This window comes from Peromyscus californicus, unplaced genomic scaffold (assembly GCF_007827085.1).
Source record: "Peromyscus californicus insignis strain IS unplaced genomic scaffold, ASM782708v3 Scaffold_3__1_contigs__length_106647218, whole genome shotgun sequence".
NCBI lineage: Eukaryota > Metazoa > Chordata > Mammalia > Rodentia > Cricetidae > Peromyscus > Peromyscus californicus.
Window position 1 is genome coordinate 72761236 of NW_026294551.1, and position 143258 is coordinate 72904493.

At 45.7% G+C, this 143258-nt stretch overlaps 3 protein-coding genes and 2 long non-coding RNA genes across 15 annotated transcripts; 2 read left to right on the top strand and 3 right to left on the bottom strand.

The window, feature by feature from the left end:
* Nucleotides 1-36396: 36396 nt before the first annotated feature.
* Nucleotides 36397-40320, bottom strand: LOC128122453 (uncharacterized). The gene is made up of 3 exons (XR_008222436.1): nt 40205-40320; nt 39331-39389; nt 36397-38491 (listed from the first exon to the last, which is right to left on the bottom strand). It is a non-coding gene; the product is annotated as an uncharacterized LOC128122453 (long non-coding RNA).
* On the top strand, nt 40267-90242 carry Rufy1 (RUN and FYVE domain containing 1). Of its 2 annotated transcripts, none has more exons than XM_052758037.1 (18): nt 40267-40698; nt 55422-55595; nt 56863-56980; nt 57706-57807; nt 59640-59763; nt 62503-62564; nt 64283-64348; nt 66218-66287; nt 69546-69647; nt 70973-71089; nt 71921-72088; nt 76653-76750; nt 80373-80492; nt 81094-81223; nt 83191-83285; nt 87010-87058; nt 88362-88439; nt 89600-90242. In XM_052758037.1, the coding sequence occupies exons 1-18, from the start codon at nt 40389-40391 to the stop codon at nt 89741-89743; spliced, it is 2127 nt and encodes a 708-aa protein (XP_052613997.1). In that variant the 5' UTR covers nt 40267-40388; the 3' UTR covers nt 89744-90242. The 2 variants fall into 2 exon arrangements, with proteins under 2 accessions (XP_052613997.1, XP_052613998.1); XM_052758038.1 differs by lacking the exon at nt 40267-40698 and adding an exon at nt 55181-55309.
* LOC128122454 (uncharacterized) lies at nt 72095-75150 on the top strand. The gene is made up of 2 exons (XR_008222437.1): nt 72095-73844; nt 74197-75150. It is a non-coding gene; the product is annotated as an uncharacterized LOC128122454 (long non-coding RNA).
* Nucleotides 90243-93325: 3083 nt separating the features above from the next.
* Hnrnph1 (heterogeneous nuclear ribonucleoprotein H1) lies at nt 93326-103424 on the bottom strand. Of its 10 annotated transcripts, none has more exons than XM_052758046.1 (14): nt 102671-103084; nt 102039-102167; nt 100438-100593; nt 100095-100238; nt 98472-98610; nt 97330-97508; nt 97158-97229; nt 96968-97080; nt 96717-96852; nt 96133-96192; nt 95951-96040; nt 95140-95232; nt 94669-94718; nt 93962-94075 (listed from the first exon to the last, which is right to left on the bottom strand). In XM_052758046.1, exons 2-13 carry the CDS (start codon nt 102133-102135, stop codon nt 94669-94671), a joined length of 1329 nt encoding a protein of 442 aa, XP_052614006.1. In that variant the 5' UTR covers nt 102136-102167; nt 102671-103084; the 3' UTR covers nt 93962-94075. The 10 variants fall into 10 exon arrangements, with proteins under 10 accessions (XP_052614000.1, XP_052614001.1, XP_052613999.1 ...); XM_052758044.1 differs by having other exon boundaries at nt 96968-97101; nt 102671-102865; XM_052758040.1 differs by lacking the exons at nt 94669-94718; nt 102671-103084 and adding an exon at nt 103309-103424 and having other exon boundaries at nt 93326-94075; nt 96968-97101.
* Nucleotides 103425-121309: 17885 nt separating this feature from the next.
* Cby3 (chibby family member 3) lies at nt 121310-122586 on the bottom strand. The gene is made up of 3 exons (XM_052758244.1): nt 122528-122586; nt 122169-122194; nt 121310-122020 (listed from the first exon to the last, which is right to left on the bottom strand). Exons 1-3 carry the CDS (start codon nt 122584-122586, stop codon nt 121350-121352), a joined length of 756 nt encoding a protein of 251 aa, XP_052614204.1. The 3' UTR covers nt 121310-121349.
* Between the last annotated feature and the right edge of the window lie 20672 nt (nt 122587-143258).

Below are 143258 nucleotides of genomic sequence, written 5' to 3' on the forward strand. Positions count from 1 at the left end.
GTCCAAAAAAAAAAAAAAATGTATTAAGAGAACACATATAACTTTTATTTCACTGTATCGTTTTTATTGTTATTTCATTTTTTTTTTTTCGAAACCAAGTTTTTCTCTGTGTAGCCTTGGCTGTCCTGGAACTCATTCTGTAGACCAGGCTGGTCTTGAACTTGCAGAGATCCTCCTGCCTCTGTCTCCCGAGTGTTGGTATTAAAGGTGTGCGCCACTGCCACTCAGCTTCATTGTATTGTTAACTGTTCTGTTTTATTAGAGTTGTCAACCCATGTCTAATTTATAAATTAAATTTGATATAAGTCTATACACATTGAGGAAGTGGTACAGTGAGGACCCAGCACCGCCGGCACCATCAGGTAGCCACGAGGACTTGGGGACATGTGTCCCTCAGATAAGGAGGTAACTACGTTTCTGTTTAACTCAAACTGACCAGAAGCTGTGGATGGGTCTGTGGCACCAGCCCAGGCTCCCCCCTTTCCTCTCTTCTGTTGATGCGTCTGAGGTGGGGCTGGGGTCACTGGAACAGAGGTTAGGAAGCCCCAGGGAAACAGTTGCTAGTTTAATTGGTAGGCTCCTGGTATTTTGTTGCTGTTGTTTCAGTAAATTAGTTTGTTCACTGTCTTTTCCTTTTGATCAAAGAAAGATAATTGATTTTTATGTATTGATCAGATATCAAGAATCTTGCTAAGCTACCTTACTAATTCTACTTCTCTGTGAATCTGGGGTTGCTCTTCTCATAGAACTGGATCATTAGATAACAATTCCAATTTGATTTCCATTTTTTAAAGACTTACACCATGAATTTGTTTTCCTTCTTTGCATGTCTGGGACCTCCAGGACAAAACTGAATCTAACTGGACCCTGAGTTCATCCCTGATGCCTGAGGACTACATCCAGCACTCCACTCCCAAGCATGCTTGAATTGCTCATTAGTGTGTGTTATACCTGGGCCTTATCCTTTTTCATTATTCCTGAAAGTGTCTTATTTCTTTGTATTTATGGGCACATGTACATGTGAGGACAGGTTTGTGTGGGCATGTGTGTGTGTGTGTGTGTGTGTGTGTGTGTGTGTGTGTGTGTACACGTGCGGAGGCCAGAGTCAGCCTTGGAGATTGTTCCTCAGGAGCCAGCACTGTGTTTGTTTGTTTGTTTTTGATGTGTATGGGGTATGTGTGCATGTCTATAAATGTGCTCCTGTGAGTGGAGACGCATGTTGGGGGCTATGTTTGCATATGTGCACACATGTGTGTAGAGGCTCAAGGTTGACATCAGGTGTCTTCCGCTATCTCCCTCCACCTTGTACATTGGTGCAGGGTCTCTCACTGAACACAGATCCTGATGGCCTTCTTATATCTTTGTCTTCCGTGCAATAACTACAGCTGGACCGCAATACCCACCTTGACTTTTCCGTAGGTGCTGGGAATTGGACCTCTGGTCCTCACTCACCTGTGATAAGTGCTTTCTTAGCCAGTCCTCACCTTATTTTTTTGAGACAAAGTATAGTGGTTTGAATGCAAAATAGTCTTGTGTATTTGAACACTTGGTCCTAGCTTGTGCCAATGTTTAGGAAAGCTCTAGGAAGTGAGGCCTCAGTGAAGGAAGCGAGTCACTGGAAGTGAGCCTTGAGGCTTCAGAGCCTGGCCTACTTCCTGTTCTCCTGGATGTGGATGCAATATGACCAGCCAGCTTCTGTCTCCTGCTATCGCTCAGGAACTGTGGATTAAAATAAACCCTTTCTCCTTTAAGTTGCTCTTGCCAGGGTGTTACATCACAGCAACAGGAAAAGAAACCAAAACACGGGGTCTCTCCGTTAGGCTGGGCTGGCTGTCCAGCATGCCCCATGGTTCCACCCACTCCTGCTTCTTAGTCTTGGGATTAAAAGCATGCACTTCCACCCCTGGCTTTTCTGCATAGTTCTGGAGTTTGAATTTGGGTCTTCATGCTTACATGCTACCTCCCAGCTCCTCATTTCTTTCACCTTTACTAAGGATGGATTTTTCACAAGACTCCTCCCATTTTAAGCATACAGCTCAAAGCTTGCTGGAATATTCAGAGTTGAACGGACCATTTCACCATCTTCTGCAGAAACCCCATCCGTCGAGAGTCTTCTGCCCCACCCCCACCCCACCCCTTACTCTCTGGGGTTGGTTTTTAATATGTTGTACATGTACATGGTTCAAAACTGAAAGTGACAGAGAGCTGTAAAACAGGTCGCAAGAATACCCAGGAAGTTCTCCCTCCTACCCCACCCCTTCCTTCTGCATACCTCCCACAGGTAGCCGGTTTCATTACTTGTATGCAAATAGGAGGGAAAGCGGTCAACGTAACATTCTGATTCTCTACCCTTTCCTCACAGAAAGGTAACGTAATTTATACAGTGCTCTCCACCTTCCTCATTGACTTAATCTCTCCTCCAGTACATTCTCATTCTTTCTCCCAAGCCCAGCTCATGTTTATTTAATCAGCTCCTAGTAGACAGTCCCTTGGCAGAGCTCCAGGCTTTTTCAATTACAAACAATGCTGCCCTGTGTGACCTCCATCACAGGCCCTTCAACACTCGTGAATAGCTGTGTGTAGGATGGATTCCTGGAGGTGGGGATTGCTGGCTCAAAGGACACACAACCTCGTTTGGTATCTCCATAAGCAATGCCAAACTGCTTTCTGTCAGGACTGCCCAATTTTGCATTCTCCACCACAAAACCTGTTTCCCCACAGCCACGCCCGACTATGCGTGACTGACTGACTTGTGAGAAGTGACATCCAAAGGCAGTTCTGTTTGGATTCCTCCTATGAGGGCTGATTGTGTGTCCCTCCCTTAACTGTTAAGGACTTCGCTTCCTCTGTAAACAGGCTGCTGCTTCTCTTCAAGCTTGGCTTAGAGTCCATTGCCTAGGCCTACGAGATGGCTCAGCAGGTAAAGGTGCTTGCCGCCAAGACTGACATCTGAGTTGCGCCCTTGAGACCCATGTCATAGAAGGAGAGAACCAATTCCCAAAAGTTGTCCTCTGACCTCCATATGTATACTGCGACCTGTGCTGGGAGAGATCTGTTTGTGTTGATTGCTCCGAGACCACCAATAGAGTCCAACCTCGGTTTGGAGAGCAGAGTCCACATTCAGATGGTCAGGATGGACCCAAGAGTTTCCTGGCCGACTCAGGGGGAGATAGAAGGACACGGGGTGCTCGGCATTTTCGATCTGGGAAGTGGAGAGGGGCAGGATCATGTTTCGGTCGCTCTGTGGATCTCTCAGGTTTCTTCCCTAACATGTATCCCCCAGTTTTATTTTTTAATAAACGATAAAAGGAATTGCAATGGACATGTGCCCGCCCACACATGTATACAAACACACAATCAATCAATCAATGAAAAGACAGCAGCTGTTGTTGTCCGACAAACTACCTCAAAACAGCGGTATAAAGCAAAGATGAATGGTTCCTGGAAATTGTGGGTTCAGTGTGTTCAGCCCCGTGATTCTGCTGATCCACTCGCCACTTGCTGGGGTTACCCCCAGGGCAAGCCAGCAGCCAAGCTGATGCTCGTGCACATAAAATAAAAAATAAATACTTTTAAACAAATTTACTTTTTTTTTTTTTTTAGAAATTTAAAGAACGTATTAGCTCATGATTTGGGGGTTGGTGGGTCTCACAGTTGGACCTGGATTCTGTCCCACACCATCCAATGAGGGCCTTGTGCTACTTGGTTTGTGGCAGAAAAGAGAGTAAGTGTGTGCAGGAGATACACAGCATGGCAGGCAGCCTCAACTGCTACCATCCTGCTCTTGACCGTGAGAGCTCACTCCCTCGGGAAAGCTATCATTGATCCCTCTTGTTCGTGTGTGTGCTAGTGTGTGGAGATACACATGTACGTGTGTGTGAGAACGCTATGCACAGCACACATGTGGAGGTCAGAGGTCAACCTCACACATGTGGAGGTCAGAGGTCAACCTCACACATGTGGAGGTCAGAGGTCAACCTCAGGTGTCAGTCCCCAGGCACCATCTTTTGTTTCTCGAGAAATTCTCACACCGGCCTAAAATTTTACCCAGTAGCCAAGGTTAGCTGGCCAGTGAGTTCCAAGGACCCACCTCTCTCTGTCTCCTGCCTCACCTCCACTGAGATTACAGACGTGTGTGCATGCTCCAGAAAGCAGCATAGGACTGTCTATCCAGGGCCTCAGGAAGGGAGCTGACCCTCCAACACCTGGTTTTAGGCATCCAGAACTATGAGAGAATAAATCTCTGTTACTTAAGCCATCGGGTTTGTGATAATTTGTTGCGACAACCCTGGGAAACTAATTACAATGTCTACGCTGTTGACATTCTGGGGGCGTTTGTATAAATAAAATAACATAGCATACGACCTTTTGGGGTTGGCCTGTTTGCTCAGCAGAGCTCCCTGGACACCCACCAAGCTGTCAGGTGTTTATAATCCATTTCATTGTGTGGGCCTCCGTTGACTTAGCCATGCTCTCACTAGAACCCAGCCCCTTTCCCGCTCATATTTCCCTACTACCAATAAAGCTGGTGTGAACAATGCCATGCGGGTTTCTGTGGAGACACTTACCTCCATGTCTCTGGGATAAATGTCCAAGAGTGTGATTGCCAGGTCATATGATAAGCCGATTATCACTGTATTCACTTTTACAGTGCCAAAGTATCTTCCAGAGTGGTGATACCGTTTCACACTCCTACCTAAAATGTAAAAATGGCCGAATGTTTTCTGCAATCCCAGCAGCACTTGGTTTCGCCGCTGTGTCTTATTTTACTTATTTTGTTAGGTGTGTAGTGATGCTTCACACGTCTTTAATTGTGTTGTCTTTAATTGTGTTTCCCTATCATCTAGTATGATAGTCTACTTCCGGTTGCCATGACAAACTACCTGAGATAATCTACTTAAAAGAAGGACGAGTGGCGGCGGCGGCGGCGGTGGTGGCGCATGCCTTTAATCCCAGCACTCGGGAGGCAGAGGCAGGCGGATCTCTGTGAGTTCGAGGCCAGCCTGGGCTACAAAGTGAGTTCCAGGAAAGGTGCAAAGCTACACAGAGAAACCCTGTCTCGAAAAACCAAAAAAAAAAAAAAAAAGAAGAAGAAGAAGGAAATGTCCCTGTTGACACACGGTCTTCAGAAAGCCCTAATTGCTGTAGGCCCATGGCAGCACAAGCCCTCATTAAAGAAGTGTGTGGTGGAGGAAGTCTGTTACCTTGTGGTGGCCTGGGGAAAAGGAGGGAGAGGGCAAGTGTCTGATGTCCCAGTATCTCCCCCCACACACAAAGGAATTCCCTAATAACCTCCCACTAGTCGCTACCTCTCAAAGGTTCTACTAATTCACAATACGTTGCTGTGGACGAGGGACCAGGCCTCTTAACACTCCAGCCTCTGGGAGACACTACAGATCCAGATCAGGGCTGCCAGTCCTTGCCTCCCATACCTCAGTGCTCTCTGAAGGGGTAAAACGTCCCTCTTTGGCCATCTTCTAACTGAATTTCTTACCGTTGAGCCTGGTGAGAACTTCCTGTTTTCTAAATAAGAATCCTTGAGGAGGCTGGACAGATGGCTGCTCTTCCACAGGACCGGGGTTCAAGTCTCAGCACCCACATGATAGCTCACAACTGTCTGTAATTCCAGTTCCAAAGGACCTGACACCTTTGCACAGGCATATATGTAGGCAAAACACCAATGCCCATAAAAATAAATAAATCTTAAAAAAAAAAAATCCTTTGAGGGGTCATCCAAGCAGGCCCCAGGCGGCAGGAAGCTACACATATATACACACATACACACATACACACACACACACACACACACACACACACACACACACACACACACACACACTCTACCACCTCTAGTAGTCAGTATTATTCAGGTCAACTCTTTTTGTCCTCCACATATGAGAAAGAGTATGCAGTACCTGTCTTCTTGTGTCTGGTACACTGCAGTTAGCATATCATCCCCTCCAGTTCTGCTGATAACAGGATTTCATTATTCTTTCTGAATAATATTCCATTGTAGATGTACACCACATTTTATTTACATATTCATCTGTTGGTGGGCACTTAGCTTGCTGTTCTTTCATTCTTGTTCTGAAGGTTGAAAAAATTTTTTTACTCTGGAGATTACTAAAATGGTATGTTAAGTTATAAATTAAATCTTATGCCTCTCTGTCTCTCTCTGTCTCTGTCTCTGTCTCTGTCTCTCTCTCTCTCTTGGTCTTTCTCTTTTTCTAACTTCCATCCTCTTCCTCCCCATTCCTCTCTCTTATACCCTGACTTCAGCCACCCATGTAGACCTGGGTCCCTCTTTACCTCGGGCATCTTAAATATGCTCAAAATCTGGCACTTGATGTTGTTGGTTGAAACAAGATTCTTTACTCTATCACAGATGAGGTGTTCAGAAACTTACCGTTTTCTGATTTCTCCCCCACCCCGTGTTCTGTGCCTTGACTGGCTTTGCCTCATTGGGATGTAACATTTATTCCCCTCCCTGTTGTTTCTGGTGCCTGCCAGTGTGCCAGCCACAGCTCCTCACACTCCAGCCCCTGAAGTTCCCTGGCCAGCCCCCCTCCAGCTGATGGCGGTCCTCAGCAGGCGCTCCTGGACACTGGACTGTTGATGTTCTTGAATGGTTAAAACTCATCTTCAGCCTCCATTCTTGCAGCAGAGATTAGCTGCACAGACCTTGCCTCGCATTTTCCTTTATTGAATTTCTTGGGCATGTTATCCTACTGTCTCCTGAATGCTAATGTGGAGAAGTGTGATGCCAACCTGATTTTATTTCCCTCCAGGAATATTTTTGTCTGACTCTAGCCAAGATTCTTTATCTTACACGTCCCATCGTTTTAGAGGGTATCTGTCAGTGTTGACATTCTATGGCAGTTTTCTCTGGGATGCTATCTGCTTTCTCAATATGTAGATTAAAATCTTTGTTTGGGGAAAGTTTTCTTACATTATATTTTTAAATAATTATTCACTCTTTTGGTTGGCTTCCTTTGTAGATCCCAATTATGCACATATTGGGTCTCGCATACTTTTTTTTTGGTACCTAGCCCTTTCGATCTGTTACAGCATAGTTTTTCATTGTTTCAATATGGTGGATATATGCATAGTGTAGCAGCTACCGTTTCAACAATTTTAAATGTTCCGTTCGGAGCCACTAAGAGCATTCACGATATTATGCAACCAGCACTAGCAGCATCTCCAAAGCCTTTCCACCGAACTGAGTCTCTGTGCTCCTTAAATAACTCTTGCTTCCCTGCCTCTTGGAACCACCATCCCACTTCTGTCTCCAGAAACTGGCTGTTCTGTGTACCGCGATGCACGTCTTTAATCCCAGCACTCAGGAGGCAGAGGATCTCTGTGAGTTCAAGGCCAGCCTGGTCTACATAATGAGTTCCAGGACAGCTAGAGCTACATAATACAGAAACCTTGTCTCAAAAAGAAAACAGATCCATCCGTATGGTTCCAGGCATCAAAATCCTCTTGTTTTTTCAGGGCTGAGTAACATTCTGCTGCATGGACATATGCTGTCCACGCATTTGCTCACTGATGGACTCTGGCCTCCACCAGTCATGAATAATGCTACCTTGGACACTGTCCAAATGGCTGGTCTCAGTTCTTTGTGTGTGTGTCCCAAAGTAAAATGTCTGGATCAAATGGCAGTTTGTATGTTAATTGAAAAAAAAAATACACCTGTTTTGCGAAGCGTTTTACATTTTCCTGCTGGGTTTTCTGTTGGTTTGTTTGGTTTTGCTTTGTTTTGTTTTGTTTCACATTCCACCAGCAATGCACAGGAGTTCGGTTTCCTATACTTCCACACCACTTGTTTTCTGTTTGTGTTTGTTGGTTTGTTGGTTTGTTGGTTTGATTGTTTGTTTGAAATAACAGCCTAATGTTAGCAGGAAACATAAAATTTCCTTTGTCAGTTCTTGGATTTATAGACAAAAGACTTTTTAAAAACAGATTCAGAAGGAAACTCCAGGACAATTTTATTGGAGCTTGAGAGGGAGACAAGAGAAGACGGGCAAGCTGGAAGTCTCAGCGGCTGCCCTGAAGGAGATTGGTAAGGAACAAAATCAGGCTTTCCAAGGCCAGGAGAGGGCATCAGATCTCTGGAGCTGGAGTTACTAACAGTTGTGAGCTGTCATGTGGGTGCCAGGAACCAAACTCAGGTCCTCTGCAAAAGCAGTGCTCACTGTAACCACAGAGCCACCTCTCCAGCCCCCATTCTGCCTCACTGTTTATATATGATGTTAGGTAGGAGACCAGGGTCACTCTTTTGCATGTGAGTATACAATTTTCTCAACACCATTTGTTCAAAAGACCATCCCCACCCCCCCCCACCCCCCGCATCGGATAGTCTTGGCATCTTTGTTGAAAATAATTATTTTTTTAAGGAGAATAAAGCCATGATTTCCTAAAATAAGTACATTGAAGTGATTTTACTTGAATCATGAATGAATGATAAAATCTAGTAAATATTTCAAACAATTTAGAGGCAAGTTCAAAGACTAGAGACACATACAGACCATAAAATTATATACACACACACATATGTATATAAAATTGATTCTTCAAAGGATATTTTTTCTTATGCTGCTATTAAAAACACAAGTTACCACAGAGGAGCCAAGCATGGTGCCTCCACCCTTAATCCCATCACTGGAGAAGCAGGCATATCTCTGTGAGTTTGAGACATAGTAATTGCAGGTCAGAGTTACAATGGTGAGACCCTGTTTTAAAAAAAAAAAAAACTTCCCACAGTGCCAGAGAAATGTCTCCATTGGAGAAGTACGTGCTCTGCAAGCATAAAAAACTGAGTTCAGTCCCCACGACCCCATGAAAGCTGCTTACAGTGACATGTGTCTGTAATCTTAGTGCTGGAGAGGCAGAGATGGAAGACTCTCCGGAGCTTCCTGGCTAGCCACAATCTGAGTCGCCAAGCTCCAGGTTCAGAGAACTGTCTCAAACACTAAGGTAGAGAGTGACTGAGGAAGGCGTGCACCACACACATACCTCTGTGTGCATTTGCACAGGCAAGTGCACCCAGACACACACATACACACACACACACACACACACACACACACACACCCCAAGATATAACTTTTAAAATAAAAAGAAAGTACAAATTTAGTCACCTAAAATAGCAGAACAGCTGAATTGGCTCAGCGGGCAAAGGTGCTTGCCACCAAGCTTGATGACCTGAGTTTGGTCCCCAAGCCACAGAGTGGAGGAAGAGAACTGACTCCATCCAGCAAGGTGTCCCTCTGACCGCCACACGTGCACCATGACACGCATGCTCCCACATACACAAACAGCTGGGTTTGTTTTTATTTGTTTGTTTGTTTGTTGTTTGGAGACAGGGTTTCTCTGTATAGCTTTGGTGCCTGTCCTGGAACTCACTCTGTAGACCAGGCTGGATCCACCTGGTTCTGCCTCCTGAGTGCTGGGATTAAAGGCGTGCGCCACCACTGACGGGCTTGTGTTATTTTTTTTTTTGTTTTTAGCCCAGCAAATCTTGCAGTCCTCTGCCAGTCATAGGACCAACCTGGGATCCACAGGGTCTGACACCCTTGCTCCCCCCAATACCCTTACTTGCTCTCTCTCTCTAGCTTCCCCTGTTACCATCTCTCTGAATTACTTGTCTCCAAGACAGCCTTGCCCACGCCCTTCCATCAACCAGCCAAGGCAGCTCTGACAAAACTATCTTCCTGTTTAAAGGTCTTTTCTGTGAGCAGTAGAGTTTGCCCCCCAAAGTCCTGACCCTCCCATTGCAACCTCTGGTCCCAGGCCCGGGGCATCCGCTATCTGTTCCTCGGTCGTTTGCTTCCCTGCAACCTACCAAGCTCAGCCTCTGTGTGAGACAGCAGGACAACTGAGGGAGAAGCACCTCTCCGTGGCATTGGTGGATGTCCGCCACCGACACTGCTTCACTCAAAGAATGTTGCAATCACTGTTGGCGTTGGTGAGTTCTCCAACTTTATTATCAGTGCCTTTTCTGATATTGGTTTTCCTATAAACAGACAAAGATGTTTACTATGGGGTAATCCAACTCCCTAATTAGCAGCTGCAGGCTTCTCCCTTGCTGCTGAGCTGCTTTGAGAAAAAGACCACAGGTCAAATTACCCTGTGCCAGCCCGAGCCATCTGGAACAATCCACAGATACCTTGAGGTGACTGGATCAAGGCTGCTCTGACTGCCGTGGCCCCCGAAAGCACAGCTCAGTCAAAGTCCTTTGCAGTAGCTTGTACCAGACTTCTTCAGTCACAAGCCTGGGCAAACCATGTCCTCTTTGGCCCGGAGGAGCACTTCTGTCCGGTGGAAGGGCCACTGTCACTAGTGATAAGGAGCAAGGGTGTGATTGATCCAAAACACATCCTAAAGCTGTGATTGGTCCAAACACCCCTTCTCTGGAGATATATATATAAGCAGGCTGCTCTTGCTCCTCTTCCGTATACAGGTAGGTGTACCTCACTGCTTTGCCCGTATAGCAATATTAAACCATTGGCTCTTTCATTTTCTCATGTGGTCTTTTCTGACATAGCCTCAGTTGTGGAGGTTGCGTATGAAGGAGCTTGACGATTGAAAAATATTTTTTTAAAAAAAAATTTAACAGCCTAGGTACTGGTGGCTTCCAATCCTTGGTGCTGGGCTCCTGAGCAACACAGCTTGCCTTGCTGGGACCCTGCTCCCTGCACAAATTGTCTACAGCCTCTGCTTAGGGTCCTGGAGTCTGGTACTCAGTTCCCAGTTCCGGGTGCTCCTCCCCAGCAGCTCCATTTGCAAGCAGTCTCCACTCTAACCACCACCACTACCACCACCATCATCACCACTCCCCGCCACCTCATCCCTCCACCCCTCCACCCCCATCACCCCACCACCCCCACCTTCACCTCCCAACATGAAGCATGGGCTAGTGCATCACTGGCCATCCACTGTGTTAGAAGCTTAGAGACCTCAGAATCACCCACCCGCAGGACTGGCAGTGGTGGGCTGCCGGGACAGTCACAGACCACCCACTGATCCCACCCATCCTGGGATCTCACCCACCCACCAGTAGGAACAGCCCAAACACCTGAGTCATTGGACTTCTGGGTTCACCGACTTTCTCCATAGCCTGCCAGGCACCTCAACTCTGAGCAGCAGTCGATGGATGCTCTTCATGCAGAGGCGGGTACATGGAGTTGGTCCCGACAGCAGCCATAGAGGAAGCAGCTGATCTATTCCAGAGGGGCCAGGTCACTAAGAAGAGACACCCTCAGGGCCAAAGAGCATGGGAAAGCTAAGACTTGGTCATAGGAGCTGGAGAAGAGAGCCTGCAGCCATGGGCATGGCAAGACATCCAGGAGGCTGACAAGTGCTCAGGGCCAAGTGTCCTCGGGTCCCCAGGCTAAGGGCTGAAACACTGGTGGCTGCCAAGGTCCAGCTATGGAGCGGGAAGGCTGCAGCGGTAGAAGGGCCACTGGTCCACTGCTTTGCCTTCCTCCTCCCCCTGCTGCTGCACTCCAACCAAACACTGGGGGACAGGAAAGCTGCTAGAGACCAGCTTTGTTCATTTGTTCCTTTGTTTGTTCGTGTGTGAGAGGGTCTTCTGTATCCCAGGCTGGCCTCAAACTTGCTCTGCAGCTGAAGAGGACCTGGAACTTTCTGACCCTCCTGCCTTTGCTTCCCAAGTGCTGGGATTCAAGGTGTGCACCACCACGATAGATTTATGTGATGCTGAGATCAAACTTAGGGCCTGTGCATGGTAGGTAAGCCCTCTACCAACTGAGCTATATTCAGTTCCCAAACTAGTTTTTATAGAACTTCTTGCCTACTCACTACTTTTACCTAGGTAGAACAAAAGAACCCTCAGCCAGCTTATTGGTCTCATGGGGACCAATGCTTGGTCACTGAATTCCTACCTTGGAGGCCAAACATCAGAAGTCATCAGAAAATACTTGCATAGACAGGGGTGGTGGCACACATCTTTGATCCCAGCACTCCAGAGGCTGAGTCAGGTGGATCTCTGCAAGTTCAAGGCCAGCCTGGTCTATAAGTAAGTTCCAGGCCAGCCAAGGTTATACAGTGAGACTGTGTCTTGGTTACTTTTCTACTGCTCTGAAGAGACAGCATAAGCAAGGCAACTTATGAAAGAAATAATTGAGGGGCTGAGGAGATGGCTCATCAGTTAAAGAACACTGGCAGCTCTTTTAGAGGACCTGGGTTCAATTCCCAGCACCCACATGGCAACTGTCTGTAACAGTTACAACTGTCTGTAACTCCAGTTCCAGGGGATATGGTGCCCTCACACATATACATGCAGGCAAAACACTAATACACATAAAAACAAATCTTGAAAAAAAATAAAATTAAATTAAGAAAAAAAAAAAGAATTGATTGGGACAGTTCCAGAGTGTGACTCCATTATTGTCATTGTTAGTTATTTGGCGGCACTCTTACCCTTCGAGGAAATGTCAGGAAACATGACAGAATCCACTAACAAGAGTTTTATTAAGATAAGAGAGAGAGACAGGTGTGCTCAGGCCTGTTAGAAAGACACGTGCATAAAGAAGGGAGCCGGCGAATATGGAGCCGGCTTATAAAGGCTGAGTGGCGCATGCGTACACAGGCTCATGTGGCTACTCCACGCATGTGCATAGATCACATGGTTGTGTTGCGCGCTTTACGAAACCATGCAAAGCCATGGGGTCCTGGTCACACGAGACGTTTTGACCCGGAAATGGCTATTTTGACCGGGAACTGGCTATTTTGACTGGGAACTGGCTAGGCAGAAGTGTCTAGGTCCACTAGGCTTGCACAACCATGCCCAACCATTGGGGCGTGTTGTGAATCTATCAGTCATGGCAGGGAGCATGGCAGCAGGCAGGCAGGCATGGTGCTAGAGCAGTAACTGAAAGCTCACATCTCTTCTATAAGTATAAGGCAGGGAGAATACACAAGGAATGGTGTGGTCTTTTGAAACCTCAAAGCCTCCATGCCACTCTCAGTGACATACCTCCTCCAACAAGACCACACTTTCTAATCCTTTTCAAACAGTTCCACCAGCCATAGACCAAGTATCCAAACAGATGAGTTTATGGGGACCATCCTCATCCAAACTGCCACACTCTATCTCAGAAAAAAAAAAATTGCATGGCCTGATTTGCCTACTGTCTTCTCCGTAACTGACCCTAGTATAGAACTGAAGAAACGTGTTGATTTACTTTGGAGGAAGGGTACCATCTTTCATTGTATCCATTCATGGTTTAATGGCAGATGACTAGAACAAAGAATATTTTGCTCCTTGAGGAGATGACATCAGCTTTTGTGCAGGTCAGAGTGGCAGGCTTGGGAAAGGATATGAGATTACCCTTCAAGGGCTGGAGAGGTGGCTCAGAGGTTAAGTGCACTGGCTGCTCATCCCGAGGACCTGGGTTCAAGTCCCAGCACCTACAACTGTCTGTAACTCCAGTTCCAGGGAATCTGGCACCCTCACACAGACATACATGCAGCAAAAACACGAATGCACATAAAATAAAAATAAATCTTTAAAGAAAGAAAGAAAGAAAGAAAGAAAGAAAGAAAGAAAGAAAGAAAGAAAGAAAGAAGGAAAGAAGGAAAGAAAGAAATTACCCTTCAGAATGAGCTTTGCTAAGGGAGAGAGCCTTGCTAGCAGGTTGGGGGTTGTGATGGAGCCTTAGGAGAGCATTAAGAAATACAGCAACATACCAGAGAAAGTAGGAGGTATGAGAGGGACTGAGAGGCTCCCCTTCAAAAGCTGGAGAAGGGCTGGAGAGATGGATCCTGTAGTTAAGTAAATTAAGTAGGGAGGTGTGGCCTGACATCTGGGAGAGAGTGGGGAAGCTTGAGAGCTTGTGATCTGACAGTGTGTGGTCTTATACTGAGTGTAAGTGGCACTTTGATGTTAAAACATCTTCTGCTTTGTGTGTCCAAGAAGAATGTGGCTTTGGGACCACTTCTTCCAGATCTTGGACAATGGAGGTGGCTCTGTTCTGCTCCACATTCTGGAGGTCCCAACCATCCCAGTCCTCATGACTGTGTTGAGTGAACTCCATCCGATTCATCTTCATCTTCTGGGCACAATCCACGTCCCTGACCCCAAGCTTTTCGTCCACCCTGGTCATGGGATTCTTCTAAGCATTAGCTCTATAGATAAAGCCTGTGGTCTGCCAGAACCCACCCTGAGGGCCCAGCCCCCCATGTGTTTCCGGTACCACTGGGTTCAAAGAGCAGACATAGCCAGCTGCCTGGAAACCAGCAAGAACTTGCTGAAAAAGCACACTGGGAACTTGGACCTGACTTCCACATCTTTATCTGTTTGAGATCCTCTGTGCTCCCTCCCTCCCAACCCTGAATTCCAAGTAATTCTTGGATAACGAGTCCTCACTAGAAAACCACGGGGCAATGATTAAATTGTCATTGTCGGGCTTCAGCGAGTCCCCAGCATTTCGTGAGTTTGTTAAATAAAGAGATCAAACATTGACAGCCAGCCCTTGAATTGCGCCTGCTGGGGTCAAGGGCACAGCGAAGAGAACCCCGGGGGGCCTTCGGTGATGGCGAGCCTGGCTGTGGAATGCTTCCTTTTTGCAGAAAGCTCGGCCTCTTGCACCAGCCTCGCCTCTGGTACTTTTCCACCCTCGCCTTCTGAATCGCTGCCATTCGGTCCGCTCCCCAGATAAAGTCACACGGAACTTTTTAAAGTTCTCTCACACAGAGCTCAGACTCATAAAGACAGTAACCAGAGCTCCAGGAACGAAAGAGAAACGGAAAGGGGAACCTGCTGCCTCCTCGACGAGGCTGCCAGCAACCGAGCAGGGGAGCCAGCGCCAGCCACCTGGCTGAGCATCCCCACGAGTCCCCGCCGCCCACTGCCATGGAAACCGCACACAGCATCGCCTGCAGCTCACACCCTGCAGGAGCCAGACGACCGCGTTTGGCAAGGCCACAGGATGGGTGGGAAAGACAAAACAAAACACTAAACCAGCTGAGCCTTCTCTGTTCCAGGCTGACCCCCCCACCTTCACGGTGTCTTCAACAAGATAGCCCCACTAATGACTGCATCCCCTTTGGGAAGGCAGATCTTTTGCAGGAGACTTTCAGAGGCACCAGCTTCTCCGGGAGCTGTCTCGGTTACTACGCATTTGAATAACAACGATAAGGACCCAGTGGGAAAGTGGCCTCTCAACCTTTACAGCCCATAAGCTGAATTGCAAAATTACACCCCCACAGCACACCCCACCCCTTCGTGGAACACGTGATTGCTAAATAGACTAAAGAGCAATCTTTCCACAGCACACAGCAGGAAGTTAAGAATTAAACGTTAGAGATCTGTCCTCTTCCAAGCCCTGCACGGGTTCCAGGCATTAAAATCCTCCTGGCATTTTAACCATCTCCCTCCTCCGTGAAGTCTTCACTGACTGACCAGTGAAAAGCGGAAAGGGGGCGGCGGGGATGGTACACGTGTACAAGTCTAACCTGGTCTACACGGTTCTGAGATAGACAGAGGCTAAACAGTGAGATCTTTTTCTCAAAGCCTATGTGCACATATACACATACACAAACTATCCTCTTAGTGCATGACAGCCCAGGTTCTCCACAACCTATTCCTGACCCTGAACCTCCCTTCTAATCATCCAACAGCTTGAACTTGAATCCCCACTGGCTTGCCTGTCCATCATTCTTTAAACAGTCTGGGCTCCCTTCAAGATTCCTTATCCTAGCCAAGCATGGTGGCACAGGCCTGTGAGCCAAGCACTCAGAAGGTAAAGACAGTAGGAGCCCAAGGCCAGTTTCTGGCACATAATGAGCTTGAGGCCAATCCTACCTACATGAGACCCTTTCTCAAAAAAAATAAATATATATATATATATATATAATATATTATATATATAATATATATTATATATATAATATATATTATATATATATAATATATATATAATTAAATAAAGAGTCCTTATTCTAAAACACCATAAATCAAGTCTAACAGGACATCTCAGGAGCAATTTGACTTGTGAAAATAAAAGCTTTGATAATACCCTGAAGCAAATTCCATGCTGCAAGGAAAAAGTGTGAACACAGCTGACTTGGTAGCTAGAAAGCAAGAAAGAATTAGAAATATTCTCCCCAAATGAAGAGACTCTTGGTCATTGATGGGAGAAGGTAGGTTGGATGGTGTAACTCTAACAAAGGGACAGCCAGACAAATCTGTAAAAATACTAGATGTAAATGCTCTTTGATGTGGCACTCCCACTTCTGAAAATCAATTCTACAGAGACCCCTTCAAACAGACAAATGGCTGGTACACAAGTTTATTCTCTGGGGCATTCACTGGAATGGCAGACATTTGAAATCCCCACCAGTTGCAAACAATAGGGGCTAGTTAATGTTCTGTGACCCATCAACACTAGTGGGCCACCCAGAGCTGCCAGTCAGCTAGGGAGCTCCAGCATATATTGGTGTCTTACTTAGTTAGGGTTTCTATTGCTGTGAAGAGATACCATGACCATGGCAACTCTTACAAAGGAAAACATTTAATTGTGGTGGCTGGCTTACAGTTTCAGAGGTTCAGTCCATTATCATCACAGCAGGACATGGTGGTGTGTAGGCAGACATGGTGCTTGAGAGGTAGCTGCTACATGTTGACATGCAGGCAATAGGAAGTAGACTGAGACACTGGGTGGTGTCTTGAGCATAGGAGACCTCAAAGCCCGTCTTCATAGTGACACATTTCCTCCAACAAGACCACACCTACTTCAACAAGGAAATATCTCCTAATAGTACTATTCCATATGAGATTATGGAAGCCAATGACATTCAAACTACCACATTTGGTAAGTATATGGCACACCATAATTTTTAAGACAGGGAAAGGAAAAACATTCATATACATATGCATAAATAAACACTAGGCTTATAGCTTTGTTGGTGAGGTTATGTAACACGCACAAAACCCTGGATTTGGTCCTCTGCACTGCATAAAATCAAACCTGGTAACACATGCCCAGAATCCCAGCACTCAGGAGATGGAGGCAGGAGGATCAGAAGTTCAAGATCATCCTCAGTTATATAGCAAGTTCAAGGCCAGTCTGGACTACATAAGACCTTGTCTCAAAAAAAATTTTTAGTTAATTAATTTTTAAAAAATAAGAAACACTAGAAATATAAACAAAAATCTATTAAAAATTATTACCGTGCCGGGCAGTGGTGGTGCACGCTTTAATCCCAGCACTTGGGAGGCAGAGGCAGGTGGATCTTTGTGAGTTCGAGGCCAGCCTGGTCTACAGAGCAAGATCCAGGAAAGGTGCAAAGCTACACAGAGAAACCCTGCCTCAAAAAAAAAAAAAATTACCTATAGGACCATGGTTGTAGCTCAGTGGTATAGCTCTTGTTTGGCATGTACAAGATCCGTGGCTCAGTCCTCAGTACCACAAGAAAGCAAAGATTGGAGGGGGAGTTGCTGAGAATGTTTTTCTTCTACATCATTTTGATTGTTGAATCATGTTATGGTCAACTTCCATTGGGAAGTTAAAGTTTTTAAAAAGGTTTTACTTACACAAGTGTAAACTATTTTTTAGTTCAGTCACCTTCATAAAGATGTGCGAAGTTGGGTCTCATTTGGAAAACACACTCCATGGAAACTATGGCCTCTTCTTCTCCCTAGAAAATTTCCTGAGGGGACAGCATCTTGTCCCATTCCTCTTTGGGTCACTAGAATTAAGTGAACGGTAGATATTCATCAAATATTGACTGACTAGATCGGTGGTGTTTTGTGGAGATTGACAGACAGCTAAAGATGCCAAATTAGGCATCGGGGCGCATGACAGGGGCTGTTCACTTTATTTGACAAGAATCACCATAGTGATGAGAGGGAGACGTGAGAGAAATGGTGGTTGCTAACAGCAGCAGCCTAGGCCTGACGGGCCCTGGGAGGCACAGCCTGTACCATATCTGAAAGAGGGGTTCATCTATGTCTGAAACTTCATACTTTGGGGGGCACTTTTTGGTGAAGTTTTACTCATTTTAACAGCAAAGGTTGAAATGTTTAAATATGCATTATCCCCCCCCCAAAATGTGTAGCTGTATTATAGGAGACTTGGTTTTCTTGCCATTTTTTCCCTTTGCTGATTAAAAGAAGAAGAAAAAAAAAAACAGGAAATGAAATCTGGTTTATATATAATTTGTCACACATGTAATATACCCAACTTTGTAAGAACTCCAAGTTTTCATTAACTCTACTGAAATATATTCACATTAAGAAATCTCTCAACTAATGTTGTTAGTCTCAAACTTCCAAACTTAGTTGTTTTGCTAAAATGCAGATTGGAGCCAGATGGAGGACCAAGCACCCCCATTTGACCTCCCTCCTAGCCTGAGTCCCACAAATGACAGAAAAGTCTTCTGTGAGTAAAAGAAGAAGAAAGAGGGAAAACGAAAGGCAGAGCCGTGCTGGCGTGGGAGGGTAAGAAAGGCCAGCATCACTGGCCACGGCATTTTCTGTCCATCTAAAGCTGGAGGCGTGAGAGACAGGGCCCTACCCTCGGTCATAACTGAAGCTCTGTCCCCAGAAAGGACGGGGAACTCCTACACCACACTTAAGGAACAGAACCTGGCCCACCCCCATAATCATCAAAGAATAGAATCAGGTTACTGGGAATTCTCAGACAAAAAGATGGGCAGATGGCCAAGAATCTACAAGCACTAAAAAACAAAACAAAACACCATGACTAAAAAAAAAAATTAATGTATCATCAAAGAAGCACAACCTAAGAAAATTAATGGAAAAAATAAAGAAAATATAATAGATATAATTCTCATCTTCTATTATATAATAGAAAATAGTTCATTCATTTAAAAAATTATAACTAGAGCTGGGTGTGGTGGTGCATATCTGTAAGAACTCAGGAGGTTGAGGCAGGAGGATGTGTTTGAGGCCAGCCTGAGTTTCATGGTGAGACTTCATCTCAAATAGGTTATAAATAGTAGAAACTGAAGGTTAGTTTTTAAAATGCAATAGGTAGGAACTGGAAAGTGAGTCCACCGTTAAGAACACTTGCCGTTCTTTTAGAAAACCAGAGTACTATTCTCAGCACCCACATCGGGCTAGTCACAATCACCTGTAACTCCAGCTCCAGAGGGTTCCACGCCCTCTTCTGGCCTTTATGGGCATCTGCCCATACACACACACATACACAAATAAAATAAAATAAAATAAAATAAAATAAAATAAATACATACTTATTTATTTGAAGTCAACAGAAGGAATAATGAATTACGCACTCAGGGAAATTGGTGTCATGGAAGATGAAACCAATTGTTCTGAAGCTAAATGGGAAAGGACAGAGAAGTAAACACTCGGGGGAAAACTCAGCAGATGTTAAGGACAGACCCAGAAATTCCAGTGCCAGTGTGACAAGAGTTCCAGAAGAGAACACATTAAAGGGGACTGAAGAACAAGAAGAACCGGTAGTGGTGAGAGCTGCAGATGTGAGGAAGGACGTCACTCATCACGTTGACCAGGTCTAGTTGATGCCAAGTGGATCAAACAAAAAGTAAGAGAAGTTTCAAAATCTAGGCACATGGCAGGAAATATTTATAATATCGAAAATAAGAGAAAAGTCCTAATACTTTTAGAGAGAAGAGATAGGTTAATCATAATAGCGTGAAAAATAACTTAGCATTAGATACACCAGCAAAGCTGAGAGCTAGAAGACCATGGAACAATTTCACTGACATTCTTTTAGGAAAATGATTATTTTCTGAAGATTTATTTATTTTTATCTTATGAGTGTTTGTCCCCTTGTATGTATGTGCTCCATGTGTGTGCCTGGTGCCCATGGAGCTGAGAAGACAGCATTAGATCCCCTAGAACTGGAGTTACAGATGATAGTGTACTAGCATGTAGGTGCTGTGAACAGAACCCAGGGCTACCCCAAGAGCAGCAAGAACTCAATCACTGACTCATCTCTTCATTCTAAAAAGCACTTTTAATTTAGATTTCAATAGCCAACCAAACTATCATTCAAGGATAAATGTAAGATAAAGATGTTTCCAAGCATGTGTAGGATCATGCCACTTCCTAAGAACCTATAAAAGATAGAAAATCAAGCTGAATTCTCAGCAGCCACATTGGGCAGCTCACAACTACCCATAGCTCCAGTTCCAAGGGATCTAATGCCCTCTTCTGGCCTCCTACATTCACACACACACACACACACACACACACACACACACACACACACACACACACAAATAAACATAAAAAATTAATATTAAATTCCAGCCAGATGTGGTGGTACACACCCATAATCCCAGCCCTTGGGGGCAGGGCAGAAAGATCACAAATTCAAAGCCACACTGCAAGATTCAATCTCGAAAAGCCAACTACATTGCCATAAATATTAAATTTCAGTATGAAAGTGAAATCTCAAATGAGCTGCCTACAGTAGGAACTATTGCAGTAAAGGAGCAGTGAGAGGAAAGAGCCCATTCGCACTCCACATGCATCCCTGTTCAAATGCAAGAGCAGGGCTTCTTGGGAATTATCCAGTTAGCCCTGTCACACCTGGGCTGGAGAGATGGCTCAGCATCTAAGAACATTTGCTGCTCTTGCAGAATGCTTGAGTTCATTCTGAGCCCCCACATGGTCTTCTGCTCTCTCTAGACATTTCATTCACAAGCATGTACACACACATACACTCATACACATACACACACACAAAAAAAATTAAATTTTAAAGAAATTTTGTGTTGTGTTTTGTTTTGTTTTGTTTTGTTTGAGATGGGGTTTCTTTTGTGTAGTTCTGGCTGTCCTGGAACTTGCTCATAGATCAGTCTAACCTTGAACTCACAGATATCTGCCTGCCTCTGCCTCTTGAGTGCTGGGATTAAAGGCGTACACCATCAATGCATATTGGCATATTTTTTAATATCCACCACACTTCTAAAAGAAATGTAATTTAATAGCTCTCTAAATCATTGAACCAATAAACTAGTTTTGCTCTTTTGAATGAATGAAAATTTCAATTTCACATCTTTGAATTCACTCAGGGGCAGGGGTAAAAAAAAAGGAAACCACCTAAAAAATGTCCTTCAATAATTGCATGTCTTTCTCAGCTCCCTTCTGACTAGTCATGCAAGGACTAGAGGTGTTGCTCAGCAGCAGAGTGTTAACTTAATGTGTAAGGTCATAGGTTCAGTCCTAACATCATAAGAAAGAAAAGGAACCAGAGGAAAACTCATGAATGTGCTGGCACATGCCTGGAACCCCATCTGTCAGGAACCCGAGGCAAGAGGATCCTGCGTTTGAGAACAGCACGGACTACAGAATGAGACCCTGCCTTTAAAACAAAATATATAAACCAGGCGGTGGTGGCACACACCTTTAGTCACAGAACTCAGGAGGCACAGGCAGGCAGATCTCTGTGAGTTCGAGGCCAGTCTGGTCTACAAAGCGAGTTTCAGGACAACCAGAGCTGTTACACAGAGAAACTCTGTCTCAAAAAAAAAAAAAGTCATGATAACCAGAGAAATGCCTAAATTGAGGTAGGTGCTGTATGAACAAAATCAATCTGTCTTCTCTCTCTCTCCCTCTCTCTCTCTTCCTCTCTCCCTTCCTCTCTCTCTCCCTCTCTCTCTCTCTCTCCCTCTCTCTTCCTCTCTCCCTCTCTCTCCCTCTCTTTTCCTCTCTCTCCCTCTCTCTCTCTCCTTCTATCTCCATCTCTATTTTTTTCTGATTGTGTGTATGCTGGGGCTCACACTCACAGCCTCCCACATGCACTAGACACTCACTCCACCACTGAGCCACTGAATGCCTAGTGCGGGTAGATTCTCTTAGAACTCTAAGCCACTGGACTCTGTAAAGCAACATTCCTGGTAGGTGCTCCTACACTTACAGCGGGATTAAGTCCTCATTGTACACATCAAGAACTGAAACTTAAGTCAAAAAAGGCATTGGAAGCTAGGTGCTATGGCACATGCCTGCAATCACAGCACTTAAGAAGCTACAGCAGGTGGATGGTGAGCTTGAGGTCAGCCTGGGTTATATAAGGAGACCACATCTCCAAAAAAAAAAAAAAAATTGACTTGTGCTAGCCTACGAATCACAGGACACACAGCAACACAGTTTAACAGAGAGCACCCAACAGCATCATAATGGAGAACGATCCGAACTGAAAACTCAAAGTATGGTTGCTCCTGAATACTTCCATCATCAGGAGCTTTAAACTCCACTGAGTCACATTCTCACACGCCGGGTACCGTTACGTTTTGAATCTAAAATGTCCCCCATAGGCTCCTGTTTCAGATGCTCATTTCCCAACTTGTGGTGCTGTTCTAAAGGCTGCGGAGACTTCAGGAGGCAGGGCCTCTGAGAGTTAACACCTGGGCCTGGTTCCGGCCTCTCTGCACTCTCTGCCCTCTGCTTGGTACCATGTGAACAACAAGCCAAAACAAGCTGTGACCACCAGCTCCTGCCACCGGGGACTGTATCCCTCCACTGAGCCTTCCGTACCATGATGGACTGAAATGCCTCTTGACTGTGAGTCAAAAGGAATCTCTCCTCCATTAAATGGTCAGCTATCTGGATCATAGTGACGAAAGATAACCAACATACGAACCATCTGCTTATGGCCGTAATAAGCAAACGGAAATATCTCCTTTGTCCTTTCAAGTCCAATAAAAAACTTTCTTGTAAGAGATGACTGCAGGACACAGGGTGTAGTGGATTCACTTTTTGGCCCCAAATCTTTACCTGTGCCCACACTCCACAGCCTTACTATAGGGGGAAGCCATTTCCCAGCCCTTGACCTTGGGTTTGGCCAATAGGATATCAGCAGAGCTGACACAAGGAAAAACTTGAAATGTGTTTGTATGGTAGATATGCCCCTTTGGGCCCCTGACGTCACCCGTAGGTGTACATACCCTTACTAATCCAAGGACAGGGATGACAGACATGTAGAGAGGAGCTGCCCAGTTGCCATAGCAATCACCTGCAAACTCTGGCTAAGAAACAAATGCTTTTCACTGGATGCCACTGTGACTTGGGGATGGCTTGTCATGCAACATGACTGTAACATTTAGCTAACTGATACTTGGGGCCTGAGTATTCAGGTCCCTCTGTGGTGCGTGGCGAGCAACTCCCGGGTCTTATTGTTAAAATGGCTACTCTTGCTCAGGTGGGCATTCCGCTCTGGAAGAGTTACTCCTTTCCAAGCACGGCACAGTGACTCCAATGCTCTAGAAGGCTGCTGGAGAGAGAGACTAGGGCAACAGTGTGGAGACAGCTATCAGTCTTCAAAATGCTGGCACCCACCGACCCAGTGACCTCACTTCTGTGTGTTGATCCTAAGGAGAGAAAAGGGCTTTCTGCACAGGGCCAGTGTGGCTCACACTAGAAAGAAGCGTTTACTAAATATCTCTAAGGTTCTTGCCTGCATCTTCCCAGTCGATGCTCACTCACAGCAGTGTAAGTTTCCCAGGGGCCCAGAAAGACGGGGCCACCTTCCTGGACTACCTACCTGGTACTAGTGATGTCCATCTAACTGAACCTTCAGACCTAAAATAGCCATCGAGACTGTGCGACTCACTCAGAGCTTTTTAAATGCTTCCAAAATAAATCACAGCCGGGCGGTGGTGGCGCACGCCTTTAATCCCAGCACTCGGGAGGCAGAGCCAGGCGGATCTCTGTGAGTTCGAGGCCAGCCTGGGCTACCAAGTGAGTTCCAGGAAAAGGCACAAAGCTACACAGAGAAACCCTGTCTCGAAAAACCAAAAAAATAAATAAATAAATAAATAAATCACAGCATGAGAGTCCATAGAACAAAAGTAAGGAGGGAAAAGGTAAGAAACAAAATTACCTTAAAACATTGCCTGAGATGTTGCAGGCTGCAGGAATATATCATAAGAACTGTCCCCGACACTGGGATAAGGCAAAAACATGAATATGTTCATAAATAAAATAATTTGAGGGGGCAGAATATGACTCAGTGGATAGAGTGCTGGCCTGGCATACATGAAGCCCTGGGTTCTACCCCCAGCACTGAAGAAGCTGGGTGTGGCAGTACACATCTGTAATTCAACACCTGGGAGGGGAAGGGAAATAAGATCATCCTCAACTGTACAGTGAGACTGAGTGAGTCTGGGGTCTATGAGATCCTGTCTTAAAAAAATAAAAATAAATAAATATAAAATACCTGCAAAATTAAACATGTTGTACAGATTTAAATTCTGAGGTTCTGCTACACACCACACAAATGCTCACTTTAAAAGAGACTCCATTTGGGGCTGGAGAGATGGCTCAAAGGTTAATCCCAGCACTGGAGAGGCAGAGGCAGGGTGGATCTCTGTGAGTTCAAGGCCAGTCTGGCCAACATAGTGAGTTCCAGGACAGCCCAGGCAACATAGTGAGACCCCATCTCAAAAACAAACTCACAAAGGTTACCAGCACTAACTGCTCACACAGAGGACCATGATCAAGTTCCAGCACCCACACAGCAGTACACAACCATCTGTAACTCCAGTTCCAGGGGATCTGGTGTCTTCTTTTGGCCTCTGAGGGTACCAGCCGCACACACACAGTGCCCTTACATACACACAGGCAAAACACTCATGCACATATAATAAAAATAAATAAATCCCAGGGGTGGTGGTGCACACCTTTGATCCCAGCACTCAGGAGACAGAGCCAGGCAGATCTCTGAGTTTGAGGCCAGCCTGGGCTACACAGTGAGTTCCAGGAAAGGTGCAAAGCTACACAGAGAAACCCTGTCTGACGGGGGATAAAAAAGGTGAAGGAGCTCGGGACTCGGGCTCAGTGACAACAGTACCTGCCCGGCATAGCAAGGCCTTGTGCTCCATCCCCAGCGTGGGGGATAAAAAGAGATGAAAACAACGATGCCATCAGCAAGACACAAGCTGAATAAGCGCTCTGTGCTGTCGTGCATCCTGAGGTCCTCACCGCAGCCACGCCAACGCCAGTGCCATGTTCTCAGGCTTCCAATTTTTCTTCTCTTCATAAGAAATTAAGGAGATTTTTGGCATTGTATGTATTTCAAAATATGTAATTATGATCCATTTAAATAATATTTATCATTAAGATAATATTAAAGTCGCTGAGAGTAGATTTAAAGTGTTCTCATTGCCAAAAAAGTGTGTAAAGAAATTACCTAAATGAGCTTGATTTAACTACTCCATGAGGAATACATGTTCAAAACATCATGTTAGACATAATAGATATATGAAGTTTTTAATTTATCGTATTTCAATTTAATAAGTATTTTAAAATTATGGGGGACTGAAGAGAAGGCTCAAAACTGCCTGTAACTCCAGCTTTAGGGGAAATCTGGTGCCCTCTTCTGGCCTCTCCAGGCAACTGCATTCATGTGCACATTCCCCAAACACATAGGTGTAATTAAAACTTCAAAAATATTTTTAATATTTAAATTTTTACTTTGTTTTTTATTTTATGTGTGTATATATTAGTGTGTATATGTTCATCACACACATGCAGGTGCCCATAGATGCCACAAAAGAGTGTTAGATTCCCCCAGAGCTGGACTTGCAAGAACCAGCTCCGTGTAGGTGAACCATCCAGTGTAGGTGCTGGAAACTGAACCAGTTCCTCGAAAGAACAGCAAGTACTCTTAACCACTAAGTCATTTCTTCAGCCCCTAGAATATTTACATTTTTTAGTAGAAATGATGAATGCTTTGCATTTTAACAATATTGTATGACAATAACTACATATTATTAAAAATAAGTAAAAAGCTGAGAATGCTTTAACAGGAGGCAGAGGCAGGTGGATCTCTGTGAGTTCCAGCCCAGCCTGGTCTACATAGCATGTCCTAGGCCAGCCAAAGCTACATAGTGAAACAGTGTCTCAGAAAAACAAACAAATTTTTTAAATTAGTTTGAAGAGCAGCATGGTAACATTTACAGCTCTCTAAAAAAAATTTCTGGCTTAGTGGGTGACAGCTGGATTCTCACATCTGCTTCAGTGTTCTGTCTACTGAATGCACACATCTTGCAGTCTCTCTGGAAAATTCCACTGCATACTCAGGGGAGAATGAGAAGTATGTGCTTTTATAAGGCAAATGAAATCTTAACATTCTTGTGAAAATATTTGGGGCTATTCTTTTAAAACTACTGTATACAGTCTAATCATGACTGCATGAAAGTAGGCAAATACCAATCTCTGGATAAGTGACACAGTGTCCCCTAGTGGTACTTTTAGCTATTGCAATTTCTGGCTATGGATCGCAGTTGTTTGTGCCTTAGAGCTATAATATGGTTTATGAGCAAGTGGAGTGTATAAGCATAGGTTGTATGTGTGCAATGATGCGCAGTGTATTGTGAGCATGGCATGTGTGCATATGGCATGGTTTAAATATGTGTGTACATAGTACATGCATATGGTTTGTATATGTGTGTTGTGATATTATATGAGTGTATGCAGTGTATGAAGTATGTATGTGTTTTCTTGTGTATGCATGTGACATAATATATGTCATGTAATGTATGTGTCTTTGTGGGTATGCAGGTACATATAGTATGTGCCTGTCTTATCTGGGTATATATACAGTATTCTATGTGACATGCATCAGTCATATTGTGTGTGATATGTGCACACAGCATGTATTTTGCTGCAGTGCATTGTGTCTATGTGAATTCTTTCTGCGTATGTATTGTGTGTGGTGTGTGCTGGCATGTGTTGTGTGTTTGTCTGTGGGGCATCTATGCATGTGTGCTATGTGTTTAGGACTTCATGTAGAAGAGTTAACATTTCATTATCTTCTGCATATGTGATCCCTCTGCATTGAGTCCTTTAATCCTTTCACGAAGTATGCATTAAACCACCCCAACTCTGGGTGCCAGGGACTAACAGGCAGGCCAAAGTCCTCAGGAGACATCTGTTCCCCTCCAACAGGCTTCTTCCATCAACTTCATGGTGTAAACCTTGCCTCTATTTTCCAGTGATGGCGTTCTCACAGCCGGAGTGACTAGCTCCAGTGAATAAACAGTAGATCTGGGATTCCAGTTTGAGTCTTCTGACCAGCAAGGGGCTTAATGTCATAAACTGTGACTGTGATAAACATTGTTATAAACTAATGATAGTGTTATAAAAAGTAACATGAAATGCTAATGTAATTGACATATTAATGCTGATTGCAACATCAAATGTAAACATAATTTCATAGTATTAATGTCACTATGTAAACATCAACATGTTATTACATTTCTCTTAGATTAAAAAAAAAATTCCAGGGCTGGAGAGATGGCTCAGTGGGTTAAGAGCTCTGGCTGCTCTTCCAGAGGACCCAGGTTCAATTACCAGCATCCACGTGGCAGCTCCTACCTGTCTACAACTCCAGTTCCAAGGTTTCTGACACCCTCTCACAGACATACATGCAGGCAAAACATCAGTGAACATAAAATAAAATATATATAAATCCCATGTGTAAGGCAAGGACTCAGTGGTAGGGGACCTGCCTAATAAGCTTGGCACCCTGGGTTAATCTCCAGTACCACAAAAATACAAACTAGCAGAAGGTGAACAAGAAGGGAGCTTCTGAATAAAAACAATGTAAGGGTTTTTATTCCCCCAAGGGAACTGTCTCGTCTCAGAATCCTTACCACTGCCTTTTCCTTCGCCCTGCTACCCATCCATGGAGAGGAATCCAGGCTGCACCTATGCCGGCCCCATCTCTCAGCCCACCCCTCGCCTATCCATCACCACCATCCTCCCTCCGACATCATCAGCTTCCCACATTGCTGGACCTTCTTTATCACATTAAGATGCTGTTGCCCACCCTGACTGAAAAGAACAAACAGAACGTCCTGTCTCAACCCTACTTCCTCTGGCAGCTTTTTGGCTTTGCTCACCTCTCATTCCTCCTCACGTCCCACCGTCTCTCTTAAGCCCACTCCAAACAGGCTTTTGTTTGCTTGGTTTTTCATGTGGCTCTGGGAAATTACTTTAATCAAGATCTCAGATCGTTTCTGCCTGCTAGTCCTCAGTCACCTCACTTTCCTGTTTTGCCCTTCTTTGTGGGGGTGGGGGTGGGGGGGCCAGGGTCTCACCATGCAGCCCAGGCTAGCTCCATTTCTCAGTCCTCCCACCTCAGCCTGCTAAGCGCTGGGGTTGCAGCTGGTTTTCCTGTCCATCTTGATCGTTCCCTCCTTGGGCTCTGTGATATCTCCTGCCCCCTCATCCCACCCCCACCCCCCACTCCTGCACTGCCAACATTCCTCCGTCCACTTTGGTGGCTCTACTTCTCCACGGCCTTCTTTATATCTGTGCCCACCTACTTTCCCTTGTTCCCTTGGCTCATCTGTATCCCCTCTCCTCCTTTGCCAGCAAGTGGAAGGACTCCCGCAACTGGTTCTGGTCCCGCAGCTGTGACTAGAAGAGACCAGTCACTTCCCGGCACCCCCTGGCACACCACTCTCCAGCTGCCTTTTCTCTGGCTCCAGCAATTTTTAAAGATCTTCACATGGAGATGTGTGACCAAAAACCAAAGCAGCTGGATGGCTGAGTCACTCTATGAGAGACAGATGGGCTGGGAAGGAGCCCAGACCTGCAGCAGGCTTCATATGAGCAAGAAACAAAGTATGGTGCCAGGTGTGATGGTGCACGCCTGAAATTCCAGCACTTGGCAAGCGGAGGCAGGAGGACTGCAAGTTCCAGGCCAGCCTGAGCTACATAGTAAGACTGTCTCAAAAAAAACTTTTTTGAAAAGTCTAACCGCAAGAATTTGGGAGCTGTTTGTTACAGAGGCAGAGGCCCAAGTCTGCCTGACTGATATAGTTATCTTGCCCAGGTTTGTGCTTAAATACTGTCTGTTTATTAATAATGTCTACATTCATAGATCTTCCCAGAGTCTAAACTCAACTAGCCAACCACCTAGTCAACACTCCCAATAGAATGTTAGATATCTCAAACTCACTGTATACAAAAGTGAACTCTCTCTCTCCCTCTCCCTCACCACTCCCGTGTGTGTGTGTGTGTGTGTGTGTGTGTGTGTGTGTGTGTCCGTGTCCGTGTGTGTCCGTGTGTGTGTGTGTGTGTGTCTGTGTGTGTGTGTGCGTGTGATGCACATGTTGCTATAGGTGTTTGCATGTATAAGTGTGTGTGCACATGTGTGTGCATGTGTAGGGAGGCCAGAGATTAGCAGTGTATGTCTTTCTCACTCACTCTCTGCCCTAGATTTTGAGACAAGGTCTCTCTCACTGACCCCGAAGCTCGATGGTTGACTCAGCTGGCTGGCCAGTGAACTCCAAGGATCCTTGTGTCTCTGTGTTCTCTTCCCACACCCCTCCAATGCTAGGGTTACAGACGCTGACAGCAATGCTGGTTTTGTGATGCTGTTGGGGATCTGGACTCAGGTCCTCGTTCTTGAATGACAGGCATCTTTATCAACTGAACCATCTTCCCCGCCCCTGCATGGTGGCTAACAGCTCTGTAACTCCAGTCCAGGGAATCTGAGGCCCTCTTCTGGTTTCTATGGATACCAAGCATGGAAGTGGTGCACAGACACATGCAGACCAAACACCTATGCACATAAAATAATTAATAATATTTTGGGGGGTGGTTTTTGAGACAGGGTTTCCCTATGTAACAGTCCTGGCTGTCCTGAAACTCATTTTATAGACCAGGCTGACCCTGAACTCACTGAAATCCACCTACCTCTGCCTCCCAAGTGCTGGGATTCAAGGCATGTGCCTCCACCACCCGGCAATAATAACTTTTTAAAGCTGGACATGGTGACACACTCCTCTAATCTCAACACTTGGGAAGCAGAGACAGGATGATCGCCACCACCCTGAACTAAGAACTGGAAATTATGTCATTTTTCAGGAAAACAGATAGAACCAGAAATTATTGTATTGTTCCAGTAGTTCAATAAATATCACGTTTTCTCTTTTATGCAGAATCTAGGGGTGTGTGTGTGTGTGTGTGTGTGTGTGTGTGTGTGTGTGTGTGTGTGATGAAAGCAGAAGGGGGACTCTTTGAGAGGAGGAAGAGGAGCAGCAGAATGGGGAAGAGGGAAAAGAGAGGATAATGGAGGTCGGATACGCAAAGCACAGTGGTACATATGTATGGAAATGTCATAATGAGCCCTATTCTTTTGTACACAAACTGGAAATTCACTAGCTAAAAAGGAAGGCATTCAGCATATAGCATAGAGAGAAAGAGATGGATGTGCACACCATCTGAAGTGGAAGAGTGTGCCCGAGTGTATGTGTGCATACCATATGCACACAGTGCCCAAGGAAGACAGAAGAGGGCATCAGATCCTCTAGAACTTACTGACAGGCGGCTGTGAGATTCCTCACATGGGTGTTGGGAACTGAGCCTTGGTCCTCTGCAGTAGGTACAAGTAAGAACCCACAGAGCCCCCAAGTTTTATTTTTTGTGTAATAAAGTGTATCCATTATTGCTCTTATTGCTTCTGGATTTTGAGTCATAGGAAGCGAGACTTGTTTCCAATGTGAGTCACTGTGTGAGCAAACATCGGAGGAGCTGCCTGCTTGAGAGTGTTATTTAATGACATGCACATGTTTGAATGAAAGTTTGCCTGGAGAGCTGCACAGCCAGGCTCAGTGCACTGAAAAATGTACTCCCTTGTCATTGTTTAATTGTCAAGGGGACACAATGGCGAACCCACTGGGAAGGAAGTCTCAATGAGGCGTTTCGTAGACAGGTTGGCCTCTGGGTACGTCTGTGGGGGTTGTCTTGATTGCTTTCATTGAGATAGGAAGACCCAGGCTGAAAGTCGGCAGCACCGGTTCGTGGTTTGGGCCCTGGACTGTCTAAGAGTGGAGAGTGCTAGCTGAGCACTAAGCACACATGTGTTTGCTTTTCTGTGCTCTGGATTATGGGTGTAAAACCCAGCTGCTTCAAGCTCCTGCCTCTGTGATTTCCCTGCAGCAGTAGACTGTAATCTGGAACTCTGAGCTAAAGTAACCCTTTACTCCTTTAAGATTCAGGGTCGGGGATATTCTATCACGGCAACAAAAGCGAACCTAGGACACTTGTTCTGTGTTTTCATTCTTTGCTGCCTCAAAAACTCTGAGGCCAATCTTACTCCTAAACTACCAGTAACAAGATAACTTCTCTATTGTGTATGAGTGTGCACAGGTGGTAATTATGTATTGGTGATAACACGTGTGCACATGTGTACGTGGATATATGCATCCATATATGTGCTTGTCAAGAACAAAGGTTGGTGTTGAGTATCTACCTTAATCGCTCTCCACCTTATTTTTGGAGACAAGGTCTCTTCACTGAACTTGGAGCTTGCCATTTTGGTTAGTCTGGCTGGCCAGCAAACTCCAGGGAGCTAGCTGCCTGTTTCTGCCCACCCCACCCCAAATCTGGAACTGCAGATACATGTAGCCATGCCCAGCTTTTTACATTGTGCTGGGGATCTGAACTCACGTGTTTATGAACATGTTTTCTAAATTTCTTTTTATTTTTAAAAAAAGATTTTTTTTTTGTATATAAGTGTTTGCCTGCATGTATACATGTGCACCCTGTGTGTACCTGGTGCCTGTGGAGGCCAGAAGAGGGAGGGCATCAGATTCCATGGAACTGGAGTTACAGATGGTTGTGAGCCACTATATGGGTTCTAGGAACTGGACCTCGATCCTCTGCAAGAGCAGCAAGTGATCTTAACCTCTGGGTCATCTCTCCAAAAAATGTCTCCCCTTTCCTTTTATCATTTAGTAGCTCTGGGTGCCCTCTGCTGCTTCTGGGAGTGTTGCTTAATCCCCATGTCCCACTATAGGAACTCTCTCTTTGGCTCTCTCTCTCTCTCTTCCTCCCCCCCCCCCCCCCCCCCCCCCCGTTACCCATGCCATCTATTGCGCCTTTTGTCTCCATTGTCGTATTCTGACATTTAACCTTTCTACTTTAAGATTATTGCTATGGGCGCTGGAGAGGTGGCTCAGCAGTTCAGAGCACTTGCTGCTCTTCCAGATGAAGATCCTAAGGATAAAGTAAAATACAGCTGACAAAATCAACACACACACACACACACACACACACACATGCACGCACGCACGCACGCACACACGCACACACACACACACACACACACACACTACCTGCCATGGTGTGCTGCCTCACCACAAGCCCAAAGGATCAAGGCCAAGTGTCAATGGACTAAAACCTTGTCAGTCAACAACAACTGCCATGCTAAAGTGGGAGGGAGAAAGTCCATGCGGCCTCAACCCCTCGCGAGGAACTATGGGCAACTAAGGGAGGCTGAGAGTGAGAGAAACACTCTTCCCCAGAGAAGCGCACCCCAGCTGGTTATCCAGTACCAAATGATAATCCCTAAAGACATACATACATGTAACATAATACAGACTGGGCAGGGGGCACTTGCATATTTAGGAAAATATACTTATATACATAATCATATATGTGTATAACAACAATCAATGAAAAAAGAAGCCATGAATTTGAATGAGAGCAAGGAGGAATAATGGGAGGATTTGGAAGGAGGAAAGGGAAAAGGGAAATGGTCTAATTACATTATAATCTCAAAAAAAACTTGTCAAGATAAATATTTTCCCATGTTAAGTTGATTATTAAATTATTTTATCACTATGGCACAAAGTTGACTAAGACAAAATTCAAACCCCTCCCAATACCAGTGTGGTGGTACATGCCAGTATTCTCAACTCCCAGGAGGCTGGGACAGGAAGTGAACCACTTGGAGTGGGGGGTAAGCAGATACCCACTTGGAGTGGGGGGTAAGCAGATAACCACTTGGAGTGGGGGGTAAGCAGATAACCACTTGGAGTAGGGGTAGGCGGATAACCACTGGGGGTGAGTAAGAGACTAACCACTTGAGGTGGGGCTTCCTTTTCTGTCTGAAAAGCAGGAGTGGACTAGAGAAGTGGGAGAACTATTCCCCATCCTGCCCTGTTTCAGAATATTTGTTTACACTGTAAAGATGTGTCTGTCGGCCAGGCGGTGGTGGCATACATCTTTAATCCCAGCACTCGGGAGGCAGGGGCAGGCGGATCTCTGTGAGTTCGAGGCCAGCCTGGGCTACAGAGTGAGTTCCAGGAAAGGCACCAAAGCTACACAGAGAAACCCTGCCTCAAAATAAATAAATAAATAAATAAATAAATAAATAAATAAATAAATAAAAATTAAAGTAAAAATAAAATTTAAAAAAGATGTGTCTGCCTAAGGCGCCTTCTGATTGGTTTAATAACCAGCAGACTTAGAGTAAGTTGGATGTGCCATTCAGGCCATGGGCCTGCCTAGCCTCCACTTAGCAGTAAGGTTTGGCTGACGTGATCAGAGAAGGCTGCAAATACACAGGTCCAAAACAAGAAAACCTCTAGACAGATATAGTATGCTTAAAAATGTGCTTAGATGCTGAAGAAAGAAAAGAAAATGGGTGTAGACAGTCATAGAAAAACAAATAGTTTAAAAATATTAAAGTCTTTGCTGGGCGATGGTGGTGCACGCCTTTAATCCCAGAACTCGGGAGACAGAGGCAGGCGCATCTCTGTGAGTTCGAGGCCAGCCTGGTCTACAGAGCGAGATCCAGGACAGGCACCAAAACTACACAGAGAAATCCTGTCTAGAAAAAAACCAAAAAAAATAAAATAAAATAAAAATAAAAAAGTCTTTAAAGAGAGATTAAAATAATATAAAAGGAAAAAGCCACATAAAGATGGGAAATACACGGGGTCTGGATCCTGTATGGTGCTTTATTGACTTTAAATTTTTTTATTTTTTATTTATTTTTTATTTTTTTAAATATGTATTTATTATGTATATGGTGTTCTGCCTGCAGGCCAGAAGAGGGCGCCAGATCTCATTACAGATGGTTGTAAACCACCAGGTGGTTTGGGGAGAATTGAACTCAGGACTTCTGGAAGAACAGCCAGTGCTTTTAACCTCTGAGTCATCTCTCCAGCCCAACTTTAAATTTTTTAAATGCTGATGAACAAAATACAATAGCTGCTGAGAGACAGTGGATTATAGAAACTGCTAAATTAAACCAATTTATGTATTTTAAGAATGTCTTAACTTCAGAATGAAAGTCAGAAAATATGTTGCGTTGGAGGAGAGGTTTTGCTTTTGTTTCTACAGGAAACAAAAAGCTATGGATTTCTTCCAAATTAATAAGGACCAGATTTGATCAGGACAGACCTCCTGAAAATCTTGGCTACAGACATAAAGAAAGAAACAAAAGAAAAACTATAAGGCAGGTGACATATATGCTGTTCCCTTGACAGCTCTGAGATTGGACGAGACATGATAAATCTTGTTGGCTACAGAGTCCTCATGACATTATTACATGTCATCTTTTCATATGGCATAAATAGAGGTTTGGTTATACAGTCCAAACAGACTTTATAACTTTGTTAACTTTTGTTAACTTTATAACAGATGCCTTTTACCTGCTCAAACATAGAACAAAAAGTCATCTTCAGCTGACTTGTGCATACCATACATTCCATACTTGTGTTAATACAGATATATATGTTACCTTGAAAAGTTTGTGTGGGAAAAAAAGGACCAGACACCAATGAAAACAAGTAGCCTAGGTGATCCAGCCTCTCAGAATGCCTCTGTTGCAGTTTGCTCAAATTTCTGTATCCAGAACAATTTCAAGGAGGTTAGCTGAGATTGTCCAGCCTCACAGACTACTCCAGCCAGGACTGCAGATAAGCGCTACACTTTCCCATCGCATAGAGACTAAACAAAAAATAATACATTCAGCTCTCCCAAGATTTGACCATTATCCCAATTTTCTTAGAGTCCCATAAAGATGCCATCATCCCCAGAGAAGAGGAGTCAGTCTAGAAAACATGACGCCCACATTCCCAACAGGTGGGATGGGTGGCTTGGGGTCATTGGGTAGATTATAGATGTTTGTCATCATTTGAGTTGGTTACAAGTTGTTACTAGTCATGGTCGGGGGAAAAATAAGCAAAAGGTTAGATTCAGGGATCTCTTTCTGAAAAGAATAGGGGGGATATAGGAAAGGTAGGATAAATCTACTTTTAAACTACAAAGGCAACTACTAGTCTTAAATATTTTACATTGGTATGAATTTTTGTATATTGATACAAATTTAAGGTTATGTTGTTATTTTGTTACTTTGTTATGTGGTGAAAAGTTGTGTGGAATTGAACTTGAATGATGTTTTGAAAAAATAGCTGGAGAGGTGGTTCAGTGGTTAAGAGGGAATCAACACCTTCTTCTGCCTCTAAGGATACCTGAACACATGTAACAGATACATACAGATGTACATATACACATAAATAAAAATAAAAGTATTTTTTAAAGCCAGCCAGTCATGCTAAAACTGGCATAGAGTGCAGAGTCTATGCAAAGAGTTAGTTTGGAGTCTTTTAAGAACAGAAAGAAAAGGCTGAAGAGATTTCTCATCCGTTAAACGTGCCTGCTGCTCTTTCTGGGGACCTGGGTTCTGTTCCTAGACCAATATCATATTACCCACAACTACCTATAACTCCAGTTCCAGGAGATCCAACACCCTTTGGCCTCTGAGGGCACTGCACACATGTGATATACATACATTCGTGTGTGCGCGCGCACACACACACACACACAGAGCTACACATAAATAAATACAAACTGTCTGGTGTGGTGGTGCATAACTTTAATGCCAGTACTGAGATGCAAAGGCAGTAGGATCTCTGTGAGTTCAAGGCCAGCCTAGTCTACGCAGCAAGCTCTAGAACAACCAGAGCTACATAGGGAGACTTTGTCTCAAATAAATAAACAAGCAGATAAATAAATAAATAATGTTTTTAAAGAACATAGAGATTATAATGACATAAAGAACACAAAGCGATCATAAAGAACATAAATGAGGGGTTCCCAAATCCACATACTGTATAATGATATGAAAAGGGATCAGAAAGACTGATGGAGGACAGGTCTCATAGAGTCACACAATGGCCAGACGGGTAGAAAATGGATATGTATGGATTGGAGGATAGTTAAGGATAAATAGGTGGGAAAATGGGAGCATGGATGCGTAAGTACATGGGTGGATGCATAGATGGATATATACATAGATAGATACTGTCAAATCCTGGATGGTTAGAAACCCAAATCCATTTTAGGCCACTAGATGGAAGCCAAGTGTTTTCCATTCGTTACATGAATGCTCTTTCTTTTTTCTATTGTTTTTATTTCTATGCATGTTTGTATGAGTAGGTGCATGTGTCTTCAGGAGCCAGAAGAGAGGATCGGTTCCCCTGGAGCTGGAGTCACAGGCAGTGGTGAGCAGCCAGACATTGAGAATCAAACTCTGGTCCTCCAGAAGAGCAGGAAGCTCTGTTAACCACAGAGCCATCTCTTCAGTTCCCAGATGCCTCTTTCTAGTGGTATAAATTTAAAAACATTGATATTCTTCACTGAGAAATAGCCGGGTTTCCGATGTCACAGATTAGCACAGCCCTTCCAGGCTAGGTTGGCTACAGCTGTGCAAAGCTGTTAATGCCTTTGGTCCAGCCATGACCACGGCAGGTCTAGAGAAGCCAAATCCCCCAACTGCTACCCCTGGAGCAAGCAGCTTCCTCTCATTCACAGTGCTGAATATACAACCAAAGTTGCCACACCCTCAATGGGTCATGGTGGGAGAAAAGCAGGAGGTACAGCTTATGAGATGACACTCTTTTGTCTTTTTTTTTTTTTAAAGATTTATTTATTATGTATACAATGTTCTGTCTGCATGTACGCCTGCAGGCCAGAAGGGGGCGCCAGACCTCATTACAGATGGTTGTGAGCCACCATGTGGTTGCTGGGAATTGAACTCAGGACCTCTGGAAGAACAGTCGGTGCTCTTAACCTCTGAGCCATCTCTCCAGCCTGACACTCTTTTGTCTTAACAAAGGACCCTGAGGCCAGGCTAGCCCCAGCTCTGACTTACTCCATGGTGTGTAAAACAGTGATTTTTCAGTCTGTGCCCTAGGAGACACTGTTTTACAGACAGCTTTGGGCTCTATTTAGGGAGGAGAGGTGTAAGGAGAAAAGAAAACTGAGGAGGCTCAATGGTGAGGGACCAGGTTTGTTTTGGAATAAACCTGAGAAGGCCTCTTATCAGAGAAGGTAAGAGACAGTGAACTTCTCTTACAGGTAAGGGGTTTATCAGTGCTGGGGGATCAGGGCTGGCAGAGGGATCAAGGCCTGGTTTGGTCAGGCAGGGTTAATGGTTAAACTAGAATGTGCAGGGTTGGTGTTAATAATGTTGACTTCAGGTAATTGAAACTTGTTACACAGGAGGGGCTGCTGTTCAGGCTAGACAGTAGTCACAGGAAGGGGCCGCTGTCCAGGCTGGACAGTAGTCACAGGAAGGGGCCGCTGTCCAGGCTGGACAGTAGTCACAGAAAGGGGGTCACTACTCAGGCTGGACAGTAGTCACAGGAAGGGGGTCACTACTCAGGCTGGACAGTAGTCACAGGAAGGGGCCGCTGTTCAGACTGGACAGTAGTCACAGGAAGGGGCACTGTTCAGGCTGGAATGGAGCTGCCTCTGAGTTGTGCCCTCTCAAGGATGAGTGTAGCCAAGGATGAATCCACAAACCTCACCATCTGTCAGGCATCAACCATGCAACACAGACTTATTAAATGGCTTATTCCCAGGAATAGAACCAAACTCTAAGTTTGTCAGGGGGGATTGAGATGATGGGGGAACATGGATATTTTAAAATCGTATCTGGGAAACCTGGCCCAAGAACTTATTGGCCATACCAGACCAAGGAAAGGGTGTAACTCCCTGGACCCCATAAATTGGCAGACACCTTACACTAAGATAGCATGGCATGGCCCACCAACCTGACACCCAGTGTGTGGAGGACCAACCGTGAGAAAAACGCTTGTCTGTCCCTGGGCTTCAGGGTAGCTTGGTCCCCTGCTGCCCACTGGACTGCCTGCTGGAGCTGAACACACACACACACACACACACACACACTTTCCTGCTCCAACCTGTTTCCACTCTCACCTAGACTCCACCCCGAAGCCTGTCTTTCAGGCAGGACCTTCCTTGGGCCACAGCAGCAACCTCCTCCCAGGACTGGACTCAGGTTTCTTATCTACACAGATTCTACCCACATTTCTAAGAGCCCACTTCTCTGCTGTAGCCGCTGTCACTTACATTCACTCTGCTAAACACATAATAGGCACCCACAGAAAGCTAAGTTTACCGTGTGCAGTGTGATAGGAGAATTAAGACTGGAATCAAAGAACCTGTGTTAGCCTCAGCCAGATTTCCAAAACAGGCAGGACTGTCTGGGAAACTTCCGCCACAGAAACCACGGAGCCTCATGAAGGTGCAGAGGATGAGTCACTTCTCGGGTCTTCCAATTCATCTGCATTACATTTGGTCAAGGCTCCACTCTGTAAGATGTGAGTGGAGCTCCTGGTGGTCAGTGAACTTGAGCCTGGCCCTGTGGAGGCCTCAATCTCACGCTCCTTCTTCAGCCTAGTGAAAAGAACATGATGATCTAGACAGTGTGAGCCTTTGCCTCTGTGCCTTGGAGCACACAGACACTCGGCTAAGCTTCTCTGTATTGCTCCAAGTTTAGTACCTGTGCTGCCACAGGGAGCACAATAGATCACTTCTCACAGCAGCTGACTAGCTACTACCACTAACGTGTTACCATCAGGAAGCATATTCTAAGCTGTCCAGTCTTTCAATGATTCAAGAAAAGGCTAAAATCCAGATATTTAGGCGAAATTATTTGATCTCCCTCTGCCACTACTTTCATTTTCATTTTACTTTTTGAGACAGGATCTTACTGTATAGCCCTGACTGGACTAGAACTGGTTATATAAACTAGGCTGACCTTGGACTCACAAAGATTCATCTGCCTCCGCTTCCAGAATACTAAGATTAAAAGTGTGTGCCACCATGCCTGGCCTGCAACTTTTTAACAATTTTTAAATCTGACAAATCTGGAGTTTGATGTGGTCCATGTCCCCTGTTTTTGCAAACTGTTAATTTCTAATGACATTTTTGTCGAAATCTGGCCAAATTCCCTCCTTTTCCTGTTAAGAAAATAGGCTGAATAACCACATATATGTGTGGTAACTTATCCAGGCCAAAGTCGGAAAGCAGAGACAATAATCACAAGGGAGACTGTGTGCTGTGTTTCCTTATTGTGAAATCTTATTTAGTAATGAAGTTGGTTCAATCCTACAACAATTAATAGCAGAATCCGGATCCCATTTCCAGTGGATCCCTGTGGATCTTGCCTGCCAAGCTGTCGTTCATATTCATTTGATTTAAAAGCGAAGTCCCCCCTCCCCCTCCACACACACCTCCGACTCATCTGTCCTAGTCTCTTCAACAGCCCTTTTCCAGCCTGTTCTGAAGAACGCTGCAGAAAAATGATAAAGTTGAAAATATTAGACACGAGGTGGCATAGTGAGGCACACGTGCATTCTCAGGACTCAGGAGGCGGAGGCAGGAGGATCACCATGAGTTCAAGGCCAGCTAGTGCTACATTACTGAGTTCTAGGCCCTGTGCTACAGAACTGAGAGTCTGACTGGGAATGTAGCTCAGTTGGTAGAGTGCATGCATGCCTAGCAGGGTGTGTGTGATGTGGTGTCCGATGCACTTGGGAGATGGAGGCAGGAAAATCACAAATTCAACCTCCCCGTTGGTTACATATGTGCTGAGGGTGAAATGTAGCTCAGTGGAAGAGGTCTAGATTAGCATGTGTGAGTCTAAGGTTCAATTACCAAAACTGCACACCCCTCCAAAAGAAAAAATGTAGTCAAGAACGTCCTTGCTACGTGGCTTTTTTTGGGGGGTGGGGGGTGGAGATAGGGTTTCTCTGTGTAGCCCTGGCTATCCTGAAACTCGTGCCATAGACCAGGCTAGCCTTGAACTCAGAGATCTGCCTGCCTCTGCTTCCCAAGTGCTGGGATGAAAGGCAGGCGCCACCACCGCCTAGCTACGTGGCCTATTTTGAGGCCAGCCTGGGCAACAAGAGGCCTTGTCCGGGAAACAACAACAAATAAAAATCCAACAGTGAGATTTTGTCTCAAAGGAAAAAAAAAAAATAGTCGTGAAATGAAAGTTCAAAAGAGGAAGCTGTGGCACAAAGACCAACGGGGTTGCCGGAACGCTAAACTAAGGTGCATTCCAAGTCCTGGGAAGAAGAAAGTTCAAATGTCACTTCCAAGTACCCCGGGCTGGAGATCACGGGCGTTTCTGAGGAGTCCTACTTTCCCCGAGCGCTATTCAAGGAAAGCAAGACCAGGCGAGCACCAGCAGAGAACCAGCAGAGAAGAAGCAGAGAGGGAAGCGGCCGCAGGGAGCAGCGCCAGGCGGCTCAGCCCAGGCCAGGGGCGGGTCACGTGACCGGCCAACATGGCCGCCCGCGGAGAGTGCCGCCGGGCGGGGCAGGAGTCGGAGCCCGGGCAGGAGCCGGGGCCGGAGGCCGGGCCCGAGGCAGGCCTAGAGTCGGGGGAAGAGTTCGAGATCGTGGACAGGAGCCAGCTGCCGAGCCACGGCGAGCTGCGGAGCGCGGCGCGGCCTCGAGCGGCTGACGGCTGGTCGGCGCCCATCCTGACGCTGGCGCGCCGAGCCACCGGGAACCTGTCGGCGAGCTGCGGCAGCGCGCTGCGCGCGGCCGCGGGGCTCGGAGACGGCGGCGGCGGCGGCGGCGGGGAGCGCGCAGGTAGGCCGGGGTCCCGCGGGCTAGGGCTGCTACAGGACTGGGGGAGCCCGAGAGCTGGGCGAGCTGCTCCGCCGACCTGTGCCGCGCGGCGCAGGCTTCTTCTGTACGTGGGTAGGACCCGGCAGGAAAAGCGCCAGACAGGGCGGGTGGCGGCCGGGGACTGCCCCCTCCCACCTTGTGTTTGTCTTTGTGAACCCCAGAACAGCCGCGTCGTGATCACGGATTGACTTTAAATAAGAGGATTAAATAAGAGGCTCAGACGGAAAGTCGTCTGTGTTTCTGTTTTGCATACTTGAGAAACGAAGTCTGGTGCTGGCCCCCCTGTTAACCCTCTCGGCCGCTAGCCGCTTGTGCACCTGCGACTGAGGTTGACAGCATATTCCAAAGTTGGTGAGAGCGGCGAGTCAGAGTCAGGAGGTTTTGGTTCCCTTTGTACTCCGCCACCAAAAGCCCCGTGGGACGTGAACAAGCCATAGCGCCCCTCCTACTCGCATTTCCCAACCTATAAAATGGGGATTTTTTTTTTAAATCAGCAACCTTCTAAAGCCCAGTTCAGCCCTTATGATCTAGAATAGAATTTCAGCATACCAGTAAGAAAGAATAAAAACAAGTGATTATGACATGGTATGGTGATGCAGGTACATACTGCCCGAACAGCATGTTAATGTACTCAGTACCGTGCTAATTTTAATGCAGTGGTGTTTGTGTTTCTAAACCTAACTAAAAATACAATATAAAAGACAGCCATGGTTTCGAGCATTGTGTTGCTTGCCTTTAATCCCAGCACTTGGGAGGTAAAGGCAGGTGGATCTCTGTGAGTTCGAGACCCGCCTGTCTACATAGTGAGCCTCTGTCTCAAAATAAATAATAAATAAGGATGCTTCACTTGGCTAGGGCACTTACTGTGAATGGACCATGCAGATTTCAAGTTGCTGTGGTAGCGTGAGCGTTGACTGTAAATGCCTGAGACTTCGTGCATACAGTAAACTTTGTTACCCAGAGTTTATTTAAACAAAACAACAACAAAAACCCACTTCTTTCCTTGGTAATAAATTAACTTTGGTTTACTGTAACTTTTCTGCTTTATAACCTTTACTTTTGTGTGTGTATATGGATTCATGCATGTTTGAACATGTGCACTTGAAGACCAGAGGTAGATGTTGGTTATCTTCCTCAACTGTTAAATCCACCTTAGTTTTGAGACAAGGTCTCTCACTAACCCTGGAGCTCACCAATTGCCCACACTGTCCAACAAGACCCAGGTATCCTCATGTCTCTGCTCTCCTGGCACTGGGAATACTAGCAGATATCGCCATGCCCAGTTTTTAGCGTTGTGGCTCTGAACTAAGATCTTCATATTTGCCAGGCAATTTTGGCGGACCAGCCGCCACTTTTACAACCAGGGTACTCTTGAGTAGGGAGAAGTGAGAAATATTATCTAGAAGGAGATACCTAGACAACGAGAGGAAAGACAGAAACACAGGATAGCCTCGGGAGGGCCTGGATCCTTATCCACCAGCCCAGAACTTCATTCCAAAGGACTTTGTATCACAGTACCAATGGGAGGAGCAAAGGACCTCCCCCTTTCTCAGTACAGCCAAGTGTAGATAGACCCTTCCAAACACCTGGTCCTCAGGCCCGTGGTCCAATCATCCTCTTTATGCAGACCTGCTGGATAAAGGCACTAGGAACCCCAATGGGCTCCAACAGGAAATCACTTTTTCATCTCTCCAGCCCTGCTGTTTTTGACTTTTTTTATTACCATGCATGCCATGGTGCACCTGTGGCGGTCAGAGGATGCCTTTCGGGAGTCAGTTCTCTCCTTCTACCTTCCAGGGCTGGAACTCGGGTCACCAGCCTTGTCAACAACTGCCTTTACCCTCTGAGCCATCTCACCAGCCCTGGTTTTTGTACTTTTTGACTCTTACATCAGCTTAAAACACACACACATTTTATACCTAATCAAAAAATATTTTCTTTCTTATCTTATCATTCTTCCATATCTTATCATTTTTCTATTTAAAGTTTGTTTGGGTTTTAGTTTTTACTTAAGCCTTTTGGCTAAGAGCAAAGATACATGGAGAGCAGACAGTAGTCCCCAAGCCTCAGGAAGTTTGGGGGTGAAGATAGAAAGGAGCTGGGTAATGAATTCAGGGTAGAACTGGATAGGAGGAGTGGTTTCTGGAGTTCTGCAGCATAGTTAGAATAGCTGAGATCTGCAACAACTATTAAATATTTTCTAACAGCTAGTGGAAAGATTTTAAATGTTCCCAATACAGAGAAAGGGAAACCGAGATGGTGAATATGCCAGTCTCCCTGATGATCACTACATGTACACATAAACTATCAGTGTACCCCTTAAATATGTACAATTACTGCTGCAATTTAAAATATCAATATATGTTGGCAAGATGGCTCAGTGGGTAAAGGTGCTTGCCTCCAAGTCTGATGGCCTGAGTTTAGTCCCTAGGACCCACATGGTAGGGAGAATGGATGCTTACAAGTTGATCTCTGTTCACTATATGTATCCCATGGCATACACACACACCCAACACATTAAATACATAAACATGTATATATGGGTGTATGTATGTATATACATATTGTATGTATATATATTTTAAATAAGATACATTAGCTCAGGCCTTGAAGGTCAGGATCATGACTATCACACTTCTGCCTCCACATCTTGTCCCACTGGAAAATCTTCAGGAAACAACACACACAGAGCTGACACTTGGGTTAACAACGCCTTCTTCTAGAACATGCTCCCCCATCCTGTTGACAGAAGTTCCTGTCCCACATGCTGCTCCCAAATAACGACACAGAGGCTTAGTATTAATTATAAGTGCTCGGCCATAGCTCAGGTTTGTTTGGAGCTAACTCTAACATTTAAATTAACCCATATTTCTTATCTCTGCTTTGCCACATTGCTTGGTACCTTTTCTCAATACTGCGTGTCCATCTTGCTTCTCTCTTTTGGTGACTCCTCTGATTCATCCTTCTTCTTCCCAGAATTCTCTGTTTGGCTCTCCCCCTAACCTTACTCTGTTGAGCTATTGACCAGTCAGCTTCTTTATTAAACCAATCACAGCAACATATATTCACACAGTGTAAAGAAATGTCACATTTCCTCCTTTTTGTCTAACTAAAATTGAAGGTTTCAACTTTAACATAGTAAAATTATATACAACAAAATGTCATCAAGTAAGAATTACAGTTACAACATCCAGTCCATTTGTATTTGGCAAATTTAGAGAAAATATTATTTATTCTATCTTGATGAGTCCAAAGCTCTGTACCTAATTTACCTTCTATCGTAACTAAGGAAAACTTTAACTGACTATCTAGTCTTCAACTCCATCAAAGACCCCAGAAGTATGAAATGTTACCTAACCACAGGGACATCTGGCTGCCTGGTTAGTCACCCTAGTATCTTCTGTAACACTGGGGCATCCAACTCTGGCCTGCAGGCCTAGTATATCTGACAGACATTCTAAGAAGCAGGGAATTCTGAAGGACTGTCCTGCCTGCCTTGTCTTGGCAGAGTTTGGCAGTTGCCTTTTTGGCATCCAGCTGGTCCAGTTTGGACAGTATACTGTCAGCAGTCAAGGCAAGGGCAGTTTCTTGCCCAGTGGCTAACTTTTGCCACAAAGAAAGCCAACTCCATACGGAGTTTCTTTGATGCTCATCATCTTCTTTTAGGTAAATGGGTGCTGCCAGAAGCAGACGTGTCTCACTGTCATGAAAAGCCTTAGGTTATTTGTAGCTAGAGTTTTCCTGCCTGGCCCACACTCAGGACAAATCTCTCTCACCTGCCAGTCCCACAGCTGCTCAGACCCGACCAAGTAAACACAGAGACTTATATTGCTTACAAACTGTATGGCCATGGCAGGCTTCTTGCTAACTGTTCTTACAGCTTAAATTAATCCATTTCTATTAATCTATACCTTGCTGCATCGCTCGTGGCTTACCGGCATCTTCACATGCTGCTTGTCATGGCGGTGGCTAGCAGTGTGTGTGTGTGTGTGTGTGTGTGTGTGTGTGTGTGTGTGTGTGTGTGGTGCCCCCCCCCCTTCCTGTTCTCTCCATTCCCCTCTCTGTTAGTCCCGTCTATACTTCCTGCCTGGCCACTGACCAATCAGTGTTTTATTTATTGACCAATCAGAGCAATTTGACATACTGACCATCCCACAGCAGTTATTAAACATATTAAATGTCATATTCTGTAGGTCTTTGAAGTGTTTGAAGACCATCTATCTAAATGTATCTGTGTATGACCTTGAAAACATACCTAACATGACTATAAGTTTGACTATTATAAATGACTATTAATTTGTATTTCTTAATTATACATTTCATTTTAAATAAACTGCATAAACACAATATGCTAAAATAGTTGAAACATACATACAGTATAGCAAAAATAACTTTAAATTTATATGAATAAACCAAAATCCATACCAGTGTAAAATACTTTGAGATTAATAGTTATTTTTTCAGTTTAAAAGTAGATTCAATAATCTACCCTTTTATCCTACCATTTCTATATTCCTTCTTTTTCTTTACAGAACAAGATCCCTGAATCTAATCTCCTTTGTTCAGCTTTTTTTCTGACAATTATCCATAACAACTTGTAACCAACCCTCCTTAAATGATAACAAACATCCATAACCAATATTTTGGGAATGTGAGCATTGTTCTATAGACTATTTCCTATTGTGTAGGGGCACTGGTATCTTTGGGGGAACCTTGAGAAAATTGGGATAATAATGGAGTCCTGGCTGGAGTAGTCTGTGAGGTTGGACCATCTCAGCCAGCAGCCTTGAAGCTGATTTGGATGCAGATTTTGAGGAGACTTTAACAGAGGCCTTTTGAAATGCTGGATCACCTGGGCCATCCATTTTTATTGGTGTTTGGTCTTCTTGTTCTGAAATGAATAAATGTTTAAAGGTAACGTATATTACAGCTATAAAATATGTGGTGTGTACAAGTCAGTTAAAGGGTTTTTTTTATGTTTGAGCAGGTAAAATACACATTATGTGTCTTGTAGTTCTTTTAAGTTTATTTTTTTTTAATGTCTGTAGCCAGAATTTCAGGGGGTCTTCCCCAATCAAACCTGATTTTCTTTAACCCAGAATGAATCCATAGCTTCTCATTTCCTGTGGAGATAAAAGCATTACCTCTCCCCTAAAGCAACATACCTTTTGTCTTACATTTTGAAGTCATGATATTTTTAAAATTTATAGGTTGGTTTAATCTAGCAGTTTTTATAATCCAGTGTCTCTTAGCAGCCAAAAAATTTAAAGACAACACAATAACATACAGACTCTCTGTAGTTCCCATCTTTACGTGGCTTTTTTGGTTTTTATTACTTTACTCCCTTTATAAGGACTTTATTACTTTAAACTATTTTTTTATATATCCTTTCTCTTTTATCTCCCAACCCTATGTATATTTTTAAACACACTGTGACCCATTTAGAATTTTTTTTCTGTCTGATCTGTCTTTACTGTATATCTGTAACCTTTTCTGTCTGTGTGAGCATATCCCCAAACCCACCACATAGTGCGTTGGTTCAGCTCATGCTGGCAGCTCAAGCCTGCAGGCAGCTGCTAACATCTCTGTACTGTGGCTCACATCAGAGACACAAGACTAGGAAGCTGCATTTGGCTCCATCACTGCACGTTTTCAGAACCTTCCCTCAAGCCTTGTCAGGTTCCATGCAGAAATTCCAGTGGGCTTTTCTTTCCCTCCCACCAGTTCCCAAATAACCAACAAGGAGAAGAATTACTCATTGCTCAGTCGATAGCTCAGACTTGTTACTAGCTGACTCTTATATTTAAATTAACCCGTATTTCTTATCCATGCTTTGCCACATGGCTTGGTACCTTTTCTCAATAAGACATGCCCATCTTGCTTCTCTCTGAGGCTGTTGGTGACTCCTCTGACTCTGCCCTTCTTCTTCCCAGAATTCTCTGTTTGGTTCTCCCCCTACCCTTATCCTGTCGAGCTATTGGCCAGTCAGCTTCTTTATTAAACCAATCACGGCAACATATAATCACACAGTGTAAAGGAATATTCAACAGTACCCTGTGTGTAACATTTGTTAATCCCACCAAACAAGAGTAAAGACCATTACCTGAATTCTTTGTTCAAATTATACAAGCTCTATTTTCTGTCAGACAGGACTATCTCCCTAAAGTGGGGTTTGAGAAAATAGCATCCAACATAGGAAAAGGTGGGTTTTATATTAGCCCCCAAACTGCAAGGCTAAGGGGTTCCCAAGGGTTTTTGGTTCTGTAGGAACTTGACAGAACAGCTCAAGATTATTTGACAGAACATCTTTTCAGGGTGGAGGTCAAGGTATAGGGTGTGGCACATGTCAAATTCCAGAAAATGGAGTCAGGCTGGCCCATCACATTTCACAGTTTACTTTTTAAGTGTAGACGGAGTACATACTACAATAATGATAAAAAGCGTACTATAGTGAGCGCATGAGCCAGTAACTGTGACTTATCCCTACCAGATTTCTGTTACTATCCCTGACTGTGGGCTGTACTCCGCACCTCCAGCAGTCCAGCAGGCTTGTTTACAGGGCGGTCCCACAGTGCATGAGGAATGCAGTTTTGCAACAGTGTTGTTTTTATATCTGCTGGACAGTGGCTACACCTGATCTACTGCTGCCTCAGTTGCTGACTGTCTCCACAGCCGCCTGGCGCAGCCTTCCTGCTGAGGCCACAGGCCAGGGGAGCCTTGGCATCCCACCCCTGCTCCAGCTGCCTCCCCATAGGGAGACAAATGTTTTAACTAAGTCTCTATCCTTTTATTTTTACCAATAAAGACTTGGGTGCCAGATGCTGGAGTAAAAACCTGCTAGCTCAGAGAGGCAGAGAGAGCAACTGGGTGACCTTCCTCATCTGCAGTCGAAGGAGACCCTCTCCTACTCTGTCTGAAAACAAAACTCTTCCACCCAGATGTTCCTCCCTTCTATTTCTTGTGCCTCTCTTTCTCCAACCTCTGACTTCTGCTCACACTCTATGGTTACTTCCAATCAAGTGGTTGCTTGCTCTGCCTCTCAACCTATGGCTGATTTTATTTAATGCAATCTTGGGGTTCACATTGTGATCAAATATCCCGCAACACAACTGGAATGAGGTCACAGGCCATGGAAATTCTTCTGTTCCCTTGTAGTCTTGTACTTGGTCAGTCACTGACTGAAGCGTTGTTATATAACTCATACTGTTCATTGATAGATAAAATGTGTCTGTGCCTCTCCAGACTCATAGATAATCAATATCTGATGAACAAGTGTGTATCTGGAAAGGTCCTGTTTTCCTTTTAGGACAATGATTTAAAGAGTAGACAACACTTAACAGTGTGTTTACTGAATGCCACAACAGTGTTAGAGCGTATTCACACCATCACCATCCTTTTGACTCCCGTTCCACAAGAGCCTGGATGGTAGTAGGGCTGGCTTCATGCGTGTGTATTCAATGCAGCTACTGCGGCCCAAGGGCAAGGTTAAAGAAGCCCCGTGCTTGGAGTTGATGATGATTTTTTTCAGCAAGGTGTTGTGTCTCACTCCTGTAATACTAGCACTAGAGCGATTGAGGCAGGAGAATTACCATAAGTTCGAGGCTAGCTTGGCCTACATAGTGAGACTCCTGTTGTTTCCTCCTCCAAAAAAAGAATTATACAATAATACTTTTCCTTGAATTTGGGGGAAGGGGGGTAATTAATTTTTTATGCATATATGCATGTTCATACCGTAAGTGTAGGTGCTTGCGGAGGCCAGAAGAGGGCATCGGATCCCCTGGAGCTGGAGTGAGGTGCCTTATGTGGGTGCTGGGAACCAAACTCAGATCCTCTGAAAAACCAGCACACACTCTTAATTGATGAGCCAGTTCTCCAGCTCTGAATGAAGTGTGTTTTATAATGAAGTGTCCTGAGTGAAAGGATTTAAAAAAAAAAAAAAAAAAAAAAAAAGGAAAGAAAGAAAGGCAGGCCAAGTGGGCACCTTTGGACAGGCCCTGCCGAGGTGTGCCACTAACAAGAACTCCAGGTGCAACAGGATAGTGCAAGAGGATTGGGGGGGGGGGGGGTGAGGAGTGAAAGGGCGGTGAGGAGGGGGGAATGAGAGAGGCAGACAGACAGACAGAACAGGGAAGAGGAGAGGCGGGAGACAAGAAGCCAAGAGAAGAAAGAATAGGAAGAGGGATAAGAGAGGTAAGAGAGAGAGCTGTGCCTGGCAGACACTTTTAAGGGGCACACATGTCCCATGGCTGACGTGGAAAGGCACCTGGCGACAGGTGATGATGTAACTCCTGTGGCCGGCGGGAACTACCACTGGGACCAGGGAGCATGGCGGGGGCACTTGGAGCCATACTCATGCTGGATCCCCGTCTGCCTTCTCAAAAACTTGGAAACTTCTCCTTCACACTGCTCAACTCCACTGTAGCCATGAGTGGCCAGCAAGGGTAGGGACAGAGCCCTCTGAGCCCTCTGAATTTCAGGGCAGGGTGGAACCACGGCACACTAGCCAAGCCACTGAGGAGGAGACTGTCACCCATCGTCCCTATAGGGAAGCCCATCTGTGGGAAGGGAAGATTGACATTGGTGCTGTGGTCCAGGCCCAGATTTTACATGGGCTTTATGAATTGTGTAGTGGACCCAGGTGATAGTTACTATTATCCTCATCCAGTTTTATTACATTTTATTTATTTAGTGAGAGCGCGTGTGTGTGTGTGTGTGTGTGTGTGTGTGTGTGTGTGTGTGTGTGTGTGAGTGATCTGCATGTGGAAGTCAGAGGACAGCTTCCAGGAGTTGTTTTCTCCTTCCATCTTGTGGGTTGGGTATTGAGCTCAGGTGGTAAGGCCTGGCAGCACACACCTTTACCCACTGAGCCATCTTGCCAGTCCCGTTATCCCATCATTTAAAGAGGGAAACTTGAACCAAGACAGTGTATCTCTCAAGCCCATGTTATGCTGCTAGTCACAACACAGAACTACCTCTCTCCTTAGGTAACTTCTCATGTGAAGTGTAACAATGTGGGGTTTTGAAATTAACCAATTCAATAAAAGTATTAAGTAATAACAGCCTCAGAATGTGGCAAAATATGAGCGTGGCTTCTTAAGGGTCACAGTTGGAGAAACTGCTAGGTTGGGGTGTGTGACACAGGTCAGCCATGTTTGAAGCCATCAGCTCATAAGCCACACACTCTACTAAGGCCTAGGAGAAACAGGGAAAAGGCAAGTCAGTGGCCAGTGCTGCAGGCCAGGCCCCGATGACTCTCTCTGTCACTGTTTCCATGGGCACGCACTCAAAGGTGAGAATGGCAGGTTTAGGAGCAGAGGTTGAATGGTAGCAGAACTCTTTTTTTTAAGATTTATTTATTTATTATGTAGTGTTCTGGCTGCATGTTTCCCTACAGGCCAGAAGAGGGCGCCAGATCTCATTATCGATGGTCATGATGCTGGGAATTGAACTCAGGACCTCTGGAAGAGCAGCCAGTGCTCTTAACCTCTGAGCCATCCTTCCCAGATGGGAAGGGGAGGGGAGGGAGGGAGGGGGAGAGACAGAGACAGAGACAGATGGAGACAGAGAGAGAAAGGGAGACAAAGATGGACAGAGACAGAGACAGAGGAGAGAGAAGGGAAAAAGAAATTGCTGTGAAATGTTGTGGATGCTTTCTTTTAAAATCTCCCACATGTAAGCCGGGCGGTGGTGGCGCACGCCTTTAATCCCAGCACTCGGGAGGCAGAGCCAGGCGGATCTCTGTGAGTTCGATGCCAGCCTGGGCTACCAAGTGAGTTCCAGGAAAAAGGCGCAAAGCTACACAGAGAAACCCTGTCTCGAAAAACCAAATAAAATAAATAAATAAATAAATAAATAAATAAATAAATAAATAAAATCTCCCACATGGGCTCGGGTGCATAGTTGTCTTGTTTAAGTTGGGATTTTTCTTACACATGCTTGTGTGCATGAGTACTCATATGTAGTACTGAATCTTTCCAAGTGTCTTTGCACACGGCTCCCCAGCTTTCCTCTCTCAACTCGGTGCTTTCATTCACACTGGATATACCAAAAGGCACATCTTGCCTTTTAGAGGGAAACTGTCTAAAGGATGAGTAACAGTGCCCATTCGGGCAGTCTTTAATTCACAATTCTTTAGATAGGGCTGGATGGAGTCTTAACTATTCACAGGCTGGGGCAAGAGGCTAGCGGAGCCAGGAGCTGAAAGCTATATATACTAGGTAGAATAGTGGCAGACAATCTGGAAAAAGTTATCTCATTGTGTCTGTCTCACCGGGTCATGGTGCAAACTTTGTCAGCCTGTTCCTTTTTTTTTTTCCCGAGACAGGGTTTCTCTGTGTAGCTTTGTGCCTTTCCTGGAACTCACTCTGTAGCCCAGGCTGGCCTCGAACTCACAAAGATCCTACCTGCCTCTGCCTCCCGAGTGCTGGGATTAAAGTCGTGTGCCACCACCGCCCGACTTGTCAGCCTGTTCTTGTCCATGGTTTTTGTTTGGTTTTCTTTGCTTTTTGAGACAGTCTCATGGAATCCAATCTGGCCTCAAACTTGCTATGCAGACAAGACTGGTTTGGGGCTCTGACCTCCCACCTCCCACAGGCTAGCTTTCCCCCTTCACTTTAGTCAGCTATAAAAACAAGAAGAGAACATTTCCAAAAATCCAGAAAGCCCAGGATTGTTCTTGCTTTTGGTTCAGCGCAGGATAACACCACCCCATATTAACATTCCGTGAAGCTGGGGGTGTAGCTCAGTGGCTACAGAGTACTTGCCTGGTGTGCACCAGACCTTGGATTCAATACCCAACACAAGGTAAACGGGGATGGTCGCACATGCCAGTAATCTCAGCCTTTACAAGGTAAAGGCAAAAAGGGTCAGAAGTTCCAGGGCATATCGACTCATCTGTCGCCTATTTTGTGTGCATTCTTGTCCATGTAGTGTGGAGGCCATGCTGCTGGAGGCCAGAGGATAACCTGAAGGAGTTGGTTCTCTCCTCCACCATGTGTGTCCCAGGAATAGACCAGAGCTCAGATTCTCGAGCTTGGCAGAAGACACTTTAGCAGACTGAGCCATCTTAACATGCGGGCCCAGATACTGACTTTAAACAAAATTGTGGGCTGGAGAAATGGCTTGGTGGTTAAGAATCCTGGCTGCTCTTCCAGAGGACTCTTTTGATTCCTAGCACCCACACAAAGGCTTACAACTATCTGTAACTCCAGTCCAAGGCTATGTATGATATACCCTCTTCTGACCTCCATGGGCACCAGGCACATGTAGGACACATACATACACGCAGACAAAATACCCATACACGGCATAAAAATAAACCTTTAAAAATGCTTTAAAAAAAAAAAAGAATGTCTCAACTTCTGTGGGAGGCCAGCTCCCACCTTTTAAAGGATTCCTATGAGGAGGAGAGAGGAATAAGAAACTTTTCAAATAGAAAAATAGTAAAGAAGAGGGGGCTGGAGAGATGGCTCAGTGGTTAAGAGCTCCGACTGCTCTTCCAGAAGTCCTGAGTTCAATTCCCAGCAACCACATGATGGCTCACAACCATCCATAACGAGATCTGGTGCCCTCTTCTGGCCTGCAAGGACACATGCAGGCAGAATAATGTATCCATAAATAAATTAAAAAAAAAAATAGTAAAGAAGAGACAGACAGAAACAAGGATAGCTTCGGGAGGACCTGGATCAAAACCCAACGGCCCCTTCTGTCTCTTCAAAAGGGCTTTTTATAACAATGCCAAGGTGTGGGGCAAAAGACCTTTCCTTGCTAGATCAAAGCACACTGCACAGCCAAGTGCAGACCCTTCCAAACAGCTGGTAACCATGCCTGTGGTTCAGTCATTCCCCTATGCAGCCCTGCTGGGTAAAGCAAGCTCAGATCTCACTAGGAAACCTCTGTGGGTCTCCACAAACTTCTGAGAAATAAAAAAAAAAATTCCACCAAGACTTACCAACTGGTAATTATACTTGTTAGTCTTCCATTTACACACCTTGTTTAACCCAGAAAACCCAAAATGATCTAAATGTTGCTTATTTCATTATCCTTTTGTCAATGCAAGATATATATATATATATATAGAGAGAGAGAGATATATAGATATATCTATATATATATATAATCAAAAGTCTTTTGCCCCTGATATCACTGCATTGAGACAAGCCACTGGGTTCAGGGATCACTTGCCTTTATAAAGGAAGGGCAGAATGCATGTGAAACCTGAGGTCTCAAAATGCCCTCACTGAAAGACCTCAGGGCCTTGGTGTGGTGGCACACAACTTTAATCCCAGCACTCAGGAGACAGAGGCAAGCAGATCTCTTAGTTCAAGGCCAGCCTGGTCTACAGAGCGAGATCCAGGACAGGCTGGGCTATACAGAGAAACTGTCTCAAAAAACCAAATAAGTAAGTAAATTTTTATAGACTTTCTATGATTGTGATATATTCATGTTTTTTCTTGAATAAGTCCCCCCTTTTTCTTGTTTTTTCTCGTTTTACAATTTTTTCCAATCTCTTTATAATGTAAACATTTAATTAATAGGATTTTCTCAAGTTAAAAATAACTTTACCACTCCTATCCAAATGATTTACTTAACCCACTTCTTCTTCCCCAAAGCCAAGATGAAATGTTGAGAGACTGTGAGACCCAGCAACCCTCTCTGGACTTCTTGTGTTTTGCCAAAAAGAATTTAGAAATTTTATCCCCATTGCAATCTTAATCTTTATTATAAATTTGAAGTTATAAACCTGTGTTTTAGATTTAACTATTGTTTAGTTTCTATATATGTATTAAGTGGTATTAGGTCCTAAGAAATCCCTTTCCCCAAAGCCTGGCATTTAGACAAAAGCCAGCCTTCCCTCGGGCACTTAAGAAGATAGTTCCTGCTTGCTAAAAGGAGTCATCTCCTCAGCCTGGCAAAAGTGACATCCGGCTCTTCCATTTACCTATGACTGTGGTGTCTATTACCATATCAGGGTCTATGCTAGCCCCTAGGCTCCCTCATTCCCTACTGTCAAGTGTCTCTTACAGAGTCGTCCTGGCTGGCATACCCCACCCCCTACCCTAAACCTCTCCCTCACCCAGCTTCCCTTCCCCTCTCCCAGCTTCCCTTCCCCTCTCCCAGCTTCCCTTTCCTATTAACTCAACCATTTGGCTACTTTCCATCTTGGCTTCCCCCGGGCTCCACTCTGGGTCCTCGGCTCCTCTCTTCAACCCTGTGCCCTCTCTCTCCTCTCATGGCCCTTATTCTACTGGCCATGTTCAGTCTGGACTCTTTCAGATGCCTCTGGCTGTGCTCTCCCTCGTATCCACATGAAAACCTCCTCAACTATACCTAGGAGTGGTCATGTCCTCATTTTCATTTAAATGGCACCTGCATATTCTCTTTTAATTCTGTGCCCTCCTCAGTGCTCACTTCCAGAATGTACATATCAACAATAAGGGCAAAAATGTAAAGACTGAGCAAGTGGTTTGCAGGGAAGAAGAAGAAGACAAAACACCGGGAGGCAGCAGACTGGAAAGCTGCTTGACCTGATAGCAAGCAGACAGCTGCAAACAAACAAACTAGGACCTGCTGCACCAAAGGACAAGAGTGAAGGGTGGCCCAGGCCGAGAGCCGGGGGCATAGCACGGGAGACCCCGGAGCATAGCACGGGGAGACCCCTTCACCCTGCAGCTAGCACACCTGAGGGCCTTTTAGTTTGGAGTCTAATTTTTTTAAGGTTTGTTTTTATTTTTAGTTATGTGTGTATGGGGGGAAGGTGGGTATGTGCATGTGCCTGCAGAGTCCAGAAAACGGTGCAGGATGCCCTGGAGCTGGACCTACGGTCGGTTGTGAGCCTGAATGGTAGGCCTGGGTCCTCTGAAAGAGCAGTACATGTTCATAACTGCACAACCATCTCTCCAGTACTGGAGTCTAAACTTTTTAACTCTAGGTCATTTTCCCGGGCTTAAGCGAACATCCTGTAAGCACTTGTCCTAGATGTCCCGTACTAACTCTAGACAGACTCTTCCTCTCCAAACAAAGTGACAAGACAAATATAGTAGAAACAGAAATGTAGTTATTTCTAACAAACTTTTTAAAGTGTGTGCAAAACATAGAATGACATAGAAAGGCTACACGTCGTGGATGAAGGCTCGGGGTCCGGAAAGAAGGGAGGACGCTTTCTTGCAGGCACGTATAGTAGACAGGATATAAGGACATCCCCAAACCCTGTAAGCCAGGGTTCCTTTGGACCAAGACTAAGGTGCATAATGTCCGCCCTCCTCCGTGGGCGTGGCCTGAGCCGGCTTTGTCTAATAGGAGTGGTCAGGGGCGGGGCGCTTCCTCTGTACATCTTCTAGCTTGGGGGCAAAGCAGCCCAGACTTTGCGTCTTCTCATTGGTCAGGGAAGAAACCAATCGCGGCGAGTCTTGTTAGAGTCATCGCCCTAGCAACACAAGGAGCCGCTTGGGAAAGGATCCCGCCTGAGGCTTTCCGTCTCTGCTTCCACACAAGGTGCAGGAGGCTGCCCAGGAGCTGTGGCCTGCAGAGATGGACTGCGACTTGACTACGAGCCCTGGATATCCTCCCGCCAGTGCGTCCTCACCCTGAGCAAGCCCCTGGCCCGCTGCCGCGCCAGTCTGACCCCTCCCACCTCCAAACCCCACTCAGCCCACTAACGAAGCTGTCCTTGCTTGTGCCCACAGCTTCCAAGGGCCAGATGATGGAGGAGCGTGCCAACCTGATGCACATGATGAAACTCAGCATTAAGGTCTTACTCCAGTCTGCCCTTAGCCTGGGACGCAGTCTGGATGCAGACCATGCCCCCTTGCAGCAGTTCTTTGTAGTGATGGAACATTGCCTCAAACACGGGCTGAAAGGTGAGCCGGGGGCGTTTAGGAGCATAGAAATGTGGGCTAAGTCTTTGCCCTCTCTAGTGCCAAGCATGTGGTGGGTGTGGAGAGGAGAATAGCGCACAGAACAAATTCCCTGTGATCGAGAGCAGTGCTGTCCGGTACAAATAGCACTGCAAGCTGCAGAGGCCATTCGTACCTCTCTGGTAGGCACTTTCTAATAGTAAGGTTTAAAATCTACCATGTTTTACATCGCCAGCACATGTCCGGTTCCTCGGCTGCACTAGCCACACTGCAGGAGCACCACTAGTAACACGTGTGGCTCTCAGTGGCCTCGGGGACACAGTATCAAAGGCCAAGACAGTGAACACAGAAACACAGAATTAGAAACTGCTTCCGATTCGGGGGAGCAAAACAAGTAAGAGGGTAGAGATGAAGACAGGGAACGTTCAGGTGCAAGAAGAAAAGTTCCTTCTGAAGGGGTGACACGTGAGCTGAGATCTAGGGAAGAGAGAACAGTGCAGAGATTTGGGCCCACAACTTCCCTAGCACAAGAGACGAAACCAAACAGAGGCAAAGTGCAGATGTCCTGAGTGGGTCAACCTTGGCTTGAGGCAGACACCCGGTAACCAGGGAGTGTGGAATGAAAGAATGGGAGATGAGACCAGGAAGTGGGGAGGGCCTGGATCATGCAGGCCCTTAAGAGATCATGACAGGGAGCTGTGTTTTCTTCTAAGTGAGTTTGGAGGAGTTTGAGGGAGAAATGTGACTTGGTTTGCATCTTAAAAAAAGAAAAGAAATTCGAGGCCAGCCTGGGCTACCAAGTGAGTTCCAGGACAGGCGCAAAGCTACACAGAGAAACCCTGTCTCGAAAAACCAAAAAAAAAAGAAAAGAAAAGAAAAAACCTTTCCCAAATCGAGAACAAATTGTAAGGGTAAGGGATGAAGGTATTAGGAAAAGCAGTTCGGTTACTGTGGCAGTTCAGTAGGGAAGTGGCTGTGACAGTTAGGAGTTGATCACTGATGCTGCCACCAGGGCAGAGGTGGCAGGATGTGGCAGATTTCAGTTCATAAGCAGCAAGTTCTTGAAGAAAAGATCATGATAACAGAGAAACCACATTGCCAAAGGAAAGCAGAGCTGATTTGTCCCGTGGCCTCTCCTAGTCCGAAAGGCCGGGTCATAGACTTGAGCGTGGAGCTGTGGAGCTGTGCTTGGCTTTTGAAAGAAAGCCTGTGGGCCCCAGAAGAAACTGCACCCTGTTCTCATGACTAACACTGTTGTTTTCTCTTTTAGTTAAGAAGAGTTTTATTGGCCAAAACAAATCTTTCTTTGGTCCATTGGAGCTGGTGGAAAAACTTTGTCCTGAAGCATCAGATATAGCCACCAGTGTCCGGAATCTTCCGGAATTAAAGTAAGAAGTGCTAATGCTGCCTGCATGTTTGCTTTTTCCTCGCTGCTGTTTGCTTCCCCTCAGTTCTCTTCTGATTTGGACCACTGTACCGGGATCCATGCTCAGCTTGGATTCTAATCCCGCCTCTGCTGCTCATGGTTCCCGTGACCTTAAGTAAGACGTGAACCTTCCTGGGCCTAAGACTCCTGCTCCTGAGTGTGAAGGCAGCGGTTGCCTCGTGGTTCACATGGTTTAAATCTGTTGTTGGGGCTGCGGGTATGGCTCAGCGGTTAAGAGTGCGTGTTGCTCTTGCTGAGGACTGGACTTTTGTTTCCAACACCCACATCAGGTGGAACGTGGGAATCAGGGAACTTGCAGCTGTGTCTCCAGCCCAGTGTGGTACATCTTACGACGTATTTTAGCACAAATATCAAATTGCATATATGAGCCTGTGCCTCAGAATCTTGTGGGACTTGAACACTTGAAGTGCCTGTGGTGCAAAATTCAAAAAAATACCTAACTTGTACAGTGAGCATTCTCTCTGCTCACACAGTACCTCTCTAACCCCTAAACTACCATGTGACTCCCCCCCACCCCACCTCCATGTGTGTGTGTGTGTGTGTGTGTGTGTGTGTGTGTGTGTGTGTGTGCGTGTGTGTGTGCGCGCCCCTCCCCTAGCTCATTTTAGTTTCTTCTGTAGTTATTGCTGTTGTTATGCCTTAGTGGTCTGATTCTCTGAATTCTAGGACAGCCGTGGGAAGAGGCAGAGCGTGGCTTTATCTTGCTCTCATGCAGAAGAAACTGGCAGATTATCTGAAAGTCCTCGTAGACAATAAGCATCTCTTAAGGTATTCCATCATGTGTTTGTCTTTTACCCTGAAGTTGCAGCACGGTCTGTAGATCCTTGTGAAACAGAGGAACTAGAATAATGTCCATAGCTTAGATCGAAATCCTTGCTAATCTCAGTGCTCTGAGGCTTGAAGTGTTTCTTTGTTGAGCCCTGACATCTCAGAAGCATTATAAACAAGACTCTCTTTGTAAATGAGACTTCATTTTGAAATTCTGAAGATAATCTCCCAAAATATCAATACTTATAATTTACTCACTGGCAGCCCATTCAATTAAGTTTCAATAAAATGGTACTTATTAGACTGGATGATAACAGGAATAAAATAACTTTTGAACTAGGGACTGTGGGTGATTTTTTTTTTTGTAAGAAAACATAGGTACATATTCTAGCTGAAGATTTCATATCCAGTTTATAAAATGTGTATTTCTTAGCATTAGTAAAAACTTAAGGGCTGGAGAGTTGGCTTAGCAGTTAAGAGCATTGACAGCTCTTCCAGAGGTCCTGAGTTCAATTCTCAGCAACCACATGGTGGCTTGCAACCATCTATAATGGGATCTGATGCCCTCTTCTGGTGTGTAGGCATACATACAGATAGAGCACCATATATATAAAATAAATAAAACCTTAAAAATTATTTTTAAAAATCTTAAATAGTGTCTATTACTGAAATTTATGACTGACTCATTCTTTATATTTATGGCTGTATAAACAAGTAGCCATTATAAATGGGATTTTCTCTAGACTGAAAATTGATATGGCGGAAACCTCTAGAGTTAATTCTCTTATCCAGTTCAGATAAAAATATTCTTTATATCTTGGCCTAGACCCAGATATTTCAGAATTTTCAAGTCAGCCTCACGAGTGTAGGGATTAAAGGTGTGCACCACACACGCGCACACACACACACACACACACACACACACAGAGCTAAGTTCTCTCCTTCAGTCCAGTTGGTTCCAGAGATCAACTCAGGTTGTCAGGCTGTTGGCCTCTGTGCACTGCCACCTCCCAGGCCAGCCCTGGTGACCTAGTGTTTGAGACAGAAGTTCCATGTACAGAGAGGAGCCAGTGAAGACACAGGACACGAAGCAGAAAGACAGGAAGACAGTGGCCAAGAGTGGATGAGGAGGCTCGAGATCCAGATTTAAGCAGAGGAGCCTGCTAGGCAGCTCGGCAGCTCTCTGTTGCTGTCACAGAACCTGAGAGAATCAGATTTGAAAGAGAAAGAGCCAGAGAGGTGTCTCAGTATATAAACGGCTTGCTGTGCAGGCGTGAGGTTCAATCCCCAGCACCTCCACTAAAAAACTGGGTTTGGAAACTGTAGTTCATGCAGAGAAAATATGCATGCACACCCACATACATATATGAAAGAAAACGAAAAGGTTTGTTTGGCTCACAGTTTAGTCCATACCTGGTCCTCTTGCTTTGTGCCTGTGGCAAGGCAGCATATTGTGAGGGAAGCATTTGGTAGGTAGACTTAAAACTGCTGGCTTCCTGGTCACAGAGAGAGAGAGGAAAAGGGAAAAAAGGTCACACCCCCTTCAGAGCACACCCCCAGCGACCTAACGACCTCTCAGTTGGCCCCACTTATGGTTTTAACAGCATTAAACTGGGGAGCAACTCTGCCACATGGGCCTTTGGAGACACTTAGGATCTAACCATAGCAGAAGAGGAAGTGCTTGATGTGGTGGGAGGAAGTAAGCTCCCTGGGGGCCTTTGCTCCAGGGTGGGGCTGGAAGCCAGGTGGAGCCAGGCAGGACAAGGCAGCACTGGGGGGAGTGAGGAGTGACGTGTCTCTGAGCAGCTCCCTGACAAGTCAGTCTCTTGCAGTGAGTTCTATGAGCCCGAGGCACTAATGATGGAGGAAGAGGGCGTGGTGATTGTCGGTCTGCTGGTGGGACTCAGTGTTCTGGATGCCAATCTCTGCTTAAAGGGAGAAGACTTGGATTCTCAGGTAATATGGAATTTGGGCCTTGATGGAATGAATCAGGCCAGGAATTTTTTTACATGAAATCTGCAGACATGTACTGATCCTAAGAAAGAGACAGAAGGCAGGAAGCCTTTGGTAGAGATTGGGCAGACTGCGGTACTGGGGAAGTGGGAAGGGGATGTCTCAGAAGAGTGAAGAAGTAGCATGGGCAGAGGCGGGGACGTGGCTCAGTTGGTAGAGGGCTTGCGGAGCATACACAAGGCCTTAGGTTTGGTTCCTAACTTCACGTAAACCAGGCATGGTGGTGCATGCCTGTAATCCTGGCACTCTGGAAGTGGAGCCAGGAGGATCAGAAGGTCATCCTCAGTACATAGCCAAGTTCAAGACCAATGTGGGATACATGAAACCATGTCTCAAAAAAAAAGAAAGAGATGGGACTGGAGAGATGGCTCACTGGCTAAAAGCACTGGTTGCTCTTCCAGAGAACCGGGTTTAGTTCCCAGCACCCACATAACCCCTAACAACTAACTCCAGTTCCAGGGGAGCCAACGCCCTCTTCTGGCCTCCACAGGCACTGCATGTGATATACAAGATACACAAGCAGGCACAACAACCATTCACATCAAATAAATATAAATATTGCCCCCCCAAAAAATAGTTTTTTTCAAAGAGAGAGAGAGAATAAACTTTACATTGTATCTTTTTTTTTTTTTAAATAAAGATAGGCTGGGAGTAGTGGTGTAGGCCATTAATACCAGCACTGGGGACGCAGAAGGAAGGTGGATTTCTGTAAGTGCCAGGCAAGCCTGATCTAGTGAGTTTGGGGCCAGCAAGGTAGTGAGACCCTTCTCAAAAAAAGGTGAGCCCGCAGCCTGCTCTCAAGAGCCTCACTGGCTTCTGAGCACCTCTTTCTAATCCTTAGGCTGAAGCCTGTATAACATACCTTTAATAAAATAGTCGGCTCTGCTCAAAGAGTCACACAGAAGACACCCAGAGTCAGCCTGGGGCCTCTGAATGCATACACACTAATGTGCACACACCACAGACAAAAGCTTACACACATCCACACACACAAAAAAAAATAATAAAAATCAAAGTCCTGTTCTAAGCTGGGCATAGTAGCACATACTTGGGAGCCAGGTACTTGGGGGACCAGGGCTGGAGGGTTGCAAGATTGAGGACAGGCTGGACCATTTAGTGAGACTTTGGTCTCCAAAAATGTAGAGCTAGATCGGTAGATAGATAAAGAGATAGACAGACAGATGGATATCTCTAGGAAAGGTAAATGTATATACTGTTTTATTTTAGTTTTCTAATTTACTTTGTGTTTTTATTAGAAGTGGACTTTGAACACTATCCGATGTCTTGTTTGGTTGGCACCTGACTTAAACAGAACAGTTAATGTGTGACTTTCCCATAACAGTACTGCTGCTGTGTTCCTAAAATAAGGCCTACTTGGTCATTGTGTCATTTCCTGTACCCCCCAATCATGTGTTTCTGCTTAACATGTGAAACTGTTCTGAGTTTCCCATGGGCCTTTGCCTCCTCCCGGGATTATATTCCCTCATAGGTTGAACTAGGAGACAGTCACCCTCCTGTTCTCTAATACACTTCAGTAGGACACAAAGTTGGCTCTTTACTTGTTGGTTTTCTTCTTTGAAAGTTTGTATTCCCTTAAAAAAAAAAGTCGTGTGTGTGTATTCCTAAATACATAAGTACAACCTGCTCAGTCTGTATAAAGTTACTTGTATGTGTGTTTTAAGGGCTGATCACTTAGTGTTAGATAACCAACTGGTATGCTCTTCCCTGAGGAAGACTTTCTCCAGATCTCAGTGTTCCTTAGTTGCCTGCAGTTCTTTGTGTAGGCTGAAGCCTCATGGGCTTCCCCCTCTTCACACCCCCCATGCTCATTAGCATATCTATTACTGTTGTCCTTGTTCAGCTCATGTTTAGGCTGTCATGTTGATGAGACTTCATAAGTAGTGCTCCAGACATTCTGAGGAGACACAACCTCACAGCAAACTCCCTGCTTCTCTGACTCTTTTTTTGTTTTGTTTTGTTTTGTTTTTTTGTTTGTTTGTTTTTTTCGAGACAGGGTTTCTCTGTGTAGCTTTGCACCTTTCCTGGATCTTGCTCTGTAGACCAGGCTGGCCTCGAACTCACAAAGATCCTCCTGGCTCTGCCTCCCGAGTGCTGGGATTAAAGGCATACACCACCACTGTCCGGCTTTCTCTGACTCTTAAAATCCTTCTATCCCCTCTTTCACAATGATCCCTGAGCCTTAGGGTGGGAGTTGTATTACAGATGTGTCCATTGGGACTGGGCTCCACAACTCTACATTTTGATTGGTTGTGGTTTTCTGTAATGGTCTAAGAATGTAGTTCAGTATTAATGCTGGTTTAGTAAAGTGGTGGTTGTAGGTTCCTCTCAAAAATCCATGACTTCACTAGCTCTGGAAGAGGCAGGCAGATCTCTGTGAGTTCGAGGACAGCCTAGTGTACAGAGTGAGTTCCAGGACAGGCTTCAAAGCTACACAGAGAAACCCTCCTGTCTCAAACCCCTCCCCCAAAAAAGAGATAAAAGTATAAAAGTATTTTGTACCCCAAAACCTTTGTCCTTTGTTGCTTTATAAATAATACCATGATCCTCCTTTGGATGCATGTACAGTAGTGGAATGATCATGCTGAATTTCAAGGCTTACAAGGTTTATGGGAATGAGGGCTGCCATGTCTTATCTAAGCCTGTGGCCTTTATTTCTCTCAGGTTGGCGTGATTGACTTTTCCCTCTATCTGAAGGATGTGCAGGATCTTGACAGTGACAGAGAGTGAGTACTGTGCTGCTTGTAGCTCTTCACCAGCCAGCAAGACAGTGGCTTGGTCTTGCTCTGCAATTTTAGCTTTGTTGAGTTAGTTTAGTTACAAGAGGTGAATCTCATGGCATCCTCACCGTTTCAGGAGTTGAGCTTGGAATAGAGCATGCATGTGAAAGTTCCTTTTCATGCCACCTCCTCTGCCCATTCCAGCCTAGTCTCACTCCTCTCCCCATAGGAAGCTGCTGTGGTCACTTCCTTCCAAACGTGTGCGTGTGTGTGCGCATGTGTGGCATGTGAGTGGATGCATATGCCACAGCGCACGTGTAGGTCAGAGGACAACAGAGTTGGTTCTCTCTGTCTGCCCTTAGGTCCTCAGGCTTGCACAGCACGTGCTCTACCCGCTGGACCATTTCATTAGTCTTTCAGTATTTATTTTGAATATCCAAAACATCTTGAGATTCTCTACCAGGAAGGAGTTTAAGAATCACGGGCCATCTGTAGTGGACACACCATTGTGTGTTATGCAGATGTAAAGGGAGAATCAGAGCTGCTTGCAGAGTGGACTTTGAGATTTTTCCCGAAAGATGATGGGTGGGAAAAGTAGGATGCCAGGGAATATATGTATTCCTTTTCTATAAGCCAAAAGTTCAGTATATACGCATGATATGTATACTACATTTATGTTAGCTTGAGTGATGGTTATATGCCCAGAGAAGCTCACTCAAGCCGTTACTGTGGGTTCCCTGGGAGAGCTGTGTAAAGGGAAGAACATGTAAAAGAAGGAAAAAAATAGCAACTGAAAAACAAACCAGCGCCTGTGACATGAAACGGTGAACTACACATGTAACTTTATGTGGACTACATGTGTAAATGTATGTGACTACATATGTCAGTGTGTGTGAACTACATATGTAACGTGTGTTTAAAGAGGTCAGAGGAAGCAGTGAGATGGTTCAGTGGGTAAAGGTGCCTGCTGCCAACCCTGACAACCTGGGTTCAATCCCTGGGACCCAGAGGGTGAGTGAACTGACAAGTTGTCCTCCTACCTACACGTGCGCACGTGCATGCGCACACAAACACACAGATGTGTTTTAAAGAAAGAAGGGGCTGGAGAGAGGGCTCCATGGTTAAGAACGCTTGCCACATCAGGTGGCTCACAACTGCTTGTAACTCCAGCTGCGGGAGATCTGACACTCTCTTCTGGCTCCTGTGGGTACTTGCATATGGTGCATATACTGACAAACAGGAAAACACATACATTTTTAAATGATTGGATTTTTTTAAAAAAGGAATCAGTCAGTCAGAGGGAAAGCTTGACTGCCAAATGGTGAGGACTTTTTGACTCGAATTTCCCTGGCCTGTAGGTTGCTCTGCCGTGTTCTGCAAAGTCTGTTTCCTTCAGAGTATATCCCCTTCTTTCAGGAAAGTGAGACTGAGTCCTCTGCCATTTCTGGAGCCATTGCATGTGGCAGGCAGGCGTGTTCACCATGCACAAATGCCCCTGGCTTTCTGTGCCCTGCAGAAGCCCAGGCAGTCTATCTGCAGACCTGCTGTCAGGGTGGCCTGTCCTCAGGCCTTGCTGCTGGGTCAGGCCGGCCCTGCTCTGTTTACTCATAGATAGCTCTGACTGCCTCTTGGTTTCTGCAAAGTCTTCAGAAGGGTGGGGGACCATTAGAAGCGGTCTGACATGAACTTAAGAAGTTGTTATCTTTGTGTACTCTTTTCACAAGGCATGAAAGAATTACCCATGTCCTCGATCAGAAAAACTACGTGGAAGAACTTAATCGGCACTTAAGGTAAGGCTCACTCCTCCTCAGTGCCAGTTTTACTCTGTCTCCATACTGGAGAGCTTTGCAGGGGACTCACCGTTTTAACTGTCATAGCTACATTTTGTCCAGACTGAGAGACCAGTTGTAATCACTCAAGCCACATTCATGTGTCCGGCCTGGAAGAGGACGCCTTCCTGATAAACAGCTTTGGGGGCCTCTTTGGCTTTGTTTGTGCTGTTACACAGCATCGAGAGGTAAATACGCAGAGCATGCAGCCTCTGCCCCTACCCCACAGCCTTGGGGAAAGAAACAAATACTATGAAAATGGAAGGAAGGGCTAGAGAGAGAGCTCAGCAGTTAGGAAGTCATTGCTCTCAGAGTTCTGTTCCAGTACCCTCCTCAGGCAGCTCTCCACTGCCTACAGCTCCAATTTCAGAGGGAGCTGGCAGCTCTGACCTCCATTGGTACCTGCACACATGTGCACAGTGTGTGTGTGTGTGTGTGTGTGTGTGTGTGTGTGTGTGTGTGTGTGAAGTAGGGTCTGAATATGTAGTCCTGGTTGGCCTGGAGCCTGGAACACACAAAGATCCACCATTCTGCCTCTCCAGTGCTGAGATTAAAGGTGTGAGTCACTATGCCCAGTTTAAAATAGAGATGCCCAAAAGAAAAAAAAAAATGAGGTTCCATCCCCATCACACACACACACACACACACACACACACACAGAGTTGGGTGAGAGAAAGAGCCATTCATATATGTATTTAAGTTCTTTAACATAAATGCTTATGTTTGATGATCTGCAAAGTAGATTAACAGAATGACCGACTACTTCCAATTATGGGGAGAATTAAGTGAGTTGATGCATTTCAAATGCTCACAGCAAAGACGGCATGGCATGCAGAGCAGAAACTAAGTTCCTGCTCTCAGTCAAATGGCTTGTTGCTATCATCAAACCTGCTGTTGTCCTGTTGGCGGGTTCTTTACATTTTTCACAGTATAAGAGTAACTTAAAATGTTGTAGAAGTGGCTGAAGCAATGGCCCAGTGGTTAAGAGCACTTGGTGCTCTTGCAAAGGCCCTGAGTTCCATCCTCAGCACCCATGTGGGTGGATCACAACCATCCGTAACTCCAGTACCAGGAGCTCTGATACCCTCTACTGGCCTCCTTAGCTACCAGGCACACATTCAGGCAAAGCACATTTACATAAAATAAATATTTAAAAAACAAACAGACAAGGGGCTGGAGAGATGGCTCAGAGGTTAAGAGCACTGGCTGTTCTTCCAGAGGACCTGGGTTCAATTCCCAGCAACCACATGGTGCTCACAACCATCTCTAGTGGGATCTGATGCCTTCTTCTGGCATAAAGGCATACATGCAGATAGAACATTCATACATTAACAGGGTCTATGGTGGGGGGGGTCCAGCTATCACCAAATATTCCTTGATTTTTGGCTTCTCCAGAAGGATTCCTTGATCCTTCTAGGTATAGCTTTATCATATACAGCTGAATCTCTATTTTATATTCCTGTGGCCCATAGCAATACATAAAGTAAATAAATCTTAAAAAAACAAACAAACAAGGTTTTTCTGTGTAGCCCTGGATGTCATGAAACTCACTCTGTAGACCAGGCTGGCCTTGAACTCACAGAGATCCATCTGCCTCTGCTTCCTGAGTGCTGGGATTAAAAGCGTGCACACCACTGCCCGGCTGACAGTAGTTTTGGTTGTTGTTATTATTTCAGTATCCAGACACACTGAGTTCCTACTTCAGATTCTGAGCAGCCCTGCACCTTTCCTTTCATGCAGAAAGTCAGGACTCTGCCTTCTCCTTCACCACTTAGGAAAACAGTCCACGGATTGAAGTTTAGGCTGACCCAGTGTGTTTATTCTCTACAGCTGCACAGTTGGGGATCTTCAAACCAAGATAGATGGCTTGGAAAAGACGAACTCAAAGCTTCAAGAAGAGGTTTGTAACTTTTGCTTAAACAAAATAGCATGACCCAAGGTTAAGAGAAGTGATACATGTCAGCCTGGTGGCAGGAGGCTTGTCATCCCAGCTACTTAGGAGGATTGCAAGTTCAAAGCCTGCCTGGGCTAGAGAGTGAGTTCAGAACCAGCCTGAACAACTTAAGAAGACCCTGTCACAGAAAGTAAAGAGGACGCCATGGTAGAATGTCTGTCTAGTATAGACAAGGCCCTAGTTCAGTACGTAGTACAAGAAAAAGCATAGCGAGAAAGAGATGGGATGGTTGGTACATCTGACCAGAGCGTCCTACTGGGAGGAAGAGGAAGGAGCCAGCCTCAGGTGGAGCTAGGCTGCACGGGAGACAGAGCCTTTTCCTTCCACTGTGAAGGGTTCCCGGGGAGACACGGAAGCTGGTCCTGAGGCAGTTTCCGGCGGCAGCCTGTTTGATCACCTCTGGTTAGAGCACCATCGGGTGGACGTGAGATGGTAGTTTTCTTTTCTACCCACCTTTGCTATAGGATCACAGGCTTCCCTGCTGCCCCAGAGAGCATGGACTGCCCGAGAGGCACCCCAGCCCACCCTTCTGTTTTGGCCTGTAGCGAGCACAGATCCAGTCTCCCCACAGCATGGTCTTTCTCTGCTTTCTCACTAGGAAGAGAGAGAATGAGAGAACAGGAAGAAGGAGGGCTGAGGCCGAGGAAGAAGGCTTGCTGCCCGCTGCCCGGCAGTCTCCCTGGTGGACACATCTTGTCTCCTGTTAGCAGGAGGGGGGTTGCTCAGCCTTGAGGCTTTCCACAGGTAGTAGGAAGGAGGAGAGCTTTGAGAAGGGACTTAAAAAGGGACACCCCACAGCACAGAGGCAGGGTGCAGGGGCCAGGAGGGTCTGTGAGTGAAGGACCTGCTAAGGCTCACTGTGGGCTGACTGCTCTCCTGAGGGGCTCCCGGGGCAGGGGCTCCGGATTGTGTGAGCTGAAGGAGATACAAAGATAGTTTTCCCAGGGGAGTGTCATGGGAGAAGCCACTGCAGTTAGCCCTGGGGACTCACACATACCTTGCTTGGGAGGCAGGCCTTCGAGTTTCTGTGGAGGCAGGCGGTAGGTCTTTAAGCCTTGTCTTAATGTCTCCAAGTAGGGTGATAGATCAATTTTATAATTTTGATGTAGAGATTAAGTCAGTTTGCTGTGGTATAAATACCCATGAAGCAGCACTGGGGGAGGGGCTGGAGACTTGGTTGACTTTAGAAGAAAGCGCTGCTGTCCAGCCAGGTGGCATGCTTCAACCGGAGGGCTGAGTGTAGTCTTGGAACTCAGTGGCTGGATGTTTTCTTCAGCATGTAACAGGAGAGGAAAATGTCCTTTAGAGCCGGGCGGTGGTGGCGCACACCTTTAACCCCAGCATTTGGGAGGCAGAAGCAGGTGAATCTCTAAGTTCGAGGCCAGCCTGGTCTACAGAGCAAGTTCCAGGACAGCCAAGGTTACACAGAGAAACTCTGTCTCAAAAAACAAACAAAAAAGATGTCCTATAGAGAATCCCTCAGGAGGATCCGGGGATGGGAAGGAGCTGATGGCCATGCATGCTTCTCCCTTTTGACAGCTAACACCTTCAGAGCCTTGGAGGTCTTCCTTAGGCACTGCTGTCATTTAGAAAGGTCAGCCCGGGGTCTGTGGAGGACTCTGAAGGATTTTAGAGGACAGTTCAGTGCCTCAAGATCCCTCCGCTGAGGAAAAGTGGACAGATGATTCCCTTCTTGCTCCTCCGGTCTCCCTCCTCTTCCGCAAGCTGGAGCCGGGAGCTGGAATAGGGAGGGGTCCGGCTTCTGCGTTGTCCCGCCCCCTTCGCCTCCTGTGATAGCCGCTTGCTAGACACCTTCATGAACAGATCCAGCTTTCCTTCCCTGAAGCCAAGATGACACATTTCAGGAGGAGGGGTTCCTCTGGGGCCTGTTTCTGATGATTGAAGTTCGAGTCTTTCCTCCAAAATCTTTAATTTCCCTTGACAATAAAACATATTTCTGCTTATCAAGAAACTAAAAATGGGAATCAGGGAGATGGCTCAGTAGTAAAATGCTTGCTCCACAAGCATGAGGAACTGATTCGGTGTCTCCAGCACTGAGTCAAAGCCAGGCAGGACCACATGCGTCTGTAACCACCATGCTGGGAAGCAGAGATCCAGGGCCTTGCTGAGCCAGCAAGCCTAGCCAAAACAGTACACTCGAGGTTCACTGAGAGACCCTACCTCAACAAAAAGAAAAAAAAAGGCGGAGCAATGGAGAGGACCCCACTGTCAACTTCTGGTATTCACATGTGTGTGTACAGGCAAGCGTTAGTGCACAAACACACACGCACACACCAGCAAATGGGGCTGCATGTGGTAGCACACGGCATTAATCCCAGTACTCGGAGGCAGAGGCAGGCAGATCTCTGTGAGTTCCAGGACAGCCAATAGCTACACAGTGAGACCCTGTCTCAAAAAACAAAAACACCCCTGGAAAAAATGATAAATCAAAACAAACCAGTCCACCATCCCTGTGCCTGCCATTAGCATAAATAGCCTTTATTTTACAAATTTTTGGCCTACTGATTTCTTTTTTAATTACAGATGAGAGCATACCATATAAACTTTCCCTCTATTGGTATAAGTATGTTCTCAAGTCATTAAAAGCTATCCTAACCGCCAGGCAGTGGTAGCACATACCTTTAATCAGGAGGCAGAGTCAGGTAGATCTCTGTAAGTTCGAGGACAGCCTGGTCTACAGAGCCAGTTCCAAGACAGCCAGAGCTACACAGAGAAATCTTGTCTTGGAAAGGGGAAAAAAAAACAATACTATTTGTTTGAATAACAAACTAAATGTTTGAATAACAGATTTCTGTTTGGTGCTTCTGTAATAGTGTATATCTGAACTCTAATTTTTTTTCCATGCATGCTCACATGTGTTTGTGTGTATGTGTATGTGTGTGTGTGTGTGTGTGTGTGTGTGTGTGTGTATACATAAATTATCACTCGCGTGAAGCATCAAATAACTGATTTTGCAATGTGAGGGAAGAAATTGGAGATGGTACAGAAAGCTGGGAGTATGCGACAGAGGGTTTACTTCATAGGTGTCTTTCTAAGTTCGAACCATGCATTTCCTATTCAAAGCAAGGAAGTAAAATATCAAACAGTAAGATGCATTGTTTGATCTAAGTAAATGTCAGCTCTTAAATTGGACAGCAAGATTAATTTTGATGTTAAAACATGTAAGAAATCTTTCTTAATCAGCTTTCAGCTGCAACAGACCGAATTTGTTCCCTGCAAGAGGAGCAGCAGCAGCTGAGAGAACAGAATGAATTAATTCGGGAAAGAAGCGAAAAGAGTGTGGAGGTGAGAGGGTGACCTGATGGCTGGGAAGTGTTCACATGCACACACACACACACACACACACACACACACACATCCATTGTTAGTCGCAAGCTGCATCATGGAGGAAAAGCTTCAGAATCCCCCTGAGTACTGAGTCTCTTGTATAAAATGGCGTCACAGTCACAGATAGCCCACACAGGTCCTTCAGGATGCTTTCAAGTGACCTGTGGGAACAGTGGCCGCCCTGGCTTGTCGAGGGAAGAAAGTCTGAGTCTGAGTCTGTTCTGTGCAGGGGGTTTCCTTCACTATTCCCACTCCACGCTCATCGAGGCCACTGGTGCTGAGCCTGCAGATAGCAAGGCCAGCTGTGAGCTAACTCTGTCCCAGTCCCAGAATGTACAAAGGTGTCTTGTTTGACATCAGTACCTCTTGCTGCCGTCCCCACCCGTGTCACTCACAGGCCACCTATCACTAAGACTCCCGAAACTCCCAGCCTTTGCACTCCGGGTTCCAGGTGTTGGTTTAACTTCGGCTCAGTGCGGAGTGGGCTGTCATCGGTCCCTGCTTCCATGACTGGACACGCCCTCCTCCTCCCAAACTCCCTTAGTGCTTGTTCTTCCTTCACCGCAGATGCTTCTGCAGATGTTCTGCCTCACCTGGTGGCCCAGTGGTAGAGATCAGGGCTGAGTCACCCCAGGCCCCGGCACTAGGTAAAGATGGCAAACAAACACTGTGTGGTGGATCAAATAAGAGTCTTTCCCACCAGGAAAGAAAATTAACTGAAACATTACACAGCCTACCTTGTTATAAAAATCTAGTGGGTTATCCACACACCTGTGATCCCAGCACTCGGGAGGCAGAAGCAGGAGGATCACAAGTTCAAGTCCTGCCCGAGGTACATAGCGAGATCCTGTTACACAGCCATACGCAGATCTATTGGCCTGCTGTCATCGTTCATCTTCAGGTTGTCTTATCTGTAAGACTCATCATTCATATTCATATATATTGTGTGTGTACATGTGTGTACATGTGTGTACACACACACACACACACACACACCTGGCTCAAGATTCATCATGTTTAAAAGGTAGAAAATTAAGCCAGGTGATGGTGCCCACCCAGGAGGCAGAGGCAGGAGGATCTTGTGAGTTCAAGGCCATCCTGGTTACAGAGTGAGTTTCAGGACAGCCAAACATACATAAGAAAACCCCGTCTGGGGGGGGGGGGGGGGGAATAGAAAATGATCCTTTTGTTGTTGTTGTTGTTTGGGTTGTGACATTTTGAAATGTATTGTGGCTAGTTCACTTTCCAAGAGTGAGTCATTCTTGGGTTTCTTGTGCGATCAGATAACAAAACAGGACACCAAAGTTGAGCTGGAGACGTACAAGCAGACCCGGCAGGGCCTGGACGAAATGTACAGTGATGTGTGGAAGCAGCTGAAGGAGGAGAAGAGAGTCCGACTGGTAAGTGGGACCCAGCGCCCTTAGAAAGAGTCTGTCGGCTGCCCTCCACTCTACACACATGCTTACACCTGCTGGCACTCACAGAAAGCCAGGAATTGTCCGCTTTAGCTCATGTTTACACTGCGGTTCTGTATCATCGTCATTTGTGTTTGTTGTCATGGTGTGAGTCTTTTCTAAGTGGTTATGAGACCAGTCTGTCCCCTCAGTCACAGGCTCTGTGACTCACTTCAGTCTGTGCACTGGCAGCCACGGTTCCTCTCCAAACCTAGTTCTCCTGTGTGCTTTCTCGTCCTGGCTTCCTGGAATGAATGTGGGACACTGTGCCTTGAGGTACCCAGGACATAAAGAACCATTTCAGAATGGTGGCCCCTGTGCCGTGGTAAAGTCCGAAGTACTCAGAACCTGCAGTCTTACTCCATCGGGTCTCCTCGGAGACAAGCCTGGCGTTCCTGCGGACACGAGGTTCTGTTTTCCTTTTGGGGGCGACCTGGCTTCAGAACCTGGGCTCATGTTGCCAAATCAGTGTTCTGTTGACTTGATACAGAGCCAGTGTGGTGGTACTGTACTCCCAGTAACTCGGGAGCTGAGGCAGGAGGATTATAAGTTAAAGGCCAGCCTAGGTTACTAAGAGGAGGGAAGAAGAGAGGGGAGAGAGAAGAGGGAAGGTGGGAGAGACAGAGGGGAGAAGTCAGGAAGGAAGCGGGGAGGAGAGCATGCTGTAAGTAATCCCATCAGACCTTTCTCTGTCCTGCAAGCCTGCCCTGTGCAGTGACTCCCGTGTCAGTTAAATAGGATGCTGCCTCAGTGCTCTCCTCGTCCGTGTCTTTGAAGGAACTAGAAAAGGAGCTGGAGTTACAGATCGGAATGAAGACGGAGATGGAAATCGCCATGAAGCTGCTGGAGAAGGACACCCATGAGAAGCAGGACACACTCGTCGCCCTCCGCCAGCAGCTGGAGGAAGTCAAAGCAATCAACTTACAGATGTTTCACAAAGTCCAGGTGAGAGCTGCCCTCATGTCTGCACCAGCGCCCTCCAGTGCTGCCCTCCAGTGCTGCCCTCCGGTGCTGTGTCCCCTCCTGCAGAGGATGCGGCAAGCCTGACCCTCAGCCCCATGTTAGTGCAGCGTTTGCGTTTTTTTGCTTGAGACGGGGTCTCAGCTCTGGTTGGCCTGGAACTCACTACATAGACCAGGCTAACCTCAAACTCAGAGCTCCGCCTGTCTCTGCCTTCTGAATGCTGGGATTGAAGGTGTGTACTGCCATACCTCCTGCGTAGATTTATTTTAAATGTTTAGTTTTATTTATGTGTGTACATTTATGGCTTTGTGAATGTATACACACGTGTGTGCAAGTACCTGAGGAGGCCAGACACGTCAGATTCCTACGGCATGTGTGCGCTTCCCAGTGTGGGTGCCAGGACTTCTTGTCAAACCATCTGTTTTAAGTTTTTACGTTTTTTTTTTTTCAGGTTTTGGCCCATATAGAGATATAATAGTGTGTGTTAGGGAAACTGCTCTAATAATCTACTAGAATGCCTTTGAAGCATGGAAGTGTATCTGTAACACTGTAAGCCTTGCGGCAGGCTTGCTCTTGGTGGTCACTCGGAGACCCAGGCAGAGGGACTGCAGCTTTGCAGGGCACTAGTCCTCCCTCTGCTTGGGAAGAGGAAAAGGAACCATCTAGAGCCAGCCAAACACTTCTTGTCTCAAAGTGAGAAGGAGGTTGTACACATTGCCTCCAGTCAGCTCCATGGGGAAGGGCTGATCATCGTAGCTGCAGGGCCCTGGGAACTCCATCTTTTCTGGGCTGCAGCCATATAAAAGAGAATATTTGTTGGTGGGCACATAATTGTCTGTCTGTAGTTAGCTTCAAGATTTCGGCTGGGAAGTTCCATCCAGACCTTGCGTCCTCCTCAAAGGCCACAGCCCCTGGCTGATGGGCAGTAATTCTCCAACAGTCCACATGACCTATGAGCTAGAAGCCAACTGTCTGTCTCACATTGGCCCATCACAGCCTGTGATGCTGGGGTAGAAAAATGAAGAGTACCACTTGGAAAAGAAATACACACTGTCTGAGTAGGAACCGCCAAGACCACAGCCCCCAACAGTGGGCTTTGTTTCTGCCTTCTACAAGGACTTTTATGTCACCCAAGGGCCACCACCATCCTTGGCCACATTCTGAGGGAGTGTGGGGAGTAAGTCGTTCTAGAAGATGAACAGCTTTGGTGGCCAGCCTCTTGCTGGCGTCAGCTTGCAGCCTAGCATCTGCGGTAGGAACCATAGTCATAAGTCTTTTTCATAGCAGATTCTTGGCTGTTGGCAGTCTGTCACCTCTGTCACAGGCTCTGGTCTCTTTATTTCTCTCCCATGTGTTTATCAGGGACCCAGGTTCAGTGACTTCACTTCTGCCTCTTGCTCACCGCTTTGCATGGCTGTGTCAGGGTCTGAGTCTGGGTGTGTGTCTTGTCTCTCTGTTTTATTAATGACCGATCATCCAAAATCCTAGACTTACATGAAGGAGACTTGGGTCTGATTTTCACTAAATGGGGCTACCTGCATGCTAGGCAAGTGCTCTGCCTCTGATCCATACCTCCAGCCTGCATGAACTGATTGACAGGGCCTTTATGGCCCAGTGTTTAGTCTTTTGTTTTATTCTGTTGTTTTTTGAGACAGGGTCTCACTATGTATACGTGGCTGTCCTGGAACTCACTATGTAGACCAGGCTTGCCTCTGCCTTCCAAGTGTTGGAATTACAGGTATGTGCCACCATGCCCAGCCTAGTGTTTAGTCTCACATGCTAAGTGGTCCAGAGCAGTTGGCTCCTCCAGGCCCTTCCTCTGGACTCTTGCTGTGCATCTCTGCAAACTAGCAGCTTTGGCCCAGACTCTCATCTTCCAGAACTTTGCTCAAGCAGTAAGGACCACTGACAGCTGCTAGCATTCCGATTCTCCCCAGCCACCTCTCCTGGGGAGTGGCAGAGTGGGCACTAACTGTCTCCCTAGTTTGGGTGACTGAGTTAGTTTACTGACTGCTTTGTACAGCTGGCGAGGACCACCAGCCTCCCAGCTTGTCACATCAGCTCTGACAGGGTCAAACCCTTCTGTGCAGCCTTTGCTTGGAGAGAGAGCAGCACTCCTGTGTCGACCCTCTTGTCTGTCCACATGTCCACCTCTCCACTGATTAAACAGTGCCAACAGAGAAACAGGCTGGAGGTAACCTTGGGACTTCTGCTGGGGTGAGGAGAGTGGGCAGTCTTGTGGCGTGCATTTCACCTGTGGCATCTGCACCAGCTCTGCAGGGTGCTAGCAAGACTTAAACTGAACTGCAGAATACCCAGGGGGCATCAAGGTTCAGACATGGGAGCCACCCACACACTGGTGTCAGAAGTGTTAGTAATAAAGCAGTCACCCTCGCTTTTATTATGCTCCGCCTTCTCTGCATTTCCTCTGTAGCTCATTCACTTTCTCTTCGTTCATAGAATTTTTTTTTTAATTTAGGGGTTTTATTGTTGTCATTTTTGTTGGGATTTGTTTGTTTTTGAGACAGGGTCTCTCTTTGTAGCCCTAACTGCCCTGGAATTTGGCCAGGCTGGCTGCTTTTCTGCCTCCCAATTGTTAGGGTTAAAGGCATGCACCACCACACCTGCTTTCATAGAATTTTATTTTATTTTATTAAGAAAAATTTTTCATTCATTTTACACACCAATCAAAGATCCCCCTCTTCCCTCCTCCTGCCCCCCCAGCCTCCCCCTCCTAACCCACTTCCCCCCACAAGAAGGCAAGGCTTCCCATGGGGAGACACATCCAGTAGAGGCAAGTCCAAGCCCTTCCCCCGTGCCTCAAGGCTGCACGAGGTGTCTCATCCTAGGGTGTCCTCATGCACCAGGGATGAATTCTGATCCTACCGCCAGGGGACCCCCCAAGCAGATCAAGCTACACATATATCTCACTGTGCAGAGGAAATTAGCACAAGAGAGCTGAGGAATAGAGCACTTGCCTGGTGTGCAGGAGGCCCTGGGTGTTCCATCCCCACCATTGCCAAAAAAAAAAAAAAAAAAAGAAAGTAAGCTGGTGCATACCTGTGATCCATCACTTAATCCCAGCATTCCTGAGAATGGGACAAGGGGTCACAGACTGGTAAGGCCAGCTTAGGCCACATCGTAAGACCTTGTCTCAAACAGAGTGAGAGAGAGGGAGAGAAAGAGAGGAGAGAAAGAGAGAATGGGGGGCTAGAGAGATGGCTCAGAGGTTAAGAGCACTGGCTGCTCTTCCAGAGGGCCTGAGTTCAATTCCCAGCAACCACATGGTGGCTCACAACCATCTATAATGAGATCTGGTGCCTCTTCTGGCCTGCAGGTATACATGTAGCCAGAATACCGTATTCATGATAAATAAATAAAACTTTAAAAAGAGAGAGAGAGAGAGAGAGAGAAAGGGTACCAGAGGGTACAGACAGCTCAGGGACAGAATACTTGTCAAACGTACATGCACGCACACACACACACACACACACACACACACACACACACACACACACACAGGGAACCTGAGGGTACACACAGCTCAGGGACAAAATGCTTATCTAATCTTCAGCACCAGCCAAAAAGAAAACAAACTGTTTTGTGTCCCTCAAATCCTGGCAAAAGTATTTCATCCCCAGAGAAGCATGTCTCCCCATTGTAGCGTCTCGGAATCAGATGCCTCTTAGAGCTAGGGCATGTCGTGTTTCAGCTGCTTTTCTTTATATGTAAGTTGTGATTCGGCTTCATTTCACTGCAGTGAGTATCATGATGCTGTGGTCTTCCAGGTCTGAACATTGCATGGTTTCCGTTACTTTTTCTTTAAGTTGAACAGCACTTAGCATGCTGTTCTGTTTCATCAGTTTGTCCTGAGTGTAAGCTTCAGTCAGAGAGTGCAGTCTGTGTTCCTTAGGAACTCATCCTGACTTCCTTCTGCAACAGCCTCTCTGTAGCCTTCATCATACGGTGTATCTCTGTAGCCTTGATCATACGGTGTATCTCTGTAGCTTTGATCATACGGTGTATCTCTGCAGCCTTGATCATACGGTGTATCTCTGTAGCCTTGATCATACGGTGTATGTCTTGTGACTACAGAGTGCTCCCTCCTGCTTGCTGGGCCTGGATACCTGCTCTGATTAAAATTGGGACAGAGTGAGTCTCACAGACAGGGCTGTGGGAACAGCCCTGCCTCTGACTGGCTCTTCTCTCTGAGCCTCCCTCTCAACAGGAAATCAAAGCTGACAATGCCTCCCTTGAGAACCCTCGAAGGGGCACGTGAACTGGCAAGTGTGCCCGGGCCAAGAGGATCCTGGGGAGCAGGGTCCACACTGAGTGCGGCAAGCAGTCCCCAGTACCTGCCACTCTGCTCTTCTGCCAGAGCTCGAGCCTTGACCCGGTTTGTCTTCCAGGGCTCTAGGGAAGAACAGCAATTAATGACTTACTCTTGAGAGTGTTGCCAAGTCCGTATGAACAGAGAGGCCGGTTGTAATGCAGAGGTGTGCAGGAGGTCTGGGCAGCTTATGGACACCTCTCCTTGCTTTCATAGAATGCAGAGAACACTTTACAGCAGAAGAACGAAGCCATTGCATCCTTTGAAGGGAAAACCAATCAAGTGATGTCCAGCATGAAACAAATGGAAGAAAGGTAACCACTTCCCTGGTAGACAGGACATCTCTAGAAGGTTCTGGGCATGCTTGGACAGAAACAACCACAGAGTCTCACTGAGAAGTACAGACAAATTGGGTTGACTGTCCTTTCTTTGCCCACCCTCTGTCTAAGGAAAAGGCTGGGTACACCAACCAGTCTGGCCTAAGCTCTGGTCAGTTACTGGCTTTTGACCACTGCATCAGAATGTCCTCTCAGGCTTTGGAACTAGACAAAGAGTGGATTGTCACTGTCACATTCAAATATCAGCTCAGCAGTGGATCAGCATAGAATTTCAGGGGCTAGAGAGATGGCTGAGCACTTAAGAGCACTTACTGTTATTAGAGAGGACTCGAGTTCAGTTCACAGCACCCATATTGGGTAGTTCACAGTGACCTCTAACTCCAGCTCCACGAGATATAGTCTCTGCAGGCTCCAGCACACACACACACACACACACACACACACACACACACACACACACACACACAAAATTTATTTAAAAAATGATAGCATTCCAAAATAGATATACACATATGTGGCTGCTTTTTGGGAAATGGGATGCTACTCCATAGAGCAAAGGCAGTCCTGTTTTTTTAGGGGGGGTGTCTAAGACAGAATTTCTCTATGTAGCCCTGGCAGTCCTGTAGACCTACCTGGCCTCAAACTCAGAGATTTACCTGCCTCTGCCTCTGAAGTGCTGGAATTAAAGGTGTGCACCACCACTGCACAGAAAAGATGGTCTTTTCAGTAAATAGTGTTGGAGCAATTGGTCCTCCGTCTGCAAACCAGTGACTCTCAACCCACACCTCCAATATGACAGAACGCTGGCTCAAAGGCATCATAAATTTCAGTGAAAAACTAAAAAGTGTTTGGAAGGAAACAGAAAACTATAACTTTGGGGTAGGCAAAGAGATTTTTTTTTTAATGTATATGAGTGCTCTATCTGCATATTCAACTTAATGCCAGAAGAGGGCATCAGATCCCATTATAGATGGTTGTGAGCCACCATGTGGTTGCTGGGAATTGAACTCAGGACCTCTGGAAGAGCAACCCATGCTCTTAACCACTGAACCATCTCTCCAGCCCCAAGATTTCTTTTTTTTTTTGGTTTTTCGAGACAGGGTTTCTCTTTGTAGCTTTGCGCTTTTCCTGGATTTCGCTCTGTAGACCAGGCTGGCCTCGAACTCACAGAGATCCGCCTGCCTCTGCCTCCTGAGTGCTGGGATTAAAGGCATGCGCCACCACCGCCCGGCCAAGATTTCTTTTTGAGGTAGCATAAAAGCATGACTATATCTTAGTTGATGTTTCATGTGCTGTGAAGAGACACCATGACCACAGCAATCTTATTTAAAAAAACAAAAACAAAAACAAAACATTTAATCCATTATCATCATGGCAGGAAGCATGGTGGCATGCAGGCAGACATGGTGCTGGAGAAGGAGCTGAGCGTTCTACATCTGGATCAGTGGGCTGCAGGGAGAGCGAGACAGACACTGGGCCTGGATTGAGCATTTGAAACCCCAAAGCCCACCTCCAATGATATACTTCCTCCAACAAGGCCACTCCTCCTAATCCCTGTCAAGTAGCGCTATTCCCTAATGACCAAACATTCAAATATATGAGCTTCTAGGGACTATTTCTATTCAAACCACCACGACCTGTAAGAGAAAAACTTGGTGAATTAGACTGTATCAAAATTCTCAACTTACTGGGCAAGGTGTCACAGGCCTTTAATCCCAGCACTCGAGAGGCAGAGGCAGGAGGATCTGTGAATTCAAGGCCAAGCCTGGTCTACAGAGTGAGTTCCAGGACAGCCAGGACTACACAGAGAAACCCTGTCTCAAAAAGCCAAAAGAAAAAAAATAATAATAGCAATATAATAATACTTTAAACTTTCATCCTATGAAGCATAGTTAAAAGAATTAAAAGAGCCGGGCGGTGGTGGCGCACGCCTTTAATCCCAGCACTCGGGAGGCAGAGGCTGGCGGATCTCTGTGAGTTGGAGGCCAGCCTGGTCTACAAAGCGAGCTCCAGGAAAATCCCAGCACTTGGGAGGCAGAGGCAGGCGGATCTCTGTGAGTTCGAGGCCAGCCTGGGCTACAAAGCGAGCTCCAGGAAAGGCACAAAGCTGCACAGAGAAACCCTGTCTCGAAAAACCAAAAAAAAAAAAAAAAAAAGAATTAAAAGAGTATTTATTAATTTAGAGAAAATTTGCAGAAGTCTGACGATGAACTTGTATTGGACTATATAAAGAACTCTCAAAAAACAAGCCAAGCCGGGCGTTGGTGGCGTACGCCTTTAATCCCAGCACTCGGGAGGCAGAGGCAGGAGGATCTCTGTGAGTTGGAGGCCAGCCTGGTCTACAAAGTGAGTTCCAGGAAAGGCGCAAAACTGCAGAGAAACCCTGTCTCGAAAAACCAACAACAACAACAAAAAAAAACAAGCCAAATAGTTCAACTAAAAACAGAGGAACCTGTGGGGGATGGCTCTGTGGTTAACAGTGCTTGCCATGGGAGAGCTTGAGGACCTGAATTCAAATCCCCAGAACCTGCACAGCCATGCGCAGTAGCACAGGCCTGTAAAAATGGAGTGCCTATGGCAAGATGAAAGATAAAGACAGCAAAGTCCATGGAAGCTCGTGGACCAGCAAACCCTGTGTACACAGTGGTGGCAAATAAGAGCCTGTCTCAGGCAAGGTGGGGAGCGGAGGACTGGCACCCCAGGTTGTCCCCTAACTTTCACATGTGCACAGTGGCACATGAGCCACACACACACCCCAAGAGGAAGAAAAAAGACAAAAAAAAAAAAAAGTAAGTGTGGTGTGCACACCTGTAATCCCAGCCCTGAAAAGACTGAGGCAGGAGGATCACAGACTGAAGGCTGACCTGAGCTATAGCTAGTTTCAAGCTAGCAAGACCCAGTCTCAAAAAGAAAAAGAAAAGGTGGGCCAAGACTTGAGCATGTGCTTTAGCAAGCAGGCTATGTGGATGGCAGATAAGCACATGAAAAGATGGAGCAATTAGCTGGACTGTGATGGCACATACCTTTAATCCCAGCACTTGGGAGGCAGAGGCAGGCTGATCTCTGAGTTCAAGGCCAGCTTGGTCTGAGTTTCAGAATAGCCAGAGATACGCAAAGAAACCCTGTCTCAAAAAATAAAAAAATTTAAAAAAAAAAAAGAAAGAAAGAAAGGAAAAGATGGAGCAGCATCCACCGTGTAAATTACCGTTCAGGTGACAAGCTATTTCATGGAGGTGTACACCTATGTGTGGTACATATTCGTGGAGGTATACACCTGTGTGTGGTACATATTCATGGAGGTATACAGCTGTGTGTGGTACATATTTGTGGAGGTGTACACCTGTGTGTGGTATACACTGCAGCTGTGGTAGGAAGATCATGAGTTTGAAAAACAGTCTGAATTAGGTAGCAAGCTCTGTAGCCTAAGCTACAGAGCAAGACCCTATCTCAAAAAACCAAAAGAAAGGAAGGAAGGAGGGAGGGAGGGAGGGAGGGAGGGAGGGAGGAGACAAGCAGCTCAAGCCAAAAGTTTTTCAGTCTGAGAGGTGTGAGCCTTTCCTTACAAAGACCAAATGTCTCTGCTTGGCGTTGCTTCCAGGTTACAGCAGGCGGAAAGGGCCAGACAGGGGGCGGAGGAACGGAGCCACAAAGTCCAGCAGGAGCTCAGCGGAAGGGTCAGTGCCCTGCAGCTACAGCTGTCCCAGCTGCGTGACCAATGGTAAGGAGCCGGGGCGCCTGTGAGAGGTCAGCTGGACAGGACTAGGAAGTGGCTTCCTACCTTTCTTCTTGTCCTCAAGAAGAAAGAATAGGAGATAGGCAGTCCCCCACCTGAGTTCACCCCTGCAAGGCAGGACAGCATGAGAGTGTGTGCGCTGCTTCACAAACAGGAACTGAGCAGGCAGGCTCCCGTGGCCAGCTGTGGCCCCAGCCTCCTCAGCTGGTGAAAGATGAGTCAGATCCAGCCAAGCTCACCCCTGACCTTGGTCACTCTATCCCACCTCCTTGGGATCTTCCTGTCTACTGAATGTGGGCTGTAAAAAGCCAGGCAGATACTGAACTGTGTTGCTGCTCTCTGGTCCTTGTAGTCCTCAGTGGTTTCCGCTCCTTGGTGTAAACAGCCAAGTATGTACCTGGCAGCTCCTAAGCTTTTGGGGGTACGGCTGACCCTACAGGAGGAGGCCTGGTTTCACTCCATGTAAGGGTTTTGATGTCCATGTGGCCATTCAGATGGTTCCCGCTATCTTGTATGGTAGATGGTGGGTCTTCCATGAAAATCTCCCACTGAAACTAACTCTAGTTCACTCTTGGGCAAACAACAGCTCAGGTCTAGAGAAAGAGCTGAAATCAGAAAAAGAACAGAGGCAAGCTCTCCAGAGAGAATTAGAGCGTGAGAAGGACACCTCCTGTCTGCTCCAGACAGAGCTGCAGCAAGTGGAAGGGCTGAAGAAGGTAAGATGGCTGCCTGTGGGCAAAGCATCGCGTCTTCTCCAGAACCCGCTGCCAAGGCCAGTCTCTCCAGTGCCTCTGTGTGGGAGCCAGGTCTGGAGCACTGTTCCCGCCCTGTGCACAGGGCATCTATCCTAAGAGGAGATGGCAGAGGCGGGGGTAAGCCATGGAGTCAGCCACATGGGCCTGAGAGGGGGAACAGAAGGCAGAGAGGAGCTGGAAAGAGCAGACAGAGAAGCAGAGGCCTGGGAGAGAGCCAGACCAGCCACCCGTGTACCAGGGTGGGGGGTGGGGGGGGAGTGCCCCTTACAGGTGGTCTTAAAACCAGCCACTGTGGCATGTTGGTGTTGGCCTCCTGTCTGAGGAAACTGAGGAACCAGTCAACATTTTCAGCAAAAGCCCGTGCACATGACTTCTCCCCAGAGGTTGGCTGGCCATTCTTCCCAAAGCTCAAGTCATCCCAGGAGACAGGCAGAGCCAGACCCTATAATCATCCCATGCTCCATTTCCTTCTGACATCACTTCAGTTTTCTGGAGTCCCCAGTGTCACTCTCAGAATGTCCTGGATCCTGTGAGCAAGTGGGTGTTGACCTAGTGACGTTCTTGTAGAAGCAGATCTCTCACGAGAGTCAGCTGACAGCAGCATGCTGGACTGATTTCCTGGATACCTCCATGCACCCTAACATCAGCCTCCCAGACCTACTGACCCCAGGGCAACAAAGCCAAATGTGCGCTCCCCTCAGCCCAGCCTTGTGGACCAGGCAGCTGTTAGAGTAGTAATGGGTGCCCTGTGCAGCGTGGGCCAGAGGCTCTGCACTGCTCTTGGAAAGAGCTTCAGGGAAGGAAGGGGCACAAGAGTCAGGCCAGTCTCAGTGAGGGGAGGGGAGGACACTGGACCTGAACATACCCACCTCAAAATACTTGAGTCTGCATTTGAATTCTACACACTATAGCAAGCTCTTTCGTTGGCTGCCAGCTCACAAATAATGACACAGAAACTTATTATTAATTATGAAAGCTTGGCCTTTAGCTTAGGCTTGTCCCAACTAGCTCTTATAACTTAAATTAACCCATTTCTATTAATCTATGCTCTGCCAATTTCATTGCCCCTCTTCCATCCCACACCTCCTGTTTCTTCCCTGTGTCTGGCTGGCGACTCAGCCTGTCTTCTTCCCAGAGTCCTCTCTGTCCCTGGAAGTCCTGCCTGAATGGCCAATAGCTAGGCAGCATTGAGCTCCCAATGCTGTCTCCACCTCCCAGGAACTAAGATCACACAATGCATTACTCTATCCAGCCCAGATAACTGTGCGTTCAAAACCAGCCTCTAGTAGACAAGCAAAGCTTTCCTTGTCCCTTGGAGTAACTGGGTTTGTTTTTTTAAGACAGGGACTATATAGACAGGGTCTCACCATGTAGACAAGACTGGCCTGGATCTCACAAAGATCCACCTGCTTCTGTGTCCCAAATACTGGGATTAAAGGCGTGAAGTATATACCACCAGGAACAGCAAGTGCAGCGTAACTGCCCCCCTTTTTGGTTTTTGGTTTTTAGAGACAAGGTTTCTCTGTGTAACCCTGGCTGTCTTGGAACTCACTCTGTAGACTAGACTGGCCTCGAACTCAGAGATCTGTCCACCTCTGCCTCCTGAGTGCTGGGATTAAAAGTGTTGGCCAACATGCCCAACCCAGGTAGCTCTTCTTAACTGGCCTGAATGTATCTCACCCCTGTCCTGTATCTTTGGATCCATCTTAGAACACCACTTGTAGTTGTTGTTTGAGAGGGTCCCACTGTATCATCTGCCCATAGCTGCTATAAAATTATCCACAAGAGAACCCTCTCTTGGATGATATTCATGCAACAAAACTATTCTTTGCTTCTGCAAGACATTCTGATCTCCTGACCACACTGGTTACTAAACATTTCAAAAAGGAAAATGTAGTTGTGTGTGACATGTGGCTTGTCTATTTCAGGAGCTGCGGGAGCTCCAAGATGAGAAGGCGGAGTTACGGAAGGTCTGTGAGGAGCAGGAGCAAGCCCTCCAGGAAATGGGACTGCACCTCAGTCAGTAAGAGCCACCCACATGCAAGGCTAGATCTGTGCACCTTCCAGGCCTGGTGCTGGAAGAGCTGGCCAGGAAGCCTCGCAGCTGTTCCTCGGTGACCTCAGGAAGCCAGGCCGTAGGAGGCAGCTGTGTGCCTCCTAGTCCCTTGAGGATTATTTTCTCCTGTGACCAGACACTGGTGTGTCTGGCACCTGGCAGGGCTAGCAGAAGAAAAGTTCCTCTTGCTCCACCCATGACCAGAGCACTGGAGAGTTGTGACCTTTAACTGTAAGGCTACATGTAGCCTGAAGAGGTTTAGAGATGGGAACCAAATGAGAGAGAGAAAGCTAGAAAAATTCAAGAAGTATGAGAATGTACATAACCTTTTGTTTTGTCTGGAAAGTTGGAAGGTCTCCTATTTTGTTTTTTAAATAGTTTATTTTTATTATTTTTAAGTGGGGAGGTGGTATATTCACATAAGTGCTGATGCCCTCAGAGGCCAAAGGCATTGGGTTTCCTGGAGCTGGAGTTACAGGCAATTATGAGGCACCTGACGTGGATGCTGGCAGCTGAACTCAGGTCCCCTAGAGCAGCAGTGAGTGCTCTTAACTACTGAGTATCTCCAGCCCCAAGGTTTCCTACTTTGCTGTATGAGTGTAATACCAGAAATTGTTTTAAGACAATCTTACTATGTATCTCAGGCTAGCCTTGAACTTGGCCTTCTGCAGCCTCCATGCCAGGATTAGAGCATGCACCACCATGGCTGCTGGAAGGTCTCCTGTTACTAAGAAAGGAGAATGAATGTTCTGGCTTTGGCCTCTTTCAGGTGCAAACAAAGGCTGCTCATTCTCTGTTCTCTCCCAGCCTCTTTCTGGAGATACACAGGGCCACTGTTGGGCAATATACCACTCTGACCCCTAACCCTCTCGCATACCCCACACTGCTTTCTCCTGACCCGGTACTAGGTGTGTTCTGCCCTCTTCCCCACCCCAGCCTACTCTCCCTGAGCAAACACAAGGCCAAGTGTCTGTCCCCATGCCAAGCACAGGTCAATTCCTTGGGCAGCCCAGAAGCACTCTCCAGAAGCAGATGTGGAGCTGGCTGGAGGGGACTACTTGGGTTTATACCTAGGATTCTCTTCTTCCTGTTCCCACACTGGATGGACACAAAGCAGAGTCAGACCCAATGGTCCTCAAAGATGTCAGTGATTTTCTGACTTTGGGCATGTCTCAGTGCTACCACCTGATCTAGCTTTGGAATCCTATCTGGAGATACTCAGTCACCGTGTCTCTCAGAGCCAAGCCGTGTGGCTGTAGCAGAATTAGGTGTACATGCAACCCAGACAGGATCGCTCAAGTAGCCACGTTCCCCCATCTTCCCTTCCTGTAAGCCCATGCTGGGACAGCTTCTGGTCCAGTAAGTTGGCTAAACTTTTTCTGCAGCTGGACAGGGAAGGAGCTGTCTGCTGGTCATTAATGAAGGCCACAATGGTTTTCGGAATGTTCTGATGCTGTTTTCTAAGGAGCAAATGCTTTATTCTCAGCTATAGGAACATTTGCAGTTTCTGTATCTTGGGGACTTGTAGACACTCCCCAAGTTGTTTCCTAGAGGTCTGTGTGGACAGGCTACCATCTTGACCTGGTCTCCCAAGGTCTGTCCATGGGACAGCCTCTGGTCCAGCCAGTCTGCTGGCCTTTTTCTACAGCTAGACTAGAAAGGGACTACCTGCTAGTCATTAATGAAGGCCATGGTGGTTTTGAATGTTCTGATGCTGTTTTGTAAGCTCTGGCTTAAATTCACCTGTCTCTCAGAAACCACTTGTCACCTAGAAATCTAAGACATTTAGACTAATCAGCTTTTAAGGCCCCAGGTGTGATAGTACACACCTTTAATCCCAGCACTCAGGAGGCAGAGGCAGGCAGATCTCTGTGAGTTCGAGGCCAACCTGGTCTACATAGTGAGTTGTAATACAGGACCATAGTCAGACCCTGTCCCCAAAAGGGGGCAGGAGCTGTTGCCAGGCATGGTGGTGGACACTGTTATTCTCAGCATTTTGGGAGGTAGAAGCTGATAGGTCTCATGAGTTTGAGGCTAGCCTGATCTACATATCGAGCTCCAGGCTAGCCTAGAACCTGAGACCCTGTCTCAAAAGAGTAAGTAAAAACATAGAAATAAGAAAGGGCTCTAGCCCCAGTGCTGTTGTCACGGTGTCCCTGCATCAACCTGCAGGGCACCTCTGAGCCTGGGGTGGGGGCGGACCTAAAAGGCCTTTGCCAGTCATGGTAGCACATACCAATAGGAAATACTAAAGAGGTGGAGGCAGGAGGATCCCCAAGTTGAGACCAGCTTGAACTACTCCTGGGACTGGGAAGATGCCTCATTGGATAAGGCACTTACTTGCCACACAAGCATGGGTACTGGAGCCTGGATCCCCAGCAGCTTCATACAAAAGCCATCCAGTGTGGTGATCCACCTGTAATCCCAACACTCAGTAGACAGAAGATCCCCAGGGTGAGGTGGCTGGTTATACTAGCCGAGTCTGGGAGCTCCGGCTAAGGAAAGTAGAAGAGTGCTCAAGGAAGACACCAACATCTTCCTCTGGCCTGTACATGTGCATTTGTACCCATGACATATGTGAATAAGCATGTGCACATACATACACACCACACATACACACAAAAAAAAAAGTCCAAAAGGTTTCCCTCGATCACCAGCATGTAGAGTTTCATTTTGTTTTGTTTTTGTTTTTTTGAGACAGGGTTTCTCTGTATTGCCCTGGCTGTCCTGGAACTTGCTCTGTAGACCAGGCTGGCCCCAAACTCACAGAGATCCACCTGCCTCTGCCTCTTGAGTGCTGAGATTAAAGGCGTAGTGTTTCATTTTTGCAGATGCAGTTCTACCAACCTAAACCTTGTTCAAACCTATCTTTTATGTGAAGGAATTGTTCATCCATTAAAGGATGGAGAGTTAGTGGAACCTCCCAGCCTGCCCCTGCTGGACTGTGCAGTGGGCTGAACAACCTCCAAGAAGCCTGGGAGGCTGAGGTCTCTACCGAGAGTGGCAGCTAGGCCAGGACTCCTGGCCTTACACAAGTACATTAAGTGCAGGGACAGCTACCCAGAGAAGCCAGAGCTAGACATCCGGAGCTCATTCGCCAGCCTTCTTGTTTGTTTGTTTGTTTATTGAGACAGGGTTTCTCTTTGTAGCCCTGGCTGGCCTGGAACTCACTTTGTAGACCAGGCTGGCCTGGAACTCTCTCTGTAGACCAGGCTGGCCTGGAATCACAGAGATCTGCCTGCCTCTGCCTCTGGAGTGCTGGGATTAAAGGCGTGCACCATCACCGCCCGGCTCATTCGACACTCATAAGGGCAGCCACTTCAGTCCTTTTTGACCCTCATGGGCTTGCAAGTCTGCTCTTAAGCCACATGGTCCCAGGTTTAGCAGATACATGAGCTAGGGTCGTGAATATACAACCTCAGGTCACACAAAAATGGGAAGCACTTGAAAAGAACCCATGTTTTACCCAGCAGTGGTGGTGCACGCCTGTAACCCCAGCACTTGGGAGGCAGGTGGATCTCTGTGATTCCAGGCCAGCCTGGTCTACAGAGCTAGTTCTGGGACAGCCAGGACGGTTACCCCGAGAAACCCCATTTGGCCCTCTTCCTACTCCAGTGTTCCACACACAGCTGTAGTCACATTAGCAGTGCCACAATCTTTCCTACCAAAAAATTGTTTTTTTTTTTTATAGGTCCAAACTAAAGATGGAAGACATAAAGGAAGTAAACAAGGCACTGAAGGTATCAAAGTTACTTATATGAGCAAAGTCACTTACAGCTGATCACAGTGGAGCACACCTGTATCCTGGTACTCCAGAGGCAAAAGCCCTCGATCTCTGGATTCAGGCCCAGCCTGCCTAGTCTACATAGCGAGCTCCAGGCCAGCCAGGGTTACACAGTGAAACTGTCGAAAAATAAAAAAGACTGCTTACTGTTTCCCCCACAGTGGTGACAACATAGTACCACACGCATGTCTGAGATGGCCGCAGGTGGATAGGCATGAGCTGGAGGCTGACTCTTCTGGTGGCGGTTTCTCTAAGCCCAAGCTCTTGGTAGGCACTGTGCCCAGTGGCTGCCTCTGACCTGCTGTGTGCCCAAGAAGTTAGCAGACAGTGGAGCTCTGTTCTGCACACACACAAGGGGCCGGGAGGAGAGGCCTGCCTCGCCCGGTTGCCACAGCAGAGCAGAAAGAAGCTGAAAGGCAGAAAGAGGCTCCTTCACGGTGGGAGGCCAAGCTGTGCAGCCACCTCCAGCCCAGCAGGTGTATGGATCCCCAGCTGCTCCTGCTCTTTAAATGAAGGTCCTTGATTTTAATTGTTGTGAGCTGCAGGCCTCTGTGTCTTGCCATTCGGTATTTGTATGACAGTGGCAGCGGACAGCTCCAGAGGGCCCCAGCAGCCTGCTTCTCTGGCACAGTGAAGGATGTGGCAAGGGGCCCTTGACCCCTTTGATCACATACAGAATTCCTAAGGGATGATACTTCCCAGATCAGTTTTCCCTGGTAACAACTTGCAAAACACCCTCTTCCAGCGCCCCCTTTTCTCTTACGTAATGTAGCAAGCTATTTCCCAGAGCCACCGAGGATGTAGGGCTGGGTGTGCAGAAGAGCGTCACTGAACCTGAAGGCATTCCTCCCCTGCACGGTGTCTCTCTGTAGAGGTTCATGTCACCTGTTTGAGCCTAGCTTGGATCTGGTTAGCCTTCCCTCCTGCCAGTTTAGCTAGTCATGGGATCATGTCTCAGACTGGGCCTGGGGTTGCAGGCACCACTGGTACTGTAGCGACCTCAGGTATAGAGGACTTCTTAAAGGGGCAGGGGAGTGAATCAGCCGTGATCGTGACCAGTATGCTGAGAGCAGGCACTTCGTAAGGATATGTGAATGCCACCTGCAACCAGTATGACAGAAAGGCTCCATTATTCCTCTGAGGCTACATCTGGTGAAACAGCAAGGCCTCCCAAGACAGTCGGGACAGTCACAAGACAGTAGATGCAGCCACCAGGGGCTGATAGGAGGTGAAGTTCTCAGGTCTGTTTTCTTCCTCAGGGCCACACATGGTTGAAAGATGATGAAGCAACCCACTGTAAGCAGTGTGAAAAGGAGTTCTCCATTTCCCGGAGAAAGGTATGTAGCGGCCACGTCCGCCCCAGATTCTCCTCTCCGCTTCCCAAAAGCCTGTCTCTGCACTGCAGCTATGCCTGTTGTTCGGCTGGAGGCCCTTGCCCCATGTCCTTTAATGACTGACATGCTTGGAGCAGAGTGGCTTCTCTGTGGAGCTGCTACAAGCGGGTGTACCGGGGCAGTCCTCTGTGTGCAGCAGGACCAGTTACTTGACTGACTCAGCAAACCACCATAGGAAGCTGTAAGGTGTCAAGTCAAAAGAACCTCACTGGGTGAACTGCGCCCTGTCTACCCAGGTAGCCTGCTGCAAGGCTCCAGTAACAAAGAGTCCTGGGTGCCTTTTTGGTCCATGGTAGTGGGACCTTGAACTGCCTCATCAAAGACCAATTGGACAGAGAATGGGCTTGGAAAAGTACATAATCCTGGGCACTTGGGGGGTCACTACACAGGGAAGGTTTACCCCACCAGCCTATCCACGGCTGTGGGCTCACCACCTCTCCATTCCCATCCGTAGCTTTCATCTGTGGGAAAGAGAAAGCCGAAGTGCCAAACTAAGTTCAGTTCAGAATAGGAAATGACCTCCCATTTGTCAAGACTTGCTGAAGGCTGAGGCAGCAGAGTCTGGCCATCCCCCCCATGAACAGTCTTGTGCAGTTTAGCCTAATTGTCTATAGAGCCAGGAGCAGAGGCTATCCAGGCTGAGCTTGGCTCCATCACATGCCCAAAGAACCCAACACAGCCAGGTGTGGTGATGCATGTCTTTAATCCCCACTTTCAGGAAGCAGAGACAGAAGCAAGTTTCATGCCAGCCAGGGGACACATAGTGAGACCTTATCTCCCCACCAAAAGTAAATAAATAAATAAATAAAAAGGGGTTGGGGATTTAGCTCAGTGGTAGAGCGCTTGCCTAGCAAGCGCAAGGCCCTGGGTTCGGTCTTCAGCTCTAGGAAAAAAAAAACAAAAAACAAAAAAACTAGCTCCGTAAGTACCAGATTCTCAGCCCGTTTATAAACCACCACTGTTTGCCCCCCAGTCGGGAGAGGCTATCTGAGAGCATGTTAAGTCTAAGACATGGCCATTAGAGAAGCCAGGCATTACAAAGCAGAGAAGGTGTAGGGTTGCATCTCCCCAGTTGTCTTGATGGCCATTTTCTTGTCTTCCAGCACCACTGCCGAAACTGTGGCCACATTTTCTGCAACACGTGCTCCAGCAACGAGCTGGCCCTGCCCTCCTACCCTAAGCCAGTGCGCGTGTGTGACAGCTGTCACACCCTGCTCCTGCAGCGCTGCTCCTCCACGGCCTCCTGAGGCCAGCAGCCCCACCAGTAGGGACCTTAACCTGTTGACCTCCATCCTCAGAGTGGAGGAAAGCCTCAGGTACAGTGCCAAACTCTGCGTCTCCAGAGACCTGTAAGGGCCCAAGAGAATCACAGGAAAGAATGAAACCCTCACCTGGCTGCCAGCCTCGGATGACAGCGCCAGGGGCATTTGTCCACGGCTCGTGTGGAGCCAGCTCCTCTGGTCTGACACGTCTGTGTCCTCAGTGTGTCCTGGCTTTGGGACAGTGGAACTTCATGATTTTGCTACTGTCACTTCCACTTTTCAAAGGATTAACCTGTTTTGCAGCAGTTGCACCGGTACAGAATCCTTTCTCTTTCCTACCCACATCCCATAGAAACCTTGATTTCTGCAGTGCTTTGAACTCATGGGTCTGTCAGTGTGCCTTGTCTGCTTCAACACCCAGCATTTGCCATCATGCCCCATCAACACCTACCGTTGGCCCTGCAATAAAATCCTTTATTTTTCACTCTTGTACAAAGTGCTGGCCTCCAGCTTGCCTGTGGAGGGCGTAGCGAGGCCTGGGGAGGAGGGCCTGCTGTGTTTGAGCTCTTCAGCTGTTGTGTTGCTGGACTCAGGCTGCTCCACCCAGGTGGACCAAGGCCAGGGTAAAGGACCTCAAGCCTGTCACCAAAGTCCAAGTGCGTATTTCCCCAGATGCCTGACTTGCAGTGGGGTTACATCCTCATTGCGATCATGTAGGAATGAGCCAAGAATGGCCACTGTACACCTCACTTAGCATGCCTTAAAAGTGCTTAGGACATTGAGCTTGCAAATAGGCAGACTCAGCCAACAGAGCTCCTTTTTGTTTTGAGACCAGTCTCAAATAGCCTGGCCTGGTCTCAAATTCAAATGCAGCCAAGGCTGGCCTTGAACTGATCCCTTTGCCTCCACCTCCCAAGTACTGGAATTACAAGCATGTGCCACCATATCCAGCAAAACATACAAAGCCTATTTTATAGGTGTTGGATTATCTCAATAATTTCCTGAAAGCTGGCTATGCAAGTACTTCTACACCATGGCAAAGCTCAGCCACACCTCAGAACCATCTAGCTACATGGGACTTGAAGTGCTAGCACAGATGTCTCTGGCCATGCAGACTGTGCCATCTTCTCAGGGTCCCACCCAAGTGCAAGTTCACATACCCAACCCACTTACGCCAATGACCTCAGACTTCATTGGGCAGGCATGGGACGGAGGCAGACATGTACCAGAGTGCAAGGTTAGATGGCAGCTTCCTAGAATGAGTTCTCTCTGCCATGTGACTTCCAGGAATCAAACACCTTTACTTAATGAGCCATCTTGCTGGCCTGAGACTCTGAAGGCTGAAATAAGTATTGTAACATCCGTCAGACAAGGCAGTCCACCTGTCTTCCAGCCCTTGTACTTTTCCACCCTTCTAGACCTAATACCTTGTTCACAGTTGACACCTTACTTCTCACCAATTCCCTGACCAGGCTTACTGTCCTGGTTTCCCTGGTTTACTGTCCAGATTCTGCCCCAAACCAACCCAAGCCTATCTCACCTTCCCCAACTTCGTCAGTACTGGTTCTGGTGCTTTACTTTCAGCAAGGTTCCCCATATTCTGTAGATGAGAAACGAGGATGTTGTTTTCATCTGCCTTTCCCCAACACCCATTTACCTGAAGTCCAACAGCAAGGACTGCAGCCAGGATTAAAACCAGGCCTGAGCAGCTCCAACCCGTGTTCTAAACTGCAGGCAGTGAAAAGGGCCAAAGGAGTCTACTCCTTCCCTGCCTGAGCCCCTTACTAACCTCACACAGGACCAATTTCCCACTAAGTTCACATCCCACTGCACTGCCTCCAAACTGTTCTAGTTAAGTCTACCCAAGTTACCCAAGTTACGCTCCAGCTTTCTGGGAACATTAGTCAAGGCACTTCACTTCTGAGTGTCACATCTTTCATCTGCACACAAGAGGAAGCAAGGTAACACCTATTTTCATGCTGCTGTTCAGTAAAAGCGCACATCAAGTCCCACCATCTGGCATACACATGTTCAGGGTTTTTGGTTTTTTTTTTTCTCCATCATCCCCTTTGTCCTCCCAACTTCAACTCTACCCACCAAGTAACACAATATTCAGTAAATTATTCATAACGGTTCCAGGTCCCAAGTCACCAGTATTTAGCTGCCAAGTCTGGGTAATGCTTCAGTCCCTGGTTTGATACATAACCTTCCAGCCTGAACAAAGGAACGTGTGCTCTACAGTAGTGCTGTTCAAGCATAAATGTAGAGAGACAGATCGTGGCAGACTAGACAGATTTTATAACGTTTGTATGCAAAGGCCACAGGGATCTATCTGCCTACCTCTGCTCTGCTTTCCTAGTGCTTGGACTAGAGGGCATGTGCTACGACGCCTAGCACTGAACTTTAAAGTTCATTTTTCTTGTCTATGAGTATACCATCTTGCAAATGGAGGTCAGAGGACACTTAAAGGAATTGGCTCTGCTTCTACCAGTCATAGCTACAGAGTAAGATCCTGTCTCCAAGTTCTTGGGGTTTTTTATTTTTTCCCAAGGTAGGGTTTCTCCCAGGGTGGTGGTGGCAGTCTTTAATCCCAGCACTAGGGAGGCAGAGCAGGATTTGAGTTTGAAGCCAGCATAGTCTATAAAGCTAGTTCCATGATAGCCAGGGATACAGAAACTTTTTTTCAGTGTTTTGTCTCTAGTCCCTTATCAGCCCCAACTGTCCTGGAACTTGCTCTGTAGACCAGGCTGGTCTCAAACTCACAATCCACCTGCCTCTGCCTCCCAAGCACTGTTAAAGGAATGAGCCACAACTGCCAAGGTTACTAATGGCACCTTATTTCCAAGTGGATGTGGCTGGACACACCTTGCATATTCCAAAAGCATCTGAGGGCTAAGGGTATAGCTTTGTGGTAGACCTTCAGCCAGGTGTAAGGTCCTGAGTGGGGAGGGATGCAGCATACACAGAACCAGCACTCAGGAGGCTGGAGACCAGCCTGGGGATTGGAAACCATCTCAAGAAAAACTCCAACCTGTAAGAAAACATTTATGGATACCCTAGAGGACATCACAGTGCCTTTTGAATAAGGAGTTACCCCTTTGCTCTGGCACTTGTTCCAGCCATGCCTGAAAGGCCCCCCCCCCTTTTTTTTGTTTTTCAAGACAGGGTTTCTCTGTGTAGCTTTGGTGCCTGTCCTGGATCTCGCTCTGCAGATCCACCTGGCTCTGCCTCCGAAATGCTGGGATTAAAGGCATGTGCCACCGCCACCACCACCTGGCTGAAAGCCTATTAAGACATACAGTGAGTACTGGTCCTTGTGAGCCTTGTACTCAGTGGAGTAAGTTATAGGCTGTTCAGACAAGATCCAGTGCAGCCAGGCTCAAACTAAGACCGAACGAACAGCCAGGTTTACTTTCAGTTTACTTGCACTGGAAGAAGTCTGAAGACATCTAAACAGCAGCCTCAGCCACCCAGCCTTTTTGTCATAGAGACATGGACCTATACCCCAGGCAGGAATAAAACACCAACCAAGTCTACATGACACCAAAGCACAGACAAGAAAAAGTGTAGCTTTTAAAAGGAAGATTTATTTGACAAGGTTCACTTAGCGCAATACACCTAAAAGGAAATCACAATACAATGAAAGACTTAAATCAAGGCCTCAGAATTTCATACAAACACCAAGACCAAAAATCCTAAAGTAAATGATATTGCGTCTCAAAATTACTCCATTAACTTAAAAAAAAGGGGGGAAAAAAAGCTTTAAACTCACGTGCCTTACAGGTTTATCAAATGAAATTAGAACAAACATGCCAAATGTTTCACTTTAATTGTAGACGCAGCTCCTATATTGAGTTTTACAAAAAAGCATGTCTTTTCAACATGCACCAACAGTGTTCAATGTAATGTATGTATAAGAGCAACATTCAACATAATTCAACTGCTTTAACCTAAATACACTTACTGCTTACGTACATCCTACAGTAACTAGAGAAAAGCTGGGAATTGTTTAACAGTTACAGTTCACTCAACTTCACTGTATCATCCTAGGTGACTATGTTCAACATTGAACTGTAGTCCTTTGAGTGATGTCAATGTTCACTTAAGAGGAGGCATCAATCACAAGGCTAGATTGCAAAACTGTTAAACTGAAGTTTAAAAAAAAAAAAAATGACCAAGAGTCAGTGATCAAAATCAATTACATTCCCCATCCACCACTCATACTGGACATGCTAGACATCCCTCCCATTCCATTCACGCCCATAGATGCACGGCTTCCGCTACTGTAGTAGCTGCTGTTCACTGCTCCTTGGCTACCTGCAAAGAAATCCATTTGACAAGTTAGGAATGGTGTCAAATAATCAATTAAATAAAATAACATTCCAAGAAAAAGTTTAAAAGGTATACGAGTGCAAATGGCTGCTGTCCAATTGGCGAGAAGCATGTTTAGGAAAAGGGAATCCCGACTCCAAACAAATCTCAGTTAAACCCTTTTCTCTGCAGTACCAACTTGCCAGACTCTTGTGCTACCATTTTAAGTGGATTCTTCAGGATCAACGTGGAAATTTTAAGTTTAAAGGAAAACTAGTGTTTTTCAAAAATTGCAAAATTACTTCCAGTTTTTAAAGCTAAAAAAAAAGCATTTAAAAAAATTTACCATAAACATGTACCATGTGTCCATCGAATGGTGTGCATGAATAGGGAGCACAGGGGAAGTCTTTTGCTTTGCCTATTCATGGTGGGCAAGAAGTGAGAGGACAAAAGTTGGACTAAAGGCAACTCACTGTGCCCAAAATGGCAGCCTCCATGGAATCAAGTCAGAGTCACTGACTACTATATAAAGTGTTATCACAATATTATCAATATTTGCTATTGGGAATTTAAATTATATTTTTTGAGAAAATATTTACCTATGCAATGTTTGATTGAAAATCACTGGAGTTTTCCTGTAAAACTTGGTCTGCAAAAGGATTTTGTAGGGTAAGACTATAATACCAAAATCACCATTCTTTAGACCAATTGAAAAAAAATAAAACCATCCCTAGGTTAACCGACTAATAAAATACTGTCCTGAACCCAACCACCAATATTTAAAAATATTACCCTCCATCAAAAATTTAATGCTACAGCAGAAAAGCAAACTAATATTTTAATAAATGAACATAGTTGATTTCTGGCTTGACAGTGTTCCAAAATTGCAATGACTAGAACACATACATTCCCCTCCTCCCAGTAACTGTTTCTACAAATTACACTATTAAGAATTATAATAAAAAATATCCATTTAATTACCCACTCTCTTTAAAAAAAGAAGCCTGTAATATCCCCAACTAAAACCAACCTAAAACTTACTCTAGGTATATAAAAAAAACCAAACTTACCATATCCACTCATGCTGCTCTGGCCGCCGTAGCCACCTCCATAACCACCACTCAGCTGCTGGCTGGCTGGGCCACCGTAACTGGACTGGTTTGCTGTTAAGTTAAGAGAACATTAGAGCTTTGCTCTTTATCCAATGTGGTACCTGGTGGTACCGGGCTTGTAATTCTATGTCTACAATTTTCCAGTCTTCATCTTATATTACTGTCTCCTGCCTACTATCTATGACAAGACTATGACCAGATTAACCGTTATATTCATTCATCATCTGAGCTAGTCAATTGTTTATAAGCATTGAGGACTAAATACACATGATTCACTAAATGGAACCATTTTTTGATGACCTTATGAAACTTTAGGGGGTTTCCCCCCTTAGCTTGATATGTATTTAGATATGTCACTATACAAGTATCAGGTAACACCTAGTTAATCATGCCCAACTAATTATGTTCCCAAAATAAAATTTTTATTCCTGTATTTTTGCTAAGTATTTTAGACTTACAATTTAGACATTGTAACATTCACTGTAACACTGTAAAACACATTCAATTCAATAATTCCCTCCCCCAAAGAAAAGTACTTATATTTACTTTAAGTAATCTACCCTAAGCAGCTTTGTTATTTACAAGATTTTAGTAATTAATACAGTAATTACAAAATTTGCTCAAATTTCTTTGCCTAATTCTGTTTACTAACTTAAGATAACTTAAAATTATTATGCTAACAAACTCTTATGCTAATTACTTATATAATAAGCTATCTACTTATACAGATATAAATGTTTTGGTTTTTAAAAAAACTAACGATATTTACACAAGCCCATGCCTCCCATCATTTGGCTACCATAAGCACCACCGCTTGCTCCTGCTGTAGAATTCAAGAAGAGTTCTACATATCTGTGTTCTGAAATGAGAGAAAAGGCATACAAGGTTAGCTTAAAAAAAAGACACTAAAGTGATATTTACACAAACCCATGCCTCCTAGCATTTGGCTACCGTAAGCACCACCGCTTGCTCCTGCTGTAGAATTCAAGAAGAGTTCTACATATCTGTGTTCTGAAATGAGAAAAAAAAAGTTTGAAAATGTTTGTTGGTAAAAGAAAACAAGCAATTTAAAAGTAATTTGTGAATCACAAATGTTTTGACAAAAGAAAAATTCCCATGTTAAGAACTCTCTAGCTTTCTTTTCAAAGATTTATTTATTTATTTATTTATTTATTATGTATACAGTGTTCTGCCTGTGTGCCAGATCTCATTACAGATGGTTGTGAGCCACTATGTGGTTGCTGGGAATTGAACTCAGGACCTCTGAAGAGCAGCCAGTGCTCTTAATCACTGAGCCATCTCTCCAGCCCAAGAACTCTACCTTTCAAAACACTCATCTAAACTACCAATTAAGGACAAACTTATTATGTCCAATCACAAATCCCCAAATAGTTTTAAATACCTAAGCTTTTTTCAATACATCTAAGCTACCCCAATCAAATCTCTCCTATAAATTCTTACTATTAATTCTATCTTCTACTCTAAATGCTAGTCACTGAACTGCCTGAGGTTACAAGTGCTTTAATTACACTTACGCATATTTGCTTTATCTTTTGACATAGCTGCAACAGCATCTTCATGGGTCGCAAACTCGACATCTGCTTCACCAGTTACTCTGCCATCAGGTCCAATCTCAATATGTACTCTCACAGGATTGAGTGGTGAAAAAAACTAAAATACAAGTGATTTCAAAAAAATTAATTTTTAAATCTAAATTTTATTATGATCATCCCACATTTGTACTGCTGTACTGAATTACCTGAGGTGAATTTATCTGAACACTTACATTATAAATGTCATTCTCAGTAGCTCTGTATGGTAATCCCCGCATGTGTACACAGTGTCCTGTTGTACTCTGGAAAGTAGAGCCACCATCCCCATATCTGTGGTCAGACATTCCTGAAAAACAATAATTGAGGTCTAGATGGACAAGTGTGTAAGTACCCTTGAACTGAGAAATTCAATTCTTACCTTACCTCTTCCAAATCTATCCGAACCAAATCCATAGCCATCATTATAGCCATTGTAATCATCATAGCCTCCATAGCCTGAAAGATAAGAAATACAATTAGTTACAAAAAAAAAAAAAAAAAACCCACCTAGACAAAAGAAACTGGTTCAACCTTGCATATAATGGCACATACACACCTCCACCATAAGCACCACGCCTCATCCTCTCAAAACCAGCTCCTCTGCCAATGCTGTTATACCCTCTGCCAGCCCCAGGTCTGTCATAGGGACCTGGCCGCTGCATGGCCATAAGTTTTCGTGGTGGATCATAATGAGTTCTAACTTCAGCTCGACTGCTCTTAAATATTTCAATATACCTAAAGCATTGTCCAAAAGGAAGGGGGATGGGGAGGGGAGAGAAAACATTAGTTCATGTCATACAGTTACTTAGTAGTTATACAAGAAAAACAATTTAGTCATAGCCATGAAACTGACTAATATTTAAAGCCAGATTTCTTACATTTGCATAGGCAATGACCAGAAATTCACTCAAAAGACTATTTATACTTTATAGAAAAAAAAAAAAAAAAAAAAAAAAAAACAACAAACTCCTCTGAGGCAGAGCCCAACCTTAGAGGCAGAGGAGTATTACAAATAAATGGTTTAGGAGGGAAGAATTCCACTCAACTTTCAATATTTCAACTCTTAAATCCTTTGGCAGCATGTATAGCAAGTGGGCTAAAAAGCCAGCCTCCACCAACAGTCTAGCCCACACTACACACTTCTTTTCGCCAATACCCAGCCTATGCTTTTAGTAGGAATCAGCATAGGTAAAAAGCGCATGCTTCAATGAAAAATAGTCACAAGCAAAGAGAATAAAACCTTTTGTGACAATTTCTTGAAAGCTATGCTTATTAATACATATGCAGAATATTTATACAGCAAGAAAGTTTGTTGCATTTCAACTTTAAAAACAAGATCAGAAAGTATCACATTTTCTTATGGTAATATTAATTTCCTATGTGGGTGTTATTACAGCTAAAGACAGGTTTGCATTAATTTTTTTTAAAGCCATAGTCTCTCGACTCTATTGACTGGGGTTAATAATCTAAAGAGTCCTACAAAATTGTAAAGATGGCCCAAATAAACTAGGGATAATTTTAAAACCTAAAATTTAGTTTGAATGAAATACATGAACTATAAAGAATTTATAATTTATAGCAGGTTATCAATTGACTGGGAATGGGAATGGGTTATTTCCTCCTCCTAAGCAGAGAGAATATGGATTTAATTGTTTACCATAAGAAAAGTGACATATCCAACCAACCATCCATCCCCACCTGTGCCCTATTCTTTCCTTGTGTTTCTTTAGAGCCTTTTCAGCTATTTCCTGTGAAGCAAACTGCACGAAGGCCTCCCCCGTACTCCTCCCCTGGAAGTCCACCGGCAATGTTATCCCATTTGGCACGATTTCCAACCCTTCAACCCAAGGACAAATAACCCCAGTAGGGGGGCAATATTAACATCACAAGCCCAGAAATGATTCTTCTTATAGCTTTAAATAAACCAGAATTTTAACTTTAGGTGAATGGTATGCTTTCAACAAGTACTCTTAAAATATGCATTGCAATAATAAGAAGTTCCACTATTAACAAAGTATAACTCAATTCTTAACACACCCAAGGCACAATATATACATTTAAAAAAAAACTTGATACTCCAGAGGGTGAATTAAGAATTAAACAATTAAAAACATTTAATCTATGCAACTTAATAAAATTATACAAAATTTTAAAAAATTTTAAGCATTAAAGTAACAGTTTAAGTAAAACAAGACACCTTTTAACCTCATTATATACTTCAATTCTTTAAGTTATTGGAACTTCAAGCTTAAAATTACACATTTAAACATTAATGTAAAAAAATTGAAAACATTATTTAAGAATCATAATTGACAAACATACAAACTAAACTTTCAACAATAACTATCTACACAGCAATCATGCACTCTTATATGCTCTAATAGTAGTATGATTCACTTCTGGAAATTCCGTCTATGAAAAATCCTTCCCGTGGATACATTCCCAAGCTTACAAAAAGGCCTTAAAGCACTTTCCTAGAAGATATGAAATTATGTTCATATTTAACGTTGACAGATAGCATTCAATTCTCACCAATTTAGATAAAAAACAAAACAGACTTGATTTCAAACTAATAAAATATTGATACATATCTAAGTCAAAGTTCTAATACATATGCTAAATAAAAACCATGAAAGGATTTAATTCCATTTATGACATCAAGAGTATTAATAAAGATTAATAAAGATTTAACATTCTCCTAAACATGCAATCCTATCAGCTTGTCAACATAAAAACATTTAAATACTTTAGGCCCAGAACTTTACAATACTATCTATACTGTTTCTTACTGAGACTATAAGCATTCAACCTACACTTGCGACATCTGACTTCTAACAGGCTAGCTAAGTCAAATTCGTTTCATAAAAATTTACATACAGAGAATTAGACTAATTGATGTATTTCTGGTCCCTTGACTCAAAATAAGTTAACTTACAACAAATACAATAAAGTATAACAATCTAAACTCACACTAATCTAATGTTAAAAGAGCTTACCTTTAACTTGAAGTACTTTGCTAAACAGCAATATGAGGAAGTAGTTAAGATGGTTGAGTAGAATCCTCAAAGGTCTACTCTGAACTACAATACTAAATATAGGCAAAGTTAACACTTTGGAAGTACTTCTAATTTCCACCTTTAAGATGGGCTCAAGTTACTTGAAGGTCTCCAGGAAGAAAATGTGAATTCAACAACAACAACAACAACACATATTTAACAGCCTACTTAAGTAACTAGACTACTCAACTTTTAAGTCTAATACTAAATCATGTCGCCAGAAGCTGCCATACCTCACTGCTCAGCAACAAACAGGACTACATACCTGAGAAAAACTGAACAATTTCTTCCTTGCTACATCCAAAAGGGAGTCCTCTAAGCCGTACAAAGCCATCATTGGCTGTGTCAGGACTATTTGGACCAGTATGCTTCAACACCCAATCCATTTCAACGTTGTTTGACTTGAATACTGAAAGAGGTGCTTAGAATTAGTCAATTAAGTTAGAGATCAAAGTTCAGATTTCCTGGGTTTTTAAATAACTAGGAAGAGCTGCCATAAACTCCCTTAGATGACCATTTTTCCATGCGGTCAAATACCTAAAATTCAGAAGGGGTAAGATCTCTATGTGTTTAAACATTTACTGTTACTAGGGCAATGTAAATCAAACCTTCAACATATCTGTGTCCCATAGTTTCTCTGTCTTTTTTCAAGGCCAATTTGACTTCATCTTCTGATTCAAGTTCAACAAAAGCCTCTCCACTTGGTCTGCCTTCTCTGGTGTAGATGAAACGAATACCTTGGGCCCCATTTTGAATTTTGCAGTCTGAAAAGAAAACAATCGTTAATACAGAATTTAAACCTTAAAAGCATGTACGAATGATACAGATGAAATGCATATTCATGTCACTACAAAACCCACCATGTGTTAAGACTAAATTGACCAAGCATTCGCACCATCAAATTACTGCAGATACATTCCTAATTCATCAAGATAACTCTAAGGAAGTTATAGCCTTGTCTTCAAGTTTCCACTCCACATTTTTTTGTTTGTTTCCTGGAACCTGCTGTGTAGACCAGGCTGGCCTTGAACTCAGAGATGCGCCTGCCTCTACCTCCCAAATGCTGGGATTAAAGGCGTATGCCACCACCGCCCGGTGCACTAAACATCTTTTTTGCAATCTTTTAGAATAATCTCATTGGGCTGGGCGGTGGTGGCGCACGCCTTTAATCCCAGCACTTGGGAGGCAGAGCCAGGCAGATCTCTTGAGTTTGAGGCCAGCCTGGGCTACCAAGTGAGTTCCAGGAAAGGCGCGAAGGTACACAGAGAAACCCTGTCTCGAAAAAAAAGACAAAAAAAATATAAGAAGAATCTCATTGGATCTGGCGACTTCAGTGTTTTCTGGCTTGGCACCAACAGCCACAGGACAATTTCTCATTCAAATCCAAACTCCAGCCCAATACTCACCTGAAAGGGGATCAATGTTAACAACTAATGGCTCCAAGTTACACAGTTCAAGTCAAACTCATTCGGCAACTGCCCCCTGCAATTGCTTCCAATACACATGTTTTACAGGCAGTTTTCTGTTACCACAGCTAAATTCAGATAGTAAGGTCAACACTATAAGTACCTTTTCACAAAACCTTTTCCAAATAAAACTTTCAACTAGTCTTCTCTTACAACAGTGGGAACAAGATTCTGGGAGAAATTATTCAGGAAGCCTATATGTGTTAAAAAAAACAAAAAACTCTACAGTGCTAAAACTTCCTTGGTTTTGAAGTCCTCAATTGTGAAGGGAGCCAGATTATGAAGTAACTAGATCTAGAACACGATTTGATTACCAAATCTAATTACGAAAAATTAACTTTCTGAGTCAGAACGCCCCTTTTCAAATGAATATATACGAAATGCAGTATGGCTTCGAGACAGAATTAATACTATCACTTGTCCAACTGCTTGTTTGCGGGAGGAGAAATAGCATCTTTCCCTATTTAAATTTAAGGAAAAGACAACTTCAGAATGCATGGATTGGTGCTTAGAGGCAGAAAAGACGAAGACGAAAATTTCCACCGGGGCGCCAGCATCCCCAAGGGGAGCAAGGGGGGGGGGGGTCGGATTTCGCAATTACCATTGCGTAACAGCGGGCAGCAGGGCGCGAGCAGCCGGGGGAACGGCTAGTGGCCGCGACCCGCTAGGGGGCGCCCGAGAGGCAGGGCCGCCCCGCCCCAGCCCAGGCGCGGGCCCCGCTGACAACTCCCGCCTCAACTCACCAGAAAAAAAGCGCTGCACCTCGTCCGCGGAGCAGGACCAGGGCAAGCCCCGGACCTTCACCACGAAGCCCTCTCCGCCTTCCGCGCCCAGCATCATCGTCTCTTCGTGGGTCCTGGCGTCGAAACAGACTGCAGGGTGGCGGGGATGGGGGTGGGGGGGGTGTGTTAGGGACACCTCCGAGAAAGAGTCATTTACATGGCCCTCCCACTTCCAGGCGCCCGGCGGGACCGGGGCGCCGCGGTGGGAGCCCCGCCCGTGCAGAGCCCCGAGCCCCGGAGACTCAAGCATGCAACCCGGCCTCTGCGAGCGACCCGATGCCCGAAGCCACCCCGTGTGCCCGGTGTCGAGGGCCCCAAGCTAAGGAGACCCCGGCCTAGAGCCGTGGTGGAGGCAAGGAAATGGCGGCCGCCGCTTCCGCTCCGCCTCCTCAGACACCTCACACAATAGAAGCGGCGCGGCCTGCAGGCCTAGGCGGCGCTGCCACGCCGGCGGGACACTCGCGGCTCCCGGTGGCAGCCTGCGCTTGCCACGGCCCCTCAGGTTATAACCTAGGTTCAGGGACCAGCAATCGTCACAAAAATAGGCGCCGGAGAAGGGCTCTGGCAGCAAACGAAGACGGACCACCACTCACCTCCACACAAAGCCTCGGCGTGGCTGAGGAGAAATGATTAGCGGGCGCCTGCGCAGCCTAAATAAAGCCCTCCGAACAAGCTCTGCGCATGCGCACCCGGTGGCCTGCCCCGCCCACTTGCGTCACACAAAGATTAAACGCATGCGTAATACCAGACAGCGGGCTCTCTCCCGCCGTCAGATTATTGCACGCATGCGTTTGGGCCCAGCCCTCTTCAGAAACTGGCCGAGGTTTTTTCTGCGCCTGCGCCCTTTTGCAACTATTGCGCTGGGCGTCTGAGCGGTTTATCGTTTTACTTCATGCGCATGCGTCTTCCTCCAAACCGTTCTCTAGACATACCCGTCAGAGTGGGGGAGGGGAATGGCGGCGATCATTACCCCCCCCCTTGTAGGGACTGGCTAGGAACCCAGAGTTCTGGTTTGCAGAGGTGGTTGTTCTACCCTTAATCCGCAGCTTTTCACCCGCTCCTGTCAGTTTTGAAAGACAGCGGGGGGGGGGGGGGGAAGGAGCCCCACCCTTTCTCGCCTAAACCGGTGGCAGATAAAGGGCCGGGTGGTGCCAAGCATCTTCCCCATGCCGCCCCGCCCCTGCGCCCAGAGCCGCGGTCACCGCGGGGGGCCTGGGGCGGGTCCCCTTACCTGCCGCTTTGGGGAGGACTCAGCCCCCGTCCCGCACGGGCTGCAAGTGCCCGAGCCAGAGTCTTGCACCCCACTTTGCCCAACGGACTCGCACTCTGCGAACCCCTCGCCCTTCCCTCGCACGCGAAGTGCCCTGTGTGCTGCGCCTCGCGAGTGGAGGCCGAGTCGGCCAGGTGAGCGCAGGACTCCGCCCCGGAGCGCTGCGCCGGACCACCGAGCCTCTTTCCCAGGTGAAGACACCGAGGTCGAGGATGCCCCCGGGTCACCCCGTGTGCGCACACAGCAATAAATGGGTAATGTTACTGAATTCAGGCAGCACGGCAGAAAGCCGATGATGCCCCGAGTCCCCGGATTTGACTATCTGACGCACCCCAGCCAGCCCTAGTAGAAATTGATAATGAGACAGTGTAGGGACGGTGCCACAGTGGGTATCACAATTGGTCAACCTGAGTGCCATCACAAGAGGTTGCAGGCGAAATACGTTTTCCTCCCAAGTGCAATATCGAGGAGACCAAATCCGGTTTGGACAGTTTGATAAAAATGGAGAGTCTTGCACTGGTGGCGCACGCCTTTAATCCCATCACTAGAAAGGCAGAAACAGGTGAATCTCTGAGTTCGAGGCCAGCCTGGTCTATAGCGCGAGTTCCAGGACAGCCAGGGTTACAAAGAAAAACCCTGTCTCCAAACAAACAAACAAACAAACAAAAATGGAGGAATCAAAGGAAAAGTGCGTGGAAATGCGGGCATAACTCGGACCCTTTAAGCCTGAGCAAGGGGCTTAAGTATACTGGAGGGCATCATAAGCCTTCAGCGAGAGAGCAACAGGAGCTGTGTAACATGAAACTTTAGGTGTAAGGGAAACTCAGATGAAACAGAGAGAATAACGGTGCGTGACCTCATCTGCAGAGGATCTAGAGAAGATGGAAAACTCTAGCTAGATCATTGAAAGAGGAGACTCCCCAAGTCTTCCAGCCAGAAGGTTGGTTAAAAGCAAGAACTCAAGCCAAAGAGGATTGCGACTTCAAGATCTGCCTGGGCAAGAGTGAGTTCAAGGCAGCCTGGGAAATTTAGTGAGAACCTGTCTCAAAAAGAAGGCTGGAGAAATCTTAGTGGTAGAGTGCTTGCCTAGTACGTCTCTCCCACATCATGAAACTTCTTGAGACATGAAATAGATTGCCCGCAAAAAAGGACTCTTCAGTTAATTCGCAGCATTTGAGAGCTCTAGTTTTATTATTGGTTTATGATTAGATGATTCGATGGGAGGGAGAGATGCATGCTCTACTACTGAACTACATATTTTTGGAGGTTTTTGTTTTGTTTTGTTTTGTTTTTTGTTTTTTTGTTTTTCGAGACAGGGTTTCTCTGTGTAGCTTTGGTTCCTGTCCTGAATCTCGCTCTGTAGACCAGGCTGGCCTTGAACTCACAGAGATCCACCTGGCTCTGCCTCCTGAGTGCTGTGATTAAAGGCGTGTGCTACCACCGCTGGCCCTGAACTACATCTTGAGACATGCATACCATTTTATGTTTTAATCATCTTTTTCACTTTGTACCGTGGTGTGCCTGTATTTCCATGTACCCGAAATGCTGAGATGGGAGAATCCTTTCAATTTAGGACTTCCAGACCTTGACCTGAGGAGGGTAGAAAATGAGCTGGGCAGTGGTGGTGCTTGCCTTTAATCTCAGCACTCAGGAGGTAGAAGCAGGTGGATCTCTGAGGCCAGCCTGGTCTACAGAGTGGATTCCAGGACAGCCAGAATTAAACAGAGAAACCCTGTCTCAATAAAAAACAAAAAGTTTCCCTTTTAACAACATAGCCACATTCCTAAAATGTTTTTTAGATTCTTTTCTAGTTGTATGTGGGGGGTTTTCCATAATAAGAGTAAATACAACGTATAATCATAGAAAAAATTCTTTCCTGAGGATAGATTTTGTTTTTGAGGCATCATTGCACATATCCCAGGCTGGCTCCTAACTCCCCTTGTTGACAAGCATGGCCTTGAATGTCTGATCATCCACCTCTGGATTGATGGGATTAAGGTATGTGCCACCACACCTAATTTAGGATTTACAGGTGGACAATTATTCAACAGAGGGCTGAGTATTTTTTTAACTTCTAATAATGAAAGGTAGAGTTTGAAGTTCCTCTTGTATTTGAGGGTTCCATATGCCTAAATCCAATTTCACTAACACAGTGTCTTTTCCTCTAATCTTTACTAATTTAATACTGGGAAAATGGTAATTCTCTGCATCAGATCACTAATGAGGGGGAGTAAATTTTATGATATAGCCATTCTCCTTTATGTAAATTGTCCAACACAAAGATTTCTCACACAAAAAGTTCAGCTTCTGGGGTCAGGTACAATTGCACACATCTTTAATCCCAGCAGAGTAGTCAGATCTCAGTGAGGCCAGTCTGGTCTACTTAGTTCATATTTAGTTTGTTGTTTTTAGACAAGGTCTTACTATATATCCCTGCCTGGCCTAGAACTTGCTATGTAGAGCAGGATGGCCTTGAACACAGAAAGATCTGCTTGTCTCTGCGTCCTTGGTCTTAGTGTTGCTTTCTTCTTTGTTTGATCGAGGGTCTCTGTATCCCAGGTTAACCTTGAACTTGATATAGCCCAGGCTAGCCTGGTGTCCATAGACATCCTCCTCCTTTGGCCTCCAGATTGCTGGAATTACAGGATTGAGCCACCACAGCTGGCTCTTGGATGCCTCTTACACAATACTATAAAAGGCTCTTTAGCAGCTAAGCAGATTAAGCAGCAAAAGATACTTCAGATATTAAATTTAATGAGCAAGGCTCAAAGTCTTCTGAGTGGAGGATTAAACCCCAGTGTTGGAAAGCAAGTACCTTTACTGGCCGAGCCATCTCCCCAGTCCCTGTTGCTGTATTCTGGAAGAAACGAGATTATCTATGTAGCGTCCTCTTCCTGTCCTGATACTCTTCTGTACTTACTGATGGTTATCCTACATAACTAATGCTTTTGTCTTAACAGAGGGAGGGTCTTGCATGGGTTCTGCAGCAGAAAGATGAGGGTCAGATGGTGCTGCTGCACATACTTGATATCAGCTGCTCTTTCCCTACTCCAGATGTCAAAGGGGTTGATGTACATCCTGGCCTTTGTTTCAGGGTGTAAAATGCACCTGGGGCTTGCATTTCTTGAAGCAGCTGTAGCTTTGTTGTTATTATTTGAGCCTAAATGAATTTCTTATCTGCAAATATGATGTACATTCTAATCCATGAATAGGCTACTTTATTAAAAGGTTTATATGAGGAGCTAAAGAGATTGCTCAGTGGTTAAGAGCACTTGCTGCTTTTCCAGAGGACCTGAGGTCAGTTCCCAATACCCACACTGAACAACTCCAGGGGATTCCCTCTTTTGGCCTCTGTGGGCACCCACACATGGGACATACATTCACATAGCAGCATATACATACATTGTTTTTGTGTGTGTGAGAGTCTCACTGTGTAGCTCTGACTGGCCTGGAACTTACTAGATAGACCAGGCTGGCCTCAAATTTGACTGCTTCTGTCTCTCCAAGTCCTAGGACTGAAGATGTGTGCCACCATGCCTAGCCTCATACACATACATTTTAAAAAGGGATTATGTGGGGAAACAAAGACAAACCTTGAAAACACCCATTCCCATCTAGACATAAAACAGTCACTATCTTTTTTCAGCAATTGTAAGACACGATTTTACAGTTTAACTTATCCAAAATATGAATATAGCTTAAGATAAGTAGCATGTCAGAGTTTGGTTGTCAGAATTTTTTTCTTAGGGATATATAAATAATGAGTCCTAAAGCTGATGACAAAAACTGGTTGCCTGGCGTGGTGGTGGTGGTGGTGGTGGTGGTGGTGGTGGTGGTGGTGGTGGTGTGGTGCTGCACGCCTTTAATCCCAGCACTCGGGAGGCAGAGCCAGGCAGATTTCTGTGAGTTCAAGGCCAACCTGGGCTACCAAATGAGTTCCAGGAAAGGCGCAAAGCTACACAGAGAAACCCTGTCTCGAAAAACCAAAATAAATATATACATACATATATATGATACTGATGCATTGACTATGCAATGGAACAGTCTAGGACAGGCCCAAAGTGCAGTTTAGAATTCATTATCCACTAAGGTATCAATCTTTTCCTACCAGCATAGAAAATACCTTCAATAAATGTTAAAATTAATGTCTGGCAATTTGGAACAAAAGAACATTGATGCTCTACCTCAAAGTATAAACTAAAATGAACTTCAAGCAGCTCTTAAAATAATTAAACATATATTGGGAGATTTGGGTTTTTGTTTTGTTTTGAGAAAAGTTTCTACATTGTACCTGGGTTAGCTTGGAACTCAACATGTAGCCCAAGCTAGCCTAGAGCTCACCATGTAGCCCAGACTGGCTTTGAACTAGTAGAATCCTCCCATCTCATTCAGCCTCTGGTGCTGGGATTATAGGTAGGTGTTACCATGCCTAGTCGAAAGATTTAGGTTTAGAAGTGTGAAAAGAGCTGGGCAGTGGTGGCGCACACCTTTAATCCCATGTCTCTGGAGAAAAAATAAGAAAGTATGAAAAGCTGAAGGTCCTCAAAATATAATATGTTTGTTTGTTTGATTTTTTTATTTTTTAATTATACTCATGATATTAACTACATTTGTGATACTCATTGATTACATTCCCAGTATTCATTCAATAATTACTGATTTTGCTTTTTGAAACAGGGTTACTCTGTGTGGCTTTGGCTGTCCTGGAACTTGCTCTGCAGATCAGGCTGGCCTTGAACTCACAGAGATCCACCTGTCTCTGCCTCCTAAGTGCTGGGATTAAAGGTGTGCACTACCACCGCCAATGGAAAATATATTTTCAATTTTGTTTGATTGAGACTGAGTGCTGGGATTAAAGGTGTATGCCATCACATCTGGCAGCATGAGCTTTTGATACCTCAAAGCCAAGTGAGGCATAGTACTCAGATTTGTGAAATATGTATAATTACACACATACACAGAAAAAGATATCTGAGCAGGTATTTTAAAATGTTCTCATAGACTATCTTTTTTTTTTTTTTTTTTTTTTTTTGGTTTTTCGAGACAGGGTTTCTCTGTGTAGCTTTGCGCCTTTCCTAGAACTCACTTGGTAGACCAGGCTGGCCTCGAACTCACAGAGATCCGTCTGCCTCTGCCTCCCGAGTGCTGGGATTAAAGGCGTGCGCCACCACCGCCCGGCTAGACTATCTTTTGATAATGGAAACATGAATGGATTTTTTTCTTCTCAGTAGTTATAACTGCCATAATGCTGAATACTCAGTAATTTATGGATCTAATTTTTAGCCAATAATCCTACCACTCCGGAGGCAGAGGCAGGAGGATCACAAGTTTGAGGCCAGCCTGGTCTGAAGAACGAGTTCTAGACCATTCATAGTTTCAGGGAGACCCAGTCTCAAAAAACAGATTGGGCCGGGCGGTGGTGGCGCACGCCTTTAATCCCAGCACTCGGGAGGCAGAGCCAGGCGGATCTCTGTGAGTTCGAGGCCAGCCTGGGCTACCAAGTGAGTCCCAGGAAAGGCGCAAAGCTACACAGAGAAACCCTGTCTCGAAAAAACAAAAACAAAAACAAAAAAAAAAACAGATTGGATGGATGTATGGAGGGATGGACTAAAATTTTTAGTTTTAAGGATTATCAGAACGCTGGCTGAGTCGAGACGGACTGGGAGTTCAGCTCAGCGGAAGAGCGTTTACCGAGCACACTTGTCATGGATTCCATCCCCAGCAGGCTAAAACATTAAAAGAGCCGCGGACCGCCAGGAGGTGAACCTTCCCCTCCCCCGTAGCTGGCCTGCCCAGATGACAGCTCCCCAAAGCTGCAATGACCTGGGAAAAGCAGTGGGAGCGCCAGGTGGGTCCCTATAGGGCTCGCTCTGCCGCCTCCTTGCCGTAAATAGAATAGCTCTCCCACTGCCAGGCGATGGCCTGGCAACCATTTTAAACTAGTCAGTGAGAATCGATGTGGGAGGGCATCTCACAGCTCCGCGGTGATCGTGATCGTCAAGGGCTGCAGTTCTGCGCCCTCTTCAGTTCGCTTGGTGCATTCTTTAGAAAAACCGTCTTTGTCTTCAATTGCTTGCTTTTGTGGTAAAAACTTTTCGTTTTTGTAGTATTTGGGATGGTACCTGGAGCCTTATCAGCTTCGGCAAGTGCTCTGAGCTGCACCCCCAGCCCAACAGATTTTGAATCTTGTGAAGACTGGTCCTGGCTCCCTAACCCCTCAGCCAAGGTCAATCACTGTAGTTAGATCTCAAGCTGTGTTCAAAATGTACTGAGAGCTAATATTCCTTAGATTATAAAAAGAGGGAGAGATAATATATATATATTATATATATATATATTATATATATATATATATAATATATATATATAACATAAATCCTTTTTTTTCTTCTGAGACAGAGTTTCTCTGTGTAGCCCTGGCTGTCCTGGAACTCGTGTTGTAGAACCAGGCTGGCCTTGAGCTCAGAGATCTGAGTGCTAGGATTAAAGGCATGCACCACCACCACCACCACCACCACCACCACCACCTGTCTAAAGCCATTTTTTTTTTCCAGAGCTGAGGACCGAACCCAGGGCCTTGCGCTTGCTAGGCAAGCGCTCTACCACTGAGCTAAATCCTCAACCCCCTCCAGGCCTGCTTTAGCCTTTTTCTTTTTGTGTTTTTTAAAAAATTAAGCCGGGCTGAAGAGATGGCTCAGAGGTTAAGAACACTGGCTATTCTTCCAGAAGTCCTGAGTTCAATTCCCAGCACCCATATGGTGGCTCACAACCATCTGTAATGAGATCTGGCTCCCTCTTCTGGCCTGCAGGGATACATGCAAACAGAACACTGTATACATAATAAGTAAATAAATTTAAAAAAAAAATTAAGCCATGCATGCCTTTAATCCCAGGACTCAAGAGGCATTGGCAGGCTGATCTCTGTGAATCCAAGGCCAGTTTGGTCTACAGAGCAAGTTTCAGGATAGCCAGGGCTACAGGCCTGGCTACAGGGAGAAACCTTGTCTCAAAAACCAAAACAAACAAACTATTTTCGTTTATGTGTATGAGTGGTTTGCCTGCACACATCTGTTCACCAGTGCATGCCAGTACCCACGGAAGCCAGAAGAAGGCACTGGATTCCCTAGGACTGGAGCTATAGACAGTTACAAGCAGCCGTATGGATGCTGGGAATGGAAGGTGGGTTTCTGGAAGAGCAGTCAGTGCTCTTACCCGTGGAGCCATATCTCGTGCCCCCTTGGTCTTGTTTGTTTGTTTGTTTGTTTGTTTGTTTGTGGCAAGGTCTCAGTGTGTTTCTCTTCTGGCCAGTCCAGGAATTGCAGAGATCTTCTTCTGCCTCCTGAGTGCTAGAGTTAAAGGAATGAGCCACCATACCCAGAAACCTATTTACGAAAATGATTATTATTGTGCATGTATCATGTGTGTATGTATGTATGATGTATGTGTGAGCACATGCAGAGGCTAGCGGGCACCCTTTGGGAGTCCGTGCTCCCCCTACCTACACGGGGGTCAGACCCATGTCAGCAGGCTTGCACAAGTGCGTTTCACCTGCTCAGCCGTCTCACGCGCCCACCTAACCATTCTAGAACCCTCCGGCGTCCTTACCCCTGCCTCTCCCAGCACTGCTGCATGCTGCGGCACTTTTGACTGTTTTTCTTTCTGTTCTGACATTCCTTTTGCTATTTTCCTACGGGCTCCTTTTCTTATATGGCCTGTGCCCTGCAAGTCTCTGTTTAGGTTATTTTTCCTTTATGTAGTCCAAAAAAATCATAAGTCACCAAAACGGGTTCTGAATACCAAACCAAGGATGCCATGCTGGTGGTTTATTGTAACTGTTAACCTTTCTGGTCCTATGAGAATGGTAACACATGACTGGGTGTGTCTGTGAGGTTATTTCCAGAGACCATTGGATCGTGAGGGCCCTGACTGGATGATGGATTAATCTCTTGATGGATTTTGTTGTTGTTGTTTTTCAAGATAGGGTAGATCAGGTTGATCTTGAACTTGAGACTGTCTCCCTAGTGCTGGGATTAAAAGTGTGCACCACCACCACCCAGCTTCTTGATGGATTCTTAATATGATGGATGGTGTTTTAGTCACTGTTCTGTTGCTGTGATGAAACACCATGAGCAAGGCAACTTATAAAAGGAAGAATTTGCCAGGCGTGGTGATGGCACAGGTCTTTAACAGCACTTGGGAGGCAGAGGCAGGCGGACCTCGTGAGTTGGAGGCCAGCCTGGTCTGCAGAGTGAGTTCTACGACAGCTAGGGCTACACAGAGAAACCCTGTCTCAAAACAAACAAACAAAACAATAAAAGGAAGAATTTGATTGAGGGCTTGCTTACAGTTTCAGAAGGTGAGTCCGTGGTGATCATGGCAGGGAGTATGGTGGCAGACACGGTGCCGGAGCAGTAGCAGAGAGAGTGCATCTCTTCCATAAGTTGCAGGCCAAGAGAAAGACACTGGGCCTGGCTTTCGAAATCTCAAAACCCACTCTCAGTGACAGACATCCTTCAACAAGGCCACACCTCCTCTTCCTTCCCATCCCATTAACTGGGGACCAAGCAGTCAAACATATGAACCTATGGGGACCATTCTCAGTCAAACCACCACAGACGGCGTTATTGGACAGTGGTAAAGGTAGGAGGTGGGGCCTAGTTGGTGGAAGTAGGTCTCTGGCATGTGTATTCTTGGAGGCTCTACCTGGCTCTGGCCTCTTCTATATTTGTCATGTGGTGGTTAGAATGAGAAACGTCTTCCATCAGGTATTTGAACACTTAGGCCTCAGGTGGTGATGCTGTTTGGGAAGGACTAGGAGGTGTGGCCTTGCTGGAGGAGATGTGTCACTTGGGGCAGGCTTCGACACAAACAAATCACTTCCAGTTTACTTCAGCTTCTTTCTTGCCACCATGGCTGCTGAGTGCTGCCACGCCTCCCCACCATGGTGGACTGCAACCATCAGACAAAAGAAACTCTCCTCTTTTTAAAATATTTACTTTAACCTTGAGCCACAGATGGTTGTGAGCTACCATGTGGGTGCTAGAAACTGAAACTAAATCCTATGTAAGAGCAGTAAGTGCTCTTAACTGCTGATCCATCTCTTCAGCCCAAAATTCTCAAGTTGTCTTTGGCCACAATATTTTATCACAGCAACAGAAAAGTGACTAATAACTTTACTTCCTCTCTGCCACTAGATTAAAAAAAAAAAAGCTGTATCACACAGTTCTTTTACCATGATGTTCTACCAAAGCCACGAGTCAAAGAAATTACAGATTAACCCTCTGAAGCTGAAAGCCAAACACGATCCTTTATTCTTTAATTAGGTAGTTTGGTCATAGCTACATAATAATTAATACAGCTAATACAGTAAAATATACAGTCATAGTAATTAATACAGCTAATGCAGTAATACAGACACTGTGGTTCTGCATACCCTGCCTAGATTTTCTCAAATTTCTTACTTAGAGCAATGTCTCTAGATGCCCCCCACCCCTTCTGATACAGGATCTTCGGCATCTCAAACTAGCCTGGAACTTGATATTTAGCTGAGGATAACCTTGAACTTTAGTTCCTTCCTCTTCTACTTCTCTAGTGCTGGCGTGACAGACGTGTAACGGTGCTGGGACTCAAACCCGGGGCCTTGTGCATTCTAGACGAGCATCCTACCAACTGAGCTAGCCCCTGATTTTACTGTATTTATTTGGTCGTTTGCATTTGTTTTGTTTTTATGCAAAGTCTCAAGTCAAGAATGACTTTGAACTTCTAGTTACCCTGTTTGCACCTCTGAGCACTGGGATTACAGGTGTGCACACGATGTCCTTTTCATTATGCAGTCCTAGAGAGGGAAGCGTTGGGACTGTATAATTTGGAGTGTTAAGTCTATTCACAATGGTGTACAACTATCGCCACACGCTGTCTCCAAAGCTGTTCGTTTTTTCTCTGACTGAAATTTTACGCTCAGTTACTTATATATTTACTCATTTATTCTGGCCCGTTGTACCAGGGTACATTCAGATCATGGAGGCTGGGAAGAAAGCAGGACCTTGAAGTGGCTGCTGATTTTGTTTTTGCTAGCTGATGTCCCCATGAACATGGGACAGTAGATGAAGGACAGGTATGACCGAAGGAACTGGGCATGAGAGAGACGATGTTTGATGCACAGTCCACTGAGCCAGTTAGTACCAGGTTTAGAAGAGTGTTATGTTAAGAAAGATGAACTAAGCCAGGTGTGGTGTCAAACACCTTGAATCCCAGCACTCAGGAAGCCAGCCTTCTCTACATAGTGAGTTTCAGGCCAACCAGAGCTACATAGTGAGACCCTGTCTCAAAATCAATCGATCAATCAAAATCAGTCATGCCCTAGAGACGTGGCTCGGGGCTAAGAGCACTTGCTGTTTTTTGCAGAGGATCCAAGCTTAGTTCCCAGGACCCACGATAGTTCACAATCATATGTAAGTTCAGAAGCTCCAATGCCTTCTTCTGACATCCACAGACACTACACCTATGTGGTGCACACACATAAACTCAGGCACACTTGTGCACATACACACACAAAATAATCTTTTTAAAAAAAATATCACATAGTCAGCATCAACACATAACATGCACCCACACATATAATTTTCCCCCAGTTGCCTTACATGTTTTGGTGGTCTCTTACAGAGCATGAGAAAGGAAACTCAGCACAAAGGAGATTTATTTTCCCAGGAGGGACAGAGAGCAGGAAATAAATGATACAGAGGAGATAGAGGATGAGGGAGAAGGGGAAGGGAACAAGGGAGCAGGGCAGAGGTATTTGTCCCTGAGGGACCAAGAACTGCCTCTAGATAGAGAGACTGACGTCACACATAGGCAAATGGCGGTTTATAAGTAAAAGGGGAAACCCTGTGTTAGGGTGAGGTGTTTAACTTTGATTGGGCATGTTAATTAGGTGAGCCAAAGGGGTCTTGTGATTGCTGGACTTTGGTAGTCAGCCTCAGGAGGAGGAAGTGGCCAAATAAGGGCATAGACCTTGGGGGCTAGCTTCAGGAAGGTAATCTAAAGGTTTTTTAGCAAGGCAGAGGGAATGGAGGAGAAGGGAGGGCAAAACCTGCCAGAGCCCTGAGTGGTCACGTCTGTTCCTCCCCCTTATCCTGCACAGTTCTTACAAGTACTTCCTGTTTTCTAGTAGGACACTCCTGTTTTCCCCCCTTATGAGTTGTGCTTCTCCAGCTGCAGAGATGGCTCAGCTGATAAAAGAGTAGCACCGTGATCAAAGTTCAGTCTGCAGAACTCCATGAAAAAATCCAGGTATGAGTGGAATCGAATTGAAGACCCTGACATTAATCCACGCACATATGAACACCTGATTTTTGACAAAGAAGCCAAAACTATACAATGGAAAAAAGAAAGTATCTTCAACAAATGGTGCTGGCATAACTGGATGTCAATATGTAAAAGATTACAAATAGATCCCTATCTGTCACCATGCACAAAACTCAAGTCCAAGTGGATCAAAGACCTCAACATAAATCCAGTTACACTGAACTTGATAGAAGAGAAAGTAGGAAGTACTCTTGAACACATTGGCACAGGAGACCACTTCCTAAATATAACACCAGCAGCACAGACACTGAGAGCAACAATTAATAAATGGGACCTCTTGAAACTGAGAAGCTTTTGTAGGGCAAAAGACACGGTCAATAAGACAAAAAGACAGCCTACAGAATGGGAAAAGACCTTCACCAACCCCACATCTGACAGAGGACTGATCTCCAAAGAATATAAAGAACTCAAGAAACTAGACATCAAAATACTGAACAGTCCAATTAAAAAATGGGCTAAAGAGCTAAACAGAGAATTCTCAAAAGAAGAATCACAAATGGCTGAAAGACATTTAAAGAAATGCTCAACATCCTTAATGATCAGGGAAATGCAAATCAAAACAACTCTGAGATACCATCTTACACCTGTCAGAATGGCTAAGATCAAAAACACTAATGACAGTCTATGTTGGAGAGGATGTGGAGCAAAGGGAGCACTCCTCCACTGTTGGTGGGAGTGCAAACTTGTACAACTACTGTGGAAATCGGTATGGAGGTTTCTCAGAAAATTGGGACTCGATCTACCTCAAGACCCAGCCATACCACTCTTGGGCATATATGCTCAATCATACCACAAAGATACATGTTCAACTATGTTCATAGCAGCATTATTTGTAATAGCCAGAACCTGGAAACAACCTAGATGCCTGTCAACTGAAGAATGGATTAAGAAAATGTGGTACATATACACAATGGAGTACTACTCAGTGGAGAAAAACAATGACATCATGAAATTTGCAGACAAATAGATGGAACTAGAAAATATCACCCAGAAGGACAAACATGGTATGTACTCACTCATATGTGGATACTAGATATAAAGCAAAGAACAATCAGACTGCAACCCACAGATCCAGGGAGGCTACATAGCAGGGGGGACCCTAGGATGACTGTGGCTTATAATAAGTTTTGGTTTTACTCAATCACTGGGCAAGCCTCAGTGAAACATTTCACTATTAGGATAAGAATTTGTGCTGTATCAAGCTGATAATAGAAAAATAAATAAATATGAAAAAAATTTTAAAAAGAAAAACTTGAAAAAAAAGAAATGGCCAAAAAATTCAAACCTATAAATAAGAAAATTATGAGTTGGGGCTGGCAAGGTAACATACAATTGTGGTTGTTTAATTTGGCATGTAAATTATACCTCAATAACGTTGCTCTTTAAAAAACTGGAAAAAAAAAAAGCCAGGTATGGTGGCATATGCTTGTATCCAGGCCCTGGTGAGGCAGAAACAGGCAAATCCCTGGCAAATCCCTGTGGCTAGTCAGCCAAGGAAATACCCTGCCTTTGTTTTTACTATTTTTATGTGATGGGTGTTTTTTGCCTGAGTGTCTGTGTCACATGCATACAGTGCTGGTGTGGGTCAGAAGAGGGCATCAGATCCTCTGGAACCGGAGTTACTGTTGCCCGGCATCATATGGATGCTGAGAATTGAACCCAGGCCTCTGCAAGAGCAGCAAGGCTCTTAACTGCTGAGCCATCTCTCCAACCCCTTAACTAATTTTACTTTTATTATATTTGTTGATTGAGTTGTTTTTTTTTTTTTTTTTTGAGACAGGGTTTCTCTTTGTAGCTCTGGCTGTCCTAGAACTCACTCTGTAGGGCAGGCTGGCCTCAAACTCAAAGATCTGCCTACCTCTGCCTCCCAAGTGTTAGGATTAAGGGCATGGTTCACCACTTCCAAGCAAACAAATTTTTAAAATCAGTTTTGCTCCTGTTTCTTGTGTTTTGCTAACACAGTCTAACCTGAAAAAAATCTGAAATCCAAAACACTCCAAAATCTGACATGTTTTGAGTGACAACATGATTTCACCAGTACAAAATTCTGTACTGTCATGGTTTCGATCTGAAATGTCCCTCAAAGGCCAACATGCCTGTTGTGTAACAAAACTCTTCCTGGGGAAATGCAACACACATATCTACTCATCCCAGTTAGGGAACCCATGACACACCAAAGTGTAGATATCACCAAAGTTCAATTTGGTAGAACCAATGGGTTTTATCATAGTCACTTACAGGAATATAGGTGAGGGGTTACTTCCAGGAGCAGAAATGACTCAAAGACATTCCAAAGCCCACCCCAGCATGAGTGACAGCTCAAAACTGGGAACCTGGAGCCCACTGCACAGCCTGCAGGCAGCTCAACAGGTTGCAGAGTGGCCTTTCCTGGTCCCTCAGATGGTCTAAACCTCTATCAGGCAGCTCGGCTGGTTTCTGCTTCTTCCAGGCAGCTTGGTCTGGTTTCAGAGTCTTCTCAGCTTAGCTCTCCGAGAGTCTCTGGTGTTACTTAGCTTTTGTTCATCTGAGAGGGGCTCTCAACTTTTATTGTTTATGGCGAGGAGGGGCTAGTGAATCTGGTCAGTTTCAGGTACTTACTGAAGCTATTTTGAGTTGTTTACCTTCCATTTAAGGAGCTGCCTTGCAAGATGGAGTGTTTCGATCTCAGAAGACACTGTTAAACACCGTCTCCAAAGACTGTAAGCCTGCAACACTGTCGGGGATGGTAGAGTTTTTAGGAAGTGGGGCCTAGAAGAAGGAAGCTGGTCACTAGCCGTGTCCCTGAAGGGATGTTGGACCCATCCTCTCTGCTTTCCTGCCTCTGAACAGAGCTGCTCCTCCGTGTGCTCTCACCATGCTTCACTGTGCAGCCAAAGGGCCCAGAGACTATGGCTGAAACCTCTGAAGTCCCGAATGGACAAACCTTTCCCTTGTTGACCTATTATCTTGGGGCTGGAGAAGTGGCTCAGTTGTTGGTGGAGTACCAGCCGACATGCATGAAGCCCCGAGTCTGATCCCAAGGCTGCATAAGTCGGGTTGTGGTGGTGCACACCTGTAACCTCAGCACTTGGGAGACTGAGGCAGGAGATTGCTGTGATTCTAACAAAGAATGACTGGACTGCTGAGTGAGACCCTGTTTTAGGAGCTGAAGCAATGGCTCAATGGCTCAGAATCCATAAGGAGGCTCACAACCCATGTAACTTTAGTCTTAGGGGATCCACACCGAGCTCTTTAGTCCACTTGCTTTAATTCCTCTGGGATAACTTCCTGTTTACACAGCTTCAGTTCTGTTCTGGTGCCTAGCTCCTTTCTTGCCTGATTTCTCTCTATATTTATCTACTGCTCCCTCTAAGTTTTATCTTAATTCTTTCGTCTTAATTCTGCCTCATCTAGGTCCTTTTCATCTCACTCTTACCCAGCTAATACTTTCCCATCTGGCTCTTCCTCATCTTCCATCTCGTCCACACGTTCTCTCTGGTCAAAATCCTCCTTATCCCTCTCTGTTCTCCCCCTCTCAGTCCTCTACTTCTCTCTTAAGTCTCCCAGGAATCCACTTATAAACCCAAGCAATAGCAATCCCCTGGTTGAGCAAGGTTACCAGGCTTGAATTTTACGGGGTCGTAAAGGTGGAGGTGGGAGGAGGGAAGACAGGAGAATCTGTGGCTGATATGTAAATTAATTATAAAATAAAAATATTAAAAAGAATTTTCCTCAGGCAGCAACTGTCAGGCCTTCTTTTATAACCCAAAATGGGAGTGGTAAGAGAGAAGGTCAACTGAGTGCTAATGACCAGTTAGTATATCAAAAAGGGGATCTATGTGTTCAGTCTATATTCTGAGAAGTGGTTAGGTAAGAAGTAAAGCTATTACCTAAGGCCCACCTGACCTAGGTGGTGTCTCCTTGTGGAATTTACCTTAAATCAGGAGACTAGCATGTGCTGGTCTGGTCTGTTATTTCTGTTAGTCCTTGAACGTGGCTAAGGGAGAGATCTGATTCCAGTGCTGAAAGGGGAGAAACGGGTAGACTGGGGGGAAGGAGGCCTTTCCTGAGGCTGTTCTCCAAATACCTTGAATGTGTGTGTCCAGAGAGTGATCAGTCCACACTGTTAGCAATTCTTAGGGAAAAATCAATTGGGAAAACTATGAAGGCACACATGATTTTAATAACAAGACAGCTGATATGATATATAACAAGACAAATATCACCAAATACTACTCGTAATTTGACTTCCTCTGAAGGAATTCCTTGATCCCTTTAGGTAGTGGCTTTGCCATAACCAGCTGAGTTTTTATAATATTCCTGCGGCCCATAGCACCTAACTCTAGTTCCAGGAGGTCTGATGCCCTCTTCTGACCTCAGAAAGCATAAGACAGTTATATGGTGCACATACACATATGTAGGCAAAACAAAAAACAAAAAATTCATAAAATACAAAATAATAAAATCTGATATACTTCTGATCCCAGGTATTTTTAGATAAGGGGTCCTCTATCCATTCTGTTTCCTTTTTGCTTGGTTGGTTTGGGGTTCCTATGTATGTATGTGTATTTGAGACAAGGGCGTATTCTGTAGCCCAGGCTGGCCTGCAACTATGTAGCCCTGTCTGGTCTTGAACTTGAAACAATCCTCCTGCCTCAGACTCCCAAGTGCTAGCTGGGATCACAGGTGCAAACCAGGAACACTTGGTTGGTTTTATGCTGTACTCCATTCTGTATCAGTCTTTACCATTGACCATTTTTCCTGGCCCTTGCTCAAATTTCAGCTGCCATATGCTACCTGAGCTGGTAGGTAGTGAAGGGACTCTAGCCCACTCATGTGGCTCTGGCAGGCCTTGCTCTTCTCCCCAGTTCCCTCTGCCTTACTAAAACCCCTTAGATTGCATTCCTGAAGTTAGCCCCCAAGGTCTATTCTCTTATTTGGCCACTTCCTCCTCCTGAGGCTGACTACCAAGGTCCAGCTATCAAAGTACTGAAGTCCAGCCATCAAAAGTCCCCTGTGGTCACCCTAATTAACATGCCCAATCAAAATTAAATACTTCATCCTAACATGGGGTTTTCCCTTTTACCTTTTGTTTTGTTTTTGCTTTTTGAGACAGAGTTTCTCTGTGAAACAGCCCTGCCTGTCTTGGATCTGGCTCTGTAGACCAGGCTGGCCTCAAACTCACAGAGATCCGCCTGCCTCTGCCTCCCAAGTGCTGGGATTAAAAGTGTGTGCCACCACTACCCAGTTCCCCTTTTACCTTTATAAACCCCATTCCCTATGTGCAACTTCTGTCTCCTCTATCCAGAAGGCAGTCCTTTGTCCCTCTGGGACAAATACCCCTGCCCCCTTTCCCTTGTCCCCTTCTCCCTTGTTCTCTATCTCCTTTACCCCACATCCCAGCCCATTCTAACACAGACCTCCCCTTCTTCTCCTCTTAAAAATTACACGTGCAAGGTCATTTGCTGCTGTTTTTCTGCCTGAGTCAGAAAGCAGCCACTCTAACTTTTCTTCCTAGCTTAATAATCTCTCTGTGAAAACAGGTGTTTGAGTGTGGTTTGTGTCTAATCTGCGGTTTCAGAGGAAGCCCCGATGTGCAGGGTGTGTGTGTGGGTCTCCTTCAGGAGTGCTTGTCTGTAGGTAGAAGCTCTGGTCTTATGACCTCTGCTTTCTGAGCTCACCACCCATTATGGGATTTTCGACAAGGGATGTGCATTTGGTCTCTAGAGAAGAGCCTCCCCCCCCCCCAAAGAGTCAAATCCATTTCCCCCTTGCTGTGACTCGGCCTCTCATATGTGTCTTATCAGCTTTTCCACAACCTCCCGTGTATTAGAAACATGTTTAAGTAGTTGTTTGCTGCTGGGTGTGGTGGCACACCTCCTTAACCCCAGCATGCATAGTGAAATCCTTAACTCAAAAATGAATTATTGAAGTAATGGAGTTTGAACACACGGCCTTGCATATTAGACAAGTGTTCTAACACTGAGCTGTGTGTCAAGCCCTTTCCTGCCATGTATCTATGCACCATACACACATATGCCATATATGTGCTGTACACATATATATGTCACACACAGCTTATTTATGTATGAGTTTGTGGGGCCCCAGTGCATTTTGTTGTTGTTGTTTGGTTCGTTTTTGTTTTTCAAGACAGGGTTTTACTTTGTATCCCTGGCTGTCCTAGAACTAGCTCTGTAGACCAGACTCACCTGGAACTCTGATCAACCTGCCTCTGCCTCCTGAGTGCTGGGATTACAGGGGCTTGCCATCACTGCCCCGCTCCCAATGTATTTTTAAAAATGCTCAGTCAAATAGATACCTTTATTCCACGAAGGAGAAAATCAGACCCTATCGGAGACATGAATGGAAAACAGCAAAGTGAACCACTCTGGCAAGTGCGGGAAAGCAGGACCCAAGGTTTCAAGAAACTCCTTTAAGGCCCTGGATCAAGAAAAAGTGAAGCGCAACGCCCCAGTCTGCCCACCTCTCCCCAGCCCGAGCGCCACTCGCTCTCTGTCTCCTGCACCCGGATATCTGGACCGCACACAGTGCCACCATGGAGCACCGGGCCTGCACGCGGGCAACCGGCCACCCTAGCCACGGGCTGGACGAGGTGAGACGCGCACGCGCAGCTCGGCTTTCTGCATGGCTTTATTGCGTCACCGCGACTCCAGAGCGCGCGCCGGGATCATAAGCACGCCCGCGCCCCCGTGCTTGCGCATCTTCCTCTGCCAGGCGCGCGCCGCGGCCTCGGGATCTACATCCGTGTCCCCCTTCTTCTCCAGCAGGTGCAGGCGCGCGGTGGTCTCGGTCAGCATGTCCATGAGCAGTTCTTGCTGCAGCTTCAGGTAGTTGTTCTCCTCCAGCAGCACCTGGCTCTTGATCGGCTGCACCTGCGGCTCCCAGGCCGGGCCGGTGGACGAGGGCGGCGGCGACCGCGGGCGGGCGTGACACTCCCCCTCCGCGGTCCAGCGGCCGCCGCGGAACACGAATGCCTCGTTGCCCAGTCGGGTGCGCGGCGCGCCGTAGTTCAGCCCCAGCTCGGCCTGGCGCGTGCGGTGGTCCAGCAGGTAGAAGGTGGACGTGGATGAGAAGTGGCGCAGCGGCGGCCTCCGCGGCGAGAAGCGGCGCGAGAAGTGGTCGGCCCAGAACTGCCGCAGCTCCTCCCACAGGTGGCTCGCGTGGCTGGCGACCAGGGACTCGAAGGCCTCCAGGGCGAAGTGTGGGTGGGCCACGCGGAGCGCGTGGGTGTCTGGAGCCCTGCTGTCCTGGAATTGATGGAGGCGAGCCAGTGGCGCTGCTGAGAAGCAAATGGCCGGTGAGCGGCCGGCTCAGGACAGGCTGTCCCCACCACCAGGGCTCTACAGTTCCAGGCCACTAGGGGAGCCCATTCCTGCATATTCATACCGGCGTTTACCAAAACAACTCCCCCAGGACCCTTCATTTGTGGGTGTGCAAGGGATAATGTAGAGAAAGGCCTGGGAACTCGTTCTCGGAGATGCAGCTGTAAGGGACCACAGGTGGGGATCAGTAGGACAGCCTTTGCTAAGTGGAGTGGGAATGTAATGGAGAGCTGTGAGGCAGGGTGACAGTGAGGCTAGGCTGTCATGTTCCAGATGTGTGGAAGAGCCTGGGCATAAGGTTGGTTCTGAGAACAGCAAGCAGGAAAGTAGGTTAGAAAGGTGAGCCAGGGCATCCTGACGTGCAGTACAGGCAAGGTGGACAGTTGAGGCATCACTCCTTAAGGGAGGCTGCTGAAGGTTGCAGAGCCAGATTTAGTATGGATTCCACAGAGTGTCTGGCATAGGCCCATCTTTGGGTTATGTGATATTCTTACACCGGCACCTGCTCCTTGCCAGGCCTGGTCTGCACAGAGGGTACCATCAGCACAGCCATTGTCTACCTTCAAGATGTTCCTGGTCCAACTGGAAAGACAAGTATTAAAGTCCAGTGTGGTCAGTGATATCCTGGGACACATGTCTTGACCTAGACCTATGCCTAGCTTTAAGGAGACTAGGATTCTGAACAGTAGAGCTGAGTTTTGTTCCTAGCAGACTACTACCTCAAGGATTCTAAAGCCCAGAGTTCCATTCTACCTGCTTCTTATCTCTTTTCCCAACACCTACAAAGTACTGATTGTACGGTGTGTTGTTTTAAAGACCTTTCCTGCCGGTGGTGGGAGTAAAGAGAAATACAGGCAGGGTTCCCTCTGCCACACCTGCATTAAATCAACACACATTTGGGCAGAGGCAGGCTCACTGATTCCCCCACCCATGTCTAGTTCATGGAGACCACCCCTGGAAGGCCCTGCACATCTATCCTTGAGGTCACAACTCCCCGGAAGACTGTTCCCTGACATTCCTTGTGAGTTGTTCCTCACCTGGAAGGTGTGGTGGAGGTGCCCAAGCTGCGGTCCCAGGCCTGGCCCCATTTCTGGATCACTTCACCCCACTTGTCTGCCAGCTATGACTCACAATGCCTCCTGGCCAGGCCTCCTAGGGTAGAAGAGGTTCTGACAGTAAAGCAGGGAGACAGTGTGTTCAGTTAAGTGAAGTCAGTGAGCATTCACTATGCTCCAGGCTGTTCTGGGGAAGTGAAGGTGTTTTTATCATTAAATAGCACTCCTTGTTTTGTTCAGGCCTTTGTTGTTTTGATTTGGGACCTTTTGAGACACAATCTTATTCTGTAGCTCAAGCTACATGGTCATGCTTTGTAGCCCAGGCTAGTAGGAATCCTCTGAGGGGTGGTGGTGGCACACGCCTTTAATCCTAGCACTCTGGAGGCAGAAGCAGGAGGATCTCTGAGTTCTGGGCCAGCCTGGTCTACAGAATAAGTTCAAGGACAGCCAGGGCTACACAGAGAAACCCTGTCTTGAAAAACCACAACAAAAATCTCAAACTCACAGAGATCCACTTGCTTCTGCCTCAGAGCGCTGGGATCAGAAGGCAGCAACATGCCTTTGCCTAGTCTTCCACCTTATTTTTTGAGGCAGAGCATCTCACTGAACTTGGAGCTCACAGAACCAGCCAGGCTAGCTGACCCATAAGCTCTGGGATTGTTCCCGTCTCTATCTCCACTTCTGCCAGGGAAGTGTCTTCTGGGAGTTGTAATAACACGGAGGGTGAGTATGTGGGGGCTCCCAGAGATGATGTCTGTGAACTACGTGGGAGTAGGGTACCACCCAGCCTCTGCCCCACTGTGAGACTTGTGTGTTGTTAGTGAAGGTATGGCAGAGGGATCCTGCCTGTTACTTCACTCCCTTCCCCAGGTTCCAGATGGATGCTGCTGTGCCTTGCAGATTGCGTGTAGGGGTGCATGGGTGTCAATGTCCAATGTCCTCTTGTCTCTGTACCCCAATTCCACCCAGCACAGGGGTTATAGAAGCAGGCCGCCACACCCACTTTATTACCTGAGTCCTGGTGTTCTGTACTCAGGTTCCCATGCTTGTGCGGCAGACACTTTACTCACTGAGCCTTGTCCCCAGCCCCTCACTTGGGGGCTTGTTTTGTTTTGTTTCATTTTGTTTTGTTTTGAGATAGAGTTTCTCTGTGTAGCTTTGGAGCCTTTCCTGGAACTCACTCTGTAGCCCAGGCTAGCCTCAAATTCACAGAGATCCACCTGCCTCTGCCTCCCAGTGCTGGGATTAAAGGAATGCGCCACCACTGCCTGGCGTTTACTTGGGTTTTTTGAGACCTGGTCTCACTTTGTTAGCCTAGGTTGGCTCAGTCTCCTAGTTCTAAATCCTCTGGCCTATAGGCTCATGGCAGACAGTCAGTTTAACCCACCATTCTTAGCAATGGGAGGTTACCATAAGGAGTCTGAAATTGTTCTGGGGATTACTGTGGTGTAGATGTGGATTGTCCTCCAGGAATTGGTGTGTTGCAAGCTTAGTCCTGAGTGTGGCAATGGAATGGTTTTGGGCCAGGAGATAGAGCCCAGGGCCTCCTGCATGATATGTGTGTTACTTTTCCACTGAGCTACACCTCCACTCCCTACTGGAACCGTTAAAAGGAGAGGCCTAGAGCAATGAGGTCACTGGGGATACCCTCAGAGAGGGTTAGTTCCTGAAAGACTGGTTTACAGAGTGAGCTGGACCCCACCCCTCTCTGGGGGGTTTATGCAGTTAATGATTGATGGTGTGGCCACTGGTTAAGGTTCTCATGCTCCTGTTAGCGACCCTAATGAAATTCATTAGTTTATTGGGCTTGCATAAGCTCTCTGTCAGATGCACGCACACACACACACACACACACACACACACACACACACACACACACCCCATGACAGTAGAAGAGGGCTAGTTGGAAAGAGGAAAATGATTAGCAATAGTGATGGGGGAAGAGAGGATAAGGGGGTAAATATGATCGAAATAAACTGTGTACATCTATGACAAGTTATAATGAAACCCGCTATTATGTGTAATTAATGTATACTACTAAAAAGCATTTTTAAAGAGCGGGAATGCCAGGCACAGTGGCTCCTACCTGAATCCCAGCACTTAGGAGGCAGAGGTCAGGAGTACTCTGAGGTCAAGGCCAGCCTGGGCTACAGAGCAATTTCCAGGTCAGCCTAGAATAGAGTGAGACTGTCTTTAAAAAAAAATTCAACAACAACAAAAAGAGAGAGTAAACTTGAAATCTGCTATTCCATGTGGTCTCTCCTCGTGAACCCCACCTGTCTGCCATGTTGTGTTTACAGCCTCATCTAGGCTGGAATATGTCAGCACCATGCTCTTGGATCTCCCAAACTGTGAGCAAATCATTGTCTCTCTTTTTCAAATATACCTCTTTTTTTTTTTGCTTACTTTTATTTATGTGCATGTATGTGTGTCTGTAATGAGTCTTTCTCTGTCCTACCAGCTCCCAAATAATGACATGAAGACTTCTTATTAATTATGAAATATTGGCCTTTAGCTTAGGCTTGTTTTTAACTAGCTCTAAATGACTAAAACTTTACATTTTTAAATGAGCTGTATAGGTACAATACCTTAAACAAGAATAGAAACATATATACACTATAACAAAAATAACCTTAAATTAATATCAATAAGCTGGGGGGGGGGTGCTCCCCTTGCTTCCCTGAGAGCCTAGCCTCATGCACAGCAGAGCTTCTTAAAAGAGCCGCACCTCTGCATGCCAAGCCTACCCAAGAGACCACTTTTCAGCCTCTATGTGGATATTTGAGCCCCACATTGGGTACCACATGGAGTCAGATTTTTCTTTGGGCTGCCAGCTGACAAATAAAGACACAGAGACTTATTATTTATTGTGAAAGTTCAGCCTTAGCTTAGGCTTGTCCCACTAGCTCTTATAACTTAACCTGTTTTTACTCATCTACATTTTACCATGTGACTCCCCCCACCCCCACCCCAGACAGGGTTTCTCTGTATTGCTTTGCGCCTTTCCTGGAACTCACTCTGTAGCCCAGGCTGGCCTCAAACTCACAAAGATCCACCTGGTTCTGCCTCCCAGTGTTGGGATCAAAGGCCTGTGCCCCCACTGCCCGGCCCATGTGACTTTTTATCTTTCTTCCATTTTGTATGCCTATCCCTCCATGTCTTGTTGGTGTCTACTCTGCACCTCCTCTCTCTGCCCAGAAGTCCTGCCTATACCTCCTGCCTAGCTATTGGTTGGTTGTTCAGCTCCTTATTACATCAATCACAGCAGTATACCTTCACACAGTGTACAAATACCCCACAACGTGCAACGTGGGGGGGGGGGGGGGTCTGTGCACGTGAGTGCACTGCCCAAGGAGGCCAGAAGAGGGCATCAGATTTCTGCTCGTAGTTACAGGTAGTTGTGAGCTGCCCATTGTGCTGGAAATTGAACATGGGTTCTCCACAAGAATAGCATGCGCTCTTAACATATGAGCCAATTCTCCAGTCCCAAATCCTCTTTTCTTTACAAATCACCATCTCAAGCATCTTAACAGAAAGCAGAGTGGTACAGGGAGTTACGAGACTCTCCCTCATTACATGGTGTCATGCAGTGAGTTTTCAAGAAGTACAGTGTGAGATGAAAATTCTTGCTGAGGCGATTTATGAGGGCATGCTCTCAGGAGAAAAGATGGAAGTAGGGCAGGTTTAACACTAAAGGAAGACTGGTATAAGTGGAGATTGTCCTTTCCTCTGCGGAACTCAGCACAGGTTGTACCACCGTGAGGAAGGGGGCCAGTCTTTGTGGCTGCCCCTTCAGGCCTCTCATTTCTGTTAGTTGCTGGCAGGGGAAACTGAGTTACCACCTGACAACAAAAGCAGCAATGGCTGGTACGTCCCCAGTAGTAAAGATCTGGGTGGGGGTCTGGGGAGACGGCTGAGCAGCTGAGAGTGTTTGCTGCTCTTCCAGAGGACTCAGGGTTGGTTCCCAGCACCCACATCAAGGCTTACAACTGCCTCTAATTCCTGCCTCGGGGAATCGATCTCTCTCTCTCTCTCTCTCTCTCTCTCTCTCTCTCTCTCACACACACACACACACACACACACACACACACACACACACACACACACACGTGAACTGTGGCATGTGTGTGTGTTCGCATATACACGTGAATGTGTGTATATGCACTTATGTATACACACGCACATACATATACACAGTCCTGGCTAGTTTTACATCAACTTGATATAAGCTAGAGTCGTTTGGGAAAAAGGACTCTCAGTTGAGAAAATGCCCCCATAAGATTGGTCTGTATGCAAGTCTGTAATCCATTTTCTTAATTACTGATTCACGTGGGAGGGCCCAGCCCATTGTGAGTGGTGCAATCCCTGGACAGGTAGTCTGCCCAGGATGCTGCTATAAGAAAGCAGGCTGAGGGGCCTGGAGAGATGGCTCAGAGGTTAAGAGCACTGACTGCTCTTCCAGAGGACCCGAGTTCAATTCCCAGCAACCACATGGTGGCTCACAACCATCTGTAATGAGATCTGGCACCTTGTTCTGTATACATAATAAATAAATAAATCTTTAAAAAAAAAAAAAAAAAAAAAAAAAAAAGAAAGAAAGCAGGCTGAGCAAGCCAGGAAGGAGCAAGCCAGGAAGGAGCAAGCCAGGAAGGAGCAAGCCTGTAAGTAGCACTCCTCCATGCCCTCTACTATGGCTTCTGCCTCCAGGTTCCTGCCTTGAGTTCCTGCCAACTTCCCTGGATAGTGAACTACAAGTTGTAAAATAAACCCTTTCCTTTTTGTTTTTTGTTTTTTGTTTTGTTTTGTTTTGTTTTTTGAGACAGGGTTTCTCTGTGGTGTTTTGATGCCTGTCCTGGATCTCGCTTTGTAGACCAGGCTGGCCTCGAACTCACAGAGATCTGCCTGGCTCTGCCTCCTCTGAGTGCTGGGATTAAATGTGTGTGCCACCACCACCCGGCCTCCTCAAGCTGCTTTGGGTCATGATGTTTTATCACAGCAGTAGTAACCCTAAGACACACACACACACACACACACACACACACACACACACACACTATAATAAATAATTTTCTAAACTAAAATGGGCTGGAGAGTTGGCTCAGTGGCTCAGACTATGTATTACTATTACAAAGAACCCAAGTTTGTTTCCAAGCATCCACATTGATTAGGATAGCTCCAGCTCCAGGAAATCCAATCCCTTCTGGCCACTGCATTTTTAATTTTATAAGTCCTTAAAACATGCAAGGGAGGGGCTGGAGAGATGGCTCAGCGGTTAAGAGCACTGACTGCTCTTCCAGAGGACCCAGGTTCAATTCCCAGCACCCACATGGCAGCTCACAACTGTCTGTAACTCCAATTCCAGGGTCTCCAACACCAATACACATAAAATAAAAATAAATAAAAATTTTTTTAAAATGCAAGGGAACCAGGTGGTGGGGCATAGACCTAGCAACTTGGGAGGCAGATCTCTGAGTTTGAGGCCAGTCTGGTCTACAGAGTGAGTTCCCGGACAGTCAGGGTTACACAGAGAAACCGTGTCTAAAAAACCAAATAAATAAATAAAGAGAATGAATGAATGAATGCTGGAGAGCTGAGTAGTGGTAGCACTTGTCTTTAATCCTAGGACTCAGGAGGCAGAGGCAGACCAGTCTCTTGAGTTCAAAACTAACCTGATCTACAGCTCAAGTTGAGGACAGTCAAAGTCAGAGCTATACAGAAAAACCTGTCTCAACAAATAAATAAATGCAATGGAACCATGGACAGTGACACGCACCTTCAGGTGGATTGTGAGTTCAAGGCCAGTCTAGTCTACAAAGCAAATTCCAAGCCAACCAGGGTTAACTAGAGGCTGTCTCAGAAACCCAAAGTAAATAAATAAATGGAAAGTGCCGGGGAAGACATTATATGGAGAAGAATTTCTGATTATGATACATGCAGTGAAGAAAATCAACCCAATCCAGAAAGCAGCTTTAAGACTGAGGGGTGAGAACTATGTAGACATGGTATTCAGAGGGGCACTTCATTACGCTTAAATCTGAACCATGACGGTGAGACAAAATTGGAGCTCCGTGGTCTAGATAGAGCTGGGAAGGAACTTGCCGTCCTTGAAAGCCATGTGTGAGACAAGGAAACGAAAAGGCCTCCAATGACGGTCTCTGCTTGGTCTCTCATCTCAGTGGCCTCTTCTAGGGTGTCCTAGTTCATTCACTCTCGGCATGGCCCTAGGAGAGGTTGGACCCAACCCCAAGGGGGTGCTCACGGGGCAGCATAGCAGGTGGCAGCGCTGCCTTCTGGGAGTTTAACTCTTTCAGGACTGGGTGTCTCTATTGGCTGGCCTTGAACTCCCGGACTCGGCAGCCCTCGGGGACTGCAGAAGCACAGCACATCCACTCTCTCACAGTTTTATTGAGGTGTAATTGACACCATAAACTGCATTCATCATGGGCAGTTTGATATGTTTGATAATTAATTTGACCTCATCTCCAAAAAGCAACATGGTAAAGGTTTACATTGCCCGAAGAAGTTATCTGTTCTCATTACTGTGGTTAACAGCCTGTTGAATTTTATATACTAAATTTAGTCAATATATACCCCGATGCAAGGGGGAGGTAGCAGCTGGCTTCTTGTAGCATATTTATTTTAAGGTATCTATGTATTGACATTTTGTTTCATTTTATGGGTGAATAGTATTCCACTGTATGAATATACCACACAATTTGTTTTTTCTGTTGGTAAAAATTTGGGTGGTTTCTAGTTTGGAGACAAGTGCACATAAAACTTCATTGAACATGTCTAACATATCTGTACACTGTATAGATCCCTCTCCTCCCTCCATTTCTCTTGAATTAATACAAGCGTTATGAATGGTAAGATCACTTAGCAAATATGTTAGTCTTTTCCCAACTTGCTTGTAGTACATCCTTAACACCAGTGATCCCAAGTTTCAGCTCCTCTAGGCCTGGCCAAAGCTTGGTAAGATAAGACTTAATTTTAGCCATTGTCTTCCCATGTCTCTTACTGTCTAACCTGTGGTTTTAATTTGCATTTTCCTAATGGCTAGTTACACGTGTTTCTTAGCCATTTTGACAAAGTGATTGTTCAGGTCTTCTTCATATTGTATCTTTCTATTTTGTTTTGTTTTTTGAGCCAGGGCCTCACAAGACAGCCCCTGCTGGCTTGGAATGTGCCGTATTCCAACTGTAGGTGTGCAATTTCCATCCAGCTCTTGCTCATTTTTGAATTTGGATTTGTTGTCTTTCTTTTAAACAGGGTCTCATACATACCAGGCTGCCCTCAAATTCACTGTGTAGCCACGGATATCTTACTGAATTATAGGTTTTGTTTGTTTGTTTTTGTTTTTTCGAGATAGCGTTTCTCTGTGTAGTCCTGGCCTGGAACTCACTCTGTAGACCAGGCTGCCCCTGAACTCTGCCTGCCTCTGCCTCCCCGGTGCTGGGATTAAAGGCACTAGCAACCACTGCCTGGCTTGAATTTTTTTTTTTTTAATTTGAAACAAAAATTTTTTGTCAAGCAAATTTTGCAAATATTTCCATGTAGTCTGTGACTTCTTGTTAGTATAAAAGTTTTAATTTTGATAAAGTCCAATGTCATTTTTTTTGTTTTTTGAGTTTATAATTTTTGCATCCTATTTAAAAACTCATTGTCAGTCCTAAGGAAACTAAGTTTTTCCTTTTTATTCTCTTCTGAGAAATTACAATTTTAGTTTTACATGTAAGTCTGCTTCATTTCTAATTAATTATTTGTTTGTGTCTTTTTCCCCATAAATATTTTCTTTTTCTGTATTACTCAGTGCCATTTATAATAAAGTTGAGCTGGGCGGTGGTGGCGGCAGCGGCAGTGCACGCCTTTAATCCCAGCACTCAGGATCTCTGTGAGTTCGAGGCCAGCCTGGTCTTCAGAGCGAGATCCAGGACAGGCTCCAAAGCTACACAGAGAAACCCTGTCTCGAAAAAACAAAACAAAGCAAAACAAACAAAAAAGTTGATCCAGGAGTGTGTTACATGCCCTTGGTCCCAACACTTGGAAGGCTGGATCTCTGAGTTTGAGGCCAGCCTGGTCTACAAAGAAAATTCCAGGACAACCAGAAATGCGCAGAGAAATTGTCTGCAAAAAACAATAACCAACCAAACAAACAAACAAAAAGCAGTGTTTCCTGCACCAACTGTGGTAGTGTCTTTACTGATCATCCTGAGGGTTCTGTGTCTCTCCTCCCTCTCACACCTTCCTTCCTTCCTTCCAGACTAGAGCTGTATTTATCTTCATGGTCAAATCGACTGGTTTAAAATCACCATGGAAACAGCTTTTAGGTGTGTCTGTGAAGGTGTTTTCAGAAAGTTTTAATTTGGAGGGAAGACCCACGTTGACCCAGGGTTAAGGTCCTAGACAGAATAAGAAAGCTGGCTGAGCCCTGGAGAGATGATTTCACTGGTGAAGTTCCTGCCATGCAGGCGTGAAGACTGGGGTTTGATCCCAAACACCATGTACAAAGCTGGGCCTTGTGCCCCTGCCTGTGGTCCCAGCACTGGGGAAGCAAAGACAGGAGGATGCTGGGCCTTGCTGGCTGGCAGTCAGCTGAGCCAGTTTGCTCCGGGTCCCATTGAGAGGCTCTGTCTCAAAAAGGTGGAGAGTGATTGAGGAAGACACCAGACACACACACACACACACACACACACACACACACACACAGACCTATGTCTATACACAAACAGGTATACACCACAGTTACTTTAATAAATAAAAGGAATGATTTGACATCTCCCATGTCCTTTGAATTTCCATATGAATTTAGGAAGAGAATTTCATTTTCATCAAACAGACCCTCATGCTGGATGCCCAGCGATCTTTCCTCACCTGGATGCTTAGGAGCACTCAAAGTGTCTGGTGGGCATGAATCAGAGCTCAGGAAACCCATTTCCACTAACTATGAAGGAGTGAAGTGTAACTCGGTGATGAGTATTGCGTAGCATGCACAGGAACCTGGGTTCCATCCTCAGCACTGAAGAAGCTGCACAAAATTAAAAACAGTGGAACAGGGCATGGTGCACATGCTTTAATCCCAATACTTGGAAGCCAGAGGTAGGCTGGTCTCTGAGTTGGATGCCAGCCTGGTCTACATAGCAACCCGGCTGTGCAGGGCTGCATGGCGAGAGCCAAAAAAATAAAACTAAACATGATATTTTGGGTATGTCATGGATGACCACCAGAAGATATATGGTTTTAATTCCCATTATTCCATCTACTCCCATAAAGGAAAAGCTGCCAAACACAAGGACATTGTACTTGGTGACTGAAGCAGGAGGTAAAGTGGGATGTAGTTAACTCCCAGTTTGCCAGCTAATTCCTTTCATGAACACACTTTGGTTTTGAGGAAATTTCTCTTTAAGATTTTTTTTTTACATTTATATATATGAGGCCTGGAGAGATGGCTCAGCAGCCAAGGGCACTTGTTGCTCTTGCAGAGGACTGGGTTCAATTCCCAGCACCCACATGGTGGCTCACAAACACTTGTAACTTTAGTTCCAGGGGACTCCCATGCTTTCTGGCCTCCTCTGGCACCAGGCACACATGTAGTGCATAAACATATATGCAGGCAAAACACTCATACACAAAATTTAAAAAATATTTTTTAAAAAGTTAAGCTGGACAGTGATGATGTATGCCGTTAATCCCAGCACTTGGGAGGCAGAGACAGGTGGATCTCTGTGAGTTTGATGCCAGCCTGGTCTACAGAGTGAGTTCCAGGAAGGACAGCTAGGGCTACCCAGAGAAATTGTCTTGAAAAACAAAACAAAATTTACATGTATGTGTTTGTGCCAGTGTAAATTTATACTGTGTGTGTGTGTGTGTGTGTGTGTGTGTGTATGTGTGTGAATGGAGGTCAGAAGAGGGAGGAAGATCCCTTGGAGCTGGAATTAAGGTGGTTGTGAGCTGTCCATGTGAGTGCTAGGAAACAAACCCGGATCTTTTGGAAGAGACGTAATAGCTCTTAATCCATCTCTCCAGCCCCAGGAGACTTGTGTGTGATTATACATATGTGTGTGTGCCATGTGGAGGACAGAAGAACATCTTAGGTGCCTCTCATCTCCACCTCTTCCTAAGTCAGACTCCCTGAACCCGGAGCTTGGGTTTCTTGCTAGTCTGGAAATTTGCAAGCTGCAGAAATCCTCATGTCTCTGCTTCTCTCAGAGCTAGGGTTACAAGTGTGTGCCAGATGCCCAGCTTGTTACATAAATGCTATGATCTGAAATCTGGTCTTCATGCTTGGGCAACATGCTGAGCCGTCTCTTCAGCCCCTTGCAGAAATGTAATGTTAACTAAAGGATTCACATTCATAATAAAAAAACAATCACAAAAAAAAAAGACCCAGTCCACAGTAGGTTTTGACTATTTTAACAGCTTCCCCCTCAACATCATCTAAATCTGGCCTCTGTGAGGAGGGAGTACCAAGTCCCAACAGATCTGAACATAATAATGGATCTGGACATAAATGTCATTGTAATGACATGAGGAAAGAAGAGAACAAGAAAGCCAGGTGTGGGCCTGCAAGATGGCTGAGTGTGTACAGATGTTTGCTCTGCAGACCTGACAACCTGAGTCTGATGTCTGGAATCCACACAAAGGTGGAAGGGAAGAGCCGACCCCATAAAGTTGTCCTCTGACCTGGACAGCATCCACATACAATGTACACACAATGCGTTTTGTTGTTGTTTTGAGACAATCTCGCTACGTGGCCTTGCCTGGCCTGGAGCTTGACATGTAGACTGTACTGGCCTAAAACTCAGATCTGCCTGCCTCTGCCTCCCCAGCGCCGGGATCAAAGGTGTGCACCACCGCACCTGGCACTTTCGTGCTGAATTTAAAGCTTGGTGTGGTGTCAAACACCTGTTAGCACTCTGAAAGCTGAGGCAGGAGAATTAGAGAAAGTTCCAGGCCAGCCTGGGATGAATAGTGTGTTTGAGTTTGAGGCCAGACCTTGTCTATCTGTCTCTGAAAATAAATAAATAAATAAAAAACCAAAAATAAATTTTCAGATTTCCCTGTACTACAGGCATCTTGGCCAGGGGGCCCCTTCTGGCAGCTGAAGCTAACACTCCTACAACTGAAAAAGTGAATTCCTGTTTTACCCACAACAGTTTCATTCCCGCTTCTGAGATTGTTTGCTTCATTGTAGTTTTGGAGATCAAACCCACAGCCTTGAGTGTGCTGGGCAACTGCTCTACCGCTGAGCTATACCATTCACCTGGGCTTCTGACGTATTCTGCTAGTGACATCTGTCCTTCTCTGAGAAGATGAGTAGATCCCTGTGCTTTATAAAGAGTAAAACAGGGCTGGGCAGATGGTTCCAGGTTGAAAGTACTTGCTATGGAAGTCTGATGGCCTGAGTTCAATCCCCAGAAGCCAAGTCAAAATCAAGCTGTAGTGGTACACATCTGTAATCCCAGCCCTCCCCCAGTGAGATGGGAGGCCTAGCTGTGGTGGTACACATCTGTAATTCCAGCCCTCCTTCACTGAGATGGGAGATGGGACTAAATCACCAGGAAGCTATTGGGCCAGCTAGCCAAAGTTCTATTGTATAGCAACAGAGACAAGGGACCCTGTCTCAACAAGATATAAGGGAGAATGACTCCTGAAAGTTATCCTCTGACAACCACATATGTGCCTTGGCATGCTTGAAACCACATACACACAAAATAAAGGTTTTTTGTTTTGTTTTGTTAAGTAGGCATTGAAGTGACTGCTGTGGTTAAGAGGTATTGATGTTCCTCTTGAGTTTGATTCCCAGCACCCATGTCAAATGGCTCATACCTACCCATAACTCCAGTTTTGGGGAATTATATGCCCTTTTCTGGCCTCTACAGACAACTACATACTTGTGTTGTACACACACACACAGAGACACATACACACACAAATTTCCAAGTATGGTTGTACATACCTGTAATCCCAGCACTCAGGGAGGCAGAAACAGTTGGATCTCCGTGAGTTTGAGACCAGCCTGGTCTGGGTCTGCCTAGTGAGTTCTAGGCCAGCCAAAACTAAAAGTGAGACTATTTACATGCCAGTAATCCCAGCAGCAGGATGGTGGGCAGAAACAGAGCTCTTAGATCTTTCAGGGAAGATTTCAGTCATACAAGGAAAGAAGTGAACTGAAAATAAGCCAGCACACATGCCAGCAGACTCCCTAACATCTGCCTCAGACACCAGGTCATAAACCACAGCCTTTTTTTTCGTTTTTTAAAAATTGGGTTGGGCACTGTGATGTACCCTATAATCCCAGCACTTAGGAGGCAGAAGCAGGAGAGGAGAATATCTGTGAGTTTAAGGCTATCCTAGTCTACTGAGTTCCAGGCTAGCTGGGGCCACACAGGTGAGACCCTTTAGAAAAAAACAACAAAAATATATATATTTTTTTGAGACAGGGTTTCTCTGTGTAGCTTTGGCGCCTTTCCTGGAACTCACTCTGTAGCTCAGGCTGGCCTAGAACTCACAGAGATCCGCCTGCCTCGCCCTCCCGAGTGCTGGGATTAAAGGCATGTGCCACCACCGCCCAGCATAATTTTAAAGTTTTATTTTTTGTGTGTGTATGCATTTTTACCTGCATGTATGTCTTTGCACATCACATACATGTATGTCTGCTGCCTATAGAGGTCAGAAGAGGGCATTGGACCCCTTGGAATTCTAGTTGCAGATGGTTGGTTGTGAGCCACCATATAGGAACTAGGAATCAAACCTATGTCCTCTGGAAAAGCAGCCAGTTCTCTTAGCTACTGAGCCATCTCTCCAGCCCTGAACAGTGTTTCTTCTTGTTATTATCTTTCTTAAGTGTTAATTAGGAAAAAATGTTAATTTGATTTTTATGTTTGTTTCATATCTAAGTTTAAAAATCTTTTGTGCTGGGCATGGTGGCAAAAACCTTTAATCCCAGCACTGGGGAGGAAGAGGGAGATCTCTTAGTTCCAGGCCAGCTTAATTATATAGTGAGGCCCTATCTCAATTAAGTGTAAAAAAGAAAAATCTTTGATGAGAGCTGAAGATTTATACAATGTTAGAGTGTTGCCTTGTGATGCAGGAGGCCCTGAGTTCAGAACTGCAGAAATGGTTTATGGTTTATATTTATAGGATAGTTATAAATAAATAGCATTTATTTATTTACTTATTTGTTTGTTTGCTCATTTATTTTTGCGGTGTTGAACTGAGCTGCACTCTCAGCCCAGATGAATGGTTCAGAGTGGGTTTCTGCTTGTATGCACTCAAATAAGACTGTGCGGGGTTAATTTTTAGCCCATGTGTGCTTGGCTTTTCTGGACTGATTGTCCTTTTTGCCTGGCTTCTTGTTATCACTTCAGTGAACACCTGAGGTATTCTACACAAAACAGAATTCTGTTCTGAGCTTTGAGCTTCCAAAATAGACTGAGGGCAGATGTCCTGAAAGATAAATCTTGCTCTCCCCCTGCCCCTGCTTTTTTTGAGCACTGTTTTTTTTGTTTTTTTTTTTTTTTTTCGAGACAGGGTTTCTCTGTGTAGCTTTGCGCCTTTCCTGGAACTCACTTGGTAGTCCAGGCTGGCCTCGAACTCACAGAGATCCGCCTGGCTCTGCCTCCCGAGTGCTGGGATTAAAGGCGTGCGCCACCACCGCCCAGCAAGCACTGTTTTTTTGAAGTCCTGTTCTCTTACTTCAGCAGTCCCTCTTACCTCACCTGCAGTGCTGGTGTTACATAGTCTTACACAATCTTGCCAGCTTAAAAGTTATATGAAAAATACCTGTGTACCTATTATCCAAATTCGGTCAATATTTCAGCCTATTTGTCTTGTTTCTAAACATTTACATACATTATAGTCCTTTATTTTTTTATTTTTTATTTTTTTCCGGAGCTGAGGACCCCATCCAGGGTCTTGCGCTTGTTAGGCAAGCTCTCTACCACTGAGCTAAATCCCCAACCCCTATAGTCCTTTATTCTTTTGTTTGTTTGTTTTTGATTTTTGAGACAGGATTTCTCTGTGTAGCCCTTGTTGTCCCGGAACTCACTGTGTAGACCAGGCTGACCTTGAACTCAGAGATCCACCTGCCTCTCCCTCCCAAGTTCTGGGACAAAAGGCATATACCCCCATGCCAGGCTATATATTGTGCTATTTGAGAAAGGATCTCAAACAGCCAAGGCTGGCTTGGAAATCAGTATGTAGCTGAGGATGTCCTTGGACTTCTGATTCTCCTATATTTACTCCCTGAGTGCAGAGATGATGAGCATGTGCCCAGTTTATGAAATGCTGGGCCCAGGACCTCACACATGCCAGCAGACTACTTTATCAACTGAACTTCATCCCCACTGCTCAGCGTGTATTCTCTTAAATGATCCCAGTATAGCTACCAATTTTATATGGCAATTGATACTTACTATCCATGCTTCAATTCTGCAGGTTTATGAGTAGGTGTCCATGCCTAGCAGTGGTGGCTACACAGAGAAACTCTGTCTTGAGATAAATAAATAAATAAATATTCCATTCCTTATCAAGCTTCCCCAAAATTTAGCAACCGTTGATAATTTTGCTTGACCTGAATTTTTAAAATTTTACTTTATGTGTATGGGTGTTTGGCCTGCATATATATGTCTATGCACCTCTTGAGTGCCTGGTCCCCTCTGAGGCTGGAAAAGTTGAGTAGATCCCCTGAGACTAGAGTTACAGTTGTGAGCTACCATGTGGGTCCTAAGAATCGAACACAGATCTTTTGGGGAGAATAGCCATCCCCCTAACCTTTGATCCAAATTTATTTAAAAAAGACTTTTGTAGCCAGGCTTGGTGACAAGTTTGCGACACAGAGGGAAGTTGATCTCTAGGTTTGAGACCAGCTTGGTCTACATAGCCAGTTCAAGGCCAGATAGAACTATATAGTGAGGCTGTCTCAAAAAAAAATTCTTTTTGTTATTCTGGGGATCAAACCCAAAGTCTTGCACATATGAGGCATGTGCTGTGCCACTGATTATGTCCCCAGCTGTCTGATCTGAATGTTTCATGACGTGGAAGAATCACCTTTTCTAGAATCATCCTTTCTAAACTCATCCTTTTCCTCAATTCATATCTGCCAGAGGACCCTCAGCAAGCTCCTGGAAGCAAGAGATCCACTCTCTTCTCTCTTGATTGTATATTATTGTTCACTATTATTTGCTGTGGGATGGTCTGTATGTCAAGTGTGTTGCTGATTGGTCAATAAATAAATCACTGATTGGCCAGTGGCTAGGCAGGAAGTATAGGCAGGACAAGGAGGAGAATAAAGCTGGGAAGTGGAAGGCTGAGTCAGAGAGACACTGCCAGCCGCCATGATGACAAACAGCATGTGAAGATGCTGGTAAGCCACGAGCCACGTGGCAAGGTATAGATTTATAGAAATGGATTAATTTAAGCTGTAAGAACAGTTAGCAAGAAGCCTGCTACGGCCATACAGTTTGTAACCAATATAAGTCTCTGTGTTTACTTGGTCGGGTCTGAGCGGCTGTGGGACTGGCAGGTGAGAGAGATTTGCCCTGACCATGGGCCAGGCAGGAAAACTCTAGCTACAATTATTCTTACCTGCTGAGCCAGCCTGCTGGCCCTGATTTTTTGTTTGTTTTCTTGAAGATTTATTTTTGTGTATGTCTTTGGGTATTTGTCAGAAGAAGGCATCACACTGGGAGGTGGTGGCACACGCCTTTAATCTCAGCACTCGGGAGGCAGAGGCAGGCGGATCTCTGTGAGTTCGAGGCCAACCTGGGCTACAGAGCAAGTTCCAGGAAAGGCACAAAACTACACAGAGAAACCCTGTCTCGAAAAACCAAAAAAGAAGAGGAGGAGGAGGAGGAGGAGGAGGAGGAGGAGGAGGAGGAGGAGGAGGAGGAGGAAGAAGAAGAAGAAGAAGAAGAAGAAGAAGAAGAAGAAGAAGAAGAAGAAGAAGAAGACGGCATTAGATTCCCTGTAGCTGGAGTTACAGGTAGATGATAACACCCCCATGGTGGTGCTGGGAACCATACTCAGTCCCTCTGCAAGAGTAGCAAATGCTATTAATCACTGAGCCATCTCTCTACCCCATCCTCCTTGTTTTGTTTTTTGCGATAGAGTCCCATATAACATAGGTCTTGAACACTGGTCCCTCCAGTATCTTCCAAGTGTCGGAAGAGTGGGATTACAGCTACCATCCCTGGATTAATTTATATTTCTCAGTGGTTTATAAGTCCTTTAATTACTTCAAACCTCAGGTGGATAAGCCCTTACCCTGAAAATCTGATGCAGTATTCTGCAACACAGCTTGGGTACTGGTCTTGTTTTTTGTCAAGATCTCACCACAAAGCCCAGATGGCATCATATTTTTTTTTCATGTCTTTAGTTTATTTATAATCTTATCTAGGATAAGAATTCAAGTGTTGCCGGGCTGTGGTGGCACGTGCCTTTAATCCCAGCACTTGGGAGGCAGAGCCAGGTGGATCTCTATGAGTTTGAGGCCAGCCTGGTCTACAGAACGAGGTCCAGGACAGGCACCAAAACTACACAGGGAAACCCTGTCTCGAAAAACCAAAAAAAAAAGAATTCAAGTGTTCAATCCAGTTTTCAGAGATCACACCTGAGGTGGTTTGAATGAGAAGTCTCCATAGACTCATATGTTTGAATACTTGGTCCCCAGTAGTAGAACTGTTTGGGAAGGATTAGGAGGTGTGACCTTGTTTGAGCAGGTATGGCCTTGATGGAGGGAATGTGCCACTAGGGGTGGGCTTTGAGGTTTCAAAAGCCAGGCCCAGTCTCTCTCACTCTGCCTGCTGCCTGTGAATCAGGATGTAAAGTTCTGAGCTACCATGCCTGTCTGCCTACCTGCCTGCTGCCATGATGATCATGGACTAATGCTCTAAAACTTTAAGCAAGCCCCCAATTAAATGTTGTTTTTTTAAAAAATAAGTTGCCTTGTTCATGATGTCTTTTCACAGCAATAGAACAGTAAGATACCACCTCTTGACCATTCTTTATGTCTGTTAAACGGATGAATTAAACATCCTTATTTCTTTTTTTTAAATTTATTTATTTATTATGTATACAGTGTTCTGCTTGCGTATATCCCTTCAGGCCAGAAGAGGGAGCCAGATCTCATTACAGATGGTTGTGAGCCACCATGTGGTTGCTGGGAATTGAACTCAAGACCTCTGGAAGAACAGCCAGTGCTCTTAACCTCTGGGCCATCTCTCCAGCCCCAAACATCCTTATTTCTTAAGTAGCTGGTGCCTTACTATGAAGAAGGTACAACAAATCCAGATCCAAAGCACACAGTCCTCATAGTCAGTAACCACCTCCTATTTTCCACTGAAAATGGCAAATTCTTCCTGGGTCCTCCTCCTAATGGCTGTGATGGACCATGGAGGTGAACCTTTGGATGCTCTGGCCCAATATGATGCTGCTAGAAGGTCTGCAGGGGGCACAGAGACAGAAAGCAGAATAAACGGCCACACCACTCAAGTCCCCTTTCCTCACAGGCTTGCTAGCCAAACTTTTGTTTTACAGGACAGGGACTCCTTAGCTCGAGTTGGCTTCAAACATTATATAGCCAGGAATGTCTGAGCTGCTGATCGTCTGGCCTCCACCTCCCCAGTGCTGGCATTACAGATGTGTACCACCACGCCTGTTCTATGCAGCTCTGGGAATGGAACCCAGGGCCTCTTGCATGCCAGGCAAGCACTGTGCCTATCACTGTACGAACTGAGAGCTACATCCCTAGTCCATGGCCTCAAACTTTCCATTTTCCTACTTCGCCCTCCTGCATGCTGGGATTACTGTTGATTTGCAGTGGGATTTGAGAAGCTGCTCAGATGATGCTGACAGTCAGGCAGGGAAAATGAGGTTCACGTAGAACAGAGACCAGGATAAGCAAGCAGAGAAGCAGTGTAGGGCAAACAGAGAATGTGGCTAGAGAGGGAAACTGTTCAGCTAAGGGTGAGAGAGGGCAGTGGTTTGGTAGAGTGAGATTAACACATCCTATCTCCAGTTGGAGAGATGGGCAGCAATCAAGAGCACTAGCTGCTCTTCCAGAGGACCCGGGTTCAATTCCCAGCACCCACATGACAGCTTACAATCTTCTGGAACTCCAGTTCTAGGGAATCTGACACCCTCACCCAGACATACATGCATGCAAAACACCAATGCACATAAGGGGGGCGGGCAAGACAAAAACCAAACAAACAAAACAAATCCTATCTCAGAAAACTACAAAATTAGAGAAAACGTAAAACCACTCAGGGTTCAGGAAGACTATGTGTTTGTGAAGGGGCCGAAAAATAGCTTGACCACATAGCAGCCATGACAGGCTTAGGGGCCTAGACACAGCTTCTGTGGCAGGTCCAGGAAAAGCCTTAAGCTGATACCACCCAGGGATCTACCCAGAGATGGGGAAGTACCTGACATCCCAAACATTCCAACCATTAGATAAGGTGACACACCTATTTTAAATATAGGCACACACCTTTAAAAATAGGCACACACCTATTTTTTGTTTTACAGGTACCCCTAGACAATTGTCAGACAATCAGGGTCCTGGACCCTGGAAATCCCCTCACCCCAACCTCTGCTATGATAAAAATCCCAGCCTGCCTGGGCTCTGGGCTCTCTGCTCTCACCGCTGTGTCAGACAGACAGAGGGACCAAGCCCCAGAGCTTGAATAAAGGCTCTTTGCTTTTACATATAGGATTCGGTCTCCGTGGTGGTCTTTTGGGGGTATCCGCGATCTGGGCATAACATGTTGAAGGCCCATTTTGGCTACATTACTAAGTCCTAGACAGTTTTGACTGTGTGATGAGACCCTGTCTCAAAAAACAAAACAAGGATATGGAAATGGCTCACTGGGTAAAAGCACCTGCCACCCAAGTGTGTGGGACCTCAAAACCCACATAAAAGTGAGAATTCTCAGAACTCACAAAAAACTGGATGTAAGCCAGGCGGTGGTGGCACATGCCTTTAATCCCAGCACTCGGGAGGCAGAGCCAGGCAGATCTCTGTGAGTCAGAGGCCAGCCTGGGCTATAGAGTGAGTTCCAGGAAAGGTGCAAAGCCACACAGAGAAACCCTGTCTCGGGGAAAAAAAACAAAACAAAACTGGATGTAAAGCACAAATGTCTGTGACCCCAAAACTCCTACAGGGAAGTGGGAGGCAGAGAGTCCCCAGAAGCTACAAAGAGACAATCTCAAAGTGGAAGATGGGATCCTATAGCCTAGGTTGTTATCTGATCTCCACACATGAGCTGTGGCATGTGTATGTATGCACTTATGTACACACACACACACACACACACACACATACACACACACACACACACACAGAGAGAGAGAGAGAGAGAGAGAGAGAGAGAGAGAGAGAGAGAGAGAGAGAGAGAGAGAAATGACAGACCCAGTTAGGGCTCTGGAAGCTGAACTACAGCTCTGGAACAATTGCGGAAGTGTTTATCCAGGAGAAGCCTTGGACCCGCAGGTAAGAACTGTAACATTCTTGCCTGGGGCTGTTAACTTTGCCCCACCCTGGTCAACAGGGTTAGTGTACCAAGAAAGATTAGGCAAAGTGTACAAAATAAAAGTTCTATTGCCAGAGGGGACTCCCCTGACCTAGAAGGACCCTCAGTAAGACAGCCTCTCACCCACTAGATGGCTTTCAAAAGGACAGACAATGGCATATCTTTATGACATAGAAAGACTGGCACCTTCCGCAGGGGAATATGAAGTGGCAAAACCACAGTGGAGGACAGTTTGGTAGTTTCTTTACAAAGTTAAACATAAACCCACAAGTCAGCAATTCTACTATATGCTGCCCAAGAGAATTGGAAACATGCCCATACAAATACTTGTGTACAAATTGTAATAGCAGCATTACTCATTATAGCTGGTAATTGGGAGCTATCCAGATGTCCTTCAAATGATCGGTGGATAAGATGTGGTATATCCATATACTGGAACATTATTAAGCCATAAAAAAGGATAAAGTACTCATATATGTTTCATCAGGAACAAGCTAAAAAAAAGAATCCAAAGCAGAAGAAATCAGATACTGCAGGTCACCACATAGCATATCCTTCCACTGCTAAAAGGGAAATTCCATAGTTAAATTAGTAGAGCCAATGCCAAACAAAACATGATTTGAAAGTCAATCAGCTTC

Excerpts from the sequence above, each read along its gene's own strand:
- Rufy1 (XM_052758037.1), top strand. The coding sequence starts at position 40,389 with ATGGCCGCCCGCGGAGAGTGCCGCCGGGCGGGGCAGGAGTCGGAGCCC. Across the intron at positions 76,751-80,372 it reads ATGAAACAAATGGAAGAAAG|GTTACAGCAGGCGGAAAGGG; the intron begins GTAACCACTTCC and ends CGTTGCTTCCAG. Across the intron at positions 80,493-81,093 it reads TCCCAGCTGCGTGACCAATG|CTCAGGTCTAGAGAAAGAGC; the intron begins GTAAGGAGCCGG and ends GGCAAACAACAG.
- Hnrnph1 (XM_052758040.1), bottom strand. The coding sequence starts at position 102,135 with ATGATGCTGGGCGCGGAAGGCGGAGAGGGCTTCGTGGTGAAGGTCCGG. Across the intron at positions 97,230-97,329 it reads GCGTGGTGCTTATGGTGGAG|GCTATGGAGGCTATGATGAT; the intron begins GTGTGTATGTGC and ends CTTATCTTTCAG. Across the intron at positions 96,041-96,132 it reads AGCAAGCGGTGGTGCTTACG|AACACAGATATGTAGAACTC; the intron begins GTAGCCAAATGC and ends CTCTCATTTCAG.
- Cby3 (XM_052758244.1), bottom strand. The coding sequence starts at position 122,586 with ATGGCTGTGCTGATGGTACCCTCTGTGCAGACCAGGCCTGGCAAGGAG. Across the intron at positions 122,195-122,527 it reads GGCAAGGAGCAGGTGCCGGT|CTGCATCTCCGAGAACGAGT; the intron begins GTAAGAATATCA and ends GGTCCCTTACAG. Across the intron at positions 122,021-122,168 it reads CTCCGAGAACGAGTTCCCAG|CCGGCCGCTCACCGGCCATT; the intron begins GCCTTTCTCTAC and ends GCCTGTCCTGAG.